Below are 140,971 nucleotides of genomic sequence, written 5' to 3'. Positions count from 1 at the left end.
TACAGCCTAATCAGGTCTGGCTGATTGTCTGTTTTGAAAATTCCTCTCTAGCCTGTAGCAATTTGCAACTAAATGGGAACGGTCCACCAGAGATGTATCAGAATTAGTCATGTTTTTTTCTCTCTCTCAGTCAAACACATCTGCGGACATAGGTTCATTTCTGCAGTAGGCTGTAAGACAGGGGAAGGACAGAATGTGAATAGTGAATCCCAATGTGAAAACCTTGTGGTACCATTTAGAAGCACTTGAGCTCAGAATACAAAAACCAGTCCCAGTGTAGCAGAACACGACTCTTGTGTCCCAGCAGTGTTTGGGACCTTCACATAATTAAAATATAGTGGCTGGCATGTAGAAGAGGTGACACCGCCACCTAGGGCCAGCGTCATATATTGCACACACTCATATTCTCACTGTAGCAACATCTAGAAGAGCAAGAGCACTTCCCCTCTAACCTGGTGCTTCTACAGATACTTTTACTCCAAATGTAGAAATTGTAGGTTATCACAAATAGTCCCCAAAATAATAACATCCTGGGTGAAGACACTTTGAGCTTAAACAGAATGAGGCAAAGCGGGAAGGAAAACTAGAGGATGTGATAGAGAAGATGAGGAGGAAGGAAAGTCAGATGCTGGGAGTGCTGGCAGCTGGTGGGGGTGGGCACGCCTGTCTGTGGCTCTCTCTGTCTCCCTCTGCTCTGCTGTGACTGTGGAGAAGGCGACAGATGGAGTCCGAGGGTTCTGCTCCAGTCCCAGCGCTGCTCCACCATTCTGACTGCTCAGGATGAGGGCCAGCAGCCAGGGGAACATGGTGACCCTGCCAAACCCCGGGGGTCAACCGCTTACAGAGAGGGGTCGCCCTGCCTAGTCCTCACCTCTGCTTCCACACACACACACACTCTGCTGCCTCCATGTGGAGGAAATAACAACAAATCAATTATTTTGTCAAAGCAATCTGTGAATTCAAATCACATATTATTTGTCACATACATCGTAGACAACAAGTGTACACTACCAGTGAAATGCTTACTGACGGGCCCTTCCCAACAATGTAGAGAAATAAATAATTGTGATGAAAATGAATACCCTGTTGCATGTACTATTAGAGAAGAGTGTTCTATATCTGTAAGAAAATCTGTGTGTAGCTGGTGTATAGGAGTCAGGCGCAGGACTGCAGATAGAGTAAATAAATGTCTTCGATATACACCACTACACCCTGCCCGTGCAGGTCCCGGAAAATCTCATCAACAAAGGCCTGGAAGATCAACCCATACGGCATGACGAGGTACTTATAGTGCCCTGAGGTGGTACTAAATGCTGTCTTCCACTCGTACCCCTCCCGGATATGCACCAGGTTGTAAGCGCTCCTGAGATCCAATTTTGTCAAGAAGCGCGCCCCGTGCATTGACTCGATCACACTGGCATTGAGAGGCAGCGGGTAGCTGTACCTCACAGTGATCTGATTGATACCTCGATAGTCAATACACGGACACAGACATCCATCCTTCTTCTTCACAAAAAAGAAACTCGAGGAGGCAGGTGAAGTCGAGGGCCGAATGTATCCCTGCTCCAGGGATTCAGAGACATATGTTTCCATAGCCACCGTCTCCTCCTGTGACAGAGGATACACGTGACTCCTGGGAAGTGCTGCGTCTACCAGGAGATTTATCGCACAATCCCCCCCGTCGATGAGGTGGTAATTTAGTCGCCCTCTTCTTACAGAAGGCGAGAGCCAAATTGACAGGTCCCGATCCGGATGTCCGGATGCAGTCAGCAGGTTATCCAGTCGGATGGACATGTCCACCAGCTGGTCCAATGTGAGGGTGGTGTCTCGGCAGGCCAACTCCCGACGGACGACCTCGTGCAGATTGCACCTGTAGTGATCGATCAGGACCCTGTCGTTCCATCCCACGCTGGTGGCCAAGGTCCGGAAGTCCAAGGTGAAATCCTGCGTGCTCGTTGTCCCCTGCCTCAGGTGGAGCAGACGTTCACCCGCTGCTCGACCCTCAGGCGGGTGGTCGAACTCTGCGTAATGGTCCAACGCCGCGTCTCCCTCACTCCATACGGCGTTGGCCCACTCCAGGGCTTTGCCTGAGAGGCAGGAGACGAGGGCACACTCTCACGCCCCGAAGGACCCGGGTGGACGGTCGCCAGGTAGAGCTGCAGCTGTAGTAGAAACCCCTGGCATCCGGCATCCGTCCCATCATACTCCCTCAGGAGTGCGAGTCGAATCCCGCTGGGACCAGGTGGAAGAGGAGTGGACAGTGGGACCTGTTGTAGTGGGGCTGGTGGAGGCACTGGAAAAACCTCCTCTCTCCCAACGATCCATCTTCTGCAGCACGCGATCCATGGCGGTGCCCAGATGTTGCAATATGGTCGCGTGCTGCTGAACACGCTCCTCTATCTCTGAAGGGATGGCGTCTGCTCCTGCTGCCTCCATTCTTTCAGGTGAGTGATTCTGTAAGGAAGTCTGTGTGTAGCTGGTGTATAGGAGTCAGGCGCAGGACAGCAGATATGAGTAAATAAACTTATTTTACTCAACATATAATAAATGCAATACAAGAACAGAGCCCACATTAACGGACCTTCCTACATAGAAACAATCACTCACAAACAAATATGGGGGAACAGAGGGTTAAATAATGAACAGGTAATTGGGGGATTGAAACCAGGTGTGTAAGAAAAAGACAAAACAAATGGAAAATGAAAAGTGGATCGGCGATGGCTAGAAGGCCGGTGATGTCGATTGCCGAACGCCGCCCGAACAAGGAGAGTAACCGACTTCGGTAGAAGTCGTGACGAGATCTTCGGAGGCCTATGCTTTTCACCCCAACTCACAGAAAGTGTATGAATGTATATTCATTTTCATCAGCGGTCATGTTGAGAGCTACAGTAACATACCCAGCAATCCACTGCAATAAGGCAGTGGAACATTTCTGTCTGTGGTCCCCTATGACTTCTTTGTGTGCACTGTGTGACAACATGATGAGAAGCCAGTCCTAACTCAGGAGGAACAGCATAGTGGGGTTCACTGGATTGTGTCAAAGCCCCAAGGCTGTGAAGTTGATGAGAGTAACTGTGTGATCTCTGTGCCACTACTCATGTGGCAAATCAATGGAGAAGATCTCTACAGCCATACAGAGTGGAGTGTTATAAGACATAAACAAGCAAATGTTGCTTGATCTACCAGTCTTCCTATTAGCCTCATGCTCATTTGTTTGTGCTCATGCCCTGGACACTAATTACTGGTACCAAGATAACAACGTGACATAAAAGATAACAATCCAAAAACTGGAAACTGTATCCCTTGCAGAAGGAGAGACAAGCTACACATATTTCTAAATGTGTTTATTTTTTACTCTAGGGCTTCCTTAGACCTACATCTGTCTCCCTCCTCGTCAGAAGACATTTTGGTTCAGTCCTGTTCCAGTTTCTCCTGGAGTCTGCCTCAGTTGTGTGGGTGTCCGTGTTCATTAGCTAAAGATCTGAATTATGAGTAAGGCCCCTTTTCTTATAGTCTTACAGCAGCAAAACTCTTGTTTCTCCTCACAGCAGTCCTTACATCTCCCGGGGGTGCTTTTGGAGCACATTATTACATCTTCTTCTGTCCAGTTAAAAAGGCACAGTTGGCAAAAGCTCCCTCTCAGCATTAAAGAAAGAGTTCCAACTGAAATGTCTGTGATTTATATTAAGAGACAGGACTGAGGGAATCTCACTGGGTCTTAAAATTCTAGACTGTACCTCCTCAAGGCTCTGGCTGTTAGAGTGACAGACTGTGCTATGTAGATTGACCAGGGGGGGCAATGGGAGGGCCATAGATCCCTGACAACACTCTGGGGCTTTGCATGTCATACTGGGAGGTCAGTGACACAGCCTGTTGGGATCTGAAGGGATGGCGAGATCATGTGGATCTGAAAGTAGAAGTTTGAAAGACTCACAGGATTTCTGGTCACTCTTAGATATTGTGGTAATAAAGTAGAACATGTGGAAATGGATCCTGTCGTCCATAGGTTGAATCACTACACAAAATATAAAAATACATTGATGATTCTACAATTTGGCAATGAAAATACAAAGTCAGGCTGCCTACAAAGACATATGCTCTGTCTCTCTCACCAGTTTACCATTATCAAGACAGGCAAAGCCCTTCCATTATCAGTGAACATTAAATGAATCCTACGAGACCATTTCAGCAAATAATTCAGCCATTAACATTCATGACTCAATCACAGAGGAAATTGCCAGGGGAAGACATGCCGTCAGCCTTCAGTGGAGGAGAAGAAAAGAGAAGAGTGATGTTGGGGAAAACAAAAGGAAGACAGACTGCTGTTATTGATAAAGATATTATGCTTGGCCAGAGACAGGGTGCTTTCTATTTGGGCTGGTGATGGTAGCAGAGGGGGGTAAGGTGTGTTGGGTGTTGGGTGGTGGTGTGGCGCTAATCAGCTGCTGGCAAGCGTGTGAGCGGGCGGTCTCCTTGAGGCGGAACCCCAGGTCGAAAGCGGGTTTGAAGTTTAATGATGCCACCTGCCAGCCTTGCCAGTCTGCAAGCGCTAACGAGCTGGCAGAGCTGGTGGCTCGGGCCACAGCACCTGAAAATGCATCGTGTGTTTCAGGGGGGCGGGGTTCTACCAGGGCTGTTGAGGGGCCTGCTGGAGACCCAAGACGGCACGGAAGGCCCGCATCTCTTTGAAGAGCGCCCTCATTTCCATATTTCATTACGCACCGGTGACTGACAAGGCCCAGCCAGATGTTCTATTTTCAGCTATTTAAATTTTGACCTGCTTTCTTTCCACGGTTGAAGAAAAGATTAGATAACACACAGATGCCATGGATGATAAGAACTTGGATATAGATGTTTGTTTATCTGTTGTGGTTTTTTGTTGTCTAAATTCTCCTATTGTATCTTACCACTCCGAGTAAAGGTGTTGATAACACACAGACAGTAGCTGCCATTTAACTTCAGAATCAGGAAATGTTTCCAAAGTGACTAGGCACCTTAGACTCCAGCACAGTCCCTGATTCATTCCAATGGTATTTCCTTTGAATTGGCTGTGAAATTGCAGTGTCCTTACTCAATCTAACACTCAAAACTACATCGACAGCCCTGACCTTTCTGGGTGTCTGCAGCAAATGGCACTTTGTCAGAGGGAGTGAAGGAGCCCTAGGATCAATGTGATTGTCTTGGTATACAACAGCATTGACTTCACTCTGTACATATGCCTATGGGTTTGTCTGTGCATGACTGAGTTGTATTAGATAACAAAATGATGGCAGAGGAAGAACGATAGTGATCAGTGGGAGAAAGGGAGCAGAGAAAGAGCCAAACTTTTATTTCGACAGGAAAAATATAGCTAAGATGACCTCTCCACAACCTCGCCCCTTTTCTCTCTGAATGAACAAAACTAGGCCAAAGGAAGACAGGTATTTAGAAGAATCGTGTTGGGTGACTATGAGAGTGATCATGTACGGAGTGGTAAACTACAGCCGTTTCTGGTCTGGGTGTGTAGGGTGCCTGTGAAACCACAGTTCTGGAGACAGAGAGGGCTGTCAACACATGAGCATATCCATCACTCTAGTTTAATCAGATTTTAGCACAGTCAGCCTGTAACTCAATCATGAGCCTGGTTTCCCCTTTAGCAGCCCCTGCCACCTGTCATCACCACACAGTGCGTGTCAGGTGAGGGCGTGTCATTGGTATTATACACTGGGGTCGGTACAGCACAGCTGTAGGTGTGAGGGGTCACCTGCTGCCTGTCAAACCTCATTTGTAGTGCAATAAATCTTGATGTACTGTACAGTTTATCATTAAAATCCACCTCATGATTCCTATTCTTCATTGTTTTAATCGAATAATAATACACAGCACAGAGCACTGACGCCATCTACATCTCTAAATATCTCTGCAAATATATCTAATTTAAGATATTCATATCCCGGATTTACCAGAGGATTCTTCTACTGAGAATGCTATGATCCTGGGTAAACATTCATATAGCCAGAGAGAGAGCAGTGACTGTTCTGGTAAAGATAGAAACCCCGGCTCTTTGCCTTAATGGGTTATAAATTGTCAAAGAAAACATGATTAATATCAGAAGACTAAATGTCATGTTTACTTCAGATTTGAAATTGAGGTTGAACTCTGTGAACCACAATGATGTTGAGGGAATGAGCAAAGGAGGGAGGGGGGCATTGCAGAATTATTGCTGTTGTATATTGAATCTGAAAACTAATGAAAGTGGGCTGGTGGCATGTGAACTATGTGACCACAGTGTTGCTGCGTTTAATAGTGAAACCACCGATTCGTAATACCTTCAGATTCACTACTCACCAAACATGGAGACAGATCTCTGTATTGAAACCCTGCTGGCCTGTGTGTGCATGCATGTATTATCATGTGACTCAGAATGCCTGGGTGTCTGGGATTGGCATCAAATGCTGAGTGCCATCCAGTGATACATTATACCAGGCTAAACTGCTATGTAACCTAAACATGCCTGTGTGACAGAGCTAATGTCTATCGAGTACAGACATGCAGTACCAGTCAAAAGTTTGGACACACCTACTCATTCAAGGGTTTTTATTTTTATTATTTTCTAAATTGTAGAATAATAGTGAAGACATACAAACTATGAAATAACACATATGAAATAATGTAGTTACCAAGGAGCATTCTAGGTGAATCTGAATTCCAAAAGTGTGCAAAGTTGTCATCAAGGCAAAGGGTGGCTACTTTGAAGAATCTCAAAAATAAAATATATTTAGATTTGTTTCACACTTTTTTTGGTTACTACATGATATCATGTGACATTTCATAGTTTTGATGTCTTCACTATTATTTTACAAGGTAGAAATAGTACAAATAAATTAAAACTCTGAAATGAGTAGTTGTGTCCAAACTTTTGACTGGTACTATAAATAAAAAAGTATAAAACTTTGCAAAGCATAAAGTACACATTAATGTAAATATGTCATTAGTACCTGTATGCACACATACAAACTGTGGCGGAAGCATTCCAAGTACCTACTCAGATTGTCAGAAAATATGAAGCAGGAGATGGTGGCAGGTAGCCTAGTGGTTAGAGTGTCGGGCCAGTAACCAAAAGGTTGCTGGATCGACTCCCGGAGCTGACAAGGTAAAAATCTGTTGTTCTGTCCTTGAACAAGGCAGTTAACCCACTGTTCCCTGGTAGGCTGTCATTGTAAATAAGAATTTGTTCTTAACTGACTTGCCTTGTTAAATAAAAAGTAAATTCTGGATGTTGCTAGTCTTTGGTGTTGCTGGCAGATGTGACCAAGAGGTCATGTGAAAAAGGGTAACAATGCTGGCCAGTGGTTAATGTGAGCCAGGACCCTTGAAATCATGCAAACTTTTCTTTGTACAGTGCACACAGACAGTTTCTCACTATTGACTGTTCTTCCAGTTCTAGGGAGCCGTCCCCACATAAGAGGACCAATAATATATTGTGACAATATTTTGTATGACTAAGCAGAGGTCTCACTGTCAGAAAAATAATCCTGTCCCCAATTACAGTGGTCTCCGATTAAGCACAGAAAGCAGCCTTCAGATTAGTTTTCTACAACTTGAATATTTCAGCGTAATCAAAGGGGTTCTTTGTAAAACAAATTAAAATTGTGAAGGAAACAGTTCTCTTAACTGAAACAATTATTGTATTGGAGACAAAGCCTGTTCCAGCCTTGAAGAGGGTGGGGGAAGTTTTATTCCAATGTGAAGCCATCCTTGACATTTCCAGTGTTGTGTTGGCTGCACATCCTTTTCAGAGTTTTCCCAGCCTGAGAGATGCAGTGTGACCTGATGACATTCACAAACTCATCAGGCAGAGCCATGACATTCTAGGAGAAACACCTCCGCACCAGTCTCCCTGAGAAGCCGGTTTCATCTGCTCCGTTTAATACTCTCGGGAACATTATCATTGCTTTATTGGTTGCTAATATAAGGCCAACCTTTATAGTTTGTCTGTTATCCTTTACTCCCACCTGCCTGGTTTTAGTCAGTGAGTGATTGCAGACCTTCAGACAACATGGCCTATAATGGTGCAGTGCAGCCTTGAACAGATGGTCAGACCATGTGAAGATCTATCAAAGGCACACAGCACGAGCATGTCAAGGGCTCATCTGATAACTTGTGGGTGAGCATATGCAGGACCAAGCATGTTGTCATACTGTAAATTACACACGGGAGCGTAGTCAAGCGTATTATGATATACATGTACGCAGACAGAGCCGCCAGGCGGAAAAGGAGGGCAAGGATGACAAAAGGTGGAAAAGCAAAATAGCGACAGTCAAGCTAGTGTGGGGGAAACAAAAATAACTGACTTCATGATTTCAAACCAGAACAAACCTATAACTTGGTACCAGAATATCATGTTTTAGGATTAAATCAATCCTGAATCCCTTTGAACACCAACTACAAAGAAATACAGACATAATTCTCTGTACACAGGAGAAAAGACTCCTTCACTTTATTGCTGCACAACCATGAGGTATGAGGGGGAAAAAGAGACTTAAAAGGTCAAAGGGGACAGAACTTGTGCGGTTTAGCCTCTTTGCATCCACTGGTTTCAAGTTAGAGGTGTAAGGGAAGTCATTTTTTTCCTCAAGCCTTTGGTCCAGCAGAAGACTTTAGAAGTCAGGACCCTCTTTCTTCAGCTTGCTGTAGTCCATGTTCACTGAGTAAAACTATGAATGAAATAGAAGAACAATAAAGTTTAAGGACAAGACCATCAGGGATCAAATATTGATGAATAAGTTATTCTAAGCAAAAACCTGCCTTTACTTTCAGAATCATTCCCAGGTTTGTTATTGTGACTGACAATTAGATTGGCTGATCAGATTACTTACTAAACTAACAGGATTATACGATATAATTCATTCAACTATAGGATGAGTGGAGAGAGACGACAGCTCAATTACATTTTTGGCTCAAGCCACTACATTAACATGTTCCCTCACTGCGCTGTACAACCTCTGCTCACTACCATGTGCAGCAGAGACCAAGTTTAATGCACTGACCATCGTGATACATTAATCCAGACATAATGGATCATCCTGTAAGTGAGTGACCTACCTTGTGCTGCTGTGTGGGTTCCGTCTTGTTCCATGGCTCGGGGTTGCCATTGCGATTCCAACTACAACATAAATATTGAAATGAAACGTTTAACTAATAGCAATATACCCATCCTACACATTGAAATTGGCGTCTGACTTAAGACTAAAACACTCAAGGTCAATCCAGTTACTATGCGGTTCTCATTTCAGACGGTTTCCATTTGGACTGGAGCCTTATTAGCAGCGTGTTCTACAAGGGCCCTTACCTGACATGGGGTCCCATTGCCAGGCGCAAGAGATACGCTCCAGACATAACGGTCCCACCACCGATGAAGATGAAAAGGGGGACCAGCTGGAGGGAATAGAGAATAGTTAGGGGGAATAATAGAGGACAGGGTAAGGTGGCAATCAAGGGAAATATGGCTGACCCCATTCAGTCAACTGGTCGATTGTTTGGTCGATAGATTTTTTTATGGCACAGTAGACACCTGTCTGATTCGTGCCCGTCTCAGTGGACTAATCCATTACGGAGGCCGCTGGGGATGGCACAGTCCATCACACTAAGATGAGCATTGGCAACGTAAGGCACAGGTGCCGTGAGGGTATTTGAGATCATTTTGAGAACAAATTAAATTCCATTGGTTTTCCATAAATGGCTACTGCTTTGGACATGAAGCTTTTTGTGAGAGTATTCCTTTGGCCTATAGTATGTGTTTAGAAAATGTGTCTTAGGTATAATTAAAAAATGTTGAGTGAAGAAGGTAAGTGTGGCTTAGATGTTCAAGGTTTGTGTCTCTCCAGAATCTGCTCTCTACCACCAATTCAGGTGCATTCATTGTTTCATAACTTCATTGTGTGAATTGGTTTGCCCTTTGAGTGTCTTTCAAGTCACGATTACATATAAACTCAGCAGAAAAAAGAAACGTCCTCTCACTGTCAACTGCATTTATTTTAAGCAAACTTAACATGTGTAAATATTTTTATGAACATAAGTTCCAACAACTGAGACAAACTGAATAAGTACCACAGACATGTGACTAACAGAAACGGAATAATGTGTCCCTGAACAAAGGGGACACAGTCAGCAGTCAGTAACAGTCAGCATCTAGTGTGGCTACCAACTGCAGTCCTCATGGACTGCACCAGATTTGCCAGTTCTTGCTGTGAGATGTTACCCCACTCTTCCACCAAGACACCTGCAAGTTCCTGGACATTTCTGGGGGAAACGGCCCTAGCCCTCACCCTCCGATCCAACAGGTCCCAGTCATGATCAATGGGATTGAGATCCGGGCTCTTCGCTGGCCGTGGCAGAACACTGACATTCCTGTCATGCAGGAAATCACACACAGAATGAGCAGTATGGCATTGTCATGCTGGAGGGTCATGTCAGGATGAGCCTGCATGAAGCGTACCACATGAGGGAGGAGGATGTCTCCCCTGTAATGCACAGCGTTGAGATTGCCTGCAATGACAACAATCTCAGTCTGATGATGCTGTGACACACCGGCCCAGACCATAACGGACCCTCCACCTTGAAAATCGATCCCGCTCCAGAATACAGGCCTTGGTGTAACCCTCATTCCTTCCACGATAAATGCGATTCCAACCATCACCCCTGGTGAGACAAAACTGCGACTAGTCAGTGAAGAGCACTTTTTGAGACCTTTTTCCAGTCCTGTTTGGTCCAGTGGGTTTGTGCCCATAGGCGACGTTGTTGCAGGTGATGTCTGGTGAGGACTTGCCTTACAACAGGCCTACAAGCCCTCAGTCCAGGCCCTCTCAGCCTATTGCAGACAGTCTGAGCATTGATGGAGGGATTGTGTGTTCTTGGTGTAACTCGGGCAGTTGTTGCCATCTTGTACCTGTCCCACAGATGTGATGTTCGGATGTACCGATCCTGTGCAGGTGATGTTACACGTGGTCTGCCACTGTGACGATCAGCTGTCCGTCCTGTCTCCCTGTAGCGCTGTCTTAGGCATCTCACAGTACGGACATTGCAATGTATTGCCCTGGCCACATCTACAGTCCTCATGCTTCCTCGCAGTGTTCCTAAGGCACATTCACTCAGATGAGCAGGTTCCTTATCGTTTACTGCACCTACGTCTTTGACTCATCCTACTACAGTTTATACTTTTATATAATCTTTGCTGTTTTGTCTTTATTATCTCTTAATGCTAGGGGGTTACGAAACAGTGTGAAGCGCGAGGCCTTATTTGCTAAACAGTTTCGAACAGATTTTTGCTTTTTTCAAGAGTCTCACTCAATTTTGGCTGATGCCAAAAGGTCACAGTGGGGCAACGATATTTGGCTTTCCCATGGATCTGAACACTCTGCTGGTGTCACTACAATGAAAAATACCTTTGGTAATATTCTACACTCGGAATGTGACCCCTTTTTTTTCACTTTATTTGTCTTGTGATCAGTTACAATGACATTACACTCATTACTGTAAACTTCTAGAGGGTACAACACCAAACATGAGAATGATGAGTTACAATGACATTACACTCATTACTGTAAACTTCTACGGGTACAACACCAAACATGAGAATGATCAGTTACAATGACATTATGCTCATTACTGTAAACTTCTACGGGTACAACACCAAACATGAGAATGATCAGTTACAATGACATTACGCTCATTACTGTAAACTTCTACGGGTTCAACACCAAACATGAGAATGATGAGTTACAATGACATTATGCTCATTACTGTAAACTTCTACGGGTACAACACCAAACATGAGAATGATCAGTTACAATGACATTACACTCATTACTGTAAACTTCTACGGGTACAACACCAAACATGAGAATGATGAGTTGCTTGAATCTATAGAGAAACATATACTTCATTGGTTATCTAAATTTCCCAATTAGTTATTTTTGATAGGAGGGGACTTTAACATTACTATAGATAATTCAACTGATAGATGGCCCCCAGGTAGGCCAACCAATCAGAATTTGGGTTTAATACTTTTTATGGAAAAGTTTGATCTTACTGATGATGTATGGAGAGAGAGGTTTCCGGCAGACAAATCATTCACTTGGAGTAACAAAACAGGTTCCAGACAATCCAGAATAGATTTTTGGCTTATGTCCAAATGTATTGATGGTGAGTGTGTTACTACAAATATATGTACTACTCCCCTCATAGACCATAGGGCTATTTACATTGATATCAAAATATTTACCCCTGATACTAATCTTGGTAGAGCATCCTACTGGAAGCTAAATAGCTCATTATTAAATAATGATATAGTTAAATTTGAGGTTAAAGATCTGCTCTCACACTTTTGGGAAAGGGCGTGTGAAGAAAAATCTTATTGCAAGAACTGGGAGCTCTTTAAATTTGAGGTGTCCAAATACCTTATAAAATATGGTAGTAATCTTGCTAAGACCAGAAGAGCTGAGGAGGAAAAGGTGATCATTAAGATAACTTCCCTTTCTCAGAGGTCCCCAGCCGACCTCTCGGGGAAGGAGAAGATGGAACTAATTGAGTTACAAAATAAACTGGATAATATATATAAATTAAAAGCAGAAGGAGCCTTTATTAGATCTAGGAAAAAATGGATTGAGGAGGGAGAACAGAATTCATCCTATTTCTTTAGACTTGAGAAATTTCACTCTAAAAATAACACTATCCATAAGTTAAACATTGATGGTGTTATTACAGATGACCAAAAATTAATCGCTAAATACTGTAGCAATTTTTACAGAAAATTGTATAGCTCTACGTACTGTCAGGAAACCACAGATATGTTTTTTAACTCACTGAATAATGTTCACTCTATCAGTGATATAGAATCTAAACAGTGTGATGAACCCATCAAAGTTGAAGAGATTATAGTCTATCAAACATCTAAAGAACAATAAATCACCAGGTGTTGATGGAATTACATCAGAATTTTACAAATTATTTTCTGAACAAGTAGCTCCCTTCCTATTTGAAGTCTTTTTAGAGAGTATTAAAAACAATGTTCTCCCTCCTACAATGAGTCAGGGGTTAATAACACTGATACCTAAGCCTAAAAAAGAAGTGCTGCTCATCGATAACTGGCGTCCAATTTGTCTTAATAATGACTATAAGATATTAGCCTTACTACTTGCAAAAATAATTAAAGAAGTCCTGGATGCAATCATTGATGAAACACAGTCTGGCTTCATGAGGAACAGACATATTTCTAACAATGTCAGACTAGTATTAGACATACTTGACTACTCAGACCTAATAACTGAGGATAGCTTCATATTATTTTTAGATTTTTATAAAGCATTTGACACAGTAGAGCATCAGTTTCTCTTCCACTCCCTTGAGAGACTTGGCTTTGGGGATTTGTAGTGTAAGGCTATTAAGATTCTCTATGCAAATGGTAACAGCTCTATCAAATTAAAATATGGCACCTCACCTAGATTTGAGTTAAAGAGAGGAATTAGGCAAGGTTGTCCTATCTCTCCGTACCTGTTTTTATTAATCATCCAACTTCTTGCAAATTCTTTAAATAATAGTCCTGTACAAGGTATTTCCATAGCTGGTAAAATAATTATTATAAGCCAGCTGGCTGACGATACTACACTTTTTCTGAAAGACGCTAACCAAATTCCCATATCGATCAATGTGATACAATCCTTTTCCAAAGCGTCTGGTCTATATCTTAACATTAATAAATGTGACCTCATAGCTGTCAACGATTGTGTGACACCTTCATATTATGGTATTCCAGTAAAAGAAGAACTTACATATTTAGGCATAACCATTACAAAGGATCAGAAGTCTAGAGGCTTACTAAATTTGAACCCTCTTATTAAAAAAACCCAGAAGAAACTAAATCAATGGCTAGAGGGACTTATCTTTAAAAGGTAGAGTCCTAATAACCAAGGCTGAAGGTATCTCTAGACTAACATATGTTATCTTGACAGTAAAATAAGCAAGGAGATAGACCAGATGCTTTTCAACTTTCTTTGGAGAAACTGTACCCATTACATTAGGAAAAGTGTTGTAATGAACACTTATGAGAATGGTGGACTGAATTTTCTGGACTTTACTACTTTAAATAATACTTTTAAGATCAATTGGATAAAACAATTCCTAAGAAGACCCACTTCTATCTGTAATTTTATTCCTCATCATGTCTTCTCTACTTTTGGTGGCCTTAACTTCATGTTGTTTTGCAATTATATTATTGACAAAGTTCCAGTGGAACTTTCTGCTTTTCATCGGCAGGTTCTCTTGTCATGGTCCTTAATTTATAAACACAATTTTTCTCCACACAGATATTATATATGGAATAATCGGGATATATTGTATAAAATACCTCTGTTTTTAGAATATTGGTTCCAAAATAATATCCTATTGGTGAGCCAACTGGTAAATGCAGAGGGTCTTTTACTCAGTAATAAAGAATTCTTATCACTTTACAAGGTCCTGTGAACATCTAAAGATTTTGCAATTGTTTTAGATGCCATTCCCTCAGGTGTTGCTATGTTATTCAGGAACATGTCAAGACCTGACCCTCAGAGCCTACCTTCTATTGACCCTGTTGACTCATCAGTAGGAAAGACCTGACCCTCAGAGCCTGCCTTCTGTTGACCATGTTGACTTATCAGTAGGAAAGATTTGTTTCTCTTTTGGTCCATTCAACAACAGAGCGATACGAACCTTGTTTCAGCAGGATGTTGTATCAATCAATACCTTATGTCATGCCTTATTGGAATGGATTTATTGATAATATCTGTTGGGAAAAAGTTTGGATGTTGCCACACACACACACCTACTTGTTAACAAAATTAAGGAAGTTTCCTTTAAAATTATTCATAAATATTATCCTGCCAACCACTATATGAAGAAGTTTAAGGAAAACATCAACTCAAATTGCTCCTTTTGTAATGACCACCCAGAAACAGTTTTGCATCTTTTTTGGCATTGTATGCATGTAAGAAAACTGTGGCAAGACATCAGTAGGTTTATAATTGAACACATTTATGAAGATTTTACACTATTGTGGAGAGATGTAGTGTTTGGATTCTTTACATACAATAGAAATAAGCGGAATAATTTTTATCTAATTAATTTCATTATTCTTTTGGCCAAATTTCATATACACAAATGTAAATTTACAAACAGAAAACCACATTTTCGTACCCTACAAAAATAAATTGAACTGTATTTTAAGACGGTTAAATGCTATACTAACAAAAAAGCTGTTAGAATTGTAAGTATATGCATGTCCCTTAAGGTCCTTGTGTAATTGTAATGTGATATTGTACCCCCTAGCTCGATTGTCTATTGTTTGTAATCTATGTATGCTTGTAATCCCTCATGTGCTTTATGTATTGATTTGTTATTAATTTTTTTTAAAGATACGTGAACGTGCCATTTATAACTAGCTAATAAAGAGCTACGTTAAGAAATATCCTGTAGTACTGCATTTTATTATTTTGTACAAAGTGTGCAAAACAAGACAATAGCTAGTTAACCTTTTTCAATAAAGGGCCACTACACCGGCTCGTGACTCTGTGACACTGGCATAGTAACGTTATGTCCTCGGTTAACCGCCTCGTCCTTGACCGAGTTGAGGCCTTTTTTTGCCAGGTCGCAATTCCAGCAACTAACCATCTAACGTTAACTAAACATGCTCGCGCCCTCCCACTTAAAAAAAGTGTAAATAGTAGTAACATTCAATCATTTTTGAGTCCTTGCCCTTTCAAGTACATAACCCACACTGGCGCCAACTGGCTACAGTAGCTAACAAGTTAGCAAACAGGGCCGTTTCGGTCTGTGGTAAATGCCATCACTTGTCAATCAACGATCAATGCAGCAAACACCATATCGTTATATTCAATCTTGTCATTCTCCAATCATTCAACAATACATGACGAAAAGGCGACTTTGGGGGAAACGAGTAACGTAGTAAAAATCGAGGTTAGCTTCGAAGTTAACGTTAGAACGACGCAAATCCCCCCCCAAAAAATCTATACGATTTAGCAAACTTCCCGAATTCACATGTACTTACTGCTGGGTGGCTTTTAAGTTGCCGGCTAACTGTGCTCAGCATTGTGAGGGTTTACTTCTCCCAATTTGTACAGAAATAACCGGATTAATGTAGGCCTTGCCAGGCAGTAACTGAGCGTATTTTCAGATACGTTTCAGAGACGTCAATGATTTTTATAACTGACTCAAGATAGACCACAGTCTGTCGTTTCCAATAGGAGCAGATGAACGAATCATAATGGGTCGAACAAGCAAGGAGGTGGGAGCAAATCACGAGCCAGTGAGATCCATTCGCCCTTGCACTCCTTCTATTAACAATGCATTTTCTTTTTCTTTGACAAAGTCTACAGATTCTAGTTTTGGAAACAGAAACCTGTATGGAGATAAAATGTTTCAGCGATGATAAAATTTGCAGAATCTCGGCCAAAGTCCATCTCGTTCAATCTTCTCCCACTGCCGGCCACTTAGCTTCCTCTCGTCACCATATCTGGTTGTGAGTGGAAACACCAACCGGATGCTTCACATTTATACATCCGGCGAAATATCTGTCTCATTGTTCTATCTGTGGAGATTCCTCACGCCCTTGAGTCCTCAACTCGTTCTTCTTCTTCTTTGGTGTGGTTTAACGGCGGTTGGCATCCAGCCAATATATGTTGCATTACTGCCACTAACTACACTCAGGTCTAAATCCCTTATGCTTTACGGAACAAAATTAAATAAAATAATATGAAGAAAAAACTGTCATCTAACCATTATAAACCCACCACCCAATTCCAATATTTAAAACCCTATCTGGACACCACCACTCAAAACACCCTGTAACTCTTCTGAAGTAAAATCTTGTACACACAAATATTTCTCTGAGGCTGCCACCAGAACCTCTATTTTCTGGGACTTATGTTCCATCCCTGTGGTTGATAACCATTGCTATAAATGTTAAGAAGCCATTCTTACTGAAGCATATGTCACTCATAGGCCTATCCTTCTGTGCTGGCACAGATCTACGACTCACACAGATCCTCTCAGGATCCCTCCACCTTGAACCATCTTCCTCTACTTTCTTCACTGCCTCAGCATACGACACCCTCTGCACTTCTCTAATCCTGGTAACCTCAACCTTCCTCTCTCGCAACAGACCCTTCTGATCCATGGGCATCCCTACAATTAACATATAGCGCTTCTTTCCCCAATACTACACATTCCTTTGTCTCATGCCCTTCTGCACACTTCTCACACCTAGGAACCTACCTCCTACACACTGCTGCCACGTGCCCATAAGCTTGACACCTGTAACAACCTAATGGATTCAGCACAGAAGCTTGTACGGGATTACTGAAATATCCTAACATCACTTTGTCAGGCAAAGACTCAACATCAAAACTCAAAAGAACAGATAATGACTCCTCTGTTTCACCACTCACGCCACCCTGTCTGCGTCGCACCAAACGACAAGCATCACAAACACCGGGTATCTTCCCCTTCATCTGGTCCACATTCACATTTACCGCTACCCCAGTAATCACTCCTTTCAATGGCACCCTGTTCTTGAGAAAAGAAACAAGTCACCACTCTTGTCCCCATTCGTGTGGCTCCCGCGTGGCTCCCGCTCCCTCCGACTGACAGAAATACAAATAATTATCACAAGCCCACTTTGGGTTATCTACACCGACTCCACAGCACCCAACTCCGTTATCACCCACCCTGAAACCATATATGGATCAGCCAAAAAGCAGGGGCCTACTTTCTCCAAAAATGTCACTCCTACTGTAACAGTCCCATATTTATCCTGACCATCGGTACAAGGCTCAGGCTCCAAGAACCTCACCAAACCTGGTACCAAAAACTGGGCCACCTCTGGTAATTCGCTCTCATGCACTTCCATTTCGCCTCCAGAACTGGATCCGGTGTACGGCTCACTCTGTTTGCACTTGCTACCAGCCTTCTTCCACCTCCCATCTCCCTTTTTTTCGCCATCTTCAACAGATTCAATCTCACCCTTTACCACACTCACTCTCTTCAACCGCCACCTCTCTCTTTCCCTCCATTCTTCCACCGTATTCCAAAAATACATCCCCATGTGATAATATTGCACTTCTCCCAACATACATCTAGTTTTTATCCTCTCATGGGACTCACTTTCCTTCTCCCTTGATCAAAGTCTCCATTCCTCTCCTTCTCAACGAAATACATTTTACACTGCAGTCTTATCTTAATTTTCAACCAGTAGGCAGAGATGGTTTAGTTCATCCCACCACATAATATGTTTGTCATCTGACAGTAAATAAAGTACCTCAACCTACTAAAGCTTTTACCAGTCCAATTATATCTGATTATATTCAATCACTGATTAGCCTACTTCAAGGAAGGGAATAAGGAAGGATGCTTTTTCAAAGTATTTGAACAAGGCCTCAGTAGGTTTGAAGATGAATCCCACCAGTCATGCAACAGAAGCATTCATGGGATAATATTTGTAGGGAGGGATGGAAGATTACTTTCACTTGACTCTGTCTCACACACCTACGGTGCTTTCAGTAATGATACTCCAGCGTCTTCAGGGGTAGACCAGGCTTCACTCAAACTAACCCTTCACCTGTTCATCCAATACCTGAGCCACTATGCCTAGCTGTCGGAGGCTCTTAACTAGGTGGGATGCAACACTATCCCCTTGGAAGCGCACACCGACATCATCCCACTTCTGATAACACAGCAATTTTGTTGGGTAGCCGACCGGGACTCAAACCTGCGTCCAAACCACTGCACCATCAGGTCCTCTTGTGTTGAACGAAGGAGGCTTTAAAACAGTATCGTACTGTTCAACTACTGCTATTTGACAGCATTCTTTTATATTATAAGGTTGATGCTACATCAGAGAACAGCATCCTCACACTACATGTGTTGTAATTCATTGTCTCTATCAGCAGGACCTCGGGATAGCTTGCCCAAACAGTGAGCTGGACAATTTCGTTTTCTGTGTGCTCTGCCAGTGTCCTGCAGCTCACCCTGATAATCAGATTGCCTCGCCAACATCTACCAACGTTAGTTTCCTCTGAATTGTATTTTCACTGAAAATTGGTCGTTAACCACTCATAAGAGTTTCTGCACAGCCGGTCTATGATGCTGTGTGGGAAAGTTCCAACCAGTGAAGTAGATATAATTTGATAGACTACAACAAACAAACCTTCCAAAAGTCTTTCAGTATTAAGTAAAACAAATGCTGTCACGCCCTGGTCTTAGTTATCTTTGTTTTCTTTATTATTTTGGTTAGGTCAGGGTGTGACATGGGGGATTTATGTGTTTTGTCTGGTCTAGGGGTTTTGTATGTTTATGGGGTGTTTCTAGTCTAGGCGTTTATGTAAGTCTATGGTTGCCTAGATTGGTTCTCAATTAGAGGCAGGTGTTTATCGTTGTCTCTGATTGGGAACCATATTTAGGCAGCCATGTTCTTTGGGTATTTTGTGGGTGGTTGTCTTCTGTCTTTGTGTCATTGCACCAGATAGGACTCTTTTGGTTTTCACATTTGTTGTTTTTTGTAGTGTTCTCGTGTATAGTCTTTATTAAACATGTTGAACTCTAACCACGCTGCATTCTGGTCCTCCTCTCCTTCAAAAGAAGAAAACTGTTACAAATGCACTTCCATGACATGCTTACATGATACATTTATCATTTTGAGAAAGAACAAGGTCATTGTCAGCCTGGTGTTCCAATCCTAGAACCATGGAAAACATGTTTAATTGTCATATCAAAACACAGATTCAAGCCATATCATGTCTCCTTCTGTTTAATTGTCATATCAAAACACAGATTCAAGCCAAATCATGTCTCCTCTGTTTAATTTCATCCGGTTTTAATTATCTGGAAAATAATTTTACGTTGGCAGATTTTCATGCAGTTTGGCCAAAACCTTCAATAATAGCAATTTATTAAACATATAACTATGCTGATACCATATTATGGTTTCCCTTTTACTATGTATTCAAGGCATATCCTACTTTTACTTTTAAAAAGCAACAAGATTTAGCTGTCAGATTGGCCATGAGTATCAAACAAATTGGTTCATTTACAGTATTTTGTTTATTATTAACATCCTGAGTCAACTCCATGGAAGTGTTAAAACTCCTCATCTACAGCATGTCAACGTTCAGAATCTTGTGCAGGTCTCAACAACTTGAGATCTGATAATAAATAGAGCTTTACTTGGAAAACTTCTACTAACTGACAAGATAATCGACTTGTTTATTAGGGTGTTTTTCTGTAACCAATGTCTTTACTACGGTTACAAATACCAGTGAAAACCAGGCATTCCGTGGTGATGAGTTCATGAGGTAAATCTTGGAGCTACTATTCATAGGCCTGTGTGGTTCAGATGTAGTCCAAAGGGAGGAGCAACCTCAACAACCACAAGGGATTTGACGTGCATGTTGTCATCTTTCCTCTGCCCACCCATCTCATTCTGCCCCATTTCCTCTTCATGTGGATGTGGTCTTGCTGTCTCAGTAGATGATGCTTGTCTGTCTTAGTAGGTTCAGGAGAATGGGAACGTTTGAAAACATAGGGGCTTCTTTCATGATTATGTAAAAAAAAAATGATAATATGGTAACTAACAATGACTAAGTGTATGTAGGTGTACTGCCTAGGCAGGATGTGGTAAGAAAATCAGAGCGAGATGGATTTCTGTCCACTGGACTTTCAGTTTGTCAGTTTTGCCATGACATATTCCAGGTTCCTTAGTGTGTGGTCTTCTTTGGTGTCTTGCCAAATTTGGCATCAAACCCGAGACCTTAAATGAAAAAGCACATGATACAATTAAGACAGTAGAGGTGTCTGGTCATCTTATCAACCAAAAAGAGACGTCACTACTAGTTGAGGCCTATGAGCTCCAATGGAACATCTCCATAAGCAGCTGAAGAGCAGCTCAGCATTTCAACTACGAGGTGAAGCTTAAAGTTACTACAGACACATGAGCACATGGTGGAGGGAGATGGAGAGAGAGAGAGAGATTGAAACAGAGAGATAGTCACAACATCAGAGAGATATTAAGAGTTAACAAGTTAATGTTGTTACTCACCAAGGAACACCAGGATAGTGCCGACCCACTGCATGGTGTTGAGGACGTTGCCGAACAGAAGGACAGAGCCCAGGATGGTAAAGAACTTCCGTGTGGTAGTGACGATGGAGCAGGTGAGAGGGCCGAAGTACACCACAGTCATGAAGATGAAGGTCTAAGAGAGGAAGAGGAGTGAATGACTGTTACTATAAAATACCCTCTGCAATGAGAATGAGAGCAAAATAGCGAAAGACCACTGTAAACCAGACACTGGCACTTATCCATAAGCATCACACGCATGTGAACCAATTAAAATGTACAATGTGATTTGCAGACATGGAAATGTTTTCCTTTTAACACACACACACACACAGTCACACCCATGTGAGACACACCTGGCCTAAAGCACTAGTTATTCCAAACAAAAGGATGTTCCAGAAGATGCTGGGGTGACGGTCTGTGAAGCTCAGGAAGTCCCATACCTCACCTGTCCACAACACCCCTGAAAGAAAAACACATGGGATAATTTACTGAAAGTGACACAATTCAGCATAAATTGATTTATTTTTTCCTGCATGTAACAATTGCTTTTTTATTTAACCTTAATTTAACTAGGCTGCTTGATTCTTATTTTTTAATCTCAAGTTATAAGATTGGTTAGCCTTTTCTTCTGCTACAAATGTGGGGAGAAGCCAATGAATTACTTTAATTGTTTTGGAATCAAACCCATGCTGAGATTTGGTTCCATGACTTTATGGTGAAAATGCCTGTTCCAAAATCAAAATCAACAGTGGATTAAGGGCTCCCCCTACTGGTACACAGCAGTAACAGCAGTTTGATTAGGTTGAATAGAACTGGGGAAGTGGGGACTGCTTTGGCCAAAACCAAACAAAGGGTTTCTGATAAAAGTAAGGCTGTAGAAAAGCATGAGATTGGGACACTTAGACTGAGAAGGAGGATCTGTGATGAAGATATTTTATTGAATAAATAATGGTGTATGTGGTAGAGATGGGGAGTTGGCAGAGATAGAGATACAGAAGAAACAAAGCAGAGAGATCAGACAAAGTGTATATTTTCACACTAGTGAGGGACAACAGGTGTCTCACCTAGTCCCAGCACCAGGGTGGACCACATGTTGATGTTGAGCATCATGTGGTTGGCACTGGTCTGGAAGAGATTCCTCATGTGGTCCTGGGCCACACCAGTCAACCCGTCCATGGTCAGAGATAGCAGCTACGATACAGGGAGAGAGAAGGTCACATTTACAAACCCACAGAGGCACAGACAGCAAATGCATATATAGGCAGAGAGAAACACAGACGAGATCACAGAGATAATAACACAGGCAGATGAGGACAGTTACACTCACCAACAGGATCTCCCCGAAGCCGAAAGCAGATTCTGTGGAAGTGACACTCTTGTTGGGTTTATAGAGGAACAGGGCCACCCCGCTGACGATCAACAGCACACACAGGTACTTGGCCAGTGGGTATTTCTTCCTCAGTACAAATACACCCAGAATCATCACTGTGGAACCAAAGGCAAAGGGATGTGAGGGGCGGTTATCAGCAGCAGCCATCACTGGTCTATTAGGTTGATGTGCACATAGAAAGACAAGTCAGCCAGGGGGTAAAAACCATGGCTGTGTAGATTAATGGGCTGCACGTGCTCCAGGGATAAGACTGGTCAGTGTATTACTATAGAACACACTAACCCTAGACAGTGTTTACATATTGCAACATACTGGGCGGGACAGAAGACTAGGCTCATGTACTTATTGTTAGCATGACACTTGCAGTCATAGGAGTATACATGGGGAGACAGCGACTCACAGCAGGTGCATGCAAATAGAATGTATGTTCATTAAACAGGGACACTGAGTTTGGAAGGGCTGATGGGATGTGTAGTTTAAAAAAGGTGCAATATGCAGATATCACACAGATATTTCCTGGTTGCTAAAATAGTTTGTCAAATGTCAGTGTATGTGACAAAACAAGCCATGTATAGTGTAAATAATCATTGTACCATAGAAAACCGAAAGTAAAAGATGCAAAAACAAAACTTAAGAAAGGGAAGGATAGAAATAGTGCACATAGAACAGATACACTGCTTCTTAGACTGGCTTGCAATGAGAATGACAAATCTATAACTCATATTTCAATGTGAATTTGGTTCGGTCGCCCAAAAAGTTACATATTGCAGCTTTAAAAATGGCACTGGAAATGCAGATAAGGGAGTCTGGCTGACACTGAAACATGACACACTGCTGCAGTAAGAGGCCATGCAATAAAATAAGGCAAACTAAACCCTCAAACCTGCACTGGTCACCAAGCCAAAGGCTGCATATGACTTGTTTATTACATATTCAGGTGTTGAGAGTGGGGTCAGGATGAGCAATAATATAATTATTACACCTACCTGGGATGGGCTTACAAGACTTCCCCAACACCTGTGACAACAATAGAGGTTGTTTAGATATTAAAATAATAAAATATCACAACAAATTATGATGATGACAGCGAGGGATAAGACTGACCTGTGTGGGGTAGTTGACATACTGTAGGGCAGAGTTGCTGGATACCATGGCTCCAAGATAAGACAGGGAACACACTCCATAGAGCCAGCTCTTGGTGTGGTCTGGTCTGGAACCCTCAAAAAACTGAATCACTAATGGGGAGCAGGTAGAGAAGAGACATCTATAATACATGGAGATTCAATACCAACAGACCATTCAAACACCCACGGGGGGCAAGATATGTTGGAGATAACTGTGTTGGACAGAAAGTGAAAGGCCACGATTGATGACTATGTGTGGTTTACTCACAGATCCTGGCAAACCCAGCATTGATGATGCATTGGATGAATACCAGTGTTGTGGCATAAACAAACTTCTCCTTCTTCTCCCCCTCACCATACTGTCCTCGGGTACTGGGTAAATCAGGCAAACAGCATTATGACAGTTTATCAGTGCAACCACTCATGTTAATCCAGAGTTAATCCACTTCTTATTACACATATAAGACAGGTGTGACACACAACAACAATCAGGCCTTGATATTCAGCAAGGGAATTATTTGTTAATTAAACTGTGGAGTATCTGTAGGCTAGAAAAAGAGAATGAGAGGGCAGTATGAGGTACTAGTAGTCTGCTCTGGTTGACTACAGATACAAATCATCACTGGAAACAAAATGAGATTCCTCACCCTTAAGTGACATACCATTCAAGACATATCTACAGTATGTAGCAAGCTAATACCATAGGGATATAGTTTTTTGAACAGTTTCAGCTCTGTAGAGTTGGCTCGCCTACATTCGATAATGACATGACATGACATGTTGCACTACAGCATCACCAACTAACATATGTGCACAAAGAAACAGCCAATAAAAGCAATGTGCATCAAGAGCCTATGTTTAGAAATCAATGATGTCGCTCGGATGTCAGACCAGGAAACTACTTACATTGTCTCTTGTAATATACCATAGTAAAAATAACAAACGAAGACTCCGAGGAAACAGACAATGAATCGTATACGCTCGTTCTGCAGTAGCGAGGGCTTCCCCGCTCCCTTTCCTGCAGCCATGCTGTCCTCTAGCTGTCCGGGTATGGAAACCGATACAGATCCGATCCCCGTACCCCTCAAAGCAACGTCCCGCTCCACAATCCCAGATATCACAAGCCCGGAAATGGTGACGCTGTAACGTTACCCTAACTGGGCAGACAGTTACTAATGTGACTACAGATCAGTCCGTGGTTCCTCTTCAAAGATTTAGCTAAATGTCCCTGTTAGCTAGCTGACTTTGCTAGCTAGCTAACGTTAGTTAGCCAACGTTAGATTGGTGGGTTGGTTGTTAGCAATTAGCAAAATCCATCATTGTTGTCAATCCAGCTGTCGCAGTATAGTGTTGACTCCGGAATATATGTCTTTAACTGCAGGTCTCTCGTACTAGCAAACGTTACTCCTGTCCCGATCCAGGTTATGTCAAAGGCATCCCATTCAGACAATTTTCCCGGTGGAAACCGGAGTGTAGTTGTTTTCATTGAGATACGTCAGAGAACAAGCTGGCTCAAAGACCTCAGTGGTTCATTAGGAGCCCTCAACGGATATGCTTGAGTTTGTAGCTACTATACCATTCATATAAAACAGTGCTGGCAGAACGCAGATGCTACAATTTTATAACTATGCATGAACCATGTGATTTGTTTTCTCATTTGAATCAACTTATATGCAGCATACAAGGTAGCTCGAAAATGTTATTATTTTTGTTGATGTATCAAAAGATTCAGCTGTAATATTTTTGTGATCTATACTCTTTGATTTATTGTTCATTTAAATGGCAGTCTACACAGACGACTATTGAAAACATTTGCGGGGCTTTATCGAACTTGTCGCGTGTCTTTTTTCGTACAGGGATGTGGATGGATTCTATTGGTCCAAATAAGGCAATAAACCACAAGATTCTGCCATTGAAACAGACGGACTAGAGAATGGGCGGGGCTTCTACTCCAGAGACACGGCTACACGTGTCGAAGACAAATTTGACAACATTGAAATGCACCACCACATTTTAGCATTGTTCAATAATCATGACTGAACCCATTCACAATTGGTTTAATGTCCATTTAATGTTAGTGTCTACTGTTAAACTAAAAACATGTTTAAACAACTTCAATGCTTAAAACATTACATTTTACAGGAAAGTAATGGAAGAACACCTACATATTGGTGAAACAATGTCATTTTACATCACAAAACAGTAAGGTAAATCTTATCCGAAGCTGGGGGAAAGGACAACTATGTCGAAATGATTCAGACTACCTTTACATCAGAAGAGAGCAGAGGTTCATGCTCATGCATGACACAACATGCATTTCAAACTGATATAGGAACAGCCACTATATTGCCATAAACATTGCTCATCCTCAACCTGAGCAAGGGATAGGTCACGTCACAAAGTGAGTACTCACTAGGTATACTCACAAACCAACTGTAAAAACATTCTACTAGGCCCTAAATATGGGAAATGTCTATCATAATGAACAATTACTTGACAGATTCAAAAACAATACATTCACCCCCATCAATGGGACAAGAGAATACAAAGACAATATCCAAATTCATGATAAACATTGGGACTCAGAAATGGACATACCCCATTCCATCTTTTGTCTTGCCCATTCACCCTCTGAATGGACACACACAATCCATATATCAAGGCTTAAAAATCCTTCTCCTACCCTTCATCTACACATTTGAAGTGGATTTAACAAGTGACATCAATAAGAGATCATGGCTTTCACCTGGATAGTCTGTTATGTTTTGTATACCTCATGTATATGAATACATAAGAAAAAATTTAGACATTTTGCAATAAATTGAATACCTGATTTCCCACCAAAATGTCTGAACAATATCTGATTTGATAAAAAAATTCCAAATGTTTGGAATATCTTCATTCATTGTCCAACTTTTATATATTTTTTAAAAACCTTTTAAACATTTTGCCGACCCTTGCTAACTTATGGGAATGTTAAATAGACACATGGAATTCTAATGAGCACTTAGGTATTGTGAACAAAAGTTCCATGAACTATATTTTGGGGAAGTGATCCGGAAGCCAAATGTTTTGTTCAGTTGTGATCTCCTGCATGGTGTTGATGAAGCTGCCTTCCAATACCACATTTGATGTTGCATCCATACTGTATGTGTGTTTTCTTGCAGGTTTGTGTGATGGCAACAATGGACATAATCCTACATGTTTGAAGCAAAGATTGTTAAACTATATGAATGGAATTATTTTTTTAATGCAAAATGAGTGTGTCATAGGCCTACTAAGCTAAATCTCAATGATGAGTTGAGCACTTAGAAATGGTAGATGTAGCTAGCTAGTATACTGACAGAGTCAGTACAATTCAGACATGCACTATTGACAACTGACTGAGGCCCAATTAACTTGTTCTTCAACTTTCAGTTCAAATGTTCATGAGAATACATAGGTATTGTAAAGGGAGATTAATAATCAGGGTATGAATAACATATTTACTCTTTGGAGTGCCCACATACATATGGGGTATGGTAGTAACCTTAGGTGCAAGACGCACTGTTTTGTGTCAAGCACTGGAACACTGCTTGGTTTTTCACGCCCAAAAGTTTCCTTTGTGTATCAAATAGGGTCCACCACCCAAAGGACATCCAGCAAACTTGACACCTGTGGGAATCATGTCCAGTAGGGGGGGGGGGGGGGGGGGGGGGGGGGGGGGGGGGGGAGTTGATGTACATTTTCTTTTGTGTACATCACGCATCTTTAAATATTTATTTTGTGATAAAGATCATTATATGTGCCTCAGTTGCATACATCAATACATTTTTATAAAAGGGTAGAAACAGGGCCGCAATCAAAAACGCATTTAAAACGCATGTCGATCCCACCGATCAATGCATTTAAAATCAAAACGCATGGCTCTAGATCCCACCGATCAATGCATTTTAAATCAAAACGCATGGCTCTAGATCCCACCGATCAATGCATTTAAAATCAAAACGCATGGCTCTAGATCCCACTGATCAATGCATTTTAAATCAACGCATGGCTCTAGATCACACCGATCAATGCATTTAAAATCAAAACGCATGGCTCTAGATCCCACCGATCAATGCATTTAAAATCAAAACGCATGGCTCTAGATCACACCGATCATTGCATTTAAAATCAAAACGCATGGCTCTAGATCCCACCGATCAATGCATTTAAAATCAAAACGCATGGCTCTAGATCCCACCGATCAATGCATTCTTTACATTGTTGAGATCATACATAATATCACTATAGTCCGAGTGTTCCTTTTCTGAAGTTGCTTTTATTTTAGCGCATCAAATGTGTAAATACTTACACTGCATTAAATCATTAATTTGTTTAAATAAACACTTGCTCAACAGAATAATGGAATAGATCAATAGAATTAGTGCTTCAATCTAGTTGACATTGGTAAAGTTCTCGGTCATCTTTCGCGGAGCAAAGACATTTTAGGGACCGGGGAGAAAATACAATAACGCAACAAAAAAAAATTAAGGGAAAGATTTTCTGTCCAAATGACATCGGTTTGACCGGCTGTATGGGGTAAAGCTGTGAAAACGACCCAACGTGTTTCTGATAAGATTTCAGTTCGGTTTTGATGCATTTTTTATGTGGTTGAAATACTATCAGCTTTTATGATGAAGACAGCACCTCTACAGATGGTATCTGAGCATGGCATTCTCTCAAGATGCATTAATAAATCATATTTCTCCACTCCTGTTCCACATTTAACCCTACATTTAGTGTATGATTTTACTGCAAGGAATGCTTAATTCTGCAGGAGTTATTATTAAGGCTGTGTGAGAGGTTATAGACCTACAAGTCAGTGCCCAGATTTCACAGTTCCCTTGACATGCCGTCTGCTATCATCCTCTTTTACCACTTCACCAAATCGTTTCCAAACATGACTTTTCTGGCCCTCCCTTCTCTTTGTTTTCAACTCTCCTGTCATAGCTTTTGTCTTATTGAATTAAAACAATGTCCTTTTTGCCTCTGTGTATTGATAACTTTTTCTGCCTGTTCCCAAAAGTATTACTTGGCGATTGGCTGTGGGCTATTTGGCGTGCCTACAGTTAAGCCCTGCAGATTAGGTTTATGCACTAATACCAGATAGCCGAAAATAATGAAAGATGAACGACAATGTAGCCTTTATAAATTGCACAATAATTACACATTTATGGATTTTTTAAAGGTATTATTTCTCTTTATTCAACCAGCCTGCCACCCGCCACACAATATTTAATGACTCTAAACCCATCCGCCCCACAGATATAACCGCGGGGACTGCGGGTTATGAGTCAACCCGGGCATCACTAATTAGTACATCTCTGACTCCAAGCTCTAACTATAACAAATCTAAGGGTATCAGAGCAAGGCCAAGTTGTGTAGAATAAAAGTGTCACACAAACATTTGTACAACTTATTTACCCCCCCCCTAACCAAGGGGGCAAGTGACTATCAATGTACCCAGAGCAGCAAGTCCCTCTGAGAATCAGGATAGAACACCAATGACAGATTTGATCCTGATCCCACAGAGGACCCACTGTAGAGGTCTCTTTTTGTTGATCTTAGTTGAATAGATCTGGAGGCTTGTCATAACAGTCTCTGACAAGGTGGTGGCAGCCATCTTGATTTAATCTATTAGGATAAATCCATCCTCATTAGTCTGAAAACAACCCCATCTCCACAGTCACATGGTGGTTGTGTCCTGGAGGGATCCACTCATGTAGCCCCCAACCGAATGCCCAACTGTCTGGTAGGGGGCAGAGCCTTGACCTGAGCAGCCTGTGACAGGCGAGACTGACAGGCCGCGGAACAGGAGGTCCATGGAGGGCAGCAAGGGCTTGAGCAGACTGACAGGGCAGAAGGCAGAGCCTCCATGGGGAGTGAAATTCACCTTGTTGGGGTCAGGGCAGGATACCTGGAGGAGAGGCTCTCTCTGACAGGGAGACCTGGGGTTGAGGGACAGAAAGAGAGACGATTAGCCCAAATCATTTCTAATTACACAAAGTCTCTGTGTGTTTCAATACTCACATAGCCTCTTCACACACTACACGTACTCGCTCACAGCCTTCAGGGGGCTCCCTCTGGAAGGAGTAGGTCTTGTTGGGACGAGGGGAGGAGGAGGGCTGCAACAGGGAGGGGTCCAGAACAACTGGAGAGGGGCACACGGTCTCACAGTCCACAGGGTCTACACAGAGAGGGGGAAAAAATGATTTAAAAAGGGTACACTACGGTATTTAAGTCATTCAAGTCTAACAAACCATCCATTTACTCACCTGGCTCTCCCATGGGGCAGGGAGACTGAGATGGGGAGAGAAGAGCTGGGTTCAGGGAACAGGGAGACTCAGATGGAGAGAGCAATGCAGAGTCGAACGAGGCAGGGGAGGGTTCACTCTGGGTACCACTGCTGCACCTCTGGGCAGGAACTGGGGCTCTGTGGCCATCTGGGACATCCAGGATCTAACAGGGGAACAGGGAGAGGGTACAGTGAGGCTATGGGACACTAGCCATTGGAGAGAAATAAGAGCTAATTTGCTGTCACTAGAGGGATCCAGTGGCTCCATAGAGGGTTGAGATCATGGATCTAAGCCAGCCGGTGCCCAAGCAGATAGGCTGTATTTAAACATGCTCACCTTGTGCTGGTCCTCAGGTGTCTCTGACACAAAGACCCCCTCCAGCTCCAGGTTCAGACCTTCCACACTGCGCCGCAGCCGAGGGGCCAACCTGCTCAGGGGCACCGTCTGGGGGGGAGGGGGTCACCAAGGACACATGAAAAAGGAGCACAGGAGTGTGTATGCTCTCATCTTATCTGTTCCACACAAAGGGGCTTGAGTGTGAGGGTATGTACCAAAGGCCATGTAGCTACGCGTATGAGTACGAGTGTATTCCTGTCAATGTGCATTCCTGTCATAGCGTGGCGATGGTGCAACCAGGCAGCTTGATGACACCAGCTCCTAAGAAAAGCAGTGCTGTTTTTCTAGCCCTGTTGCTAACGTCTCTCTACTCTGCCTGAGAAACTCAGGAGGCCAACCATCAGTGTTCTGTGTCAGTGAATACTCCGAACACCTCCTGGGTCCCACTGTCTGCATACATGATCTTACGTTACTGTCATCCAGGGGACATTCAAATTCAAAAATAACATTTTAAATTCAAGTAAACAAGTTGCAGTATAAATAAGGACGGGTTCAGAGTACAGATCAAATCCACAGTATTATGGGGAGGGCTGTATAGGACGTACCTGTGTAGCGCCTGGCACATGGCCTCCAGGTAGGGGGTGGTGGGGACGCTCATATCCCCCAGAGGGAGGGGCGTGTCGGGAGCGCTTCTGCAGCTGGTGCTTGAGCTTAACCACCTGAGGCCAAGTCATAGAGGGAAAAGGACTTAGAAGAGACGCTCGTCTTTCAGAGGAAAGAATGAGGGGAGGAATAATTCAACAGGGAGAGAGGGGAGTGACTGGCCGAGTCTCTGCAGACAACAGGAGAGTAAAAATAGTCCCATCTCTGAGTTTTACTGGTGTATTGTGAGAATGATGTTTGATTGACAAGCTCCTGGTTAAAGGACCTTTTTTAGTAAACATTTACATTCAAAGAAAGTACTCACATCCCTCAAGTGTTCAGCGCTGCCCCATGATGCTGAGCGTTTGTGTCCGCCAACACTTCTTCTTCCCCGAGTCTCCTCTGCCCAGGAGCTGGGAGTCTATGGAAGGAGCAGGGTTGTTATAGTAACCAGCCATATGTTGTTTATACAACTCTGCACACAACACACACTTTCTGAAAAACGAAACTGACTTAAAAATAGTTTTTTGCTGTGGAAACTTTGCAGATTGGATTGGAGTCAGACAGGATTACGTTCTTGTCAATCATTTAACTACACAACTGGTAACTTTATCTACGAGTTCTAAGATTGACCTTTCAGTAGAACATTACAGAGCGGTGAACCCGTTTTGCTCTTCTCTCGCTGTACAATTGACACCTATGGAAGTGAAACATCACCCGAGCTACATGATTTGACTAGAGTACAGAAGTGGTGCCCTACAGCTGTCAGGCACACCTGCCAGCTACACAGCTGTGCAGAGGCAGACAGGCAGGCGAGGAGTAAACCACTGTTGCTGACAACACGCCCTACAAATGAGTAAAACAAAAACCACAGCAATGCAAATACACAAGGGACACATGTCAGCTACAGCAGCACAGACACAGTTTAACATTAGTACACAAAACATGTAGACTGACAGCTGTATTCACACAGAATAGGAGACCGCCACATAGTTTGGGTAATCAACATGGTGACATCCTGTGCTGTCCCTCCTTCATTCATCACAACTGAGCTCCATGTCTTCACATGCAAGAGGAGGAGGAAGAAGAGAGGACAGTGGAGAGTTCCTACCGACATAGGCCCCACTCCTCTAATGCCCACAAGCCCTGGGGTGAGCGTTGCTGGCAGACGGGAGGATGTGGGTGTGTGGCGGTCTATCTGCTGAGCTGCCCTCCCTCGTCTCCACACTCCTGCTTCACACACAGCCTGGACAGGATCCTCTTGCTGATGGCCAATTTCACCTCAACATCAATTTATTTTTTCCTGTTCTGCCTCCCCCTAACTTAGCTATTTTCTCTGGGCCTCCTCTCCTCCAAATGCAGGTTCCTCTCCAGGTCACGTTTCCCCAAAATGCAGTCTTCTCTCTGGGTCTAGTCTCCTAGAGCTCTCAGTCCTCTCACAGAGTTCCACACTGATGTCATGACGCACAGTAGTGTAACAGTGTCGGTCCCGGGCTATAAATGACAAAAAACCTTGACGCCATCTTCCGCCCTATCTGGTGGAGCCGTGGTCAGACATCGTGGCTAAATGTGTCACGGAGGGACAGTCAGTTACCCAACCCTGTCAGTGTAGTGTTACTTCTCCCTCCCCCCCCCCCCCCCCCCTCCTCCTCTTTAAACCAAACATGACTGGAGAGATCACGGGACACAGGGCTATAAAAAGATCCGGTCAAAAGGTGATGGAATGTTCTGGGTGTCTAACGCTTTGAATCCCAGTTCAGCCTCGTGCTTTATTTGATGTAGATTTACTTTTAAATATTACAAAGGGGTTTTGAACCTGTTACTACAAATTGTTTAGATTGGGTATCTCTTTAGTTTGTGTGTTTGTGGCAGAGGGGAACTCCCCAAATCCACAAGAAGCTGGTTGAATGGGAAAATGTGACAGTTTCATTACTGAAGAAAGGAGATAATGGCAGACAAGGGCAGGGGGTTTGTTCAGTATAAACTGTGTCAAAATTGAGGGTACAGTGGTGGAGTGTGGTTAGGTTAGCCCAGGCTTTGTGCACTAGATGGGGGGTGGATACAGTAGAGGGGGGGCACAGGGGTAGGTTGAGGTTGAAGAGACAGTAGATGGGGGGGCACAGGGATAGGTTGAGGTTGAAGAGACAGTAGAGGGGGGGGACAGGGGTAGGTTGAAGAGACAGTAGAGGGGGGCACAGGGGTAGGTTGAGGTTGAAGAGACAGTAGAGGGGGGGCAGGGGTAGGTTGAGGTTGGAGACAGTAGAGGAGGGGGGGGCAGGGGTAGGTTGAGGTTGAAGAGACAGTAGAGGGGGGGGGCACAGGGGTAGGTTGAGGTTGAAGAGACAGTAGAGGGGGGGCAGGGGTAGGTTGAGGTTGGAGACAGTAGAGGAGGGGGGGGCAGGGGTAGGTTGAGGTTGAAGAGACAGTGGGGGGGGGGGGGGGGGGGGTAGGTTGAGGTCGAAGAGACAGCAGAGGGGGGGGCACAGGGGTAGGTTGAGGTTGAAGAGACAGTAGAGGGGGGCAGGGGTAGGTTGAGGTTGAAGAGACAGTAGAGGGGGGGCAGGGGTAGGTTGAGGTTGAAGAGACAGTAGAGGGGGGGGCAGGGGTAGGTTGAGGTTGGAGACAGTAGAGGAGGGGGGGGCAGGGGTAGGTTGAGGTTGAAGAGACAGTGGGGGGGGGGGGGGGGGGTTTAGGTTGAGGTCGAAGAGACAGTAGAGGGGGGGGGAAGGGGTAGGTTGAGGTTGAAGAGACAGTAGAGGGGGGGGGCAGGGGTAGGTTGAAGAGACAGCAGAGGGGGGGGGCACAGTGGTAGGTTGAAGAGACAGCAGAGGGGGGGGGCACAGTGGTAGGTTGAAGAGACAGTAGAGGGGGGGGGCACAGGGGTAGGTTGAGGTTGAAGAGACAGTAGAGGGGGGGGCACAGGGGTAGGTTGAGGTTGAAGAGACAGTAGATGGGGGGGCACAGGGGTAGGTTGAGGTTGAAGAGACAGTAGAGGGGGGGCAGGGGTAGGTTGAGGTTGAAGAGACTGTAGAGGGGGGGGCAGGGGTAGGTTGAGGTTGAAGAGACAGTAGAGGGGGGGCACAGGGGTAGGTTGAGGTTGAAGAGACAGTAGATGGGGGGGCACAGGGGTAGGTTGAGGTTGAAGAGACAGTAGAGGGGGGGGCACAGGGGTAGGTTGAGGTTGAAGAGACAGTAGATGGGGGGCACAAGGGTAGGTGGAAGAGACAGTAGAGGGGGGGCAGGGGTAGGTTGAGGTTGAAGAGACTGTAGAGGGGGGGGCAGGGGTAGGTTGAGGTTGAAGAGACTGTAGAGGGGGGGCAGGGGTAGGTGGAGGTTGAAGAGACAGTAGAGGGGGGGCAGGGGTAGGTGGAGGTTGAAGAGACTGTAGAGGGGGGGGGGGGCAGGGGTAGGTTGAGGTTGAAGAGACTGTAGAGGGGGGGCAGGGGTAGGTTGAGGTTGAAGAGACTGTAGAGGGGGGGCAGGTGGAGGTTGAAGAGACAGTAGAGGGGGGGCAGGGGTAGGTGGAGGTTGAAGAGACAGTAGAGGGGGGGCAGGGGTAGGTTGAGGTTGAAGAGACTGTAGAGGGGGGGACAGGGGTAGGTTGAGGTTGGAGACAGTAGAGGAGGCAGGGGTAGGTTGAGGTTGAAGAGACAGTGGGGGGGGGGGGGGGTAGGTAGGTTGAGGTCGAAGAGACAGTAGAGGGGTGGGGAGGGGTAGGTTGAGGTTGAAGAGACAGTAGAGGGGGGGGGGGGGCAGGGGTAGGTTGAGGTTGAAGAGACAGTAGATGGGGGGCACAAGGGTAGGTGGAGGTTGAAGAGACAGTAGAGGGGGGGCAGGGGTAGGTTGAGGTTGAAGAGACTGTAGAGGGGGGGGCAGGGGTAGGTTGAGGTTGGAGACAGTAGAGGAGGCAGGGGTAGGTTGAGGTTGAAGAGACAGTAGAGGGGGGGGGGGGGCAGGGGTAGGTTGAGGTTGAAGAGACAGTAGAGGGGGGGGGGGCAGGGGTAGGTTGAGGTTGAAGAGACAGTAGAGGGGGGGGCACAGGGGTAGGTGGAGGTTGAAGAGACGGTAGAGGGGGGGGCAGGGGTAGGTTGAGGTTGAAGAGACAGTAGAGGGGGGGGCAGGGGTAGGTTGAAGAGACAGCAGAGGGGGGGGCACAGGGGTAGGTTGAGGTTGAAGAGACAGTAGAGGGGGGGGCAGGGGTAGGTTGAGGTTGAAGAGACAGTAGAGGGGGGGGGCACAGGGGTAGGTTGAGGTTGAAGAGACAGTAGAGGGGGGGGCAGGGGTAGGTTGAAGAGACAGCAGAGGGGGGGGCACAGGGGTAGGTTGAGGTTGAAGAGACAGTAGAGGGGGGGGCAGGGGTAGGTTGAGGTTGAAGAGACAGTAGAGGGGGGGCACAGGGGTAGGTTGAGGTTGAAGAGACAGTAGAGGGGGGGGGGCAGGGGTAGGTTGAGGTTGAAGAGACAGTAGGGGGGGGGGGGGGGGGAGTAGGTAGGTTGAGGTTGAAGAGACAGTAGAGATGATGAAAAAAAAAAAAAGATGGCTTTTAAGCAATATCAATACAGGCTTGACAAGAGTATATTCCTCTCGGTTTCAGATATATAGGAGTTAATGGATGTTAATGTTAAATTCACATTTGGGCTGTGACTGAGTCCGGTGAGTTTACCTGTGTGGCCTTGTCATTGACACAGGTGACTCCTTGGCTCTCTGCCTCCTTGGGCCACCGGCCCTGCAGATATGGTCCAACAATTGTATCCAGGGACAGGGTGCGACGAATGGTCGGCTTTGGGGGGCGAGACTTGCTCCTGTCGCCTGAAGGAAACAGCCAAAAGACATCACATTTACTGATATGAAACGTGTCTGCTTTATACTGCGAGTGTGTGATTAGGTCAATATTTCTAACAGAAGACAGATGCTAATCTTGTATGGAGGGCTGTTTTGTGTGACGGTGCCCAGGTTGACAGCATATTGGTCTGACAAACTCAATGCTCAGCCTACCGGTGCAACATAGTTGGAACAAACAGTCACATCATAAAGGAGGCTCAAAACTATTTTAGCACCAGCAGGAGTACATAAAATGGCCTCCCCCGGACCCCACCTCCCCTCGTAGGGCTTGGTGAGCTCGTAGTACAAGTAGGTGTGTATTGTCAGCTCTTTGTAAGTCATCTCTGGCAGGTGTGAGCCAAGCCACTGAGCCTACAGCAAAGCCCTCCAAAGACATGTTGCACAAGACTGGCAACGATTCTACTCCTGAAACCTTTTCCCCAACTCACACCACTTCCCAGGGCAAACAGGATGTATAAATAAACACCACAGAACAAGCACTCGAGTTACTGGTGCATCATTACAGTGTACTGTTGAAACACACTGTGGAATTACAGGCCACAAAACAAAAGGTCCCTTAAAACCTCTATTGACATTGGTACATGAGAGGGTACAGTGGTAGGTAGTGTAATTAAATATTACACTTTTAAAAACACCTTCAGAGAGTTCAGGGGCAATACAAATAATAATATTAACACTGACCATTTATCAAGGCCATTTTACTGATTAAAATAATCACGATATGTAGCGTATACTAAAGCTATGTGATGTTTGATAGTTGTCACCAAACCTGATGCGGTAAATAGAACATGTGCTTACTCTGGCTCTACCAAACAGCTCAAAGATACAGTGCGGGTAGGGTGGTCTACACGATGAGATTAAAACGGGTAAGAGCGAGAATATTTGTATTTGTCAAACGGCAGTCAAGCATCAATCATGTCACCAGAACAATACCCTCTATCTATTGGAATGGAGCATCAAGATCACTGTGCACTTTCATCACCCTGTGAAGTTCAGAACTTATTTCCTCTGTCACCTAATAAACTGCATCGTTTCCCCCAGTAATAATGGGAGGACCACACACACCATATCATCTCGACTCCAAGTTCACTTCAATATGATGGTTATTCAGTGGAGGCTGGTGGGAGGAGCTAAAGGAGGATGGGCTCATTGTAAAGGCTGTAACATAATTAATGGAACGGAGTCATACAGTGCCTTGCGAAAGTATTCGGCCCCCTTGAACTTTGCAACCTTTTGCCACATTTCAGGCTTCAAACATAAAGATATAAAACTGTATTTTTTTGTGAAGAATCAACAACAAGTGGGACACAATCATGAAGTGGAACGACATTTATTGGATATTTCAAACTTTTTTAACAAATCAAAAACTGAAAAATTGGGCGTGCAAAATTATTCAGCCCCCTTAAGTTAATACTTTGTAGCGCCACCTTTTGCTGCGATTACAGCTGTAAGTCGCTTGGGGTATGTCTCTATCAGTTTTGCACATCGAGAGACTGAAATGTTTTCCCATTCCTCCTTGCAAAACAGCTCGAGCTCAGTGAGGTTGGATGGAGAGCATTTGTGAACAGCAGTTTTCAGTTCTTTCCACAGATTCTCGATTGGATTCAGGTCTGGACTTTGACTTGGCCATTCTAACACCTGGATATGTTTATTTTTGAACCATTCCATTGTAGATTTTGCTTTATGTTTTGGATCATTGTCTTGTTGAAGACAAATCTCCGTCCCAGTCTCAGGTCTTTTGCAGACTCCATCAGGTTTTCTTCCAGAATGGTCCTGTATTTGGCTCCATCCATCTTCCCATCAATTTTAACCATCTTCCCTGTCCCTGCTGAAGAAAAGCAGGCCCAAACCATGATGCTGCCACCACCATGTTTGACAGTGGGGATGGTGTGTTCAGCTGTGTTGCTTTTACGCCAAACATAACGTTTTGCATTGTTGCCAAAAAGTTCAATTTTGGTTTCATCTGACCAGAGCACCTTCTTCCACATGTTTGGTGTGTCTCCCAGGTGGCTTGTGGCAAACTTTAAACGACACTTTTTATGGATATCTTTAAGAAATGGCTTTCTTCTTGCCACTCTTCCATAAAGGCCAGATTTGTGCAATATACGACTGATTGTTGTCCTATGGACAGAGTCTCCCACCTCAGCTGTAGATCTCTGCAGTTCATCCAGAGTGATCATGGGCCTCTTGGCTGCATCTCTGATCAGTCTTCTCCTTGTATGAGCTGAAAGTTTAGAGGGACGGCCAGGTCTTGGTAGATTTGCAGTGGTCTGATACTCCTTCCATTTCAATAATCGCTTGCACAGTGCTCTGGGATGTTTAAAACTTGGGAAATCTTTGTATCCAAATCCGGCTTTAAACTTCTTCACAACAGTATCTCGGACCTGCCTGGTGTGCTCCTTGTTCTTCATGATGCTCTCTGCGCTTTTAACGGACCTCTGAGACTATCACAGTGCAGGTGCATTCATACGGAGACTTGATTACACACAGGTGGATTGTATTTATCATCATTAGTCATTTAGGTCAACATTGGATCATTCAGAGATCCTCACTGAACTTCTGGAGAGAGTTTGCTGCACTGAAAGTAAAGGGGCTGAATAATTTTGCACGCCCAATTTTTCAGTTTTTGATTTGTTAAAAAACTTTGAAATATCCAATAAATGTCGTTCCACTTCATGATTGTGTCCCACTTGTTGTTGATTCTTCACAAAAAAAATACAGTTTTATATCTTTATGTTTGAAGCCTGAAATGTGGCAAAAGGTCGCAAAGTTCAAGGGGGCCGAATACTTTTGCAAGGCACTGTACATATGGTTTCCTTATATTTGGTGTTTGATACTGTTCCATTTATACCATTCCAGTCTTTACAATGAGCCCATCCTCCTACAGCACCTCCCACCAGCCTCCACTGCAGTTATCATTTCTCACATAATACATTTTACTGACACAAAAAGATCCCACCATTTCGAACGAACAAATAACCTGTCGGCATTTATAAAATTGTACTGAAACTACTTGTAGTGACTTATTGTTTATATGGTACCACTTTAGTCGCATTAATACTCTGGATGGAAACGTGGTTAATCAAATTGTATTAGTCACATGAGCCGAATACAACAGGTGTAGACCTCACAGTGAAATGCTTACTTACAAGTCCTTAAATCAACAATGCAGTTTAAAAAATTATGAATAATAAATAAAAGTAACAACTAATTAAAGAGCAGCAGTAAAATAACAATAGCGAGACTATATACAGGGGGCTACCGGTACAGTCAATTTGCGGGTGCGCCGGTTAGTCGAGTTAATATGTACATGTAGGTAGAGTTATTAAAGTGACTTTGCATAGATGATAACAACAGAGTAGCAACGGTGTAAGGGGGGGGGGGGGGGGGGGGTGCGCAAATAGCCTGGGTAGCCATTTGATTAGATGTTCAGCAGTCTCATGGTTTGGGGGTAAAAGCTGTTTAGAAGCCTCATGGACCTAGACTTGCCACTCCGGTATCGCTTGCTGTGCGGTAGCAGAGAGAACAGTCTATAACTAGGCTGGCTGGAGTCTTCCTCTGACACCGCCTGGTATAGAGGTCCTGGATGGCAGGAAGCTTGGCCCCGGTGATGTACTGGGCCGTTCGCACTACCCTCTGTAGTGCCTTGCGGTCGGAGGCCGAGCAGTTGCAATACCAGGCAGTGATGCTCTCGATAGTGCAGCTGTAGAACCTTTTGAGGATCTGAGGACCCATGTCTCCTGAGGTGGAATATATTTTGTTGTGCCCTCTTCACGACGGTCTTGGTGTGCTTGGACCATGTTAGTTTGTTAGCGATGTGGACACCATCAAAATAAAATTTGATTTGATTTGACCAAGGAACTTGAAGCGCTCAACATGCTCCACTGCAGCCCCGTTGATGAGAATGGGGGCGTGCTCTGTCCTCTTTTTCCTGTAGTGCACAATCATCTCCTTTGTCTTGATCACGTTGAGGGAGAGGTTGTTGTCCTGGCACCACACGGCCAGGTCTCTGACCACCTTCCTATAGGCTGTCTCATCGTTGTCAGTGATCAGGCCTACCATTGTTGTGTCATCTGCAAATTTAATGGTGGTGTTGGAGTCGTGCCTAGTCATGCAGTCATGAGCTAACAGGAAGTACAGGAGTGGACTAAGCACGCACCCCTGAGTGGCCCCTGTGCTGAGGATCAGCGTGGCGGATGTGTTGTTACCTACCCTTACCACCTAGTGGTAGCCCGCCAGGAAGTCCAGGATCCAGTTGCAGAGGGAGGTGTTTAGTCCCAGGGTCCTTAGCTTATTGATGAGCTTTGAGGGCACTACGGTATTGAACGCTGAGCTGTGGTCAATGAATAGCATTCTCACATAGGTGTTCCTTTTACTGAGAACTCTTTATGATGCCATTCCAATCATTTGTGATGTTTTTTTATTACATGTATGTAACTGACAAAACTATTTATATGATGTTCCAGCTATATGGTGTAATAATGATTTGGAAAAAACATGACATTATTCTCAAATTAAGTAGCACATTTCTGCTTTTACAACACTTCCTTTTATAGGGTCCTACAGAGACCCACATCAAAACACATGCTTGAGCAGGGTGGGGGATGGTTGATGCATGGTGGAAATTAGGCTATATTCACTGTAAGTCGGTGGTCTGTTTAGAAAAATTGAGGCCAAAGGCACGTAAAATAGACCCATGTAGCTAAGCAGTAAGATACTATAACAGTTAATCATAATATATAGCCCACATACCCGTTAGACTAGTGCTAGACAGCAATAACAATGCAAACTCTAGCGACATTCCCACCATAGTGTAATATTTGGCACCAAAATGAGAATTTTTATTTACCAGTCTTGGAATCTTTGCAGTGCGGTTGTGCTTTGTTTTGAAGCTGGAATGGGACAGTGGCTCGAAGTGGTTGTAGACAAGGGGTGCCCCCCCGAGCCGCTTCACTTCTGCACGACATCCCCCCAAGTGCAAAATGAAGCAGCCGAAAACACTTCGACTTCAACAGGCAATCGTATCAAAGCTCACAATCAGTAGTTTTAGCTACCTCTTCAGTTTACATTAGCCAGTATTTCAATATTTATGATAAGTATCCAACATGGTTAGCTTCTTGCTAGCAGCCAGGCTTCTTTTGTGATCACCATGATTTCCTCCAACTTTTCTCTCGAACTAAAATAAATACAACTCAAAAATATTAGCCCTGCATTTAGTTCACAATAAAACCATTAAATGCCCAACCTGATCATCCACCCTTGGCTATTATAACTTTACTTTATGTAAACTATCAGGCTCCACAGTTGACAAAATATTTCCAAATCTTGTGTCTGAAACTGACAACAGCTCAACTAGCTAAATTCTCGTGTCCAATTTACTTACAAGTGGGCGAGGCGAATGACACATTCTTGATCTGGTTGGGTACTGAAAAATACGAGTTAACTTTTATTGGTCATAAACTCCATCTATCTATCTATCAAGGGTCTGCCCTCGAAAGTCATAATGTTCCCTCCCAGTTTATTAAATCTCAAACCAGCAGTGTACACCAGGGCTTCTCACTCCTATGCCTTTGCCCCCACAATACATTCACACACATTCCTCTTTAATGTTCGAACATTATGGATTAAACTCCTTATCAACACTGATAAAAAAAAATATAAAAGCAACATGCAACAATTTCAAAGGTTTTAGTTTGTTAGTTCATATAAGGAAATCAGTAAATTGAAATAAATGAAATTAGGCCCTAATCTATTGATTTCTCATGACTGGGAATACAGATATGCATTCGTTGTTCACAGATACCTTAAAAAAAAGGGCAGGGTGTGGATCAGAAAACCAGTCAATATCTGGTGTGATATATCCTTCGCATATAATTGATCAGGCCTGTTACCCTACTCCATATAATTGATCAGGCCTGTTACCCTACTCCATATAATTGATCAGGCCTGTTACCCTACTCCTCTTCAATTTATTTTTCTGTTATTTTACCAGGTAAGTTGACTGAGAACATGTTCTCATTTGCAGCAACGACCTGGGGAATAGTTACAGGGGAGAGGAGGAATGAGCCAATTGTAAATTATTAGGTGACCGTGATGGTTTGAGGGCCAGATTGGGAATTTAGTCAGGACACCGGGGTTAACACCCCTACTCTTACGAAAAGTGCCATGGGATCTTTAATGACCTCAGAGAGTCAGGACACCCGTTTTAACATCTCATCCGAAAGACTGCACCCTACACAGGGCAGTGTCCCAATCACTGCCCAGGAGCATTGGGATATCTTTTAGACCAGAGAAAAGAGTGCCTCCTACTGGCCCTCCAACACCACTTCCAGCAGCATCTGCTCTCCCATCCAGGGACCAACCAGGACCAAACCTGCTTCGCTTCAGAAGCAAGCCAGCAGTGGTATGCAGGGTGGTATGCTGCTGGCAATGGCTGTGCAAAGTTTCTGGATATTGACGGGAACTGGAACACTGCTGTATACGTCAATCCAGAGCATACCAAACATGATCAATGGGTGACATGTCTGGTGAGTATGCAGGCCATGGAAGAACTGAGACCGTTTCAGCTTAAAGGAATTGTGTGCAGATCCTTGCGACATAGGGCCATGCATTATCATGATGAAATATGAGGTGGTGGTGGCAGCAGATGAACGGCACAACAATGGGCCTCAGGATCTTGTCACAGTATCTCTGTGCATTCAAATTGCCATCGATAAAATGTAAATGTGTTCGTTGTCCTTAGCTTATGCCTTCCCATACCATAACCCCACCGCCACCATGGGGTACTTTGTTCACAACATAGACATCAGCAAACCGTTCTCCCACACAACGCCATACACGCATTCTGTACGGTACAGTTGAAACCTGGGATTCATCCATGAAGACCACACTTCTCCAGTGTGCCAGTGGCCATGAAAGTGAGCATTTATCCACTGAAGTTGGTTAAGAAACCGAACTGCAGCCAGGTCAAGACCCTGGTGTGGACGACGAGCACGCAGATGAACTTCCCGAGATGGATTCTGACAGTTTGAGCAAAAATTCTTTGGTTGGGCAAATCCAGTTTCATCAACTGTCCGGTTGGTTGGTCTAAGACGAGTCCACAGGTGAAGAAGACGAATGTGGAGGTCCTGGGTTGGTGTGGTTACCGGTGGTCTGCGGTTGTGAAGCCAGTTGGATATACGGCTAAATTCTCTAAGACCACGTCGAGGTGGATAATAGCAAAGAAATGAACATTAAATTCTCTGGCACAGCTCTGATGGACATTCCTGCAGTATGCATGGCAACTGCACGCTCCCTCAAAACTTGAGACATCTGTGGCATTGCGTTGTGTGACAAAACTGCACATTTTAGAATGGCATTTTATTGTCCCCAGCACAAGGTGCACCTGTATAATGATCATGTTGTTTTATAAGCTTCTTGATAATCATCCACCTGACAGGTGTGCCAAAGTCTTAGAAAAGGAGAAATTCACTAACAGGGATGTAAACACATTTGTGCACAACATTTGAGAGAGAAGCTTTTTTGTGCACATGGAAAATGGCTGGGATCTTTAATTTCAGCTAATGAAACATGGGACCAACACTTTACATGTTGCGTTTATATTTTTGTTTAGTATACAATTTATCAAGACATTATCAATATTGGATCAACTTGAGTGTTAAAAAGGCCTATATACAAGCCAGAATGTTAGATTCTGTTCAGATCTTGCAGCTTGCCCATAGATCTACCAAATTATTTTAGCTGATGCTGCTGTAGACATTGAAAATGAGAGCTCTTATCATTATTCTGAAACAATACGACGCAACAGACCTGCGTTGGAGAAGAAAACATAAATCAAATGGCCAGTAACGCTTCAGTGATCTACAGGCTCCAAGGGGCCTCTTATACAGTTCAAACTACCCGGGTTGAGGTTCAATTATTATTTATTACATCGCACCCACCAATTTGGAACCTCAGCTAACATAGTATGTCACTGGAAGACAGCATTTTAACCATATAATTAGAATAGTATTTAATCGGATCTCTATGACTTTAATGACTGACTCAATGTATGACAACATACTGTAACTAGGCAAATATTCAGACGAGATCATGATGAATTGGTTTGAACTAGCATGGACCTTAATGACTTTAGTAACAACATTGTTTAATGTTTGCAAGACAACTCTTTACAAGAGAATGACATCATTAATTACGGTACGAGCATGTATATTATTGTTTATTATCAGGGATGTCACTGTCAAATCCATAGAAAGGGGTCTCTGCTTATTCCTCTCTGGTCTCACCCAGCTTTGGGCTGTGGCCCCCCACTGGACTGAGATGGTACAGGAAGTAATCTAGCATGTACATTCTGACTGGCTCAACGTAATGGAAGGATACAGATGAATTGGAGCAACAGTCTGGACCCTGACAGAGAGGGAGAAAGAAAGAAAAAAAACAGATGAGCAGGAAGCTCAATGGCACTGAAGGGAGGTCATTGGATATGTGTTCTACTGAGAGTGTAGACCTAGTTACCACTTTGGAAGGGTAATAGTTGTACTGGTGGAACCATTTGGGCAGTATGTCTTCGGTACAGAGAAGTTTACCCAGCCACAGGGGGTGGAAGGTTTCCCTGTGTTGGTGGTCTCTAGAGTCCCCTGCCGGGACTCCCAGCTTCTGGAGGCAGAAGCCCAGTAGTAGGTCCTCTGCAGAGGTGGACTGGGTGCAGGTTCCATGGTGCAGGGCCCTGACGTATCATCTCACAGACTCGCGGCTCAGTACATAGCCAGCACCACCACTCATGTAGCCTTGATGGACAAAGCGGCGAAAACGTCTGCCCAGATACACAGGCTTGTCTGGGCTGAACCGAGACAGGAGCAGACGCATGTTTTCCACAATTACATAGGTGTCATCATCAGCTTTGAGGAACCAGTCAGCCTTGTCTAGGTAACTGGAAATGGAGGAAAAGAGGAGGGGTCAAAGACAGAAGGCATAGTTTGTCTCCTTCACCAGCACATACAAATAGTGCTTTCCGAACACATTCACACCCTTGACCTTTCCAACATTTTGTTGTGTTACAGCCTGAATTTAAAATGGATTAATTTGAGATTGTGTGTTACTGGCTTACTTACAACACCTCATAATGTCGAAGTGGAATTATTAAAAAAATATATATGACAAGACTTCATAATGGCTGTCTAGCAATGATCAACAATCAACAAAACTTAAACTTATCTTTAAAAAGAATAATGTACAAATATTGTACAATCCAGGTGTACAAAGTACTTACAGACTTACCCAGAAACACTCACAGCTGTAATCACTGCCAAATATGATTCTAACATGTATTGACTCCGGTGTGTGAATACTGAAACGAGATAATGTTTTCAGAAATGTTTGCAAATTTATGGGACATTGTGTGTAGGTGACCAAAAAAAGAGCATATTTACAGTCTGTCATCAGCCCTTCCATCTACATTGCACTACATACATTTGGAAAGTATTCAGACCCCTTCACTTTTCTCTTACATTACAGCCTTATTCTATAATTGATTAAATCGTTTATTTTCTTCATCAATCTACACACAATACTCCATCACAATACAAAAACAGTTCTTTATATATTTTTGCAAATGTATAAAATATAAACTGTAATACAAGTATTCAGACCCTTTGTTTAAGCACCTTTGGCAGCAATTACAGCCTTGAGTCTTCTTGGGTATGATGCTACAAGCTTGGCACACCTGTTTTTGGGGAGTATCTCACATTCTTCTCTGCAGATCCTCTCAAGTTGAATGAGGAGCGTCGCTGCACAGCTATATTCATGTTCGATCAGGTTAAAGCCCGGGATCTGGCTAGGCCACATTGAGACTTGTCCCGAAGTCACTCCTGCATTGTCTTGGCTGTTTGCTCAGGGTCTTTGTCCTGTTGGAAGGTGAACCTTTGCCCCAGTCTGAGGTCCTGAGCACTCTGGAGCAGGTTTTCATCAAGGATCTCGCTGTACTTTGCGCCGTTCATCTTTCCCTCGATCCTGACTAGTCTCCCAGTCCTTGCCACTGAAAAAAATCCCCACAGCATGATGCTTCCATCAGACGCTTGGCATTCAGGCCAAAGAGTTCAATCTTGGTTTCATCAGACCAGGGAATCTTGTTTCTCATGTTCTGAGAGTCCTTTAGGTGTCTTTTGGCAAACTTCAAGTGGGCTGTCATGTGTCTTTTACTGAGGAGTGGCTTCCGTCTGGCCAATCTACCATAAATAACTGATTGGTGGAGTGCTGCAGAGATGGTTGTCCTTCTGAAAGATTCTCCCATCTCCACAGAGGAACTCTGGAGCTCTCTCAGAGTGACCATCGGGTTCTTGGTCACCCCCGATTGCTCAGTTTGGCCAGATGGCTAGCTCTAGTGAGAGTCTTGGTGGTTACAAACTTCTTCAATTTAAGAAAGATGGAGGCCACTGTGTTCTTGGGGAACTTCTATGCTGCAGAGATGTAGAAACCCTTTCCCAGAGCTGTGCCTCGACACAATCCTATCTCAGAGCTCTACGGACAATTCCTACGAGCTCATAGCTTGGTTTTGCTCTGACATGCACTGTTAACTGTGGGACCTTATATAGACAGATGTGGGTCTTTCCAAATCATGTCCAATCAATTGAATTTACCACAGGTGGACTCCAATCAAGTTGAAGAAACATCTCAAGGATAATCAATGGAAAGGATGCACCTGAGCTCAATTTCAAGTCTCATGGCAAAGGGTCTGAATACTTTTGTAAATAAGGTGTTTCAGTTTAAGGTATTTGCAAACATTTCTAAAAACCTGTTTTCACTTTGTCATTATAGGATATTGTGTGTATGTTTAATTTGATACATTTTAGAATACAGCTGTAACAGAAGAAAATGTGGAAAAATGGAAGGGGTCTGAATAGTTTCCAAATGCACTGTAGATCTTCCATTCCACATGGATTCCAGATCACCAGAATCATGTCCTCCATCAATGTGAGAGAGATTCGGAGAACATACTGGTGTTGTGGGAGCATTACCCGTCATGCAGTAAGTTGAAAGCGGCCATGGTCTTATTGTACAGGTTGGCCCGTCCCTCCTCTGTTGCCAGAGGCAGCACGGTCCCAGGGAACAGGAGGTCCTGCTTAGAGCTCATGAAGAGCAGTGTGTCACAGCGAGGCCCCCAGGTGTTCACTATGTGTTTAGCTCTGGTCCACAGAGTCTGGGGTGAGGTCAACACCCAGCAGAGCAGTCGACCCGAAGAGGGGGTGGGGGAGGGGGGCAAAGGTGAGAGGACTGAGGCATTAGTGGCAACAGCAGAGTAGTGTACTGAGAGCGAGAGAGAGAGAGAGAGAGAGAGAGAGAGAGAGAGAGAGAGAGAGAGAGAGAGAGAGGGCGAGAGAGAGAGAGAGAGAGAAAGATGATCATGCAGCTGAGTGTGTTGGAGATATTCAGAGAGGTGTAAAAAAATACTGTAGCTCCAATTTACCTGAAGGGAGCACACCCAAGAGGCTGCTGGTCCGTGAGGGCAAGGGCACTGTCTCCTGAAAGATCTGATATGCTTTGTAGTAAGCAATGGCCATGAAACAGAGACAGAACCCCAACACAAAGCCAGCACAGAACATCCAAGAGCCTGGAAGGCTTTGAAGTGGACTTAGACATAATCATCTGCACAAGACAAAATCATATTGTAAAAGTAATGTCTAGGTTTACAAAAAAAGGAGCATTCGCAGACTAAGTCAATCAAAAACCAATCTGGTTTATAAGAAGTTGCAACAAGGAGACACATTCGGCACAGAAAATGTCTAACTGACATCTTGGAGACTGGCCCTTATATAATAATCAAACAGCACCAAATGTTATTGTCACAAACGTGGGCCTTCAATTGTGTAGGCAATACCACACACACAGAAAAAAAAAATAAACGTCCCTCGTCTGTCACAAATGTTGAATACAATTATTGGAACGTACTCTGATGATTGTCCTGGGTGTTGGTCGTTCAGCTAGTCAGAATATGACAAAATATCCACAGGAAAGTATTAAACAGACTTCAAAACATGGCTCTGTGTGTGGCAATCAAGATGTGTTTTCTCCTGACGGAACACACGAGATGGAAGTACATGCACACATAAGACAAGGTGTTTACATGGTTTTGTGCCAAGTGCTAGAAATGTCTACTTCAGTACCGGTGCGCTAAAAATCTGAGTAAACAATACTTTCCCATGGATATTTTCTCTCAAATTTCCAACAGCTGAAGGACCAACTGCACAGACAACCAATAGAGTAAGTTTAAATGTCATTTTATTCAACATTCTGGCTTGTAAGGAACATTACCACGATTCTGCAGTGCTTTGCTTCAGACTGTATACCAAGATTTGGTATAAAAGTCTGATTTATTCAGCTATGGAAACACCAGCCCAAGAAGCTTGTGGTTTGTCAAAACAGAAGGCAGTGACTTGGTCAGCTGCTACAGAGTCACAGTGTCATAAATACAATACTACAGTGAATAATAAGTGTGTCCTTGTACATCGTCTGGCATCACCCACTATCAACAGATATGATAATAATCCATAACATAAGTCTATTGACCATCAACCCACACCTTGAGTGTCACAAACACTGGAAGTCATGTGTATTACAGAAAGAGAAAATATAATTATGCTAAGCATAGTGTTAATCACTCTAAACTAAATGTGAATTTAGTCATCTAAATGTCCCATTACCAACATGCATAAACCTACAAATCAATCCTAAATCTTACATTTGGTTTTTACAAAGTTCTATCAAACATACCAACCCTCTGCCTTCTAGAAACAGAACAATGACCTGATGTGACGGTTAATTGGACACCACCCCTGCAGACGCACTGCCCACCAATTGATTGATTGGGGACACAGTAAATGGACCACTAGATGGTGCCACAGAGCACCTTGGACACAATCCTGGGCCCAGTTTATCAAAAATTATCCATCTGGATTTCACCTTTCGTACAGGATTAAATGCATAGAAATATATTGAATAGAAAGGTATCCACATTCAAGACAATGATTTGTCCATTCTATTTCTGTGCATTTAATCATATCCGATAGGCAAAATCTGGGCGATGGTCCTGCAGGTTTGCAGCACAATGTACTGAAATCAATTACTTTTTTCTTGGCCCAATAGCTTACTAACATACTTGTCTCAACTAATCACGGGCTGCTTAAATGGAATCCTTTTGTTAGTAGAAAATCAACATGAGTATTACAGATGTATACTGTTGAAACCAGTGGAGTAGTTCAGGGTAAACATACTTTAATAACATTTACACCCCTTGCAGAGAACAAAATACTCACTGAAAAGGGATTGACATAACAAAAATAAGGCAGTTTATTGCAACTAATAGCATAGGTCATTGAACAAAAAATAACCAAATATGCATGTGTAAAAATAACAGCACACTTGATTTATAAAATCAGATTCATCAACAAAATATAAAAAGCAACGTGACAACAAAACTGTTGATAGACAGACGTAACCAATTGCTGCACACATGAACACATACTGAAACAGTAATGTCTGATTACTCAAGCAGGTCAATGATTTGGAGATTCAGGCCATCCAAAACCCAGTACAATGGAGGAACAATGCCAATATCATTCAGCCACATGCATCAAATACACATCTAGCCACTATGTTAGCGACACTCAACCTGCATCCACTTACAAACACCTAAGAATAGCTGATGTTTTTGTTAGAATTCAGTTCAGCCTTCTCCTCCAAGTGTTCTGACTTAATCGCAAGTGCATCATTCCAGTTTGTCTGTCATTTTGACAGGCAGGCAAGAGGATAGTATAGGCTGAGGCAGGGCTGAGACAGACTGACACACAGACGGTACAATGATCAGATGGGTCAGGTGCAGAGAAAGACGTGGATAAGGAGATCTAGAGGAGAGGAGAATTTAAATAGATAAATAAATGCTTTTGGATAGTTTTGTATCTTTGAATCACGCTAGTTAGATGTGTCCAAAAGGCATTAAATACAGGCCAACATTTTGACATAGGAATTCACACACACACACAACAGTGAAAGAACAGGATGGACAGTGTGAGGATATGAGAGAGGGTGTGGGTGAGGAGGGGCACAGAAGAACTAGGATATTTTTAGTTTCATTATAACTTTAATTCAATCCACACAAAAATCAAGAAATATTGAAGAGCTTTTCCCCCTCTAATCTTTGCAGACATGAAGCAGTGGGTGAATTTGGTGGGAGAAGGGTTTGGTTGAAAAAGGGTTTTGTTGGTAACTGTGTTAATAGTGGCAGTATGTAGGTAGGTAGATGTTCATGATCTATTGAGTGTCTCCAGGTTGAGGCAGGCGGGTGTTGTTGGCTTTGCGCTGGGCAGACAGAGCTCTGTTGGCATGGCGCCCCCTAGCTGGGGGAGAGTGCAGGGCTGGGTTCCATGCTGATGTTGACCAGACACTCACTGGACTTGAGGCTGGACATGGACTTGCAGCTGGGGGTAGAGGCCAGAGAGCCACAGAGACCCAGCATAGAAGGGGTGTAGTCTTTTCCTACAGAGGAGAGAATAGACAAAACACAATAAAACTCTGTCCCTAAAGCACACGTTGGCTATCAGCATAACTTAAACACCCACACAAAATACACCATAGACACTGTTCAAACATGCCTTTGTATGTGTGAGCTTGTGAGGACATGTGGATCCATTCTTCTAAGTGGGTTTCTGTTTCTGTGTGGTTTTGTGTTGATGCATGTATGACAGTGGATGACTTGGTTCACATATTTCTGCAGCATCAGTATGCATTGCTGTGCGTCTACAAATGTGTTTGTATAATGTACATTTATCTGTTGAGCACCAACCTGTATCTCCGTTCTGTTGCCCATCGGTCTTCTGGGAATCAGAGTTCAGACTGATGTCAGCTGAGAGCTGCTCCAAACTGTGGAAGCTTCTCCTGAAGGGATGAGTGACATCATGAAATACGGTTACAATAACATCTGTGCAGAAATCGCTTCGACATTTCCTGTTTGCTAAAATTATAATAGTTTGCCTAATTTTAGTTTGTGACAAAACAAGTATAGTGTAGAGAATCATTGTACCATCTAAACCGCTGTGAAATATATTTTACATGACTAAAACCAGCTGTTTGAAGACGCTGTACAAAACCAAAAGTAAAAGATGCAAAAATGAAACGTAAGAACGGGAAGCATAGTAATACCACACATAGAACAGATATACACTTCTTATACTTCCTTTCAATGAGAATGACATGTCTATATCACCCATTTCTATGTGAATTTGGTTGGGTCGCCCAAAAAGTTACATATTGCAGCTTTAAATGTACAGTATCACAAAATCACACATATGCACATATACACACACACTCATTCAGTAGATATACCTGCGGAAGAGCTTGACGTCCCCCTGGTTGTTGTAGCCTCGTATGGAGGGCCACTGGTTGACCAGAGGGATGGACAGATCCTTAGTCAGGTGGGAGGAATCACAGGGGATGAGGGCAGTGCTGGAAGGAACACGCTTGTGATTAACTCTTAACACCATCTGATATGTGATGTACTGCATTTGTGTGTCTGTTTATGATGTTTGTATGTGTCCCCATCATGTATACCAGTGTGTGTGCATTTGTATACTGCTCTCACAGTTGTGCCTGCAGCTCCAGTACGATGGACTCCAGCTCCTTCTTCTCCTGCAGGCTCTGGACTCTGAGCTCCTCCAGCCTGGCACTCAGCTTCTTGTTCTCCGTCTCCACGTTCTTCAGCTGGGACTCCCGCAGACGCACCAGCTCCTCCAGGTAGCCCTGCATCACAGACACAGACCCAGACGCAAACACACAGTTATACTGTTCTGCATACCCCAAAAGTACATAATTATTACTCTATATACAGTGCCTTCAGAAAGTATTCAGACCACTTGACGTTTTCCACATTTTGTTACGTTACAGCCTTATTCTAAAATGGTTCAAATCAAATAAATTCCTCAATCTACACACCATAATGACATTTTAGAAAATGTAGGCAATTTACATAAATATTCAGACCCTTTACTAAGAAAATCGAAATTGAGCTCAGATGCATTATGTTTCCATTGATCAACCTTGAGATGTTTCTACAACTTGATTGGTTTCCACTCGTCGTAAATTCAATTGATTGGACATGATTTGGAAAGGCTCACACCTGTCTAAATAAAGGTCTCACAGTTGACGGTGCAGAGCAAAAACCAAGCCATGAGGTCGAAGGAATTGTCCGTAGAGCTCCGAGACAGGATTGTGTCGAGGCACAGATCTGGGAAAGGGTACCAAAAAATGTCTGCAGCATTAAAGGCCCCCAAAAACACAGTGGCTTCCATCATTCTTAAATTGAATAAGTTTAGAACCACCAAGACTCTTCCTTGAGCTGCCCGGCCAAACTGAGCAATCGAGGGAGAAGGGCATTGGTTATGGAGGTGACCAAGAACCCAATGGTCACTCTGACAGAGCTCTAGAGTTCCTCTGTGAAGATAGAAGAACCTTCCAGAAGGAGAACCTTCCAGAAGGAGAACCATCTCTGCAGCACTTTACCAATCAGGCCTTTATGGTTGAGTGGCCAGATGGAAGCGACTCCACAGTAAAAGGCACATGAAAGTCCACTTGGAATTTGCCAAAAGTCACCTAAAGACTCTCAGACCATGAGAAACAAGATTCTCTGGTCTGATGAAACCAAGATTGAACTCTTTGGCCTGAATGTCAAGCGTCACGTCTGGAGGAAACCTGACACTATCCCTATGGTGAAGCATGGTGGTGGAAGCATCCTGCTGTGGGGATGTTTTTCAAAGGCAGGGACAGGGAGACTGCTCAGGATTGAGGGAAAGATGAACAGAGCAAAGTACAGAGAGATCCTTGATGAAAACCTGCTACAGAGCGCTCAGGATCTCAGACTGGGGTGAAGGTTCACCTTCCAACAGGACAACAACCCTAAGCACACAGCCAAGACAACGCAGGAGTGGCTTCGGGGACAAGTCTTGAAATGTCCTTGAGTGGCCCAGCCAGAGCCTGGACTTGAACCCGATGGAACATCTCTGGAGACCTGAAAAGCTGGAAGAGATTCTATGCCCCATGTCTTTAGGAATGTAAGGTTATCAGGAGGTCAAAAGGTCACCTTCTGTGCGTACACGATCTTAAACCTCTGCTCCATCTTGCGACACTTGTTCCTCCAGCTCTCCTCGTCGGTGACCAGAGGGATGTAAGGGTGTTCTGGGACACTTTCGTCACTGGCACTGCTGTCCACACTGCACCGGTCATCCTCATCACTCAGGTAGTCATAGCTGTAAGCAGGGGGCATATAGCAGGGGAGTTACACACTGCTTATAGTCATATCTATGGGTATGACTAAGCTACTGACTAGTATGACATATATTCGCGAAGTGGGCATGTGGTTGTCTCACCTCTGAGTGAACTTCAGGTAAGGTGTGAAGTCAATCACTGCAGGGGACTTACCATCCAGCGCCTCCCCCTTCAAGCAAAAACTGGACAGAGAAAGAATTGTGAACTTTAAGATAACAATGTAACAAATAATAATGCTATGATTCTGCAGGCCTGAGTAATGCTGCCTCACCTGAAGTCTATGGCACTGAGGCCAATGAGCATGCCTGTCAGAACAGTGGCCTCCTCTCTCAGTATAATGGCTCCATCATCATAGAACCTCCTGCAGTGCAAAGCCTTGTGATTAGTTATGTTTTGCATGTTGTTTCTAAGGTAACTTGGTAGTTAATAGGCTACATGGGATACTATTTTGTGGTATATCTGACCTGGTTGTCCGTGTGTCCCTCAGGGCTGTGGCCACATACTCAGACAGACGCTTCTCCATCAGCGCCACACGGATCCATGCCCGACCCTGCAGGAAACAATGGAAGGAGAGAAAGAAAAAAAGAGAGTGAAAGGCGGGGTCAGTGGGAATGAGGGCGTGAGTGCCAGCTAAGGGATTTGTTACTCTGAAGCTCTGGTGACACACACACACACACACACACACACACACACACACACACACACACGATCCCAGTCCTTGCCTTGGCTCGTGAGGTGCTGATGTTCTCAATGTTTTCGATGCTGGCGATGCAGTTGTTCTGCACCTTGCTGCATGCCAGCCGGATGTAGTCCCAGAAACTTCGCTGGCCATCTGAGATGAACCAGCTTCCTGGACCTGGTCCACAGATAAAACACTGACAATGACTCCCATCTCCTACAACGGCCCACAGTGTCCCTGTCACTCAATGCAACACAGCAGATTGGCTTTGCATCCAGCACTTTAACTCAGTCAAAACAGGTGGACATGCCATGAGCTCATGTAAAAATCATTACATTTGCCTATTATATGTGTGACATACTATTTACCCATTTACATAATGTGTAACATTTGAAACTAGGGTAAGCCTTGAGGCTTCCGTATCCTGAATTAGAAGACCAAGAGACTGATGGACACTTCCATGTCCTGTACCTGCCATGTTACCTTTGAAGCGGTGGCTGAGGATGTGTTCCAAGATTGCAGCGAAGTTGACAAACTCCTCGGATGAGTCATCGATGGGCTCGGCTGTGTACTTTTCCAGGAGGGTCTTCACCGAGAATCTAAAAGAGAGGAGAAGAGACAGACAGGAATGAGAAACAAACAAGATAACTACGTACGTATTTGCAAAACTATTATATATGCAATAAAAATGCAAGTAGTAAAGAGGTACAGTATGTTGAAAGTAAAGAAATCATGTAAAAAACAACAGTAGAAGCAGACAGGCAGAGACAAATGTACTACTGTACTTGACTTGTGCTAAACAATAGCTGAGAGGAGTTCTTTGGGAGAAATGCCATCGAATGCATCTGAGGTCACCCCCAATTGTCTTGTGTGCAACACAATGTCCCCCTTCAGATGCTCCGCAAAGTGTCCGTGACAACAACACAATTAACCCCCTTGTCCCAACCAATGGCAGATGACACGGTTGTCGGCGTGGCAGCCTTTGTTCAGTATGGGCTCCCAGGTCCTGTCCGTCCCTTGGTCTGATCCCTGTAAGGAACCAGCCGGCATCAGAGTATGACCAAATACGACCCCCCCACCCTCTCTATACACGGTGGTCTGATCTATTTGGGACAGCTGTGGCCACTGATTTAGTTTGGTTGATGACCTCAAGATTTCACTGCACATCCCACTGAGAGCTAAGCGCAAGAGGCTATGCTGTGCCTGCTGAGTGTAAGCTAAGAGAGAGTCCAGGCACAGACTAGGGCTGACTGCCTCTTGTTCCATGGGAAACACTAGCATCACCGAGGGCAAGACTGCCCTGGCAGTGGGCAAAACTTCCATAGCCAGGGGCAAGACCACGGTCGCGATGGGCAACACCTCCGTCTCCAGAGGAGTGACCACCACCTCCATGGGGGACTCCACCATCAGTAGGGAGAAGACCACAGTAGCTCTTGGCGGAGCTAGTTTCACCAGGGGAACCACCACCACCTCCTTCCGGAAGGCTCTGATGCCAAAGCGCAGGACCACCTAGAATAAATGGACATGAGCTCAGACGCCAGGTCCAAGACTCCCAAAGCAACCAGGACGTCAAAAAAAGACTTGACTGAAGAGGAGGAGTGGAAAGTCACCTTCCTGTCCAGCAAGACTAGCTTCACTAAGGGCAGGATCTTGATTCTGAAGATTAAGTACGCCATCTCCTGGGGCAAGTCCTCAGTCTCGTGGAGCAGAACCACCGCTACCCTGGGAAAGATCACTGTGACCATGGGAAAGACCTCCGTGACACGAGACCAGACCACGAGCTCTCTGACCACTCTCACCTTCACCCATGGAGAGAAGTCTGTGTCTGTGGTCAAATCCAGCCTCACTAGGGGCAGACAAACTACACGGAACATCTACTGGGATTTCCACCTGTGATTATTGTATACGGTTTCACTCAAAACAGAGGGACTTTTATCTGCTCAGTTTCAGCAGGTCAGTAGTAGCTTAAATCATGTCCATTTGTAATCAATTATTCCATGTGTCTGATCAATGTGCAGCATTCTGCAGCTCGAGTGTCAATGAAGCATTCATGTTTTCGAAGAGAAACATTTGAGCATGTCTTTCAAAATGAATCCCACATGATGAGAGTATTGTTCGGATGTGTTACGGATCTAACAGGCTTGAAATCAGATATTCAGATGTGTGACAGAGGAGATGAGGTTGGTGGTGTGTTGGCAGGGAGGGAGGCAGGAGGGCACAGCTGTGTGTGGTGTATGTGGAGACACTGGACAGAGCATGTGTCATCATCAGTGTGCTGTTCAACAGAGAACCTCAACGGTAATTCTCTGAAGCAGAAATACAGTTTAAATGTCCCCATTTGTTATAAAACAACAATTGCATGCTGATTAAATTGGTCTGTTTCAAGGTTGAACACATTACAATAACTATGCTATGTTCAGTTTATAAAGGACGGTCTTAAACTAGGAAATGTGTCGGTCGTAACTGATTGATGTAACCTGATGGAAATGTGTCTTTCATAACTGATGTAACCTGGTGCTTATAAAATAACTGCTTCAACACGGTTTGACTTGATTTTGTTTGTTTGCAAATTTGACTTATTATATAACATACAAGTACTAGGAAACAAATGATATGTACTGTCCTGAAGTGGAATAATGAATTATTTTCATACTAAAGGACAAGGACCATAGACAAATGGAATAGAAGATTATCTGATCATCTCTAGATGGAATAGATCATGTTATGGACACAGACACTTGGAAAAATCCTAAGAGCCACACCCATATTGGAGACTGAAGCCACATTGCACATCTGAGAAGAGCGGTCATAGGTCATTGATGGAAAACATAAACTTACGTCAACATCCTTGCCTATATAATAATGTCTCACATGATATGTTTCATGATGCACATGTTCTATACAGCTTCACACAGAACTAAGGATTTACAATCAGGGGATACAGCCAACAATGCCGCTGGATCAAGTGATGTCACCACATATTGTCCTCTGGGCAACAATGTCTCCTTCAGCCGCGTCGTGGTGGTGATGGGACAATCGTTCCACTGTACCAAGCCCTCAGATAGGCTACAGCCACCTACGGCTGCCTCTGTCCAATCACAGGGACACATGGGTGGTATGTGGCCTTCCAGAGCCCACGTCTATAAGCTCAACGAAGGCATTATGTGACACGGGGGTAGCACTATCCACGCTTAGCATTCTGGTCTACTCTGGACTCTCGTTACTGTTACTATCACACCCAAGCTTTACTGAGCGGGGTGTACTGCATGAGCGTGCAATGTGTCGCGCCGAGTGAACCCCAAAATCCACCACCTCAGCAGGGTCAGGAATTCAACCTTCTTCTCAATGGGCAACACCAGCATCACCGAGGGGAAGACGGCCCTCTCCCTGGGAAACACCACTATCAAGAGGGGCAAGACCAAGCTCACTGTGGGCAACTCGTCTATCACCAGGGGCAAGAAGACCACTTCTCTGGGCGCCTCCACCATCGCCAGTGCCAAGACCAAGCTCACTATGGGCAATGCCTCCTTCAGCAGGGGCACCACCACCACCTCATTTCGAAAAGCCTTTTTCGCCAAACGCAAGACCCTCTAGATGAGAGGGGACATCATTGGGTGGAGGGACAGGTGGCTAACTCAACAAAACGTAAAGACAACATACAACAACACCATCACAGGGGACATAAGGACATCACCGCAACATCTACACAGGCTATATCTAAACGGACTTCTAAAACACTGGATTGTTTTGCTTTGGACCATTTTACTGTTTTGATCAAACAGGATTTTATCAAGGAAACAGGTCAGTGGTTTTAGAATTCTTAGATGTGTTCTACTCTACCCATGATTCCAGGTGAGTTATGTGTTGTGCAGAAGTCAATGTCTGTTGTACATGTTATTGTTGGACACCCTATTCCAGTTGCCTAGAGCAAAACTTTGAGAACATTTGGCCTGCTACATTGTTGCAATATTCTATGACAATTAAGCACTTTAGGTATTTCTGCAGTACTAATATGTCAAGGAAATCTGTAGTTAGCAAGATGGTCATCTCTGATTATCAGTAAAATCAGTTTATGTGATTACAACATCCGAATCTAATACTGTGTTGAATGATTAGAAATTGATAACGTCTCTCGATATGAAGGGGAGTTAGAGCAGTAATAACTGCTATGACTTAAATGCTAATGGATTGAGTGCCACAGCAAGATACACTTGGTACAATTTGTCACTGAAAAACAACTGCCCAGCTTAAAACAAACATCTTTTGTGCCCCCCTCTCACTCCTCTTGGATCCCAGCCAAACCCACTCTCAGCTCTCTTCAAACATCCTCTTGTTCTTTTTGCTACCTTTCCTACTGTACTTACGTTCAGTTGTGCTTCATTTACAATACAATTTAGGATCAGGGTTCTCTAATTTGTCCAAAATAATCTCAGAAGGATTGACAGCTCTCAATCACAATTTTAACTCTTCCCCACTTTCTCTGACTAACTCTCTCCCTCATCGCTCTCCTCTCCTCTCCTCAGTCTTGGCCTAACCAGCAGGATCAGCTGACACTGGAGGATTCCTCCCTGGCCACGGCCATGTGAAGTGAACACTGTCTGTCTGATGGTGCGTTTCAGATTCTCTACTGGGTGTGTGTGCACCTGGAGGATCCCTCCCATAGGGGAGATGAGCTCAGCCAGGGGAGGAGATGCAAGCCCTGTGTCTATGCGCCATGCAATATCATGGGAGGAGAGTATTAGTTGACTTATCTGCTCTGACAGAGAGATTACAAACGTTATGACCAAAATAATGTGTCACATCAGGCAATATCGATAGCTGGAAGGGTGTGCCTCACATCTCAGTGTAGTGAATGTGAAGGGAATGAGGAACCAGGCAGGGTGTCTCATGTCCAGTGTATGTGCATTTGGAGGAGTTAAAAAATAGAGGTGCTGGGCTGGGAAGAACTGAAGGCATAATTCATAATAATGAACATGATGAGGGGATGTGATATGAAGGGTATAGTATGTCACAGACAGTAGATATGGTAATAGGAGAGGAAATAGGTGGGGAAAGGTTCAAGTGATATCTGAACTTGTATAATAGTGTATATATACACTGTAATGTTAAGTGTTTGGTCCTGCTGGTAACGTTCACATTGCAATGCCAATGAACCTTGCTTATGTTTAGTAAGGCAGAGATCATTTGTGCAATAATATGCTAGAAATATGTGCAAACAAGAGGATAAATCAGGCTGAAAAGAACACCAATATTACGATGATAATTTGTTATTCTAGGATGGCAGGCTCCGAGTGCTGCTTTAATGTGCACAATGAACAATGGGACAACAACTTCTGAGTGGATGAGAAGGGTTTTTATGAGGAAAAAAGTAGAGCAGTGGAACCCTGAGGCTGAGAGAGAGAGAGAGAGGGGGGGGGGGGGTAGAGAGAGAGAGAGGTGAAGAGTGGGACCATTTGTGGTGCTTTACCATTGTTTAACACAAGAAAGGACACACTCAGAGTGAAGAACCATACTGTACAGTCACTCACAGAAGCCACATTCAAGTTTCAAAGTACTTTACAATGATCGTGCAGCTGGTTCCACTTTATATGTCCTCCTCAGGATATTCCAACAGAGACAGTATTGGCCCATTCTCCCCAGCCACACCCAAAACAATTGAAGGCTTTAACACTCAAAAGATGACTTGCTCTTCCTTCTCATCTCATCCACTTTTATTTACAGGGAGCACGGGTGCAATAGGGCAGGACCTCCAAATCTTTAACTATCTTATTTATGTTGTTTTCTTAGGTTCAACGTGTTGGCACCAACAGTGTTCATCCAGTCATGGACCTCGTCATGAGAGCTCTTAGGGCAGAATATGCAACAAAGTAATAGATCAACTGGCCTGTAACAAGATTCCCTAGTGATAGCTGTTTCTCCTGGTTTGGCCTCTTTTCAATAAGGCAAAATAGCAGCTATTGGTACAGTCCTTTTCTCTCAGATGAACCAAGTACAGATGACACTCTGGTCCCGCCATGTTTTAAAAACATATGTAGCCCATAGCAACAGCTATACTGTTATGTAGGACTTTTCTTTTATTCTTGACATTTTATTATTATTCTGGCCATGGTAAATACTTATAAATGAAAGCCAGCTTAAGGCATGAGTGGTATCTCCTTCAAAAGTTATTTTTTTTCTCAGGACTTGAAAAGTTGATGGTGCCAAGTTCCAACTGAGATTTCTTCAGTCATTTTCAAACACACATCAAATTAGTACATGAATACATGAGACTTTTCCACTTGGAGACTACCAGCTGGACCATACTGTATATCTATGACCTCTGCTGACTTAACTATTGACCTAAGACCTTTGACCCAGGGAAGCAACAATAGTTCCCTGTGATGTTGAGAGTATTTCCAAATTTCCGTCACTGTACTGTCTACTGCTGTGCATGGAAATCTCTGTCATCAAAATAAGTTCAGTCGATGAAACATGATGTAATGGGGAGGTCACTTTGACACATTAGATCACTCCATTTTAGAAGTCCCTATATCTTGGCTTTGGTGTCGAAAATAGGGCCATCACAGAGTAGGTCTACTAGTATTACTGAACCCTACTATATCAGTATAGCACTACAACAACCATGTTAATGACTTGGAGGAAGAGCTTTGAATGGGAGTGTGATGCCACTTTGGCAAAATCCATTATGATCCCTGATGACAAATTGACATGGGGATGAAGCACTGGGTCCAGCATTTCACCAAGGGTCAATGACACAGTAAACAGATTCAAATTCAGTAATCAAGAACAACTCTGTATGATAATAGAACATTCACAAATAGGCCTCAAGACAAAGATTTACTTCCAAAAAATGAAAAATAGGAAATCCAAACATGTTAATCTGTGTGTGTCGATGTCTGGTAATTGTGTGTGTTGTGATAGTGGAGGAAATGTTTTGTATTCAAATTGAAAATATATACACGTACACTAGTGTTAGAAGAAGGATCATGCTTGGGCTGGTGTGCTAACTGAACACTAATTTGGGCTTCGTTGGGAGGGATGGCTAATGATCTGAAGATAACTGTGTCCATATCAGTCAAACCTTTTTCATGACTCCCTCCATTACTCTTGGCATTAGTCTGGAGCATAGATCCACCCTCTATTCTTTGCCCCAAGGCTGCTCTGCTGGTAGCCCTGCCTACACAATGAGACACACACAACGTCAGCCTGACTCTATGCACAGCCAGAGGTCCTGAGGTCACAAACATTCACAACCTTTGTCAACTTGAACACCACCTGGGACAAGGGCCGTCATTGGCTGACACATGGAAGTAGTATACACGTCTGTCTGGCAGGAAAAGAGGCCTCTATGACTTACAGCCCATCTTAGACTGCACAATACAAAATGTAGACTTGACATCGACACAGATGCTTTCAGATATTCAAAGCCTGGGGAATACATGCATTAAACTTAATTCATAGCTCTCATTGAAAAGTAATTAATGTCTTTCCCAGTGGAGACAACTGTATGATTAGCATTACTGATGAAAAACTGTTGTGAACATTTTTTGTTTTGTTTTGTGTCCTGTGCCTGTCTCTTTAAATGTCTTGGATTAAAATGTCCTTGGCACGGTCAGTGTCTGAAAAATGACCGAACTGCAACAAATGTCTCTTTGTTCTCTCGCTAATCCTTCTTGGAGTCTGAAGTCTATGTCTTTGAAAACATTCTTTATTTTTGGTCATGATCCATGTCTGTTCTATGTGTTCTATTACACTATGTTCCACTAAATGCAGACAGAACCCTTGACAGAGAGGTGCTGTAATAAAAAAGTGCTTGATCGTGTTCCTGGAGTTTTCATTTGTCTCTATTCTTCTATCCAAGCAGCAAACAAACACTAAACTCAACATGTCATATCATGAGGATGTGGCCAATGTCAATGTCATCGGATTGGAAGGATGGCAAGATATCCATGATTAGTAACAATGAACCATATAAGCCTACCAACACAACACATAGAATGCGTAACTAATTTTCTGCTAATTTCTTTGTCTAGAAATAATTTAGCGAGAGCACCAGGAGCTTGAGTGATGTCACTCCTGTTGGTCCTCTGTAGAACAATGCCTCCTTCAGGAGATAAAATGTTGTGTCCCTGACAGCAAGACAATGGGTCTCCTGGCCGCTCAGAGTGACAGCACACACACACACACAAGACTCGTCTGATAGGTTCACGTCTCATCATGAGGGTGCCCACAGATAATATATTCACATTGCTAACATACAAGCTGCAGGCCACAGACCCACACGTTTCTGAGGCAACAATCCAGTTGCTGTTCCTACTGGAGCTCCTTATATGAAGACAGGGATATAAACCATGATGAGTCAGACAGACATGAGGACACACAGTGAAGAGGAAGCTTACAGTATAGATGCATAAGGACACAGAGATAAGACACATTGGGTATTTTGCAAAAACACATATGCACTCTTAAAGTAATTGTGAATATATATATATATATATATATATATATATATATAAAAAATTGAATATAGTATTATATTAATTTACATAACACTTGTTTATCATCATTAAGTATTCACATTAATTATGCCTTTACAAATAGGAATATTCTAGGATGGAGCACTGATGATACATTAGCCTACATTGGGTAAAACATAACTTCTCCTTCACCAAGTTATAAAATAGCATTCCCATGACAACCAGACACAGGGGTATGACTGCTATACAATTATATTATCAGCGGTATCAGCTGTATGTATCAGTTACTCTGGTATAGATGAGCTGGCAAAAATGTTGTAGGCCTATAATTTTTTTCTGAGAGCTCTCTCAGGCCACCGGGTGAAATACCTCCGGGTGTTATTAGTAGTACATAATGAGTACAGCACAGTAGCATTCAATGACCATAATAAACATCCGATTTCACTGTGATGTCATTATCTTGGAGCAGCATTTCTATAAGCGGTAAATAATGTCCTCGTTCCAAGAAGGTTGTCGTCATTGCCACATCACCGAACTGGGGAATTCTGGTGGACCAATGCCCTCTCAAACATAGGCCTCACACAGCCCATTTAATCCACTTTCCTTTCAAATAGGCCGACATAGCGGCGGAGACAGCGGGGTGTCCACCAAGGTGAAACCGCATATGTGGCTGTTTATTTGTCAGGCGATCTGATTCTCTCTAGCCGTTATTTACCAAGATTTTAAAAAACATAAAACGTTTATCCATTTAAATTTCCCCAAGTAGCCTAATGTATAGGCTACCACAGTGCCCATAGCTGTGGAATATGTTGCCTTTTGTTTTTCTTTACGTTTTCTTTTGAGAATATATGATTTGGAACAACGCTTAATACATTGTAGCCTAAGCCATTACACATTTATTTCCATGCATGCATTAACTAATATGTGTGGTTAACATGACCTGCCAACCACACGAAACATCTGCTCCCTTGTGTTTACCTGCATACGGTGATGAGATTTTTTCGCTCCACGCCGACGCTCCGAGAAGATGCCTTTTTCGATGTCAAACCCATAGCCATTGCTTTTCGGACACAGCCGGATTCCATTCAGCGGCGGTACGGAGCCTTCCGGTAACCCAGCACCACCAAGACCCCTCCCTCCGCAGGCCTATGCCATATATTACGGTGTTCTCAGTTCTCCGCGAGAAGCTGATGCTTAATTAGTGGGCTCTACGTTGACGCACAACGATGGAGTTGTGCAGGGTGAATAGACAGAGTATAATTAAAATACCCTCTGCACCAAGATACCCAATGCACATATGTTGATTTAGCCTACATAAAATATCCCATCATTTAATAATCCTACATTTTATCATAATGTGCTTTGTTTTTATAATACTATAGAAAATGATGACTGACTATATAGGATATTATTTAGTTGCGCCACAACATATCTACAGATAATATGTAATAAAACAATTAGAAATTGGCATGAAATAAATGCAAATGTAGTCTACTTAATTATATATGTTGTGCTGTAGATAATTGGCCACAAGGTGGAATACTGTGCCAAATGATTGTGACTCCTCGACGCTAGAGGTCGCTCTAAAATCCTTACGTCACCATTTTTTTGTAAACAGAATGAAAGATGGCGGAGTCAGGGGAACCCAATGCAACCTGTACTTTTCTATTTAAAAAATCTACCAAAAGATGCAACGCTAGGAAGAGAAAAGCCAGTGACAGCGACACAGGTGAGCTACAGTGTTTGAGTCCAGCTCAGTGTTGTTTCAAAAGCTAACCAAAACACTGCATTGTGCATGAAAACAATGGCTATTAGTAATAGTCCTCGATCTAGCTATAGTGGCGAACTGACCTAGTTAGCTAGCATTTGAAGTGTATTTAGTAAGGCGTTAAGATTGGGCTAAGTAAAAACAAAACTACTGCCAACTATAAAACCACCTAAGCCATGGAAATGATTGCAAGTGGCCGAGTACTGTAAACACGGAAATGTCACACTCACATGCTGATGCTTGCCTCCATTGTCAGATGGCAACAGTGACGAATACAAGAATTCCGTCGTCAGAAAATAAAAAAAGACGGGTTCAGCAAACCCTATGATTCAAAGGGTAACGTCGCATGGCTGACTACAAACGAATCCGTGTTTATACGAAACATTTTTTATAGTGTGAAATCATTATTCTCTTCTCCCCAGACAAAAAAAGTAGAGAGAGGTGTCATCTGCTGAAAGTGACGAGGAGAAAGAAAAAAAGAAAGTCACTGTCGCTTACAAGTCCACACGGTCAGCGGTGAGTTATTTTGAAAAATACCTCTCCTCTACCCATTAGTCTATGAATTAATCTATTAACAATGTTTTGTATTTATATCCTACCTGCCCCTTTATTGCTCAGCCCCGTATAAAGCTATCAATCACGTCCCCCTCCCTTCGCTGTGTATAGAAACCAGAGGGGCCAGATGACATGGGAGCAACTGCAATCTATGAGTTGGACACAGCAAAGGACAATGATGCTCAGGCCATCTTTGAGAGGAGTCAAAAGATCCAGGAGGCAAGACCTCTGTCTCTTGTTGGAGGAACTTTGTTTCCTTTGTGTATCTACAGTTTAGTATTGTATCATTTGCATTCTTCCCCCAGTTTTGTTGTAAATTGGGACAGCGTTGGTCCGCAAATGCTTAGAGGTTTCTATCCTCTCCCTCACCAGGAGCTGACCGGTAAAGAGGATGATAAGATCTACAGAGGAATGAACAACTACAAAAAGCACATCAAGCCCAAAGACTCCACCATGGGAAATGCATCCTCTGGCATGGTCAGGTGTGGATGCATGTTATATGACAGAGTAAAGTTGAAATGTCTTGTGGAAAGTTTTTATTGTTTTTGCATCATCACTATTTTCTCTCTTTTGTCAGGAAGGGCCCAATCCGGGCCCCAGAGCACCTGAGGGCCACAGTGAGGTGGGACTACCAGCCAGACATCTGTAAAGACTACAAAGAGACTGGCTTCTGTGGCTTTGGAGGTGAGTGGGACTTTGTTGGAAGGTTGCCTCCAATGTCCTCCTTTCCCAACTTGAATTAATCATCTGTGGAAGTCTCTGAAAGTGTCCTTTGTGTGTTTCTTTTCCCCGCTTAGACAGCTGCAAGTTCCTCCATGACCGCTCAGACTACAAACATGGCTGGCAGATTGAGAGGGAGCTGGATGAGGGGCGCTATGGGGCCAACGGTGAGTTCACAACAGGGGAGAAACACAGGGCTGTGTAGATTTTAAGATGAATCAGATTAGAGAGTTGTGATACAGCTGTTCAGTAATGTGTGGTCTGTATGTAGATGATGAGAACTACGAGGTGAGCAGTGACGAGGAGGACATGCCCTTCAAATGCTTCATCTGCCGAGAGTCCTTTAAGAACCCCGTCATCACCAAGTAAGACAATGATCCTTAAGAACTCCTTCACCATTAATTGTGTGTAGAGAAACTTCCAGCTAATCAAACCACTCCTGTCTTGTCTCCCGCAGGTGTCGGCACTACTTCTGTGAGACCTGTGCTCTTCAGCACTACCGCAAGTCCCAGCGCTGCTATGTGTGTAATGTCCAGACCAACGGCGTCTTCAACCCAGCTAAAGGTGAGGATAATGCATCTCAATTACCATGGTCAGCATAGTGGTATGGCATGTACATTAGGTCTTGGATGGTCCCCCAAAGCATCCACTTTGAGCTAAGAAAACTAAAGCTACAGTAGTTTGTTTGACCATGGAGCTTGTTGCCTGACTCGAGCTGAATTCCTGCTCTATCGTCCGCTACATACTTCAGTCTGAGACCGCAATCATTGAAGTCGTTTGTGGTGGTGTACAAAACAAGGTCATCAGCAATTGGATAATCTCTAACCAATCAGAGAACCAGTGACACATTTTCTAAATGTTGCTTTACCCATGTGTGTTCTGGCCCAACCATAGGTTTCTGGGACCAATCAGACAGGCTAGAATGTATTTCCATTCTAGAGATCTTGGAGGAGGTACTCAGCTCCAGAAACTCATGTTCAATGGCGTGGCGTTTGGCCGGAGCAAGGAGTTTTGGTAGACAGGCAAGAGCTTATGTACATCGGGTAAAGGACTAGTCTATAGTCAGTCAAATAGAAAAAGCTCACTGCTCAAATATTCAGGCCCGTGGCTGTGTAAGGCTATTGAGCTCCAGGCAGTAGCCCTAAGTGTTTTCTTTCTACAGAGCTGGCAGCCAAGATCGCCAAACACCAAGCCATGCTAGACCAGCCACCCTCTGATGAAGAAGATTAGCAACCTACTTTAAATACAGTACCTATCCAATTTCATCAGTGTCTGTCTCCTCTGTTTCATTGTATCAATGTCAAGCCTTCCGGAATAAAACTTGATTTTTAAATAGTTGACTGATTACTTGCAATACAGTGAGAGCCCCGAGGTGAAAGGTATTTATTATCAAGTAAAATAGTTGACACTCCCAACACTTTCCCTTCTTGGAACCCAGACAAACTATCTGAAACAAGCACCATTGTAACATTCACTTTTTTTGCAGGACAAAAATGGCCAATAACAGGAAGGTTAATCAAATACATGGACCTCAGTTGGCACAGTCTAGTGTTAACTGAAGATAGCAAAGCAAGTTGAGGGTTTCAGGTAGAAACAGATTTTTTCTTCCCTCCTGTAAAACTGATGGTTCTCTATGAACAGTTGAGGAAATGCAAACACTGTCTGGTTTGTGATAGCCTTGGACAATCTTCTGGAATCTTCCATCTGTTGTGCTGGCTAGATGGCTGATTGGATCAACCCTTGGTAATGCGGTCAGTTCCTGGTCTTTAATGTCAACAGATGGCTCTAGATAGGGTCAAGTACAGCTCAGGAGTCTCCCTGCTCTACCTTTAATGAAACATCTCCATTGACAAGTGAAAGAGCAGACTGGACATACTCCCCCATATGGTTCTTCGACGGGTCTGGAGCTTCAGTCGAATTTGGAGAGATGTGTGCGTGAGAGGAATTGGGTGTCAGTCAGTGCAAAGGTCTGTCTGCTCATGCATCTTTTAGACTAGAGTGATAGCAAGGAGGTGAGATGGTAGCTGGCTTTTAAACCCAGTCAAACTGCTTAGTTTGAATTATTTACATGGACCATTTAGTAAGAACAAAGCGTAAATCCAGTCCGAAGTCTTCTCAGAGCATTTCCTGTTAACCTCTTGGTTACAACACACACACCTCTTTCCTGTTCCTCTGTGGTCAGAAGTCCCAGTCATCCACATCCATGTGGCTGAGGCCAGATTCCAGGCTGGCCAGTCCAGAGGCAGCGTCCTGAGGCTGGGTACTCTCAAAGCCTGTGATGGGCGTTACGGGCCGGAACAGCTCAGGCAGAGCCTCCGATGGCCGACGCTTGATCTAGGGAAGAATGGAAATAAATCTCATTGGGATTCTAATAAAGTGTGTGACTGAATGAAGCCCTTATATGACTTAAAATGTTGTACATTGATGTTGAGGGGGGAGGAACTAGATCCTACTGACCTGTTTGAAGAAGGAATGACCAATGAGAGCACTTGCTGAGGGTCTGAGGGGGGGAAAATAAACAATTAAATGAGCTAAAATTCTTAAGACAATCAATGTGAGGACCAGCAGCCTAGCTTGGCGTGGCTCACCTCTTCTCTGGGTCCCTCTGTAGACACAGCTCCACAAAAGCATGGAAGTGGGGAGAGAAGGTACGACTGTAGGGGTGGCTCCCCGAGGAGGAGGGCTCTCCATTAGAGTGGTGGGCCCCTCCGGTGCTGGGGCCCTCACAGATCCCAGAGTCAGCTCCAGAGCGGGAGGGCTTCATGGTCAGCTCCTCTGGGGGGATGGTGGTGGTGTCCAACAGACAGGGGACTGTCCCGTTCAGCTTCTCCAGCAACATCTAAAGACAAGAGGACCACGAAGAGGAATGGAGAGAGATACCAGTCAATTGAGGAGCAGAATATAGATCTTTCAGAATAAAGATAGGGTGAGGGGTTGATCTGGCCACTAGTCACCTGTGTGGCTGGCATGTCTTTGAAGGGCACATGTCCATTGGCTAGCTCACAGGCTGTGATGCCAAGACTGTAGATGTCTGACCGGAAGTCGTATCCCTGCAGATTCTGACACACACCAGGGTTGACCGATAAACAAATGAAGGTATTATAGTTTAAAAGCAAGGAATTGTATGTTAGCCAGGTGTGGTATGGAGTTACCTGCTGCAACACCTCTGGGCTGAGCCAGGGAAGCACCTTGATGCTGTACTGGGGGAAGTCATGGACCACTCTGGCCCGCTGGCCGTGACGGATCAGACTGATGATGCTCCTCAGACCAGACATACACACCTGACCATCTACCGAGATCAACACGTGGCTGGCCTTCACGCTCCTAAACACACAAAATTAGACGCCATGTCACAATCCTGCATGAAAAGTCCTGGGCCTGTGTGAACTTTGTACTTACCGGTGTACATAGCCCATGTGGTGGATGTAGTCCAGGGCTTTGAGCATGCCCAGTAGGATGTAGGCGATGGCCAGCTCATTCATCCCATCAGTGAAGTGGCTGCTGATCAGGTCTCTGGCTGACCCTAGGACATGTTAGACACTACATTAGTCAGAGAGAGAGCAGAGGACTGAATAGTAGGGTTAGGTGGAGACAAATTACCTTAATGTGGGAATGGTAACTAGAGTCCTCCGGTCTACATTTAACCTTTGACTACATTTGACTAGGACCAGAGTGGTGTAGTGTTACAGTCAGTGCTTTGTCTGTGAATCCTCACCATAGGCCATGAAGGGAGAGATGACCCACAGCTCGTTCTCTGCTATGAAGATGCTCCTGTAGGGCAGGATGCTGGAGTGGTGGAACAGCTTAGATACATGGAGCTCAGCCTGAGAGACAGAGATTAGACTGGCTTAGGTTTAAATTGACAGAGAGAGAGATTACATTGAGTTATGTAATAGATACAAATTAGACCGACAGAGATGGGAGGTTGGATTACATAACAGGTGATGTCATAAAGCAAGGGATGAATGTATTCAGAGGGGAGGAGTGAAAGAGGGATATAAAGGCAAGGATGATTTGACTGATGTCTGTATGCCTGGCAGAGGCAAATGTGACAGATGGATGGTAGAATGATAGATTGATGGTGACAGGTCCAGACCTGCAGGTAGTTGACCATTTCATTGGTGCAGGACTCCAGGTCAATCCGACGGATTGCTACGTGTTCCCCTGTGGGTCTGTATCTGGCAAGGTTAACGGTCATCAAGTCCTCCAGGCCTCGACCTAGCACAGCAAAACACACCAAATTAGACTAGAGACAGGCGCACAAACAATGTATTCAACAACAAACACACAAGCGCCTTGGCAGCCAAGTCACTGGGGTTGGAAGCCTGAGACTGACTGACCTATGATGGTCAGGAGCTCATAGGCGCTGCTGTCGGGGAGGAAGCTTCCCATGGTGCCCCGCCGTGGGACTGAGGTCAGGCTCTCGTGGCTGTCTTCATGGGCCTGGGGAGCGAGGCGGCAGCAGGGAAGGAGTTAGCATTGGAAATGATAGCATATATTGGCCCTTAGTGTTGGGCGTTACTTGTGGCATTGTGAGAGTGGCCTGCAAAGGCTTGGTCAGACGTGATGGTTGATGCTAAATCATATACAGTCAGACTACAGAACAAAGTGTGTACGAGCAGTACTTGTGGAACCTGAGTGGAGAACATTAACTTCAGGTTTGAATTCTGTTGGTGGCAAATTATAAGCAAGAAGCTACATAATTTATGAATCATGCCTTCTCCAAACCTCATCACACCATAGTGCTTGAAATATTAACACTCATGGTAAGACACATGCAGAGTGGGTACCCTAAAATAATAATGAGTGTGTTCAGAGAGGAAGAGGCGAAGCAAGAGGTTGCACTCGCCAAAATGTGTCCAAAATGAGCCCAATGTGTTTCTATGGGCTTATTTTGGACTTAAGCTCGTTTCCCGCCTTTGGAACAATGACTCCCATTGTTGGGCGGAGACGTGAGCATCTCGAGTATCATCTCAAAAGATGAAAATAGGGATCCAATAACAGTCTTAAAAGATGCTCAGAAATTAAACTATTTTCACTGTCAAAATGTTTGACTGGAAAAAAAATGTATGCAGGGCTCTATGCTACAAAAAAAATGTATGCAGGGCTCTATGCTACAAAAAAAAATGTATGCAGGGCTCTATGCTACAAAAAAAATGTATGCAGGGCTCTATGCTAAAAAAAATGTATGCAGGGCTCTATGCTAAAAAAAATGTATGCAGGGCTCTATGCTAAAAAATGTTTTACAAGGAGCACGTTAAAATGTAGGGGCACAATGAAACATATTTGAGGTATTAATGACAACAATTGACAATTACAAAAGCACTGGTGCTCCCAAATTAAAATTCCAGGTAATAGTAAAATATTTCGATGCATATGCGGCCAAAATGGTACCACTGTAGAGCCCTGGTAGCCCTGGGGTGTTGGCCTAAACTTACAATTGAAGTCGGAAGTTTACATACACTTAGGTTGCAGTCATTAAAACTTATTTTTCAACCACTCCACTAATTTCTTGTTAACAAAACTATAGTTTTGGCAAGTGGGTTAGGACATCTACTTTGTGCAGGACACAAGTCATTTTTCCAACAATTGTTTACAGACAAGATTATTTCACTGTATCACAATTCCAGTGGGTCAGAAGTTTACATGCACTAAGTTGACTGTGCCTTTAAACAGCTTGGAAAATTCCAGAAAATGATTTCATGGCTTTAGAAGCTTCTGATAGGCTAAATGACATTATCTGAGTCAATTGGAGGTGTACTTGTGGATGTATTTCAAGGCCTACCTTCAAACTCTGTGTCTCTATGCTTGACATCATGTGAAAATGAAAAGAAATCAGCCAAGACCTCAGAAAAGAAAATGGTGGCCCTCCACAAGTCTAGTTCATCCTTGCGAACAATTTCCAAATGCCTGAAGGTACCATGTTCATCTGTACAAACAATAGTACGCAAGTATAAACACCAAGGGACCATGCAACCGTCATACCGCTCAGGAAGGAGACGCGTTCTGTCTCCTAGAGATGAATGTACTTGGTGCAAGAAGTGCAAATCAATCCCAGAACAACAGCAAAGGACCTTGTGAAGATGCTGGAGGAAACAGGTACAAAAGTATCTATATCCACAATAAAACGAGTCCTATATCGACATAACCTGAAAGGCCGCTCAGCAAGGAAGAAGCCAGTGCTCCAAAACCGCCATAAAAAAGCCAGACTACGGTTTGGTACAAGGGGATAAAGATCATACTTTTTGGAGAAATATCCTCTGGTCTGATGAAACAAAAATAGAACCGTTTGACCATAATTAACATCGTTATGTTGAGGAAAAAGGCTTGCAAGCCAAAGAACACCATCCCAACTGTGAGCATGTTGTGGGGGTGCTTTGCTGCAGGAGGGACTGGTGCACTTCACAAAATAGATGGCACCATGAGGACGTAAAATTAAGTGGATATATTGAAGACATCAGTCAGGAAGTTAAAGCTTGGTTGCAAATGGGTCTTCCAAATGGACAATGACCCCAAGCATACTGCCAAAGTTGTGGCAAAATGGCTTAAGGACAACAAAGTCAAGGTATTGGAGTGGCCATCACAAAGCCCTGACCTCAATCCTATAGAACATTTGTGGGCAGAACTGAAAAAGTGTGTGCGAGCAAAGAGGCCTACAAACCTGACTCAGTTACACCAGCTCTGTCAGGAGGAATGGGCCAAAATTCACCCAACATATTGTGGATAGCTTGTGGAAGGCTACCCAAAACGTTTGACTCAAGCTAAACAATTTAAAGGCAATGCTACCAAATACTAACTGAATGTATGTAAACTTCTGAACCACTGGGAATGTGATGAAAGAAATAAGAAATGAAATAAATCACTCTACTATTATTCTGACATTTCACATTCTTAAAATAAAGTGGTGATCCTAACTAACCTAAGACAGGGAATTCTTACTAGGATTAAATGTCAGGAATTGTGTAAAACTGAGTTTAAATGCGTTTGACTAAGGTGTATGTAAACTTCTGACTTCAACTGTATTAGGTTATTATTATTTATTTTTTTAAATGCAGTAACAACTTAATAACCATTTATCTACTAATTTCCAGCCAGCATTGCGAGGTAGATGCCCATCACTTTAAATCACTCAGACGGGGTTGCCATGCATTGCCAAAAATGGAACACATGGAACTCTATCCATTCCATTCAACTCCAGTTCACAACCATTGGTGGATCCAGAGATTTCCACAACAGTGACACATTAGACATGAACAAATAACCAGTTGCTCATACCCTCCCACCACCCACCTACCTACATGCCCTCTGCTTTCTAGTAAGGGAGAAGTACAGTGAACACAGGCAATAGACAAAGTGTCCACACTTAAACTACTTCACAAACATGAAACAGGCTTGGTCAAAATTAGTGAGGACTTTCAGTGAACAACAGAAACCATAAATCAAATAGTAACACCATGTTAAGACCACGCTGAGGTTCCTAAGGGCCCATTAAGGCTGGCTTTACAGGGAGATTATATGTCAGCTGAGACCAAACAGACGTTTTCCGTGACAGCCGTAAAAGACAAGTGCAGGTCAATTAAGCCTGGTAGTTACGGATGATCCATCATTGCCCACTCTAAAAGACACAAACTGTGGTCAACTTTATGAATCAGAAAGGACTGTTTGATCTCTGGAGCAACCGATGGAGCCATCAGGTAACACGTAGTATTAATGGGGTGATCCATCTGTCCACTTATACTGATCACATCTTTTTTTCATCATACTTCAGCAACCTCAGTTGCTCTCTCCTCCAACCCAACCATGTCTCATCAAGAGAACATCATTACTGTGAACTCCACCAATCTCCCAACTCCCCCAATAGGAAACCCTGGTGGGTGAAGTAGGATGGGCCTCAAAATACAAAGCACATACAGCATTGTGAATCAGATGCCCATGCACAAAAGCACATAGGGCTTGTGAATTCATTCACGTTGGCTCCACCCTCACACACAGGCAGATGGAACGATCGAGAGCAGTGACTGGAGTACCGCACTTACTTTCCTGTGAGAGCTTCCCTGAGCTTGCTCTGTGGTAGAGAAACCACATCAATGACAAACACAAACACACACAAGAGAAGGATCTGTGTTTAGAGCAGCTCAGGAACCATTAGGTACACTGTAAGTGTAAAGTATAGCATGTCGTGTTTGTTGCAGGAGTCGTATCAATGCTGCTAGCTGGCTCCCATAACAAGGAGGATTCAGTTTAGGCTAATTAGATACCTCCAATGCATCTTAAATCAGTGAGGAATCTGAGGATTCAGTCTAGCGGGATTGAGTGATTATGCATTGCCATGGGAACTGGAAGCAGCCAAAACCAAACTTGAAATCAAGCGTATGAACGAACACAGAACAATTATGCAATGTGAGCTGAGCGCACAGAAATATGAAGATAATGCAAAGCTTGATAGTGAAGCCACCCCTCCCCAGCAATTCAGTTCCTCTCTATGTAAACCGATTCTTCAACCACTGATAAATTGACAGTGTTTATGTTAGTCTAATAAGACCCACATACTGTAGAAACATCTCTTTGAACATGCCTCATCGCCACCACACTTGTTACCCTTAAAATATGATTTCCTTAATAAATATTTGACCTAGGTATCATGTCAACTTCGTATCTACTACAATGACCGACGGCGCAACAGAATATTAATCTGACATGCAGTATTCTGAGGCTGCATATTTTGCATTGATCAAGTCTGAAAGACAAGGAGACATCACACTGGAACAAACTCTCTTCATGGCACACATGTAACATACAGTGAGACATTTGACACCTGCAGAACATTGAAGCAAGCAGTAGCTCTTATGTGTCCTCAATCTATTTCGGAGACAGAGGTATCCAGCCACATATTGTCAAAGAACCAATGCTGATTGAATTCCAGAAGGTTTAAATTGTATTATGCCAATTGTTTGTTAGAGTGTGTTGCCTTTTAAAAACTGTGCAATGCAATATCTTGTTTTGAAAGCAAAGCTGCACATAGGATATAGCTAGCAGGTTCTGTATGAGGGTCGGGCAACTTCATAGCTGATAATAGGTCTTGTTTGTAAGCAGCAGTTGATTTGGGAAGCCTTTTTCAACATAACCTATGACCTTACCTCCAAAAAACTCAAAATCCCTCAGGTTCTCCACACTCAATTTCTCTGAGACCCAACGCTGGGATTGAGAGGGAGAAAGAAAGAAACAGATAGAAATGATTGACCTGTGGTATCTGCACTCCAATAACTGATCATTGCTGTGACACTGACTGGTAAGGATTCAGCACAAGTATTTGATACATTTTCTAGACTGAGCTCTAACGTCATCAGGCAGGGGAGCGCTGACAGAGTTCACTCACCAGAAAAGACATGGATCTGTCGATTGTGGCAGCTAGAACCGCTGAAACCCCATCCAGAAAAAATACCTCCAAAATAAATACTAACACAGTAACACAGGAAAGGAAACACGTTAACGTTACTTCGCTATGAACAAGACATGTAGCTAACTATAACCTGCCTATAGAATCATTTAAGTTGTAATGTTAATGTGAAAACCATTTCACAAATAGTATAATTTATAGGCCCCAAAACATTTTATTAGCAGGACTACTACCTAACGTTAGCTAGCTAAAGTAACATATGGATATGTAAAAATAAATAAACTAACGTTAGCGTGGCTCTTTTTCATTACATTAAACAACACAGATTGGCTTGGTAGCTATATAAACCACGATAGCTAGTAACCTACCTGTATGTTAACTTGAAGAAATAGCTAGCTAATATCTGATGAAGCGAGTTTGTTAGCTACCATTTTCAACAAACAACTATTATCGAAAAGGGGCGGAAACTAATGTCACATGTTTGCGTTGATTGGTTCGTTGTTGTGAGACGCAATCCGTCGCGCGTAATCTACGTCTACACACGGTAATGACGCAAAACACTTTCGAGTCGCGCTGTGAGATTTGGCAGTGGTAAACAGATCTTTCTTGGTGGTGAAAACAGGTAAATAAACAGTACATGAAACCACGAGGTTAGTTTATAGTGTTTAACGTACACTAGATTTAACTGATTTTGCAAATATCCTTTGACAAGCCATATTTGCTCAGTCAATCATTTGTCACACACCCACTTCTTCGTCGTGCTGCTGCGGCCCTAGAGAAGCGTAGCATGCTAACGTTAGCTAGTTTAATTTAGCCAATTAATGAGATCCAAACATTAGCTAGACACAGATTAATGCGAGATTTTATATATTCATTTGCCAGAAGCCACAGATAATCTTTGACATCCCCCAGACAGTGATTTACGAGATGATTAGCATTTAGCAGACGTTTGTGGGTGACACACAAGGCCTGCGATGAATGGACTGGAATGCAACAGCAATCTACAACAGTCAAATACCAAATGTGATTATCTTTCTTTTCCCCTTACTTCTGTAGGACAGCTATGAACTGGAGTAAGGGTGGCCCAAGTGGTAAGCGAGGGTTCGGGTTTGGAGGATTTTCCCTTGGTGGTGGTGGTGGTGGAGGAGGAGGAGGAAAGAAAGAAGAACTGCGCGTGCCTCAGAAATCCCACACGTCCTTCGGAGGCGCAGGGACAGCTGGAGGTTATGGCAAGAACCAGCAACTCCCTGCATTCTACAAGATAGGAACAAAAAGAGCAAATTTTGATGAAGAGAATGCGTGAGTATAGACTTATTTTTCCTTTAGGGTTGGGTTTGGTGTGCTTTGTATGCTGTATGATCAACCAGTTATGCAGGATGTATTACATTGATTTCAATTACATTTGACTGGTGATAACTTTCCTAACCCATTTCCAGGTATTTTGAAGATGATGAAGAGGAGTCAAGCAGCACAGATTTGCCATATATCCCAGCTGAGAACTCCCCCACACGGCAACAATTCCAGTCTGGAGGGGGCTCAGACAGTGAGGATGATCCTCTGGATGCTTTCATGGCCCAAGTGGAGGTGAGTCATGGATTCCCCTCTTAGACCTGGATCATGTAGGAATATACACATTTTCTCCGTAGTTTGTCTGTTTAAAATCTGGGGTTATTGTCACAGAGCTTTTGGGAAATATTGCAGAGGGTTTATTGTTCACCCTCTTGTCTGCTCTAGGACCAAGCAGCTAAAGACATGAAGAAACTGGAGGAAAAAGAGAAGGAAAAGAAGGTTGAAAAGTAAGATCCCTTCAATTTCTACCATTTAAGCTTAGGGCCTTGAAAATGATCTTGTCAATAATATAAGCAGAAATATTATTAGCAAAGGCCCTATTCAAGGCCACCAGGCAGGCAGGTGTAGTACATTCTTCCCATTCACCTGTGTATTGATTTGCACATATTTCCATGGTTATTAGTCAAGTGTCTCAATTATTAATATATTCTCATCCCAAAACTCTAGCATGTTATTAAGATACTGTAGATATAAAGTTCCCACTGCAACCATTCACCACTGTGGAGCAGAGATATGTCTCATTTGAAATAATCTGTCTTGCCATTCAATTACCTTAAATTTCCCCATTTGGTCCATACTGTAGGTAACTCATCAAGCCTGCCTTGCATGGCGACTTTGTAGGGAGGGGATAAGCGTGACATTAGACAGGTTGTGGGGAATCATGGGTGAACAAACGAGTCGCAGGGAAGTTTTTTTTTCTCCGCTTGTTTTTACAGGGGTATACGTGATGACATTGAAGAGGAAGATGAACAAGTAAGTGATCCATCCAACGTTCCTTATTTACTACTGATCAGAGAGCCTCCAGACCCCAACCTCCCCTCCCGACCCATCTATGGCCAAGTCTCACCACCTACCACATCTCTTGCTCTTTTTTTCTCTCTTTTACTCTATCGCTCTCTCACACTATGCTAACAAACCCAATTGCAGGTTGAATCCTTCGCCCTATCCTTCTTGGATATGTACATGCATACTTGTGGTGACAATTATATATATATATTTTTTTTAATATACCCATGCCTAAACTAAGCATGTTGATTAATAGTTTATAATCTCTTTTCAAATATGCCATACTGTAATGAATGTTTACTATTAACTGTTGCTGTTCTTACTACTTTGTGAAGGGGGGTTATAAAATCTGACACTGATCAATTTCAGCCCAAATAACGCAAAGACGGGTTTAAACTGAGTGTTAAAACATAAAATGGCTTAGACGCTGACATTGATATGGGCAATCATCAGAGTATTTTGCCGTTGACTGTATTTGAATGTATGTCCCCCGGTTATGAGAATGGTAAGAGTGCCTGCATGAATGTGTGCTACATTAGGCGTTTAAGCTGACCCTGGTTGACTCATGCGGCTGTGCTCTGTGCAGGAAGCCTACTTCCGCTACATGGCAGAGAATCCCACAGCTGGGCTGACCGCAGAGGACGAGGATGAGAACATAGACTACGACAGTGATGGGAATCCCATTGCCCCCACCACTAAGAAGATCATCATGCCCCTGCCCCCGATGGACCACTCTGAGGTAACAGCTGCATACTGCACCTATCTGAGCCAAGAGGCAGGAAGTTATGTTATCTTGTCAATTGGATTTTTTATTTTAGTGTCTGAGGTCATACATTTATGTCATCCCCTTATAGATTGACTACCCACCTTTTGAGAGGAACTTCTACAACGAGCATGAGGAGCTTCTCAGCCTGACAGGCACCGAGGTGTTTGAGCTGAGACACAAACTCAACCTGCGGGTAAGTGTCCGGAGAAGGACACGCACACATACAACCACATCTAAACCCAACCACACAATCCTAGCCAACATACCACTTACAGACAACTGTTGTATGATCCCATTGTCTCTTTAACCGAAAGCCTCGTCTATTTATTTTGCTTCATTGACTTTGGCAGGTGTCTGGTGCCGCCCCTCCTAAACTCTCCACCAGCTTCGCCCACTTTGGGTTTGACGAGCAGCTGATGCATATAATCCGCAAGTCGGAGTACACTCAGCCAACACCTATTCAGTGCCAGGTACCTAAGCACGTCTTTTTTTTGTTGGTACTTTCATATTGCTTTAGTAGCAAATAGGCCTCACCTGTATTTTCTTCCCCATCTGTCCTGTAGGGAGTTCCCATTGCCCTGAGTGGACGTGACATGATTGGCATTGCGAAAACTGGTAGTGGCAAGACTGCAGCCTTCATCTGGCCCATGCTAGTTCACATCATGGACCAGAAGGAACTGGAGACTGGAGAGGGGCCTATTGCAGTCATCGTGTGCCCCACCAGGGAGCTCTGTCAGCAGGTAAGACAGCCAGGGAAAGATGGGTCAGGAACAAAACATTTCCATGACAAAAAGTTGATTGGGCCCCTGAAAATGATGGTTGTGCTTCCTAGATCCACGCGGAGTGTAAGCGTTTTGGGAAAGCCTACTCCCTGCGCTCGGTGGCGGTATATGGAGGAGGCAGCATGTGGGAGCAGGCCAAGGCTCTTCAGGAGGGGGCAGAGATAGTTGTGTGCACCCCGGTAAGAGCTCTAGTTGACAATCACTGTGGTAGACTGTGTTTAGTCTTTATGTATTGGAGGAAAATAATCCCCTGAGGTCATTTCACTTATTGGGTTGTGTATGTTGTTCTTCACACAGGGTCGTCTGATTGACCATGTGAAAAAGAAGGCCACCTCTCTGCAGAGAGTGACATACCTGGTGTTTGATGAGGCAGATAGAATGTTTGATATGGGCTTTGGTAAGTTGGCTTTCCCTTCTTTCTTTTGTTCCCAATGACCACTAGGCCCAGAATATTGTTCACTGAAGATGGTTTGACACCTATTTATATCATATAATTTTGGAAACTTTTTTCAGAGTATCAAGTGAGATCCATTGCCAGCCATGTCCGACCTGATCGACAGAGTAAGTGTGTGTATGTGTGCATGTACACTTGTTTTAGACAAGACTACCCCATCCTATGAACCTTAACTTGACTCCTGTCCTCACAGCTCTTCTGTTCAGCGCCACCTTCCGTAAGAAGATTGAGAGGCTGGCTAGAGATATCCTGGTGGACCCCATCCGCGTGGTGCAGGGAGACATCGGGGAGGTCAGACCCGTGGCTCTTCTATCACCCTCTGATTGCCACTTCTATAATTTATTTAAAGTTCTACAGTGCCAGAACAGTCAACCAGCTGGCGGCAGAACATTTTCTGGAGTTTAGTCATCTAATGCTCTTCAATCCTCCATCCTTCCTCCCCAGGCCAATGAGGATGTGACCCAGGTAGTGGAGATCATGCCCAGTGGGGTGGAGAAGTGGGGCTGGCTGACCCGCCGCCTGGTGGAGTTTACCTCCTCTGGCTCTGTACTTATCTTCGTCACCAAAAAGGCCAACTGTGAAGAGCTGGCCACCAACCTGACCCAGGAGGGCCACAGCCTGGGCCTGCTGCACGGAGACATGGACCAGAGTGAGAGGAACAAGGTCATCGCTGACTTCAAGAAGAAGAGTCTTCCCGTGCTGGTGGCCACCGACGTGGCAGGTGAGGTGGGGGTGGGCTGCAGACGAGGGGGTGGGGAATGAATGTGGCACAACGTTCCAATCATCAGAGATCTGTGTATGATTACACAGACACTGACAATGATTTGATTGTTTTGATTCCAGTGCTCCTACATACTTGTCATTCTATCATTCACTCCTTCTTTGTCATTTCCTCCCTAGCCCGTGGTCTGGATATCCCTTCAATACGCACAGTAGTGAACTATGACGTGGCTCGGGACATCGACACACACACACACCGAATTGGCCGAACTGGTCGTGCTGGAGAAAAGGGTGTTGCCTACACCCTTCTCACCAGTAAAGACACATCATTTGCAGGAGACCTTGTGCGTAACCTGGAGGGAGCCAATCAAAGTGTCTCTAAGGAGCTGATGGACTTGGCAATGCAGGTAAGCCATTCTACATGTCCCTGACTGAGCATTGAGGACGGTTATGTAAAGGTTCATTTTATATGATGTCTTTACTGACCTCCTTTGATGTATTCCTCTCAGAATCCCTGGTTCAGGAAATCACGCTTCAAGGGCGGCAAAGGGAAGAAGCTAAACATTGGAGGAGGTGGTCTGGGCTACAGAGAGAGGCCAGGATTGGGAGCTGAAAGTTCTGTGAGTTGGCCATGTCTATTTGTAACATAAGTTGTGTTATTTGTAGTGTTTTATCTTGTTGGTAGATCAGTGGCATAATAGTGTAACTCTTGGTAATTGTTGACATTTAGTTGTTTCTCCAGGAGCGTAGTGGTGGTGCTGCCATGGGTAACTATGAGGGCTACAGCAAGCCTACCGGAGCCATGGGAGACCGCATGTCAGCAATGAAGTCAGCCTTCCAGGTAATTAAACTGTCACTCACTATCTATTCTGTTAGCTTAAAATTATCCCTTTTTCTCATTAATTATTTCTGTACGTCTAGAAGTCCCTCTTTAATCGTTGTCTACTTTTCAGTCTCAGTATAAGAACCACTTTGTGGCGGCGTCCGGCATGGTTCCTAAACTCACCACTAAGTCCAGTAGCTCTTCAGGCTGGACCAGCGCTGGAAGTCTGAGCTCCGTCCCCACCGGGGCCCCTGAGGGCCCAGACCGGCCCCGTGGGCCCCCCTCCTTAGCCATGGCCCCTCCAGCAGCCCTCGGCATGGGCACCAAGATGGCAGGCTTCACCAGCGCTGGCTCCCTGAGCTCTGTGTCAGACAGCCAGGCCACTGCTCCTCAGGGGAATGCCGCCCCACCCTCACCCAGGGAAGGGCCCCGTGACAGACATGGTGATGACAGGAGTCGCCATGGAGATGGCCACTATCGTGACAGGAGAGACAGGAGCGAGCGGCACAGTGGCGGGGGAGAGCGGGACCGCTACGGGGAGCGGGACCGCCACGCAGACCGCGACAGATACGGGGACAAGGATCGCCATGGCAGCAGTGGGCGCCATGGCGATAGTCGTAATGGAGAGGGAAGTAGAAGGGACAGAGAGCGAGACGATTGTAGAGGTGACAGGGAGAGTGGAGACAGGGCAGGGAGTGAAGGAAGGGGGGACAGAGCTGAGGGGAAAGGAGACAAAGAGGAAGACAGCTTTGCAGTCCCAGATCCACCAAAACGCAAAAAGAGTAGGTGGGACAACTAAAGCACAAAATACATCACCTGTAAAGCAACCAACCAACTGTTCTTAGATGAGCATGCCTAGTCTGTAGATGCACAGCTGGTCATTTCAGCTGAAACATGCACAGAATTTCAAGGGTTAATGTGTGAACCGACCCTACTGCGCGGTCTGAATACAAGGGGAAAGATATGCTATCCTGCATTGGTTGGGGATTCAAAAACATGGCTCCTGATTGTCAGCTTGTCTGAAGAAGTGTTGAGATTTTGGATAGAGTTCCACTCTACTGTGCACGGATAAAGAAATCTACTGTAAATATACCATCCAGATAGTTTTAACCTGTGAGTAAGTGAGATGATCAATCTTTCTGGTCAATAGAAGGGAGCAGTGGAGCTGTTATGCAGTCCTGAAGCCACAGAAAACACCTGTGATTTGAGATGTCTGTTGTATTCTTACGTCTTTTCTCACTGGACACCCCCCTGTCGTTCTAGTTAAACTCTTAGCCCTGAGTAACCCAATAGCCCTATTGGACTAAATGTGAGTGTATATTATCAGCCCACAATAATGACAGATCTCATTTTTTTATTATAAGTGTACTACTTCCTGTGAATCCATGTGTGTTTGTGAACTTTGCAGCTTGTATTCACTTCTTAGTAAAGTGCCTCTCTGTCACTTAGGTGTTTTTTAATGCTTTTGAAAGTGGAGTGTATGTAAAATGTATTTGTTCATTTTTGTGTGAGGCTACGCTTGAGTTCATTCACAGGAGGATGTCAAGTATTTTTGATTTAAAAAAAATGGCTTTGGCAGTTTATTTTGTTTGTCTATAGTCTCCTTTTCTGTTTGTAATTTGTCAATGGCAGTTCTATAAGTGTGCATTCTAAACTTAGCTGCAGCTGACACAGCAGTTCTGAACTGTAATAAATATAAATTCACTTGGTCCCACATTTGTCACCACTCACTACGTTTTGACACCTGATATTGTAGAAGTGGTTATATGCTAGTAAAAAACTGAACTCTCAGACGCCATAACATTCTATTCCAAAAGCTTCCCATTTGGAATTGGCTTCTGTCTTGAAAATGACTAGTCTTAGGCATGATAATACCTGTGAGATTCTCTATTATATCTGTAATTTGCACACAAGATGTGACACGAACAGCTGTCGATAATTGGCAATTCCTTTTTGTATTTAACCCTTGATGCATTTTTGTTCCTCGGTGTACATGTAACTTCCATAGACAATAGGGTTAAGACTGAGTAGATACATGTGAAAAAACAATGGTCTAATTTTTGTTAATAAAATCATGTGGTTTTTAGTTGTCTTTTTGGGTGGTTTGTAGGGTACCTTTTTAGAAGGTATCCAGAGCCAGCCCCAACTCTGGGTGCGTCTCTTTCCTCACACATGGAGAATCTCAATTGCAATCTCCTTGTATCCGCTCTCCTTGCCACCTCCTCAAACCCAATGAATGAGAAATCCAGAGGTCCCTCCCCTCTGATCTTCTCTTCCAATGGGTTTTGAGGAAGAGGGAGGGTGTGAGGAGTATACAATTGAGGAAAGGCCATGTTCTTCTGATTGACCATGTGAGAAAGAATGCCACCACCCGGAAGAGAGTGGTATCCCTGGTGTTTTAGCTAGCAGATCCGACCCACTTGCTTACAGCTGAACTAGAGTTGGACAGGCCTCCTGTTTAGATTAACACACTGTGCTGGTTACTGGTGTTTGTGAGGCCATGTTTGATATGGGCTTTGGTAAGTTGACTGGCTTTACTTTACCAAAGACTGGACTGTATTTTGTCACCTATTTATATATTCATTTGGTATCCTTTTTCAGAGTATCAAGTGAGGTCCAACACCAGCCATGTCCAGCCTGATCGACAGAGTAAGTGTGTGCCTGTGTAAGGAAGAATCTTAATTGCATACTCCTTGCGTCCCCTCCTCTTCGGTGGGGTTTAACGGCAGTTGGCATCCAATATGTTGCCTTACCGCCCCCAACTGGACTATAGTATAAATCCATTATACTTTGTGATAGAAAATACTGAATAAAATAAAAACACCCTTCAACTAACCCCACACTCATTAAAAACCCACTAGCACATTCCACTATGTTGACCCTATCTGCTCCTACACCATGCCAACGGCCTGAGAGGACGGGACACCATCACTCAGCACACACTGTAACTCTTATGAAGTCAAATCTCATACAACCAAATACTTCTCTGCAGTTGCCACCAGAACATCTATTTTTTGTTACTGAAGTATATATCACTCGTTGGTCTATCCCTCTTTGCTGGCACAGATATACTACTCACAGGGATCCTGCCAGGATCCCTCACCCTTGACCCATCCTCCTCTACTTTCTTCACAGCCACAGCGTATTACACCTTCTACACTACTCTGACTCTGGCCTCCTCAACCTGCCTCTCTCGCACCGGACACTTCCGATCCCTAGCAACATGGGCACCCCTACAGTTGCACACACAACTTTTTCCACAGAATCTACACAATCCTCTATCCCATGCCCTCCTGCACACTTCCCACATCTTGGAATCTCCCTCCTACACACTGGTGTGACATGACCATAAATGTGGCACCTGAAACACTGCAGTGGATTCGGCACGAAAGCTCTAACAGGATAACTGATATATCGTAACATGACTTTGGCAGGTAAAGACTGATTCAAAAGGACAGACTGTGACACCTCTGTTTTCGCCTCCCCGAAACCCATTAGAAGAGGTCAGAGAGGAGGGACCCTTTGCTTTCTCATCCAATGGGTTTTGAGGAGAGAGGACTCGTGGACTATGCAATTGAGATTCTCCTTATGTGCCCATGTACACTTGTTGAAGGTACAGGGTGCATTTACACAGGCAGCTCCATTCATATTTTTTTCTCTCACTAATTGGTATTTTGTCCAATCAGATCAGCAATGAAAAAGATCTGATGTGAAAATATTTGATTGGTGATTGGTTAAGAGACCAATTAATGTAAAAAATATCATAATTGGGCTGCCTGTCTAAACGTAGCCTTAGTGTACAAAACCCCTCCTACCTGGAGGGGAGTCTGCTACTTATTGGTCGCCACACACCTCAGTCAATGTAATACACCAAATCACGTCCACCTGAAAGAGGCGGGACTACCTCTTTAAATATACACACCTGCAATAACTAGCCCTTTTCAAACCAAACCAGCATGGAACACTTACCCATAAATGAAGCCATAAAGACCAAGCCTGTTTAACTACCATCTCCCTGTTTTCTTGAAGACCTACCCATTGAGTTAACTCCCACCCAGCCGAATTAGACTTTAAGCCATTTTGCATGATGCCAAATCCTGGGATGGTAACACAATGGAGGGAGTGTAGCAGCATACCAAGCAGCCACCCCGGCCTACCAAGTGGCCAATAAAGCATCCTACCAGGAGGCCTACCAAGAGCTGTACCATTTGGTCTACTAAATGACCTGCCAACCGGCTACCTGCAGGCTCCCAGGCTACCGGCTACACCCCGCCAAGGTGCTCTCCTTCTAGTGGTCAGTGTACCAAACGTCCCAGAGCGCTCCTTCTCCAGCTAGTCGCAGCCTACAGTACATTCAGAAAGTATTCATATCCCTTGACCTATTCCACATCAACTTAATACCTCATGATGACAGGGAAAAAATATTTTACATTTATTTTAGGAAATGTATTGAAAATGAAATATAGAAATGTCATATGCGTAAGTTGTTGACACCCCTGAGTCAATACTTTGTAAAAGCACCTATGGCACCGACTACAGCTGACTCGTTCTGGGTAAGTCTCTTAAGAGCTTTCTACACCTGGATTGTGTAACATTTACCTCTATTCTCTTCAAAATTCTTCGAGCTCTGTCAAAAAAAAATTCAGGTCTTTGCCAAAGACTTTCAAGTAGATTTAAGTCAACTTTAACTCGGCCACTCCAGAACAGTCACTGTCTTATTGGTAAGCAGCTCCAGTGTAGATTTGGCCTTGTTTTTAGGTTATTGTCCTGCTGAAAGGTGAATTCATCTCCCAGGGTCTTGTGGAACGCAGACTGAACCAGATTTTTCTCTAGGATATTGCCTGTGCTTAGCTCAGTTATAAAGGATTGGTGTCCCGCCTGCGGGACAGTTGAGCTAACGTAGGCTAATGTGATTAGCATGAGATTGTAAGTAACAAGAGAATTTTCCAGGGCGTAGACATATCTGATATTGGCAGAAAGCTTAACTTATTGTTAATCTAACTGCACTGTCCAATTTACAGTAGCTATTACAGTGAAAAAATACCATACTATTGTTTGAGTAGAGTGCACAGTTCTGAACTCAAATGTATTAAAAAAACAATTAGGCACATTTGGGCAGTCCTGATAAAACATTTTGAACAGAAATGCAATAGTTAATTGGATCAGTCTAAAACGTTGCACATATACTGCTGCCATCTAGTGTCCAAAATCTAAATTGCGCCTGGGTTGGAATAATACATTATGGCCTTTCTCTTTGCGTTTCAAAAATGATGGTTAAAAGAGAAATGAAAAAGCATGTTTTTTTCTTTGTATTATCTTTTACCAGATCTAATGTTATATTCTCCTACATTAATTTAACATTTCCACAAACTTCAGTGTTTCCATTCAAATGGTATCAAGAATATGCATATCCTTGCTTCAGGTCCTGAGCTACCCAAATCTAACTGCCTGTGTGTCATTTTAGGTGAAAACTGGGAGAAAAAGGGTCCGATCCTCACGATTACAAGCATACACATAAGATGATGCAGCAGTTCAAGCTATGCTTGAACATATGGAGTGGTACTTGGTAAAGTACTGGATTTTCCTCAAACATAACACTTTGTATTCATGACAGAGTTAATTAGTTTGCCACTTTTTTGTTGCAGTATTACTTTAGTGCCTTGTTGCAAACAGGATGCATGTTTTGGAATATTGTTTTATTCTCTACAGGCTTCACTGTCAATTAGGGTTAGTATTGTGGAGAAACTACAATGTTTATTCATCTATAGTTTCTTCTATCACACCATTATACTCTGTAACTGTTTTATAGTCACCTTTGGTATGTTCGTCAAATGTTCCCGGGTGGTGCAGTGGTTCAGGGCGCTGTACTGCAGCGCCAGCTGTGCTGTGGCTGTGACCGGGAGGTCTGTGGGGCGACGCACAATTGTCCTAGCGTCGTCCGGGTTAGGGAGGGTTTGGCCGGTAGGGAAATCATTGTCTCATCGCTCACCAGCGACTCCTGTGGCGGGCCGGGCGTAGTGTGCGGTAACCAAGGTTGCGGCTGGCTTCCGGGTTGGATGCCGCTGTGTCAAGAAGCAGTGCGGCTTGGTTGGGTTGAGTATCGGAGGACGCATGACTCTTTTTTTTTTTCTTTTCTTTTTTTACCCCTTTTTCTCCCCAATTTCGTGGTATCCAATTGTTGTAGTAGCTACTATCTTGTCTCATTGCTACAACTCCCGTACGGGCTCGGGAGAGACGAAGGCTGAACGTCATGCGTCCTCCGATACACAACCCAACCAACCGTACTGCTTCTTAACACAGCGCGCATCCAACCCGGAAGCCAGCCGCACCAATGTGTCGGAGGCTACAACGTGCACCTGGCAACCTTGGCTAGCGCGCACTGCGCCCTGCCCGCCACAAGAGTCGCTGGTGCGCGATGAGACAAGGAGGTCCCTACCGACCAATCCCTCCCTAACCTGGACGACGCTAGGCCAATTGTGCGTCGCCCCACGGACCTCCCGGTCGCGGCCGGTTACGACAGAGCCTGGGCGCGAACCCAGGGACTCTGATGGCACAGCTGGCGCTGCAGTACAGCGCCCTTAACCACTGCGCCACCCGGGAGGCCGACGCATGACTTTCAACCTTCCTCTTTCCCGAGCCCGTACGGGAGTTGTAGCGATGAGACAAGATAGTAGCTACTAAAAAAACAATTGGATACCACGAAATTGGGGAGAAAAAGGGGTAAAAAAAAAAGCGAGATCAGGGTCCAGAGTAACGCCGAGGTCCTTCAGTTTTATTTGAGACCATCAAGATTAATTGTCAGATCCAAACGAAGATCTCTTTGTTTCTTGGGACCGAGAACTAGCATCTCTGTTTTTCCGAATTTAAAAGTAGAACATTTGTCGCCGTCCACTTCCTTATGTCTGAAACACAGGCTTCCAGGGTGGGTAATTTTTGGGCTTCACCATGTTCCATCAATTTTATGTTGTGTGTCGTCCGCAAAGCAGTGAAAGTTGACATTGTTTCCAAATTACATCACCAGGAGGTAAAATAATAGTGGACCTAAAACGGAACCTTGGGGAACACCGAAATGTACTGTTGATTTGTCAGAAGACAAACCATCCACAGAGACAAACTGATATCTTTCCAACAGATAAGATCTGAACCAGGTCAGAACTTGTCCGTGTAGACCAAATTGGGTTTCCAATCTCTCCAAAAGAATGTGGTGATTGATGGTATCAAAATCAGCACTAAGGTCTAGGAGCACGAGGACAGATGCAGAGTCTTGGTCTGACACCATTAAAAGGTAATTTACCACCTTCACGAGTGCAGTCTCAGTGCTATGATGGGATCTAAAACCAGACTGAAGTGTTTCATATACATTGTTTGTCTTCGGGAAGGTAGTGAGTTGCTGTGCAACAGCTTTTTCTAACATTTTTGAGAGGAATGGGAGATTTGATTAGGCCAATCGTTTTTTATATTTTCTGGGTCAAGGTTTGGCTTTTTCAAGAGAGGCTTTATTATGGCCACTTTTAGTGAGTTTGGTACATATCCGGTGGATAGGGAGCCGATTTATTATATTCAACATAGGAGGGTCAAGCAAAGGAAGCGGCTCTTTCAGTAGTTTAGTTGGAATAAGGTCCAGTATGCAGCTTGAAGGTTTAAGAAGCCAAGACAATTTTCATCAGAGTCAAGTGTAAAGAGATAGTATTAAACTTGAGTGTCTCTCTTGATCATAGGTCCTGGTAGTGTTGTGCAGACTCGGGACAACTGAGCTTTGGAGAAATACGCAGATTTAAAGAGGCGTCTAATGATCATGATCTATTCGTCAAAGAAGTGTGCTCTTCAAGGAGGAATCGTGGTTTCAACTGTACCGAGCAGATGCTAGACAGTGTGTTTGGCGTTGTGTGGGTGAGCGGTTTGCTGATGTCAACGTTGTGAACAGAGTGCCCCATAGTGGTGGTGTGGATATGGTATGGGCAGGCATAAACTATGGACAATCTATGGATTTCCAGTTATGTGAAATCCATAGATTAGGGCCTAATTAATGTATTTCTATTAACTGATATCCTTGTATGAACTGTAACTCAGTAAAATCTTTGAAATTGTTGCATGTTGTGTTTATATTTTTGTTCAGTGTATATCAAAAATGTACTTCATTTGAAATGAATATTACTAACCGATTAAACTAATTTTGGCCAAGGGATCCACAGAATAAATTTAGAGGGTGTAATACAATGTAATATTATTCATTTACAATGTATGTTCTTAACCCTGGGCAACATGGGCCTGGGAGGCTCACAGGAATATTGGTATCCACAGTTGTCCACCAATTATACATTTTTCAACTCAATACTTGTATTCCCCCTTTTTTTTGCATGAATGCACTGTAATTTTAGCTCTAAAACTTAAGTTCTCTCTCTTGCAGGATATTAGCTTTAACTGCAACAACAACTAAATATATTTGCCACATGACAATCTGTAGAATTTCAGGAAATTATTTTAAACTGCTAAATGTTCTCTCCGATGCCAAGAGATGGGCCTTTCAAATCTTCCTTCCATGGGCCTGAGACTTGCGTTGTCTGGCCATTCACTGCCCGAAGTCATAGTAAAAGTCCTTGTATGCTACACACAACACCTGATCTGAAGCCTTACATACAATCTATCTGATACTCATCGAGCCAACATCAATGTGTTACGTGCAATACTATTGCAGGCATTGCCATAGGTCAAGGTCTTCAGATTGAGTCGCCTCAAAAACAATTAGTTAGGGCGTACAGTATGTCTGATACTGAAAGTAATGTGTGTACTGGGCTCTGGTATAAAACATGGTAAATGATCCCACACCACCACCAACAACCATAATGCAATCACAATAAGCCCCCACTAGATGGTAGGTGTTTTCCAGTCTCAAGAGTAACAACCCCAACCCTTTTCTCTCAGTACAGAATAGCCCATACACCATCCCCCACTTAGACCCACACACCCTTCTACTTCTAGTGTGATGAAGGCCTCTCAACATCTGTTTTCAATAACTGGACTCGGTCACCCTTGACTCCACACAAAACGCACTTACATGGACCTAACAGTTAATGAAGACATCAGCCATTTCACACTTAACTCTTTAGTCTTTTTTTATTTATTACCATACACAACCAATTGCTTTCATTATATTTTAAGCGCTACTATTATCATGTTCAACTTTTGCATGTATGTCATATTTAAACACAGGTTCCCATCACAAAGCCAACTGTTGGCAAGACTGGGCATAACAGATTTATGCTGTGAATGTTAGTTAAACTGAGCAGGAATTAAGGGTTGAGGGTGCTATTCTTCAAGCTGTTACAAATTATTTGAATTCGGCAGGATTTCTCAGCCTCTTAAATGTGGAACTTGTTCTATGCTGGGCCAAAGGTTGGTTCATACCTACCTACCCAGACATAAACCTCAGTCACTGGACTTTGGACAGAAATGTGCTGAGACCTGTTACATGTACAGTGCACTTTGGGTTCTTTGTCATCTGCAGCACACAACGTATTAGTGGCAGTGCAGTCAGACTATGTGTAGATGAGTCGAAAGGTGTTTCCCCCATGAACTACTTTTATTGATTTGTTAATATATTTTTTAAAGAGTCGAAAGGTGCTTTTTTTTTACCCTGTCAGCAAAAGAGATGACATTAGTTGTGATGTATGCATATTCATGTGTGTTAGTTTATTTTTGTACATTTTAAACCTAGGAATGATCTACACTGTTAATATTTGTTTTAATCTATTTTTCTTAAGAATTACCGTTTAAGTAGAGGGAGGTGGTGTAAAAGAACGGGGTGGGGTGAAGGGGAGAGAGCCGGGTGAAGGGGAGAGAGTCGGGGGGGGTGACTGGAACCAATAGCGTGCAACATCCTGCTAATATAAAGAACAAAAAAAACGACTCTTGAAAAACAAGAGCAGGGGAGCCAAGCTGAGGTAACTCGCCGGGTCTGTAGGAAGAATCCTGACAGCAGAAATTGGGGAAACGAATGAGAAAGCAATCGATCACAGCCTATTGATCAACAAATTGTCTTTCTATTTAAACGTTGACGAAAGTACACAGATGGTAAGTGTTTCTCGCCCATTTTTCGCGTTTACTGTACAGAGATGGCTAGCTAGCGACAGCATACCCTCTTCCCCCTCCCTCTCCTTTTGTGATGAGGTGATGTCCACACGATGCTAACTCGCTAGCTACCAAGGTTGCTAGCCATCCATTCCGTTTTTTGGTGGAATGACTCATGTTTACCCTGCTGTTCTGTTTTTAAATAGGGCAAAAACGTGCAATGTAACGCTATTTTATTGCACAGTGCCAACTTGCCATCTCTTTTTTTTGCACGCTGATTAATCAATCCGGCATTATGTACGGAATTGTGCAGCTACCCAGCATTTCACTCAAAATGAGCTTATCTCGAACGATACATATTTATGGTTACGTTAGCTTGCGAGCTAGCGTAATATCGGGCACTGTTCTCACTGGTTGAGGCTTTATTTTATGTTTTGCCTCAAGTGAAGCTTTAAAAAGTCATATTGTCTGTCATGTTTTAGGGTAAAGTGCACTTTAACTTTAGTTTGATCACTCTGATGTAGAATCTGAAGGAAATGTGCACTGTCGATCGCCTTTGTTGGTTTTCTCAACAGTAGTATACATGTTTTTATTTTGACCATTTATTAAGTTTACGCCTGCCAATCATATACATCACCCAGTTTGACTTCAGAAGCGCTGGCTGGCTGATAATCTTAATGTCTACGTACTGTTATTACCTAATCATGCCAGCCATTATTTGGTGCACAGAACCTGGCGTCTCTCCTTGTTACATAAAGGGCTGTGGAAGGGATTCTGGTGTGGTAGGCGCAAGGCGGTTGTTAAGAACTGGAAGGCAATGAGCCGACCGCATCATTGCAAGCCAACGCTGTGTCATGGTGAACGGTATTAGCCTAGAAATGCATCAATTATATCATATATTGTAACACCCCTGTGAATTATCTGGCTCACTGCGAGCTCATCAAAGTAGCAGCATGGCCCGGCACTAGCAGAGTGGATAAAGTACCTGTTTCAAATGGTCTTCTCTTCCATTCCCGCATGATGTTCTCCAAGTTGAGACCTTGGAGAACACATCTGCGGTCTTCCCAGACCAGCGCTCTATCAAATCAAGACCCCGATCTCTATAATTACTGCCTTGGCATATGATCACTTTCGTTTACCGCCACTTTTGTGGGTACAAACTGGGAATCTGTAGATGTGCTGTCTGTAATTTTGGCCCAGTGTTTGCCGAGGATTAACACATGGTTTGAAGACAGATTTACGTCAATGCTGGCGGATTTGTGGGGCAAGCTTCTGTGGCGAGACGATGTTTGTTCTGAGTGATTGTCTTCTGCGCGGATAGAAGCTGGTTTCACTGTCTACGTTGAACGTGCCAAGACTGTCTACTTGTATTGACACCTAGGCTGCATTGAGAATTGCACCTGCAGTTTGCTTGGAACATTTCCATTGTACAGCCAGGGGAGGCTTTGGTCACAATGTAAAATGTGTAAAATGTGTTCATTACATTACTTGCAGGTCCAATTGAAGTAACCATATAGTGCACATGTTTCCTTTATACAACTATGGGAAATGTTTACACTTGTTTTTTGAGTGAACAGCTCAACATGCACTTCATTGAGCTTTCCTCCATAGCTGGCGAAGTCCTCATGGTGTCAGATTTTCTTTTTACAGGCGTCACAGAGATGGTCTGTTGGGATGGTGTAGATGACAGCACCTTACTACAGTCATTGGACAGGGAGTGCAAAAAGAGAACGGTCAGGTGCTGTATGTTTTAGGTGCAGATCAGTGGAGGGTGTGAGTGGGAGATGCATCCAGCTGTTGTGTGCTAGATGGAAGAGGACTATGAATGAGTAAAGGTAGATAGCCAAAGCTGCCCAGTTGGTTATGGCCATTTTAGCTAGCCTAATGGCGCAGTTAAATTATTCATTGTTTTTGATACCTCGGTCTTTGAGGCAGGGTATCATTGAACAATAGCCTGACATAAGATAAACTAAGACATGGCATAATGACAAATGCCATTCCCTTGTAGATTGCATTTTTAAAATTAATGTTTTTTGATACATTTAATTTGATTCAGTAATTATGTAGCGCGCTTGGGTAGAAGTCCCAAATATTTTTAACTAGCGATGAACCATAGTCAGCAAATAAACATGTCAGAAATAATCCAATAATCATTGTTTGTAATGCCCTGGACGGATGTAAGACTTCATTCACACAGCATTATGGGATTTATCCCAGCCGTTTCCGCTCCTGTCTTTATTATTGTGACATGGAAGCCTCTTGAAAACAAACTTCCTAAATGGCACTAACAGTTCATTGTGTTGTTTACCCCTGCTCTATTGTATCGTTGCTTGTTGTGAATAACACTATTTTTTTTTAGATGCACACTGAACAAGACGTTTAAACGTTTCCATCGGTTAGATAACCTTCCTATTGGCTCGTCTTACAACCTAGTACCAAGCAATTGCAGTCACATTGGGAGGACCCAAGGACAAACTGCACACTGCCCAGTAAAAAATGCAACATTCTCCACAGCAACCTCGCCTCACGTGAGAATGACAGCAGCAAAGTGCCTACATGTGCAGTGTATACTGTGGGCAACCTGGTTTATTGAGGAATGCCTACTGCATCACACACCACCCACCTTTCATATCTTGGGATGCGTAGGCTTAAAAGTTCATGCTTTTGTCTCCTGCCTCTGCTCTCACACAGCCTGACACAACAGGCAAAGGGGGCAGAAGGTATCTTGCGCTGTAGTTGTAAAATCTCCCATGTTTTGTGAAATTCCAATGGAATGGTAGACTTCAGATTTGCATGTGTTTTGGTCAACGCGATGGGACCTGTCTTCCTGAATTCCTGTCCCTCCGCAGGCTTTGGTTGCGCAACTTTCTCTTCTCTGTGCGATAGGTTGTATCAGTTCTGAGGTTTGACGCTGAGGGCTGTTTTTTGAGTGACTTCATTAAATGCATGATCAGCGGCTTCTCGCTGGGTCCCTACATGCTAAAGTCAATAAAGCGCAATATTGTTAAAAGCTGACCTTGAGCCAAAGGTTGTGGGTTGAAATCTCAGACTAAACATTTCTCGTTCACCTTTTTGAGAGGTGATGTCCGTAAAATGTTCAGTTATGCCAGTGGGAATGTGTGAAAGCTGAGAGTAGATGTTATTCAGAGGTTTTCCTTAGACAATCTTGACCCCTGTTTGTCAGTGTCAGCTGTTACCTCCCTAGACAGGTTTCACATCCGTGATTATGGCATTGAGGCGCTCTGTCACTAGTCGTGTAAGGACAACCTCTCTCACCGCAGCCTCACAGGAAATGGCCTCCCCTGACATGTGCAAGTGAAGAAAGACTTCAACTGACAGAGGTTGGAAAGAAACTTGTTCATTTAGTGGTTTTACTGCCTCGCTACTGCCTCACTTATTTGTTATCTGAGGCTTGTTCATTGGACATGGTGGCCTTGTTTCAGATCCACCTGTGACCAGAAATGTCTGCTGACTTTCCCTTCACACCCCAGTACCATCTATCTCTAGCTAGTTAGCTGTGAAATCGCCTTAACATACTGCACTATCAATTTAGGAGTTTACAATCTCACCATGTTCAATCTGCAGATCGATGTGCCTCAGAGTGGAGACTGACATTCACAACTACAGATATACTGTGCAAAAGTTGTCCATGCTACGTCAATGGGCCACGCTTCCGATTCTGGGACAAGGAGTGCTCTCCTTCATGGAGTGACTGGGAGTCTTTTTGTCTCCAGTAAAAAAAAAAATGAATTGGCACGAATGGCTCATTTGAGAGAAGACATCCTCCTGAATTTTGAAATCTGACATGTATGATAGATGTTTTCGTAATCTAAAAGTCGTATTCCTATTAACTTCCAGTGTAGTGAGACTTTATCACTGCTACGTCATACCAGACAGATTTCTGCCTTGAACGCCATCAACTCGGATGCATATGAAAACATGAAATGACCCAGAGAATCGATAGAACATCACTCGAATCACAAATATCAAATTGTATTTGTCACATGCGCCGAATACACCAGATGAGACGTTACAGTGAAATGCTTACTTACGAGCCCCTAACCAACAGTGTGGTTTAAATAATAATAAATTTTAAAAAATACAGGTGATAAATATAATGAACAAGTAATTAAAGAGCAGCAGTAAAATAACAATAGTGAGAGGGGGGGCAATGCAAATAGTCTGGGTAGCCATTTGATTAGGTGTTCAGGAGTCTAATGACTTAGGGATAGAAGCTGTTTAGAAGCCTCTTGGACCTAGACCTGGCGCTCCGGTACCGCTTGCTGTGCAGTAGCAGAGAGAACAGTCTATGACTAGGGTGGCTGGACTCTTTGACCATCTTCTGGGCCTTCTTCTGACACCGCCTGGTATACAAGGTCCTGAAGCTTCACCCCGGTGATGTACTGGGCCATACGCACTACCCTCTGTAGTGCCTTGTGGTCATAGGCCGGGCAGTTGCCATACCAGGCAGTGATGCAACCAGTCAGGATGCTCTCGCTGGTGCAGCTGTAGAACCTTTTGAGGACCCGTGCCAAATCTTCTGAGGGGGAATAGGCTTTGTCGTGCCCTCTTCACGACTGTCTTGGTGTGCTTGGACCATGTTAGTTTGTTGATGTGGACACCAAGGAACTGCTTAACTGCATCCCCGTCGATGAGAACGGGGGGGGGGGGGGGTGTGCTCGGTTCTCCTTTTCCTGTAGTCCACAATCATCTCCTTTGTCTTGATCACGTTGTGGGAGAGGTTTTTTGTCCTGGCACCACACGGCCAGGTCTCTGACCTTCTTCCTATAGGCTGTCTCGTCGTTGTCAGTGATCAGGCTTACCATTGTTGTGTCATCGGCAAATTTAATGGTGGTGTTGGAGTCATGCCTGGCCACTCCTGTCATGAGTGAACAGGGAGTACAGAAGTGGACTGAGCACACACACCTGAGGGGCCCCTGTGTTGAGGATCAGCGTGTGTTGTTACCTACCCTTATTACCTGGGGGTGGCCTGTCAGGAAGTCCAAGATACAGTTGCAAAGGGAGGTGTTTAGTCCCAGGATCCTTAGCTTATTGATGAGCTTTGGGGGCACTATGGTATTGAACGCTGAGCTGTAGTCAATGAATAGCATTCTCCCGTAGGTGTTCCTTTTGTCCAGGTGGAAAAGGGCAGTGTAGAGTGCAATAGAGATTGTGCCATCTGTTGGGCCGGTATGCAAATTGGGGTGAGTTCTAGGGTTTCTGGGATAATGGTGTTGTAAACCATGACCAACCTTTCAAAGCACTTCATGGCTACAGACATGAGTGCTACGGGTCAGAAGTAATTTAGGTAAGTTACCTTTGTGTTCTTGGTCACAGGCACTATGGTGGTCTGCTTAAAACATGTTGGTATTACAGACTCTGACAGGGAGAGGTTGAAAATGTCAGTGAAGACACTTGCCAGTTGGTCAGCGCATGCTCACAGTACACATCCTGGTAATCTGTCTGGCCATGCGGCCTTGTGAATGTTAACCTGTCTAAAGGTCTTACTCACATCAGCTGTAGAAAGCATGATCACACAGTCTTCTGGAACAGCATGTTTCAGTGCCATTTGCCTCGCAGCGAGCATAAAGTAGTTTAGCTCGTGTCACTGGGCAGCTCTCGACTGTGCTTCCCTTTGTAGACTGTAATGGTTTGAAAGCCCTGCCACATCTGACGAGCGTCAGAGCCGGCGTACTACAATTCAATCTTAGTTCTGTATTGACTCTTTGCCTGTTTGATGGTTCATCGGAGGGCATAGCAGGATTTCATATAAGCTTCATGGGTTAGTCTCACTCTTTGACCGTGGCAGTTTTAGCTCAGTGCGGATGTTGCCTGTAATCCCTGGCTTCAGGTTGGTGTAGGTACGTACAGTCACTGTGGGACGACGTCATTTGATGCACTTATTGATGAAGCCAATGACTGACGTAGTGAACTCCTCAATGCCATTGGAGGAATCCCGGAACAGTCTGTGCTAGCAAAGCAGTCCTGTAGCTTAGCATCTGCTTCATCTGACCACTTTTTACATTTTTATTGATCTGGTCATGGTGCTTCCTGCTTTCTGAATTTTTTTCCCTCTGGTTGCACATTTAACATGCTGATAGAAATTTGGTGAGACGGATTTAAGTTTCCCTGCATTAAAGTCCCCGGCTACTAGGAGCCCCACGTTTTTTTTGTTGCTTATGACGGAATACAACTCATTCAATACTGTCTTAGTGCCAGCCTCTGACTGTGGTGGTATGTAAACAGCTATGAAAAATACAGAAACTCTCTAGGTAGATGGTGTGGTCTACAGCTTATCACGAGATACTCTACCTCAGGCAAGCAATAGCTTGAGACTTCCTTAGATATCATGCACCAGCTATTATTTACAAAAATACATAGTCCGCCGCCCCTTGCCTTACCAGACGCCGCTGTTCTATCCTGCCGGTACAGCGTATAACCAGCCAGCTGTATGTTGATGGTGTCGTCGTTCAGCCACTACTCTGAAGTATAAGATGTTACAGTTTTTAATGTCCCGTTGGTAGTTTAATCTTCAGCGTAACTCGTCGATTTTATTCTCCAAAGATTGCATGTTTGCTAGCAGAATGGAAGTGTGGGTTTTTTCGATCGCCTACAAATTCTCAGAAGGCAGTCCGACCTTTGGCCAACTTTCTCTGCCTTCTCTTCACGCTAATCACGGGGATCTGGGCCTGTTCCTGAGAAAGCCGTATATTGTTCGTGTCGGGCTTGTCAGACTCATTAAAGGAAAAAGGATTTTGCTTGTCCACGCAGAGTGATCGCGGTCCTGATGTCCAGTTCTTTTCGGTCATAAGAGACTAGTGGGAACATTATGTACAAAATATATATTTTTTTAAATGTAAAAACGAAACAAAAAGCAAACAAATTAACAAAAAATACAATTGGTTGTGGGAGGGATGTATAACGTCTGCCATTTTGTTTCATGGCGCCGTTCACCCATTCTGAATATAACATTCAGAGTGGGTGGCCCTTTAACAGGCTGGTGTAGTCGTAGTGCATTTTTCCTGTTTATTTTCCATCCCTCTGTCTCATCAAGGGGTGCAAGTCAGCGGTCTAAAAATAAGATGCGCTGAGAGACTAACTGAAATGAATGGCCACTGAAGAACACTGGGTGATCTCTCGCTCCGTGTGTGTGTCACAGCCTGGGGTGAAAAGCTTTAAGTAAACTTACCAGCACCAAGTCCCTTAGCTTCTCTACTCTAGATGGAAACATTGATGTCCCATGGCTGTTAATATTCCTGACTGTAGCTGTAACCTTTCTAAAAGGGGCAGATTTAGGCCAGTTCTCTGTATAAACATACCCAAATATTGGACTGAGGTCTGGTTTATGGTTTCTAACGCTGACCGTTTCAAAGTTGTAAGTGGAATTCATAGACGATGCATAGCTGTGCAAGCAAGCACTTGACGCTCCGAACCCTTCCCTCAATACTTTTATTAGGGAAGAGCTATTCCCAGTGTGGTTTCCCTGGGCCTGAACAGACAACCCTGGTGAAGGCCTCCTCTTTCTTCGAGGCAGGGTGCAGTCACCCCCAGACCCCTTGCCATTGTTGTGGTGGTCTGAGCTCCAGGGGAACAGGCAATGGGATTTGTCATTGTAATGAGATTAGGAGCTCCTCATCAGAGAGGGAGAGTCTCAACCTGATCTGACTGTGGGTGCAGCACAGCAGGGCCCAACTCTTCAAATGAATCTCACATACATGAAATGTAGCCTACCTGAAACTCAAACAGAGATGCAGTGTCTCTTCCGCTTAGTGTGAATAAATGACCGGTAAGAGACTGAATATTAATGTTGCTAAAGGTGGGAGCCTGATCTAGCAAAATCGGTGAAGTGCTCTTTTCTCTCTGGCTGGAGACTTTAGTAAGTGGTTCCAACTTCAAACTAATCTAAATGGGTACACAATTGTAATTGAATTACCATGTGTTAATCTAATGGGCAGCCTGCATCTAGCCTACTGTTTTCGACCACCTTTAGTTGTGTGCACGGTTGGCACACCACAGTGTTCATATTGTCCTTCTCACCATTTAAGGAGAGGTTTGGTCTGCACTGATCATTCCCTGTGGTAGTTCTTATCTGCTGTAATCAGCCTGTGCTCTAAGCCCAGTGGGGTGGCGGTTAGCTGTGGCAGGCTCCCCACAGGGACTCTTAAAGTCTGTGTCATCACTACTTCCTGCCGCAACGTCATTTTTTTGGTTGGCAGTCAGTGGCGTGTCTTCATGTACAAATAAGGCAAAAGAAGGCAGATGGCACCAGCCATGTAGAAGCCTTCCAGGACTGACTGTGTGCTTGCCTGCCATAGTATCTATTCTTGTTTTCATTCATTTTATCTTGTGCAGCCTGAATTGGTGATGAACCTTTCTGTAAGGTACTGTATGTTGCATGCTGTGCTAAAACAGGAAACCATTGCCTTTTTGAAGCAGTTTATTTATCTTATGAAATATGAAGCTCCTGTTGAGTGTTACTCATGGTAGCTTTCTTGTTGCAACAGGAAGTGAGTTTGCCATGCAGTGCACCCTGTACCCTACCCAAATATGAGAATGAAGGAGACTTGGTGAGGAGGAAGATGGTCAGGATGGTGATTGCATCTACAGGAAGTTGCAGTCCCTCCATCAGACATTCCGTTCTCACAAACTAAGGCAACACCCCAGCTTCCTCAGTCATTCAGTTTTAAAGATATCTGACATGATTTTCACGTCAGGGTTCAGTAGTGAATGGGCGACAGTTACGCCAATGCAAAAATTACTAATTTGATCATTTCAATTTAATAGAATACCAATTGTATTCCCAAAGTCTCTGTGGTAACTATCATCTGTGCACATGCTAGATGATGTGTAAGGGCTTTTGGGGAGCTCTTCTTTGATCCTAATGGCTGCCAGTTGTGAAGTGCAACGTGATTTGAATCAGTGGCTGATGGGTTTCACTCTGAACCGCTTGTTACGGCTCAACATTATTTCAGTTTAATTTAGTTTTTCGGGCCGTTCCAACACGTTCTAATTGAGCAGACACAATGAGGAGCTGGATTTGTTGTAAACAACCCATATCCCTGTGGATCAGTGCTCTGTGTCCACTCCCCTTCAATGTGTGTGAATGTAGCCTAAATGTCCTCCTTTCTGTTGCACGGGCTTCATGAAAGGGCTGTCGCAGAGTTGTCTGTCAAATGAGCCCCCCCTGACTACTACCACCAATCTCCTTCCATAACAGTCAGGGTTTAGATGTCAGCAGTGGACTTTCCCAGAGAGCAGTCTGGCCTGCACACAAGTGGACACAGCCTTTACAGTGCGTCTGCCTAAATGCGTGTTTCTGTCTGTCTGCTAATTGATCTGCTAGTCCAGCTTCAGGGTGTGGATGTTAATGTGGAGAAATTGCTGAAGCCTGTCGGTCACATAGTTTTGAAGTATAGTTCTTCACCAGGTGTGTTTGGAGCCAGGTGTGACAGCTGAGACCTAGGCGCCTTTGACTAATTGCTTGACCCGTGTCTGCCCTGTGGTCTTTTGTGACCCAGTTTCAAACTGACTCTAAGCCACTCCACAATGATCTGCTAGGTCAACATCTGTTAGCAATATGGCAGACAATATGATACCTAGCCTGCCCTCATGGGTTTTGACAGGGAGTCAGTGTCGACAGTAGGGTCTAGGAGTTCATGTTTGTGTATGTTGAAAGTAACTTGTTTGTGTACGGTATAATGCAGTTGTCATGGAGAGGAATGAGTGTTCAGGGTCTCTCTGTAGAGTCAAGTTGAACCAGGAAGTTCATGGATGTTTGTGTCAGAGTGTAGGGCTTTGGAGCCATGAGTAGAGAAATGAGACAGGCCTCCATTACATAAGGCCTTTAGTTTTATAGCCCTGAATGGTGTGCTCTGTTAAGGCCAAGCTCTCACACTGAACTGTTTGTAAGGTTTGTGAACAAATGGGTTTTTTATTGACTCAAAGTTGTACATCAGAATTCCAGTTTAGTGATGTAGTGTAACAGTGGCATTGGTTGCTTTCTTAAACCGCTATGCAAGTCGAGAGCATCCAGAGGATGTCCGTAATGCTTGGGGTTAGTATTTGAAATGGTTGTACTTCCCTATGATTGTGTGTTCAGTGTACCTACTCACATGTCCAGACAGAAGGTAGCTGACCTGCCCTCTGGGGAGTACAGTACACTGACAAATGGAGCTGCTGGGAGGGAGAGAGCAGGAGTGGGGAAACGACTGAGATGAGAGGGATATTATGGACATGGTATTGTCAATATAACAGGGGAAATCCTGAATGCTTACACTTCTGTTGTAATAACACTAAATAGGAAAGTACTGAGGTTTACTCATTTTTATTCCAGGACAACAGAAATGCCCCTGAAGATAAACCTGTCCAGCGCTCCAAAGTAAATATACCTCCATTATCACCCCCCCCCCCCCCCCTCCTTTGTCCCAGTTTCTACCCAGTAGGACATTATCTTTTAATCACTATCCTTCTCCATTACCTGTCTGTCTGGCCCAGTGTATCTCACCCTACTGACCTTTACTCAGATGTCATTTAAGCGTCATCCATAATGGAACTACAGTTTATATACCAGTATATGTTTTCACATACTCTCAACAGCAACTCATTTCGATAGATTGGTTATAGACAACTGAGCAAGTTGAGATGATGCTTCATTTATCCATTGAAACACATGTTTGAAGCCGTAGTAACGGTGTGAGTTTTGTTCATGTGCGTAGTCCTTCAGCTTCAAGACACCGAGGGAGGTGTGCTCGTCATGTGAGAAGACCGTCTACCCCATGGAGAGATTGGTGGCTAACAACCTGATATTCCACTCGGCCTGTTTCTGCTGCAAACACTGCAACACCAAACTCAGGTGAGACACTCACTCACTCACTCACTCACTCCATATCAAACTGTGTTCTTTTGTTTATATTCTGCCCCTCCCTCCCTGCAGCCTGGGCACATTTGCTGCCCTTTCGGGGGATTTCTACTGCAAGCCGCACTTCCAGCAGCTCTTCAAGAGCAAAGGCAACTATGATGAGGGCTTTGGCCGCAAGCAACACAAGGAGCTTTGGACCTCCAAGGAGGGAGAGAACATAACTAAGACTGCGTAGCCACGCCTGTCTGTGTCCCAACCGTTCTCCCACGGGAAAGGCTATACGGACACTCCTGACCTGCAAACCCACTTTTATTTTCACAATTGGTAACGGTCAGGCTTAGTTTTAGATTTTGGTTGTTTTGCAGGTCAGCAGTATCCTACTGGCATTTCCCATCTCATCCCCAAAGCTGCCTCGTCTCCACCTCCAACATGTCATAAAGAGCACCAACGTGTCATGAGGGGTGCAGTCAACGCTCCTGTGCTCTCGCTCCACATGGAAGACACACACCCACTATGACTGGCCGGTCACGCTCCCTGTTGCTCTGCATTTTATTTAGTGGGGTGTTTATTCCTTTAATTTGGTTTTAGTATCATTTTCATTTTACATTTGCTCTTTTGAAATTGTTGATTGTGACCAAACTGCTTCTTCACAAACCAGTGGTATGTTTCTGCTGTCTTTTTGAGGACTACATATCATTGTTTTCTTGTTTATTTTTTGGATAAATTTGCACCCTTTTGACGCAACAGGCGCAAGGGACCGTATGCTCAGGTGAACATATGGTTAGAGTGGAGTTCACTCTCAGCTGTAGAGCATACTCAGGTCGACCATACTGAGCTAGGTTCATTAGCAAGTTTGTATTATTTTATGACCTCCTTTTCAGTTCCATATCGTCAATTAAATCTAACACCAATTTTAAAGACCAGTCCTCTGCGTTGCGGTAGCACCGGCGGAAGCCAATTTGTGAGTTTGTCAGGGTTCACTTATCTGAGAAACAAACACGGTACTGTAAAACTGTCACACGTTCTCTCTCTGGGTACATTTAGTTGAATTCTGTCTTATTGTTCAAATGTTTTTTTGCTCCTATGACCTGAATGGCTGCTAGGTTTCAGTTCTGCATGTTTGTCCTGTATGAGTCTTAGCTGTCATACCTTTAGTCTGTACTGCCCTCCTGTGTTCTGGATGACTTTTTAAAACGAATCTGCTTCATTGACTCTTAATCTCACTTTACTGGTTTTAAAATGCTCTCTTTGCTCTGTTATTTGCTGGGTTTGACGGTCATGCGATAAGTTGCTCTCACTCGTAGAGGCTTTTTCGTCTTTATTCTGAATATGAGAAGTATCTCATAGGTGTTGTACATAGCTTGTGCTTAGTGAACATATCACACTATACTGTGCACAAATGACCATGCATGTTAACCAGACAAGTCAATGTTAGATTGACAGGGAACATAGCCTAACAGGAAACCACAACTGTCACGCTAATATCCCCTGCTGCTTCCTGTCTATGCAGAGCTGTCTGTTCATGTACTAAATTGGGCTAAGTTGGTGTGTAAAACTAAGCGGGACTTTCGGATCTTTCAAGACAACTGTGAACTCTGGTAGGGGAACAATGTCAAAATCCCGATGTCTGTGATCTGCCAATTGGAAAAGTCAGCTCTAGAAAGAGGCCAGAGTTTCTGACGCAGAATTATGAGTTGGATGACCTTTTAAAACAAATCCCATCAACTTTTTCTTTTTGAGTTCCCTGTTGTCTTGAATGCTCGAAAGTCTGAGAATTCAGTGTTCTGAATGTGGCAGAAATTCACATATGACTGGGATGTCCTGATGAGGCCACAAGTGAAATCACATAATGTAAAAAAAAATATATATATATATATTATCGTGCTTCTCCAGTGACATCACATCTGCTAACAAATATATTTTATTCTTTTTTATAAATGCCTCATGGCTTTCTTGTCTCGACTGCATCACGTGATTCTGAGCAGAGGTGGTGGATTTGTGAAGATGGTTCACTTCAGGCTGTTTACCATTGGGGAAAAAAAATTGGGTGGATGAACAGGGTGGATCTCCCATCGACACCAATGTGATAGATAGCAGCTGGGTCTGGTCTACTTTATTGACTAATGTAACCAGAAAGAATGAGGGAGTGGGATGTCTCGCTGCTGCGCCATCTCTGATTTTGAGCACCAGGACCTAGTACTATGTGAGGGGTGGGCGCTAACAGGGAATGTTTGAACTGGGGCATATTCAGGGGAATTCCTATGCAGTGAGTAAAGCCCAGGCCTACAGAGCCCTGAACCTCAGAGTAGTGCCTCCTGGTGGGAGAAGAGAGGTCGGAAATGCTTGAGTCAGTTCAGCCAGTCCCAGTAAAGGCTTGAGATATTACTTATCACACAATTGTCAATAAACACGTTTGCCCCCAGTAATTTCTTCTGTATAGCTTTTACTCATTTTTTAAAGACGTGGGAGTGGCCTCGGGATGAAACGGTTGTGCTACAGGTATTTTTGGCCAACAAACTCAATAGATAAGATTTTTATTTTCTTCATTCTAGCTTTAGAATGAAACTAAAGCCATTGAATTACATCATTTGGAAAGTATCCAATGCCACAACACTTGAATGACACTGTATATTGTGATGGAAAGTTTACTGTGAATTATAAACTGGGTGGGTCGAATGCTGATTGGCTGAAAGCCGTGTTATATCAGACCGCATACCACTGGTATGACAAATCATTTATTTTTACTAATCTAATAATATTGGTAACCAGTTTATAATAGCAATGAGGCACCTTGGGAGTTTGTGCTATGTTGGGAATATACCAAACGTCCTCGGGCTTCATTGCTTAATTAGAGCATGCTGTGCAGAATAGGAAATAAAATGTTACTTTTTGATAAGTAAATCCTTAGGCAATAGTTTTTGCCATTTATTTCTAACATTTAATGCTTTTTCAAAACATTTTTTTGTTTCTGAGTGCACATACCTTTCTCCCTGTTCCAGCCTATTCCCCTGTGAATGAAAATAATCCTTCTGCTTGTTTTCCACTTAGTCCCTGTGGTGGATATGAGTGACTTCACTCAGCCAGAAGTTTACGTACCCGCTCATCTTCCACTCTCTCCTGAATGGTTTTCATTTTTCCAGTACATTTCCTCAAGTTTGTAAAGTTATCTATTTGTTTTTAACATTTTGTAACGGTTCTCGAGACCACCCAGAATGCTTTGTAACCAAGAACATCATATCAAATAACACTGTGTCCATATCGTCTTATGTGTGAGGAGTACCAAGGTACAATGGTGTTATCCTGTGAATAAACTTTCTTTGTATAGAGAAACAAACAAAAAGAAAGTAGGTACACTTTTCCATACTGGTACCAGGAGGCTCAGGTCTATGAGAGCTGTGTGACTGTCTGTGTTCTGCGAGTCATGTAGTTGTGTGCAAAATTGGATGTAGACTTAACATTTATTTCTCAATGCAGGTGTCACTGTTGTCAAAATGTAAATGTATGCATTTAAAAACAAAAACATTCTGTATAACTTACTTAACCTGTGGATGGTGGCCTTACAAGCAAAAGGACGTTTTGGCTCTTACTCGTCTTTCACCTCTACTCTCCTCTCTTCTTCTTTTGGATTATTACTCCAGTTAAATTGTGTTGTAGAAGAACATGATTATAAATGTGATTTGTCCCCCTCCCACCCACACCTACACACAATCAAATGTATTTTGTTTGATCATTTTCTTTCAGTAGTTTACATTTTTACATGCTTTTGAAAAAATAAATGAAGATGCTGGTGATAAGTGAGATGGTTGTCTTTATTGCATGAGTAAAGGCAGTGCATATTTCATATTTGATACTAGTCATTTGTTGGGTAAATAGTAGGCCTTTTTTATGAATTGTATAGGAGCTAGTGTGTTTATATACTGTTATAGACTCTTTCAGATGCTTGACAACAGGAGTTGTTTTAGTTCAAGGTGCCTGAAGAAAACAGAGCAGAGCATCAGTATTGTCTCCTACTTGTACAGATGTGTTATCTTAATTTGACCAGTTCCCTCACAGCAGGAAAATAGTCCTGCAGCAACAGGGCATTTTTATTATTAAGTGGGTGATAAGTGGACATTTTTTTGTAGGGGTTGATATAGGGTCTTAATTTGATCACCCTTTTGGAGGAGAAATTTTAAACCTATAGTGTATTTGAGATTTTAAAAGGATTCTGAAGTTTGTCATTTCCACTTTGAAATTTCAGCCTTGGTTTGACATTACATTTTTCATAAGGGAAAATCAAGGCTAAAATTTCATAGTGGAAATGACAAACTTCAGAATCCTTTTAAAATCTCAAATACACTACACATTTTAAATGTATCCTCCAACAGGGTGATCAAATGAAGATCCTACATCTGTATTAACCCTTACAAAAATGTCCATAATCCACATAATTCACATGTCCTGTTGCTGCAGGATTCTGTTCCTGCTGTGGCAAACGGGCTCAAATTAAGATTTCACATCTGTAAATGTTATGTTAGTGCAAATTAAGTTTGACATTTTAAATACATACAAGTTTGCATTTCCTGCCGCACAGGAAAATTCTCTGAGAGAACAGACTAATCAAATTAAAATAGAAAATCTGTAGTTTCTTTCACTTTTTATAGGCCATGTTGTTTTTGCTATTGAACCATGGATTAAACACTAAAGTACTGCTTTTGTGGTATTATTCAAGTCTTGCTGACCCTATACTTCTATGGAGTAATCTACACTCACACAAACTATATTATAGCCCTGGGTGCAGATTTGTTAGACTGAATTTGTTAGATTGAATTTAATGTGTCAAATGTCACTGAAGTTCATGAGTTCAGTCAAGTTGAAGTCAAATGCCATATCATTTTAAATAAGGATGTTATTTGGTCTTCATAATGGTATCTGCTCATGGTATTTGTCAGCGCTCTGTCTAGAAAGTTATTTTGTGATGGAGAACGCATAAGTGAAATTTCTAGGCCTTTACTTTTCATGCAGCCTACGTCATCAATGTATGTGTGGATGGTCGCAAGTCTGGTTTTGAGCGCGCCATTAATATTGTGCGCGCTACCAGGAGCAAGAAATCGACAGAGGAACAGCGCGCCCCCGAGAAAAGCACGGAGTCGTTTTAGTTACTGTATGCTTTACCCAAATGGAACACAAATCTGAGTTATTATGATGCACATTTGCCCATGACCAACCACGGCATTCAGAATATTGAATCATAAGCCTACAAAGCATTGGGAATATACACCTTTTTCTCGTTTTGTCAGAAGCGTTCTATAGGGGTTCCGGTGACGGATTGTTTTTTCTGTCAGGAAATTGGTTGCATTAAAAATACATTTTACTTTATGACGGTGAGCATCAGGACCTGGATTTATGGAATATCTTTCGCTCAAGTCTTCTGAACAGTTGGTGCATGTTTATCACTTCTATTGCACAAAGAAAGCACAGTTTCTTCCACTTTTGTTGAGTTCTTCCACTGCTTATCGGGCATCGCGAGATGGTAAAAGTTCAGTTATGCGCACAATATATTTTCTCGATAAAACCATCCAATCATAACTTGTTATCGATGCAAATTTATTAATTGTGTGTGGTCAACTATGTGTTGCACCCGTCTCCTATAATTTTACACCATTATTCCGAAAATAATAGCCTGCTTTCGTAGTTGAATCTTCATCTCCCATCTCCACCATGTTGTGTGTTGAATTACATTTTTTTTCACCTGATTTCTTTGTTATAAAACGTCTGGTGCCTGTTTGCAGTTTATGGTTTAATAATAATTATTCTGTATAGAGATGGAACAATACAGTTAGGAGAGAAAAAGGGCATAGAACAAAACGGAAAAAACTGCAAATTTAGCAGGAAAAGAGGCCATCAAAATCACGGAAATCGCTTCGTCCTTTTCCTTTGGTGTACTGTTACACTGTTGCAAATGGATTTCATAAAGGCAACACGGTTATTGTTACATCTTTTGTGTTAGTTCACCCGTTCCATGCTGACAAAATGTCACTGGGAAATATTGATTATTGAATTGAGAGAATTATGATGGCCTATGTTCGTTTTTTCTATTCTAGTGTGTAAATTGGGCTTCTTGTTCCACAATGAAATGCCATCGGACGTTTTTCTTTTTTGATAAAGTTTGGAAATATGGGCAAGTTGTCGAACGTTTTTGTGGTGACGGAAAGTTGACGCTTTTCTTTTTGGTCACTTTCTGAGCGCAGTCTAATGTAACGGATTTTGGACTATATTTCTGTTAAATTAATTTGGCTTTAGAGGAATCCAAATGTATACGCATGTACAGTGACGATCTCGATGTGACGACATTGTGTTTTCTAGGCCTACTGCTCATTAGAATTTATATTTACTGGCTAGTGCGTAACAAACTTTCGTGGACCAGCGCGCGCACTAGTGCCCCCGCACCTGGGGGCAACCCCACCATGGCGCCCTCGTCCCTCTGTATCTCGGTGTGGTTGTGCGAGTGAATCAACAACAACGACTGGGGATCAAAGCTGAGGATAATGCTCTGGAGATAACGGTTCAAACTGACGCTGCAGCATCTCTCCTGAGCGACCCAGTTAGAAGTTGAACCAGGACCCCCGCTAGAGGGAACGGCTCTCATCTTACAGACAGACGTTAATCATCAGGGCAACAGCACAGGTGAGAGCTCATGCATATTCAACACATCACATCACAGAACATTTTCAAAAGGAATCCAACCTATAGAAACACTCACACCCTTATATGCTGAATATGGCTAAAGGACAACACTCAATAAGCTCCACTCAAAGTGACATCATTTAAAAAAAAAAAAATCAAATTAATGAATAGTTAAGTGTCCCTAAGCCTCTTAAGGCCTAGTTGTACATCACCTGTAATTCTCATAGCCTAGGATTTCTCTCCTTCCTCCATGACATTACTTGATCAATTGGACAGTCCCCCAAGTTGAAGTTAATTACTACCTAAAAAGCAATGATGAAAACCAGCAGACACTGTGGCCCACAAGAACTGGAGTTTAGAATGATACAGATGTAGGATCTTAATTTGAGCCAATTTGCTACAGTAGGAAAATTACCCTGCAGCAACAGAAAACATTAATTATTATGTGGATTATAATTAAAGCTGCAATATGTAACTTTTTGGGTGGCCCAACCAAATTCACAGAGAAATTGAGTTATAGATCTGTCATTCTCATTGAAAGCAAGTCTAAGAAGCGGTAGATGTGTTCTATGTGCACTATTTCTATGCTTCCCATTCTCTTGTTTTGTTTTTGCTTCTTTTACTTTTGGTTTTGTACAAATCAAATCAAAATCAAATCAAATGTATTTATATAGCCCTTCTTACATCAGCTGATATCTCAAAGTGCTGTACAGAAACCCAGCCTAAAACCCCAAACAACAAGCAATGCAGGTGTAGAAGCACGGTGGCTTGGAAAAACTCCCTAGAAAGGCCAAAACCTAGGAAGAAACCTAGAGAGGAACCATGCTATGAGGGGTGGCCAATCTTCTTCTGGCTGTGCCGGGTGGAGATTATAACAGAACATGGCCAAGATGTTCAAATTTTCATAAATGACCAGCATGGTCGAATAATAATAATCACAGTAGTTGTCGAGGGTGCAGCAAGTCAGCACCTCAGGAGTAAATGTCAGTTGGCTTTTCATAGCCGATCATTAAGAGTATCTCTACCGCTCCTGCTGTCTCTAAAGAGTTGAAAACAGCAGGTCTGGGACAGGTAGCATGTCCGGTGAACAGGTCACGGTTCCATAGCTGCACACCAGCTTTAAACAGCTGAAAATACAATATTTCTGGTTATTGAAAATGTATTTCACACTGGTTTAGATGGTACAATGATTCTCTACACATTACACTGCTTGTTTTGCCACATAAACTGAAATTAGGCAAACTATTTGAATTTTAATTTCTGAATATTGCTCCTTTAATGGACATTTCTGTAGTGGTTGATACATTTTTCCTTAGGGCAAAACAAGTCTGACCTTTCAAAGTGGAAATTACAAACTTTAGAAGACATTTTAAAACTGAAATACACTGCAAGTTTGCATTCCCTCCTGTGCAGGAAAATTCTCAGCAACAGAAGAGTGATCAAATTAAGATCCTACATATGAACCAGTACAGGACAGTTCTATGCATGCAATTTTGTCCAACTAACGTTTTGCAAGGGAATTTACCTCCCTACGGAACTGAGTGGATGCATAAAGTTATGGAGAAATGACAAAGCATTGTGCAATATTATGATTCTGAACTTTCCCTTGATCTTCTGCCTCCTCTCTTTCCTCTCTGCCATTACTCCTGGAGGTGGTTGTCAATCCATAAGTGGGGCTCCAGCTAACTCTGCTGGGAGGCTGTTTTGGATCTTTATTTTTGTTTTGTTGTACAAAAAACCTGGCAGACGGTACTCTGAGTTGCACCACTAGGCCGCACTACAAACCTTTATGGCAAGTTTTTACTCAAGCCTTGTAGTGCAGCTGTGAACATAGCAGGTCACACCAACCCAGAGCACTTGAGCATGTTAAGCAAGGAGAGACGTGAGGCCAGGGACTGCTCAGGGTTTTTTGGATGTAAGGCACTGTGACAGTGCAAGGGCCGTGGTTGGGAAAAACAGCCTTAGACTAAACACCTAAAAGCAGAGAGAAGGGGAGGGAGGAAAAGCCATGTAAATCCGGTGAGTCCTGGAAATGCCATGCAAGTAAAATAAAGGGGGCACAGCTGACTGGGCTGGCAGTGTGCGGCCTCTCTCCTCGCTGAATTCCCCACATTCCTCTGTGAAGGTAATTAAAATCAGGAGAGCGGGGGAGCAGAACGATGGACCTAAGAGGCCAGTCAATGTATAACATAAGATGTTTGGTTGGTGTGTCCTGAAGCTATCTGCGACCCTAGGATTTCTCTCCATGTTTTTATAGGAGGAGGGAGGGCCAATGGTACAGGCCTTTGGTTTGGGGGTACAAAGGGTAGACACATTTAGTGTGTCTCTTGGGTGAGGAGAATGTGAGTGTGGCAAGGGGGCCAGACAGACATACCTGGCATTCCAGTTAGTGATTATTACCCAGAATTCCAAAGGGCCACTGAAGCGCTTCAGGTGCTGCTGCTGTTGCCCGTTTATACTTCCACCCCTCTTCATCATACCACTCTACCTCCTCAGCCACTCACCTCCCATCTTCATCCTCCTCTCTTTCCTGTTGTTTATGAGGCAGGGGCAGCGTTGACATTTGGCACATGTGCAGTAGTGTATTATTTACAAGAATGCTCAATCAGCAGCACACCTGTTTCATTCCATTTCAACATCAGTCCTCTCAGATTCTAATAACAATACATTTCATTCGGTTAATATATTTCACTCACCTTAGAGTCCAACGTGTTTCTCTGAATGTATATATGAACTTAGAGTTGAGTTACAGTGTGCTAACCCCCCTGGGCAAAGTGGCCAGGCATGCTCAGGTCATTGGGAGGTGACTGGTGATATCTGCTGTGTTGACACTAGTGCCTTCTGGATTGGGTTCCTCTCCTGACCGGCTCTATTTGGATCAATAATAGAACGATATTGATCAGAGAAGATTGAGGGGCTGACCTTATAAAAAAAGGAACAGCAGTGCTTTGGGCAACACTACCTTACATAGGCAGTATTCTCTGATGATGAATCCAGTACGTGTAATAAAATGAAGTAACCAAACTATATAGTAATAACTAGCATAGCTAGATGATATTGTGCACCCTACTGAGCACTATATTGGCGAGTCCTCAATATCTTTTTGTACTTACTAAGTTGATACAGTGTAATAAGACCAATGCTATTGTGCTGATTGTTACTGTAGTGTAAGGCCCATATATGTCTGGTCCACTTTAGGTAAAGAGAATACTAAAATACCCTTTCACTTACCAAAGAAAGCACACATTTTCCAAGCACATTAATCTCTGCTGAATTCTAGTCTTATAGTTGTGTCAGTGTTTTTCGAATTCCAGGGTTTCTTTGTCATAGATATGGCAACCTACTCCGCTAAAGGACATACGAGAGTGTCTAATGCTGTTGTCTTCTTGGATACACTATACACCTTAATACTCTACCTTGTCGGGGGGGTAATGGTAAATCAGGGAAAAATGTATACCTGGCACAACTCTGTCATCGTTTTTAAGAGAATATTGCCCTCTTAACATTAACAGTGGAGTTATGACGTGGTTGAGTGACTGTTTTATGGCTCATGCAGTCGGAGAAGTTTAAAGCTGTCAGAATATTCACAGTAAAACTTTTTCATGTGCTTCGTGCCAAATCTGTCAGTGCCAGTGGAGCTCAAGTTTCAGAGCTTTACAACTCTCACTTTTTCTCATGTGCAAAGTTTCTCTCTGTCACACACACACACACACACACACACACACACACACACACACACACACACACACACACACACACACACACACACACACACACACATACACACGCACACATACACACACACACACACACACACACACACACACACACACACACACTCCAGTGCTTTTTAAATTACAGTTTCGGCCAGGCCAGGCCTCGTCCCAGAAAAGTAATTTTAGTTTATGTTCCATGCTTTCCTTGAGAAATGGATGGTACTTCAGAAATGACATTTTCTTATATTCATTCTCCATGCACCCTATCTTTAAATACAATCCATTTAGTATGTTCATATCAAAGATAAACAGAATGTTTTTTAAGGACGGATGATGTCGTACACTTCACACTAAAAGATCATCTATTGCCAGTGCTACAAAATACGTTGAACATAAAGATGATGAATATGATGATGACTTGTGAATTTGATGACAACTGCAGCTTAGGTTCTGAAATATATTCCCCATTGGTGCATTCCCTGCAGGATGTTGATGGGTGGCACTGCAGAGTGAGGAGTCTGAAGATCTGAAGGTCTCTGAAGGTGGTTGGCTTAGACAGTGCTCACACACACAAATCGCCAAAATGAGTGAGTTCCTTGTGTTGATTATGATGATGTTGGAACACACTTGAAACCCTCACAATATTGTTACACATGTCATAAATGTACACTCGGAGGAACATACACACACACACACACACACACACACACACACACACACACACACACACACACACACACACACACACACACACACACACACACACACACACACACACACACACTATTCCCCAGCCCCGGGGCCTGTGTGAGTTGAGCAGAGCTGATTTTCCAGATGCTGGCCGGGCCGGCAGGTGAAGGATTGATTTTCAGTGTTATGGAGATGGGGCTCTGGTCCTCTCTCCTGCCCTACTGCTGTGTGATGTCTGTCCAAACTACACTAGGGGAATATTTCCCTTCGTGAGCTAACACATCCAATGCAGAGATCACTCAGAGATCAAACATGGGGAATAGAAATATCAAAAACACTGCAGTCTGTCCTCTCACTGGCTCCATTACCCTGTCGCTAGCCAAACACTCTCAATGTGGGTTTATATAAAAACACACATTTTCCGTGTACACATCTAGAAGCAGGATTTATATGGCTATATGTGCACGTTCACACACACACACACAATTACACTTCAATTTGATCTCATGGTAAATGTGTGTTTCCACCAACCATTCTCCCCTACAGATGAGCGTCAGGCTCTCCACTCCATAATGAAGGACCTAGTGGCCCTCCAGATGACGAGGCGCCAGCCTGGGCCCTCTTATGACACAGGGAAACCCAAGACTCTGCCCAACCCTGCCCCTGCCCCTGCAAAGAGACAGGTAAACCATCTACCACCCCACTCAGTCAACAACACACACTCTCCTCAGACAGGCATGTCATCATCATCTCCACATGACATATTGTTTCCCTTCATGACCCCATCATGACCCTGTAACCTCCCATGAACCCTCTTGACGGGGCTTCTTCTTTACTCCCTCAGGACGATGTCAGAATAAAGTTTGAGTTCAGTGGAGAGAGGAGGTGAGTGGGTTTTCTTGTTTTTGGATGTGTCTTTGTGTGTGTCTTTGTGTGTGTGTGTGTCTTTGTGTGTGTGTGTGTGTGTGTGTGTGCTTGTTTTATCACGTCTTTGTCTGTGAGAAGAGCATGGTCAGCTCAGCTCAAATGCACTCCAGATCTCCAGTCAGAATGGTATGTGAAGCGGAGAATGGAAAGGGAAAGGACTGTGGTTTAGCTGTGGCAGCCAGCAGAAACCACAGCTATGTTAGGTGTGCTTAGAGGAATCTGCACACACTGGAAACGGAATATGTTTGTAAATGTGTGTGTGCTGTGCACGCTTGTGTTGCAGATCTAAAGAGGATATAGTTTCCTGACCGAAACACTTTTTATCCTTTTGTCTGTCCATCTTACCCACTGTTTGTCTGTCCATCTTACCCACTGTTTGTCTGTCCATCTTACCCACTGTTTGTCTGTCCATCTTACCCACTGTTTGTCTGTCCATCTTATCCACTGTTTGTCTGTCCATCTTACCCACTGTTTGTCTGTCCATCATATCCACTGTTTGTCTGTCCATCTTACCCACTGTTTGTCTGTCCATCTTACCCACTGTTTGTCTGTCCATCTTACCCACTGTTTGTCTGTCCATCTTACCCACTGTTTGTCTGTCCATCTTACCCACTGTTTGTCTGTCCATCTTACCCACTGTTTGTCTACGTCTTTTTTATTTGTGTAGGATACTGATGTTTGGGAGGCCTGTGCAGTTTGAAGAAATCCAGCAGAAGGTCAAGACTGTCTTTGGCCAACAGCTAGACTTGCACTATATGAACAATGAGGTACAGCTAACACTCTCTCAGACAAACACCAACACAATGCATACACACACAAACATTGGCCCTCACAGCAACCCACTTGATGTAGGTAACTTTTACGGCCAGTTTCCAGGACATTTAGTCCTAAGTACTAAGATGCATGTTTAATGGAGATCCTCCCGTAGTGTCTCTGTGCTTTGGTTGAGTTATCTCTGTGTGCTGTGTGTCCAGCTGTCCATCCCTCTGCGTGGTCAGGATGACCTGGACAAGGCCATTGACCTGCTGGACCGCAGCTCCAAGATTAAGAGCATCAAGATCTTGCTGCTGACACAGGAGCAGTGCAATGTACTACACACACACACACACACACACATAAATACACAGACAAACAGAAATAAACACACATATCAATCAATAAGATGTTATTAAAATCAAATGTAATGGGGTAGTGTGTACAGTCTATATGTGGACACTGACCACACCCCTCTCATCCCACCCCTAGGCCTCCCCATCCCCCTCTCCATCTCCCTCCTCCCACCACACGGTGAGTAAGCAGGTGAGGATCAAAGCCTCCCAGTCCACGGGTGATGTCAGCACGGTGTACCAGCCCTCCGAGCCCAGGGGGCGCCACCTCTCCACCAGTGAGTATGAACAAGCAGATTCAACTCATAGCTGCTTCCTCTATTATTCTGCCTTTGCTTTCAACATCCTCTTTCTCCATTTCTCTCGCTATAACTTTGTTTTACAATAGAAAGGTAAGTGGTATCTCTCAATATGGAGAGACAGTAATGTTGTATATTGTCTGGTTTGGTGTTTGTCATGTCTTGCTCTCTTAGCTCATTTATTTTGCTAGCTTTCTCTTTGTCGCTCTCTCTATCCCCCCACTCTCTCTCATTTCCACCCCCCCCCCTCTCTCTAGCTGCTGTTATTTCTCTGGCTTCCCCTCTTAGCAGTAGGTCCTCTTCCTCTTCCTGTCAACCATCACTGGCTGCTCTACAATGGCCTGCTGGCCACAAGCCAATCAGATTTAGAGACACTATTAGCATGGCTGGCCAATGTCCTGGTTTTAGAAACACTGGCTTTTTTGGGAGAGAGTTGAAATTAGTGCTGCGTGAGGGAAACTGTACAAATCCTAAATTCTCTGTAGATCCACCACCTAAGGCAGAGTTACATTTCAAACAATCACATTATTAATCATTTAGATATTTTTCCCCCTCATTTCATTCTTTGGTTAGAGAGAGAGAGAGATCATATCTGTTATCAGTGTTAGGGACGTATCTTCTTTTCTCTCACATAATCCATTGTTTAACTTTTTTTTGTGTATCTGTTTTTTTCATTTAGCAGATGCTTTTATCCAAAGCAATTAGGATTACGTTCAAGGGCACATTGACAGATTTTTCACCTATTCTGCTCAGGGATTCGAACCCACGACCTTTCGGTTACTGGCCCAAACACGTTTAACCACTAGGCTACTTGTCATTGATCTTGGTACACCAGAATCCCATTACCTCATGTATTGATTTCCATTGGTTTAGAACAGTGTCATATGGCCAAGTCACAGTCCTATTTCTTATCCTCCTCCTCCTCCTCTCTCCCGTCCCAGGCTCTCAGAACACAGGCCGTAGCTCCCCCCCTCCAGGCTATGTCCCTGAGCGGCAGCAGAGGATCGCCCGCCAGGGCTCCTACACCAGCATCAACAGTGAGGGAGAGTTCATCCCAGAGAGCGACCAGTGTGTGAGTCATTGCACTGTACACAAACAAGTGCGCGAACACACACAAACACACACACCGTAGGGCTAATACTGTGTCTCCTCTCCCTAGGTGCTGGACCCCTGGAGCAGTGCAGAGAACTCTGTCTCAGGAAGCTGCCAGTCGCTGGACAGTAGCTCAGACAGGTGAGTGCAGGACTCTACCCCTCATTCTACCCCGGGTGAAAGTAAGCCAGTACGGTCTGGCACGGCGTCCCGGCAAAATAAGTAGTGGGGGTACTCCGTACTGGTAAAACATTAGCCTATCACTATTAACACAAAATGGCAAAAAAACTATAGGCTATTATGGCATTATTTAACATGACCTCATGTCAGCTACATGAAAAATGAGTGAATTGACTTTAAACCGGGTGGTATACGCCCCAAATTGTGTTGTGGTTCGAGGAGAACAATTACATGCCTTGGAGATGAGAGGCCGAGAACGAAACACGGGCGGACAAGGTAGAGATGAGAGGCCAAGACCGAGGCGTGCGACCAACAGTGGTTGCATCAATTCAGGCTACAAGTTTCGGCCTAATGACAATGTCATTAGAATACATGTGGGTGTGTTGTAACAGATGTCTCTTTCCATTCATCAGTGCACTGTTGGGATTTGGATGCTGGTATTATTTTGTGAGTGGACGAACGTGTACTGTTAGTCTACAGGACCGCTTTTTTGAAGTGATTATTTGTTTGACAATCAGATGAAAACATGACTGCTTGTGTTTATACCACATTAAAAGGCATATGCGGTGTGTCCATAAGGCTAGGGGAAGCTTTCACTGAAGTCAATTTTAATTAAATTGCCAAAATTATATAGCCTAATTAGCCTACTCCTGTCTATACAGAAATAAATAAAATCATAAAAATAGGCTACTACACCAGAAAGCACGATTTGGCCACAGAGAATCATTAGCTTCTTTTTGTTTTGTATAGCCTACAGTTTTAAGGGCCCGCAATTTGGGCAGCATGTGGCAAATGCCACATTTGAGTTGCAACTGTCAGTGAAAAGCAGAGACCCAGGCCGACAATCTAAAAAAAAAATGTTGTTGAAAAACAAATGGCTATATCTGTGAAGAGATTGAGCAAACAGTAGCCTATATTTTTTTTTTAGCTAGGCAGGTCAGTTAATTTAGAGTGTTTTCTATCCTAATCTGCCAATTATATGCATATTCTAGCTTCTGGGCCTGAGAAATAGGCAGTTTCATTTGGGTACGTTTTTCATCCAAACACTGCCCCCTCGTCTCAAGAGGTTAAGAACCAGTTCCTATTTACAATGTCAGCCCATGGACAGTGGGTTAACTGCCTTGTTCAGGGGCCGAACAACAGATTATTACTTTGTCAGCGCGGGGATTCGATCCACCATTCTTTCAGTTGCTGGCCCAACGCTCTAACCACTAGGCTACCACCTGCTCTTATTGGCACCAGTGGAGAACATGGTCCATATCCCTGGTCAGTCTGCATATTCACTTTATCATTGGGTCAGTGCCACTTTAGTTTGTTTTTGGCCAATCATTTCCTCCTCCAGGTTAGATGGACCATATTGTGTTTTATGTTTCCCCTTTTCGTAGGCCCATTATATGGATCAGACAACGTTGTTTTCATTTTTGTTGTATAAAAAAATATTCTGCTAATGTCACCAGTCATAAAAAGTGTAGTAGAATTGCATGAAAGGCCAACATTTTCCTGTGGTTGGAAAGGATGAGAAGTGTATCTGATATAGCCTAGAGTCTAGGCTTACTCTATCCATGACGCACTGCATCCAAGTATTTTTTATGAACATTTATTTTTATATTATTGGCTTAAATTATGACTATCCAATCTAATCATCACATTAGGAATAGTAGCCTATCTTTAATAAGTCTGCAAATGTGAGGATGGATGGAATGCTTTATTATAAAGGTACATTTTTATGGTGAAAATTAGCTTCCCCAAACTTGAAACCCAGGTGCTGCCTATGTTAACAGATCTAACATGGTCCTCCCGAGTGGCGCAGTGGTCTAAGGCACTGCATCGCAGAGCTTGAGGTGTCACAGACCCGGGTTTGATCCCAGGCTGTGTCACAGCTGGCAGTGACTGGGAGACCCATGAGGTGGTACACAAATGGCCCTTCGTCGTCTGGGTTAGCAGAGGGTTTGGCCAGCCGGTATTTCCTTGTCCCATTGCATTCTAGTGACTCCTTGTGGCAGGTCGAGTGCCTTCAAGCTGACTTTGGGATCATGAAAGCTGACTTTGGTCGCTGACTTTGGTGTTTCCTCTTCTGGGTTAAGCGAGCACTCTGTCAAGAAGTAGTGTGGTTAGGCAGGGTCTTGTTTCGACCTTCGCCTTTTCCGAGTTCGTCGGGCAGTTGTAGCGATGGGACAAGACTGTAACTACCAATTGGGGATAATTATTAAAAAAACAAAAACAGGTATAACATGTTAAAAGTGATATGACAAATCTTTACTAGGCCCACAGAGATCATATTTTAAATTAATAAGGATTCTATATGTAATTATATAATTACACCTATTAAAAAAAATGTGTGCGCGATCCCGTAAGAAATGGAATCTACTTTTACCCCTGAATCTACCTCACACGTACACAATACTTGTACACAATACTTGACTTTGGTGATAAAGACAGTGTATGTATTTTGAGGAAGTGATCAGAACCTCTCACTCTCTCTTTATTTGTCCTTCCTCCCAGCCCCTCCCTGAGGAAGTCACGCATGCACCGAGCCAAGAGCTACCCTGATAACCGGCAGCAGGAGAACGTCTCAGGTGGGTGCCCAGGAGGAATCCTGATATCACTACATAAGATATAGATCCTCACTGTCACGGAAAACTGTAATTTATACAGTAATTTGAGGTATTATCAACAGTAAAAAACATTGGAAGTTTTACTGTAGCATACTGTAAATTATGGAGAAATTGCTGTATTTCGAATGGTACTGTAATTCCACCTCTGTACTGTACTGTATCTTTAGAGCGCCAAAAACCTTATGACCACTAGTGGGTGTGTGGTATTGTTGTCTCGGGCTTATTACTATATTTTGAGGCGTGTCTTGTAAGAGGCTATATTTGTTGCACCCGTGAGTGAGAATGCTGTACCAATTTTACTCTTATGTGGCTAAAGTGGCCCATCAATAAAACATGTACTAGGGCAGATTGGAGTGGCAGCAAATGGTTGACATTTTGCCATGTCCTTTTGGTCTGTTTTGACCTGAAGTCGCGGCCAGTTTGGATGCCTTTGTTAAGGCCTCTAGAAGTGCTAGTGATATAAAGCACCAAATATGAATTAATGTGCTGTAATGTGTAAACACTTAGCAGCCAACCTGCTTGCACCAATCCCATGTAATTACAGTAAAATACAGTCATCCACATATTCATTCCGATTACGGTAGCATTTAGTTTTTTACAGTATAATACAGTCAGTTTTATGATATTTTACTTTGTGTCATTACACAGTACTTGCTTTGATACCGTATTCATATTACATCAGGTGTACGGTAATATGAAATACAGAATTTTACTTGCATCCGAGCTTCCTGTAAGCTACTGTCAAATTCACGGTAACCCCTTTACAGTGCTGGCAACAGGCCTAAACCACAATTCAGCTCCTAGCAACAATGCAACAATGTAGTTGCAGAGCCTCACGTGAAAAGAGAGCCAGCAGAGCCTCACGTGAATGCTGTATGACTGAGCTGAGTCTGAATCCTGTTGTAGTCTAACCTTCACCCTCTCTCTCGCTCTCTTTACTCCTTCCTCCCTCTCAGACCGGGAGAACCATGTGTATGATAAGGTGGTGGGGAAGGGAGGGACATACCCCCGCAGGTACCATGTCTCCCTGCATCACAAGGACCATAGTGAAGGTAGGGGCACTGTTCACTGTTCCTCTCACCAAACCACTTTGTGCCATATTACTTTGTATTTGACCTTTCCCTGACCCCTCTCTTGAACCATCTCCTCCTTCTCTTGGTCTCTTGGTTCTTCTCTCATCACTCCTTCACCCTCAACTCTCCTCTCATCCCCCCAGGTCGGAGAACGTTCCCGCGGATCCGTCGCCCCCAGGGTAACCTGTTCACCCTGGTGCCCTCACGGCGCTCCCTCAACGGCAGCGAGGAGAGTCTGGGCAGCTGGCAGCTAGTGGACAAGCAGGGCAGGCTCCGCCCACAGGAGCGCCCTGTCGCACACAAGTGTGAGTCTCGACCCTGCCTCTTCATCTTATATTTACATATATTACACATATTTCACATGTATTTTATAGTTATTAGAGATTTAATACTAATAAATCTATTTTTGTATCCTACACATTTTAAATAAGGGAGTTAGTTTGTATGATGAATGCAGTGTGTTTTGAGAGTATGGTGTCATGTTTACTATATGGAGAGGATGATATGTATGGTGTATGCCCCTCCCTCCACAGCCCCCAGTGCTCCAATGACGTGGAGGCGGGGCAAGCTGCTGGGCCAGGGGGCGTTTGGGAGGGTTTACCTGTGTTACGATGTGGACACGGGACGGGAGCTGGCCGCCAAGCAGGTGGTGTTTGACCCGGACAGTCCTGACACCAGCAAGGTGAGACAGCAGGGGGTGCCGGAACAGTATGCTACTACACAGATTGTTTTCTGCTTTTATATCAAAGTCTATTGTTCACAACCAGGCTACTGTAATGTATTTATGCCAAGATGACTCAGACTCCCCAGCCTGAAGGAGAACTCTGTATGACTTGAGTTCCCGTGTATTGTTAAAGATTGGTGCAGAGGCTTAGCCTGGAGCACCTTTAGCCTGGAGCAATGCCAAGAATGAGGTAATGTGTTCAGCAAGCTACTTTACTCTTAAGAGGCGATTATGGAGGAATGCAGTATGGTGCTGTGTTTAACCTGACTGAGTTTTACTAGCAAATTTTTGGTCAACTGTCTTAAACACAAAAGGCGCTATTCAACTATCTGTGGTCAGATAAACTCATGCTCTGAATCACTAACGCAGTCAAATCCTGACTGAGTGCTCATCTCTGTCTCTGAGAGCAATGAACTTTGAAGAGATTCAAGGGACTTTCTTTCCTTTCTCCTCCCCCCCCCTCTTTAATGTATTTTCCTGTCTGCCACAGAGAAAACATGCACTGTCACTTCCTGTATCTGAGTGGAGTATTTGCAGGGGGTGAAGAGGGGGAGAGTAGCAGAGCCAGCTTTGCCTTGGCCTCTAATCACCCCTTAAACTCCCCTCTTCTCTCTCGCACTCTCCCTCTTGCTCCCATTCTCTCTCTCCCATTCTCTCTCTCTCTCTCTCTCTCTCTCTCTCTCTCTCTCTCTCTCTCTCTCTCTCTCTCTCTCTCTCTGTCTCTCTCTCTCTCTCTCTCTCTCTCCCTCTGTCTCTCTATCTCTCTCTCTCTCTCTCTCTCTGTCTCTCTCTCTGTCTCTATCTCTCTCTCCCTCTGTCTCTCTATCTCTCTCTCTCTCTCTCTCTCCCTCTGTCTCTCTGTATCTCTGTCTCTGGCCCCCCAGCCTGCAGCGGATGTTAATCTGTTGTTGTTGTTGTTTTTATCTATTTAGTGGGTCTTTGTGTTGTGGATACTTTGTATATATCTCCATTTCCCTCTTCCGCTCTCTCTCTCTCTGTGATGTGATCTCTGTGGCCATATTCTCTGAGGTAAACAGAGGAACTGCTTTTGAGGAACTGGACTGTTACCGCTAATGTCCTATCTGCAGAGAGAGCTGGTCTGTGTGTCTGAAATGATTTTTCCATTTGTCAGATTTTTTAGTTGTCTTTGTATAGCTTTTGGTGGACAGATGACTCATTCATATCATTTTTTGTTCCCTGTCTGTCTGTCTGTCTGTCTGTCTGTCTGTCTGTCTGTCTGTCTGCCTGTCTGTCTGTCTGTCTGTCTGTCTGTCTGTCTGTCTGTATGTCTGCCTGCCTGCCTGTCTGTCTGTCTGTCTGTCTGTCTGTCTGTCTGTCTGTCTGTAGGAGGTGAGTGCTCTGGAGTGTGAGATCCAGTTGTTAAAGAACCTCCACCACGAACGCATCGTCCAGTACTACGGCTGCCTGAGGGACCACAACGAAAAGACCCTCACCATCTTCATGGAGTACATGCCGGGGGTCAGTCTATTCTTCACACGTCGGTTCAGGGCTGGAGTGTTTGGGGTTAAAGGGTATCTGTAGTGTTCTGTCCTGGACTGTGTCCCAGTCTCTCCTGGGAATAGGAGTATAAACCATGCACTTCCTTCTTGTCTTTCAGGGTTCAGTCAAAGACCAGTTGAAGGCTTACGGGGCGCTGACGGAAAACGTGACGCGGAAGTACACACGGCAGATCCTGGAGGGCATGTCCTATCTGCACAGCAACATGATCGTTCACCGTGACATCAAAGGTAGTTATGTCAACACACTGCTCAGATGGCCATTTGTAGTAAAGATAGTCAACTAAATGGCTATAGACTTCCAGACTCAAGCACAAGGACCTAAAATCTACATTTAAAATACAAGGAAGGTGGTTGGGTGAGTCTGTGTCACATGGTGTTACTCTGTCGTCTCCTTATCCAGGTGCCAACATCCTGCGGGATTCGGCGGGAAACGTGAAGCTGGGAGATTTTGGCGCCAGCAAGAGGCTGCAGACCATCTGCATGTCTGGCACGGGCATCCGCTCGGTCACTGGCACCCCCTACTGGATGAGCCCCGAGGTGATCAGCGGAGAGGGCTACGGCAGGAAGGCTGACGTCTGGTAAGGACCGGGACACATGGGGTTGGGGTTTGGGTAAGAAGTACATGCAGGTGATTCTGATTAGTTGTGGTGATAGGGGGAGGTGGGGGATAGATGTCTCTTCTGGGAGTGTGTGAATGTATCTTCAGGTCAAGTGTCAGATGCTTTCCTTGTGCTCTTATAAGTAGTCTCCTTCCCTGATAGAGTGGCTGGACTGCTGGAACGTGAAGGGAGGAAAATAGCTGTTCTAAAAGGGGGAAACCATTCTTCTTCAAGGGAAAAAGTGCTATATATAAAATAGTAAAAGTGCTATATTTAAAAGAGAATGTCGAGGAAGACGGCCTCACTCCCACGTACAGGGCCCTGAAATGGGTCGGGCCCACCTGCTGCCCAGGAATTCCCCTGTGCAATCTGATTGTGTAGTATCCCATCAGGCGAGGGATGTGATTGGCCAAGAGCCAGTCAACCAGCCAGCTTGTGACAGAGTTTGGAATGTTCCCGACTTCATTGCTCCCCTGGGGGGCCAGACCAGGCCGAAGCGTCGGTAGGGGGTAACAGGTCCAAAGGGGAGTCTGTCCCTAAACCCAACTCCCCTCACCAGCCCCCTGCTCTGTCTGACTCCAGGACTGAAATGGCCTCCCGTAGCCAGCAAAAGCACACTTTAATTGTCAACAGGGAAAAAGTTTCCACCAAAACATTCCAGTGGGGCCTGGGAAAGCAGAAGAGCAGAGGGATGGCCTTTTCCCTTCGTGCCTGTAGTGAGGAAAAGCTGCCCTTTGTTTTTTCAGTGTGTTAACACTGTTTTTGTCCATTCACACAAGTCAATAAGTTATACGATTGTGTAATGCATTCAATGTCCTATTCTGATGTTTGAGTGTGAGCGTGTTTCAAGTTTCTAGTTGTATTAGTCGTATGTATAGGATACACAAGTACACCGTCTAACAAAATGCTGACTTGCAGGTTCCTTCTCAACAAGGCAACAACAACAAGAAATAATAATAGATAAGAATACAAACATAAAGTAAATGGCTCAGTAGAATAGAATACATGTTTTAGCATAAGTATAATACAGGAAGGCACCATTTATATTCCAATATTTACACATGTTTTGTGGAAGGGGAGATTGGGTGGCAAGTGTTTAAATGTGTATTTGAGCTCGTATGGGTGTTCTCTTAACCCTGTCTCCTTCCCCAGGAGCCTGGGCTGCACAGTGGTGGAGATGCTGACAGAGAAGCCTCCCTGGGCCGAATACGAGGCCATGGCAGCCATCTTTAAGATCGCCACCCAGCCCACCAAACCCCTGCTGCCCTCACACACCTCGGACCACACCCGTGACTTCATCCACCGCATCTTTGTGGAGGCCAAGCACCGGCCCAGTGCTGAGGAGCTGCTCAGACACCCCTTCTCACAGATCCTCTGCTGAGGGGAAGTACTAGTACACTCTCTCTGTCTCAACCGCTCCTCGGGACTCAAGGCCTATAGCTGACATCTAGACTCTAGACTTGGAATTTGGAACTTGGTCCTTTCCATCCTACAGCTCTCTCCCCAAACCAGACTCACCACCAGTCACACTCATTCCTTAACCCACAAATACACATGATCCATTATGATGGATAATAGCACAGTGCCATTATTCCAAGCTGTTAACGACAATTATCAAATTCACCTCTAACTTCTCCCACTAGGGGGAGCTATATGACTGATCAGTGTTCAGCTGTCTGCTGTGGAGAACTGGACCCACCAACTCCATACGAACTGTATCTATTCAGCTATCACCTTTGTGGTCTGTGAGAGGATCACACACACACACACACACACACACACACACTCCAAACACACTCCAAACACACTCCAAACACACTCCAAACACATAAAATCTATTATATGTGGCTCAAGATGGGATTTGATCAAGCACCGCCACCGAATGTGCCTTTCAAATATGCCAAAGTGTCCCCTCCTAAGTTTACATTCTCTAGATGGGCTGTTAGATGAGACCCCTGAGGTAATGAACTGTTCATATGGGACTTACAGGCTTGAGCAGAGCAGTGTCTGGTCTACTTAGGCCAAGACAGCAGACCCACAGCCACAGCTCAGTGCTTCAACATGGTAACTGATGAAACCAACAGATGCACCACTCAGTGTTATAGAGACGGGATGGATTTAATTTTTCACTTTGTCCTCTGATCCGTCTCTGATATTCTTTGTATTTTTGAGAAAGTGCCTCTTGATGGTCTTTTGAAGACTCACAGTCCCTGATGGAAGCCCATGCTGATCTGTCCTGTCCTCACCATACAACATGGAACCAGAGCCATCAGTGTTTTTGTGTTGTCATTATGACCTTCACAGTAGACCATTGTGATGACTGTGCCTTATACTCCAACTCTCCACTGCAACCCCTCAGTATCACAGCCCAGGGTTTTCTGAGTGTACCAAAAATGACCGATTTCATTCATGAAGGGGTTGGCTTCTAGTTTGGTTGGAGGATATGCTAACTACACAATATTACAAATGATATTGTACTTTGTGATTGAAAGAGAGATTTTATTTTAGTCTTAGACAAATACAATCCTAATGCCTTGATTTGAAAGTGAGTTGCCATTAGGTTTACCAGCTTTCTATGCGTTGACAAGTGTATCTAGGAAAACGCTACGCCAAACAGTGGAACTCTGCCATTTAGGATTCATTTGAGTCAGATGCACTTTTATGTCAAATTAAAGTTGTTGGTTATTGTTCGCCTTACGAAATTAACTCTTTCTTAAAAACTTTAAATATTCAATATCTTTCACTTTTATTTAAATCCCTATGTTCATCCATTCCTGAATTTTTATATTCAAATATATATGTATAAATATATTTTTTATATATTGACTCTAGACAATTTGAAATCTAATGAGGATGCATTTAGACCTATGAGATAAATGTTGCCGTTGGAAATGATAAATTGTTAAAGCAGCTGGTTTTGCAGAAATTACAACATTGGGGTTTATTAGTGAAACACTTTGGGTGGAAAACGACCTCTGGCTATCTTACCTGGTCTCTGCTCCAAAACAAGAAACACATCCACATTCCTAGCTCCAGTATAATATATTATGTCTAATGGTCCATGCTTTATTAAATGGCAACACTGTTCCATTGGACCCTTCCAGTTGGACTGCCCTGTCAAACCTCTCACAGTTTCACTACTTCACTAACTAAGGCCACCGCCTAGGATTTAAAGGCTGCTGAACTTCCTCCATATTTCTCCTTGCTGGCGTGATGTGTGGGAAATAGAGGGGAAGTATGTGAAGTGTAATTTTAAGAGTATGCACTAGAATGCTGTGTCTCACCAGAATGACCTTCTCTTAGTGTCATTCTTGCAGAGCAGAGAGGCTGAATGTGTGCGTTAGTTAGACTGAGCTGAGCAGGAAAGGGATGGAGGAGTTCTGATCAGGTAGATGCCAGAGACCGGGGTTCCACCCAACATGACGACTTTGTTTAGCTCAGGGTTCGAGAGACCGACCGGTGCCCAATGTCTGGGGCCCTCCACACTGAGCAAAGGGCTTTCTACAATTACCTTTTTTTGTTTTATTTTCCATTTATTTCCATTTATTTTAGTGTTACTGGCTCTAAACTACTTTCATAAGTGAATCAAATGGATATCATGTGGCTGCTAGATGTTAAAGAAGGCAGCTAAGAATCAGTTCAGTATTAGAAATGGTCCTGTTATATACAAAGAGCCAAAACAAATGTTTCTGTTAACAGAAGAACCCTGGGGTAAGCAAATGAAACAGGAGTTAAACGTTTAGATATATACATGTATGTAAATGTATAAATGAGTATGTTTAATGACAGGGGACTTGCAGTGCAAAGTCACTCCAGTTTATCAAATGTATTTACGTAGAAAAAGGAACAGTATGTTAAATGACATTGTTTTTCTATATCTTTGAGTGCCTAATTTCAAAAACAAATAAATGTTCTTTGTCTCTGGTCCAAAATTCTGACCTGCTTACTTGTTTGTTTGCGTAATGTTTGGTGTACGTTCCAGTCATGTACACCGCTCTGATGGAGGTGTGTTTGGCATTGCAGAAGATGTTTTTGGGCCAGTGGCTCTGGGAGACACTGGCTAGTCTGTCCATGTGTGTCTTCATTATCTTTGAGCAGCCAGCAGGTTGGAAAGTCAGACTTGCCCAGTCCAGTAAATAAAAGAACATCTCACTGAATAGAGCTCATTGTTGGGAGAAAGAAGCAACCCGACTGATGCTTGCTCCATCTCTTTCTCCCTCCCTTTAAGACAGAAGAGGAGGCAGAGAGAGCTCTGTTAATCTGTGTGGCCATGGGACAGAGGAAAGCTTGGACCCAACAAAGGTTCCTTTTCTTAGTTACTGTGACAAGGTGGTAGTGTTATTGTAGTCAGAGGTAGTGTTATTGTGATCAGTGGTAGTGTTATTGTGATCAGTGGTAGTGTTATTGTGGTCAGTGGTAGTGTTATTGTGGTCAGTGTTATTGTGGTCAGTGGTAGTGGTAGTGTTATTGTGGTCAGTGGTAGTGTTATTGTGGTCAGTGGTGGTAGTATTATTGTGGTCAGTGGTAGTTGTAGTGTTATTGTGGTCAGTGAGTTATTGCGGTCAGTGGTAGTGTTATTGTGGTCAGTGGTAGTGTTATATTGGTCAGTGGTAGTGTTATTGTAGTCAGAGGTAATGTTATTTTGATCAGTGGTAGTGTTATTGTGGTCATTGGTAGTGTTATTGTGATGAGTGCTAGTGTTATTGTGGTCAGTGGTAGTGTTATTGTAGTCAGAGGTAGTGTTATTGTGATCAGTGGTAGTGTTATTGTGATCAGTGGTAGTGTTATTGTGGTCAGTGGTGGTGTTATTGTGGTCAGTGTTATTGTGGTCAGTGGTAGTGGTAGTGTTATTGTGGTCAGTGAGTTATTGCGGTCAGTGGTAGTGTTATTGTGGTCAGTGGTGGTAGTATTATTGTGGTCAGTGGTAGTGGTAGTGTTATTGTGGTCAGTGAGTTATTGCGGTCAGTGGTAGTGTTATTGTGGTCAGTGGTGGTAGTATTATTGTGGTCAGTGGTAGTGGTAGTGTTATTGTGGTCAGTGAGTTATTGCGGTCAGTGGTAGTGTTATTGTGGTCAGTGGTAGTGTTATTGTGGTCAGTGGTAGTGTTATTGTAGTCAGAGGTAATGTTATTTTGATCAGTGGTAGTGTTATTGTGGTCATTGGTAGTGTTATTGTGATCAGTGGTAGTGTTATTGTGATCAGTGGTAGTGTTATTGTGATCAGTGGTAGTGTTATTGTGGTCAGTGGTAGTGTTATTGTGATCAGTGGTAGTGTTATTGTGATCAGTGGTAGTGTTATTGTGGTCAGTGGTGGTGTTATTGTGGTCAGTGTTATTGTGGTCAGTGGTAGTGGTAGTGTTATTGTGGTCAGTGAGTTATTGCGGTCAGTGGTAGTGTTATTGTGGTCAGTGGTGGTAGTATTATTGTGGTCAGTGGTAGTGGTAGTGTTATTGTGGTCAGTGAGTTATTGCGGTCAGTGGTAGTGTTATTGTGATCAGTGGTAGTGTTATTGTGGTCAGTGGTAGTGTTATTGTAGTCAGAGGTAATGTTATTTTGATCAGTGGTAGTGTTATTGTGGTCAGTATGTGATTGTGGTCAGTGTTAGTGTTATTTTGATCAGTGGTAGTGTTATTGTAGTCCGTATGTTATTGTGGTCAGTGGTAGTGTTATTGTAGTCAGAGGTAGTGTTTTTGTGATCAGTGATAGTGTTATTGTGATCGGTGGTAGTGTTATTGTGGTCAGTGGTAGTGTTATTGTGGTCATTGGTAGTGTTATTGTGGTCAGTGAGTTATTGTAGTCAGTATGTGATTGTGGTCAGTGTTAGTGTTTCGAAGGTATGTGGTTCTCTTCGTGTGCTATGTGTCTGGGTCTGTTTGTTATGCAGTTCTGTTTGTTAGGTATTTCTCTGGGCCGCTGGGGCCCAGCATTAGTGCTGACAGGCAGACTGCTGGACAGAGGCTAAACTGGCTCCCCAGGCTTTGTGACCACACTCAGTTTGGACCCAGTGGTGCTGAGTCATAGTCAGTGATTCAGCCTGTCTGTCTGCTCCAGTTAAACACACACACACACACACACACACACACACACACACACACACACACACACACACACACAGGGGGCACCAGCGGGGACTGGACCTATGCAGCCACATCTGGCATATTACGATTTCACAACTGCACCTTCCAACACTAACAACTACATACTACGTCCCATCATACCTGAGAGGACCTGTGCTAATGCTAGCATGCACATCAGTGATACTGCACATCAGTGATACTGTACATCAGTGATAATGCACATCAGTGATACTGTACATCAGTGATAATGCACATCAGTGATACTGTACATCAGTGATACTGTATATCAGGGATAATGCACATCAGTGATACTGTACATCAGTGATAATGCACATCAGTGATACTGTACATCAGTGATACTGTACATCAGTGATAATGCACATCAGTGATACTGTACATCAGTGATACTGTACATCAGTGATAATGCACATCAGTGATACTGTACATCAGTGATACTGTACATCAGTGATAATGCACATCAGTGATACTGTACATCAGTGATACTGTACATCAGTGATACTGTACATCAGTGATACTGTACATCAGTGATAATGCACATCAGTGATACTGTACATCAGTGATACTGCACATCAGTGATAATGCACATCAGTGATACTGCACATCAGTGATAATGCACGTCAGTGATACTGTACATCAGTGATACTGCACATCAGTGATACTGTACATCAGTGATAATGCACAGCAGCGATAATGCACATCCGTGAAAATGCGGATCGGTGATAATGCACATCAGTGATACTGTACATCAGTGATAATGCACATCAGTAATAATGTACATCAGTGATAATGCACATCAGTGATACTGTATATCAGGGATAATGCACATCAGTGATACTGTACATCAGTGATAATGCACATCAGTGATACTGCACATCAGTGATAATGCACGTCAGTGATACTGTACATCAGTGATACTGCACATCAGTGATACTGTACATCAGTGATAATGCACAGCAGCGATAATGCACATCCGTGAAAATGCAGATCGGTGATAATGCACATCAGTGATACTGTACATCAGTGATAATGCACATTAGTAATAATGTACATCAGTGATAATGCACATCAGTGATACTGTACATCAGTGATTAGTACACTGCATGCTGTGTGTGGGCATAGTATGTGTGTGTGAGTTGAGGTGATACCCATGGGCCACTGGGACCCCCATTCCCCGGGCTCTGCTGTTATCAATGGGCTCTTTGTTGGCAGAGAGGATGGGGTCCCGGGTCCCTGAGCTCCATGTGAGGACTAAGATTAAGTAATGTGGCGTTGGGATTTATACGTGATTGAGCTGACTGGGGGCCCATATCATTGAGTTGATGGGGCGTGCTTAATCTAGTTGAGAAGGAGGGGCTGCTGTGTGAGTTTTGTTGTGGGTGGGGGATGAGGTGTATCCAGCTGAATGGCCCGAATTTGGGGTGTGCTCATTTGCATAGAGAGGAGGCTGGGGATGCAAGGGGGTCTGAGGTAGGGTAGTTCCCATAGAAGAGAGTGGAAAGGGGTTTAAACCGGCAGTAACAGAAAGGGTTCAAAAGGCCTGAATGGTGAGGTGGGGGGAGCCGTGTGCAGGCAAACAGAGCTGGCCGTCCCTGTGGTTCTGGAGGGAGATCAGTCTGGAGGAACAGCATTAAGATTCTGCTCAACACCCAGGCAAGGCGCCTTTTCTTCTGCTCCTTGCAAATGAGATGGGCTCCTCCTCATGTTGCCCCACAGGAATCAGATGTTTTGTTGGCCTTCCACTGGCTCTGAGAGGAGAGAGGGGGACACCCTCTTTCACTCCGACCAATCTCTCTCTATCTTTCTCTCTCTCTCTCTCCCTTGTCTCTTTCCATCTTTCTCTCTTTCTGAATGTTTCTCCTCTGACAGATATTGCCTAAGTGACCAGATCTGAGGCAACCACAGTGACTGTCTCAGAAATCCAGGGGGCGATACAATTAGTGTCACCTTAATGCTGAGACCACGTTATTAATCCTGCTAGATGGAAGCTTTTAAAACAACACATCCAGCCAGACTTACAGTGGACCCACTCAGTTAACCTCTATCAACAGGGACCAAATGGAATTCAAGTCACTCTGTTGTTTTCTGTATTTACAGTCTTCCAGTCTCACTGGTTCCCACTGGCTACACATTTCTTTTAACAGAGTGTTTTGGTAACAAAGACGGTTTCTATGGTCTGCGATGTGGGTTTTACTACCTGTTGCAGGGCCAGAGTTGGTTGGAGGGGAGAGGGAGATCAGAGGCGAGCAGGAGGGAAAAGGCCCTAGGATCTTGCTGGTATAGTAGCTTGAGAGATCATAGACCTGGTTGAGCATGTTAGGATCATATCTGGGCATCATGACTGTATAATAGCTGTGGATGTTTATATAAGGCTTCATCCCATCCAAGAGTCACATCCTATTAGATGAGAGTCAGCAAGAGTTTAACATGTTTTGAAGTAACTGGCCCTGGGGTTGCCATGATAATGGATGGAAATTGATTCGTAACGGACTGGCTGCTGATTTGTCGGGTTCAGACTAGGTTTTACGTCCCATCCCCCCATTCTCCAACCATCCATCTGCTGGAGTCCTGTGACAGTTTCAACTATCTAATAACTCACAGACTGTCTCACCCTCAGGTAGCCTAGCGGTTAAGAGCATTGGGCTAGTAACTGAAAGGTTGCTGGTTTGAATCCCTGAGCCAGCAAGGTTGAAAAACGTGTTGTTCTGCCCTTGAGAAAGGTAATTCATTCCCAACAACTACTCTTGGGTGCTGATGACATCAATTAAGGCTCTGCTTGGATTCAGAGGATTTAGGTTAAATGTGGAAGATGCTGACCAGGTGTTCCCCTTTATAGTAACCTAATACTTACTTTGGCATACATATTGTTGTTTGGATAGGTACCCAGAACTCGTTGGACTTTTCAACCATGCCCAATACCGATTTATTTCTCCAGGTCCAATTGCCCTCTTTTCAGGCTAAGCAGTCATTAAGTCTGATTGAATGAGCTGCCATCACTTACAACAGGGCTTTATGAGATGTGACTTGAGGAAGAGGGAGTGGTCGTATTGTTGCTAAGAGGCTGCAATCCAACTGGCTGCCTCTGGTCTTACTGGCCCATCCTCTGACACATAGCTTCCTTTGCAGTTGATCACAGTTAATAATGGCAGTGATAGTGATGGATTAATAATGTGTGTGTGTTATGTTGCCATGCTCCTGTGTGTGGCTGTGTGTCCGTCCAAAGAGAAGCCCTCCAACCCACTGATAGATGTGGCCTATAGGTCTTATGTATCCATCTGTAGCCTGTCAGTGACATCATGGTCAGAAACTCCAGGAGGGACAAAGAGGTGGAGATGTATAGCTGCTACTGTTCAGCCCTGTGGCCCCAAAGCTTCTCCAATCGGCTAGCACACTGTAATGGTGTCACTTGTTGACTGTTTAGTACACTGGCATTTATTATGTATCCATGACTACAAGGACAATGATTATAATTTTTCTCCCAGTATGATTTTCACATGCTGATATGCAGGTCAGCTGTTGAATAAGAGTTAATCTAATAATGCCATTTAGCTAATATAACATTATTTTGTTTCTACTCCCCTCTGTTTGCTCTCCTACTATCCTACTATCTCACAATAGTTTGGAGATACTGTGGTAAATGTAGATATTCAATAATTGATTAACTGTTCTTGACTTCTATTTGATGTACCTAGATAAGACATGTAATTGTACTCATTCCCATTTAGACTCCGACAAGGAGAAGACTAAAGAGGAGCAGAGGAACAGGGATGGGGTGTGAGACGCTCCTAGACGGTGCTGCTGTCACACACAGAGTGGCGCGAGCCAATCAGAGTAATACCAATAAATCTGGAGGGCTTAGTGGGATATTTTGGACGCCAAGCGAGACAGAGTGCCACACAAGAACACAGCTACTATCTGACCCTCTCTCTGTCCCCTTTTTCTCTGTCCCTCTCTTTTTCTGACCCTATTAGTCACCGACTAACAGGGATGGAGGAAAAGAGATCTCATTCCTTCACCTCCCTGCTTCTTTTCTTCCCTTTAAATCACACTCTGTCCCCATCTGTGTCTGTGTGACTGAGCATGTGTGTGAGGCAGCTTTGATTTGGTAGCCAAGCTCTGTCGCACCAAATCCTATTCAAACAAGGACGAGAGAGAGAGGGAGAGAGAGAAAGGCCAGGAGACATTTGTATCTGAGTGGACGAGCACAAACAATCCCTGGCACACAGCTTTTGAGTGTCACACAAACCACCCTCCTCCCTCTCTCTCTCTCTCTCTCTCTCTCTCTCTCTTTCTCTCTCTGTCTGTCTCTCACTCTCTCTTTCTGTATGTCCCTCTCTCTGTCCTATTCAGTGACCGGCCCGGCCCGTCCCTTTCACCCCTCCCTGTGTACTCTCTCTCAGGATGGGGATGTCTATCCCTATAAAAGGCATGTGTGTGCCCTGACAGGGTTTTATTCCAGCCATGGAGAGTCAGAGAGTCCTGTCATCTTACAGGAAGCGTTTCGGGCCCCAGGGGGCCGGCAGCGTGGGTGGGGGCGTGCGGCTCAGCAGTCTCTCCTCCAGCCGCTTCTCCCTCCATGGGAGTCCCCGCCACATGACCCACTCCAGCACCATTTCCCGTCTCTCCCTGGGGTCGGCTGGAGGGGCCCTGCTCCTGGGGACCCCTGGGAACCGGCTGGACTTCTCGGCTGACTCACTCCTCAAGGCCCAGTACCGGGAGACGCGCACCAACGAGAAGGTGGAGATGATGGGTCTGAATGACCGCTTCGCCAGCTTTATAGAGAAGGTGCGCTTCCTGGAGCAGCAGAACACGGTGCTGGTGACGGAGCTGACCCAACTGAGGGGGAAGGAGCCCAGCCGTCTGGGGGACATCTTCCAGGAGGAGCTGAGGGAGCTGCGCAGGCAGGTGGACGGACTCAGCGCTGGGAAGGCCCGGCTGGAGATAGAGAGGGACAACATGGCTGCTGACGTGGCCACGCTCAAACAGAGGTGAGAATGAGGCAGTCTCATTTCCATCAATATAATTAGTCTCTGATCAGTCTACTTTGTTTTAGTATTTTGGAGTTCCAATTGATATTGTGGAGTTCTAATTGCTTCAGCAGTCTGTCCCCTTAAAAGTTTATTCGGAATTTGATTTAGTGGATTCCTAGTGTTTGGCGTGTGTATTGGTCAATATGTTAATTTTGAATTGGAATCTTTGCTACAGTCTAAAACCAACAAATGGTAGTTGCCATAACACAATTCAGTATAACTGGATATCGTGTTACATGATAAAATTGCTCAGTAGATGCTTTGGCTTGTTGGTTATTGAAAACACTGTGCTCTGAGAAGGCGTTACTCAATGGGTGTCCCTCTTTCTAAACATGATCCTGACCAGACCCCTACAGCCGTTCATGAGTGTGGAGGAATGGAGGAAACACGGAGGAGGAAACACAATAGAGCTGATTTCCACAAAGAGACCAGGGAGCCAGGCAGATGTTCTGTTGTTGCCTGATCCCCTTAATACTCATTGGTCAAATACACGCTTCTTAGTTATGTTTATTGGTTTATTGCTTAAGTGGCATAGTTTATAGTTATGAGGTTATGGCTTATGTTTTCACAGGGTGTTTTTTGTTGTTGCCAAGGACAAAGGGAACATCTAGGTTTGTATTGGTTTCTGAGCCTGTGTATACTATGGATCAGAGACGTGTGTGTGTGAGTGTCACTGCTCTCTGATTACAGATCTTTTCATTTGCTTTGGTGCAGTATGTGGTATATTTTCAGAACACTTAGTACAGAACTCAAACCACATCATCAGAAAGGCAGTCATTTCTCAACTCAATTGAGGAAGTACAACATCAAATCATACATTCACTTTTTGACCAAACTTAATTAGTGTTTCATCTGGAAATACATGTTTCACATTCACAATGCAATACATGTTTGTTTAAAGTAATTGCTTTTCACAATGCAATGTTCACTTTATTTTTGCTATGATTGTCTTCTCATTTTTTAAATGACATTTTACGATTAACCGACTGCTCTTAATTGATAATCACTTAACCGTTTGGTAAACCTATAGATTTTAGATGTTTTTTCTACTACAGTTTTAGAGAACTAAATAGTGAAAAAGTATATTTATAAAGTATAAATATATATGTACTATAATGTACAATTATGATAATGAAGCATTTCGCTGCACAAATAAAACAACATAACATTGTATTTGTCACTTCTTAAACAACAAGTGTAGATTAATAGCTTACTTACGGTCCCTTCCCTACAATGCAGAGAGAAAGAGAAAAATGGCACAAACCAGTACTTGTGCACCTGCGATAACATCTGCAAATCTGCACGCAACCAATTCACTTTGATTTGGCTATTAGGATTTTACTGCAAAACATTTAGAATCTGATATTGACAAGATCAGAGATGTTCTCTGTCATACAATTGAAAACAGTGGTAACTATACATTTGGTCAAATTGAGTTAAGACTGAAATCAGGCTTTGTAGTCTCCTGGTTCAATTATCTTCCGTTTTCAAAGAAAATTGAGTTTCAAATGTGCAGTAACTACAATATCCACATAAGAACCAACGCAAACAGCAGTAAGTGAAGTTACTAAGTGAAGTTCCTGCAGTTTGCCTTGGTATTCTATCGGGCTCTGAGTTCAGGCCATCCCGATCATGACATGCCCTCACACACACCATGAGACAGTCAAAAGGTTGGATAAACACATTTAGATTGTAGATACTGTACTTTTCTTTTGCATTACCCATATAGTTGTTTATCATACAAAGGCAGAGAGCAGTATCAGCATTTTAGGGGTCATAGGTCAGTGCATTATCACTTATCAACCTACAATGTATTTGGCTGGAGAGTAAAAAAATACTTTAAAGCCATTTTTCTCAGATTCACTGTTTGCGTAGACTGCTCTTTGCCTTTGTATGGCATTTCAGGTGGCTGCCCTGCCCTTGGCATTTGTAAAAATTCTGTAGCAATATGGAGTGGGAAAGCGGCAGTGCATTTGGATAATTAATAGACACGGCAGTAAATAACATTTTAAAAACCATCTGTCTCGTCCAGGCCCGGAGTCTTATACTTAGTATCAATGGTTGCTTGGTGAAAGATGTCTCCAAACAAAATGAGAGCACAATAAAAGGTTTTTAATATGAATAACGTGTTAGTTTGGTACTAAGAGTTTTGAAAATTCACCACATACGTGTGAAAATAGCACCAAAGCTAATATAAAAAAACATTAAGAGACATCTGCTTTTCACCTCTTAGAGCTCAGCATGAGTATCAATGGTGAAGGTTGACAAGGTTAGAGGTCAGTTCGTGTTTCCTGCTGGTTTCCCAACTCTACTCTCTTAACACCAATTCATCAGTCTCTGAAGAAATACAGATCTGAGTTTGAGCGTGTGTGAGCATGTGTGTTTCAGTGTGGGGCAGATAGTGGTAGATGGAGTTTGGAAGTGTGTGTGTGTGCTTGCGTGTTCATGTGTGTGTGCTTGTTTGTGCGTGTGTGTGTGTGTTTTGGCTCCATTCTGTATGCGTAAACTCCGCCTCCGTGGGAAAGGCTGATGACAGGCTGATGTATAGAAGTGAATGGCTAATGATGTGTAAGCTCTCCATTCAGCTGAGCTCAGCCCACCTACTGCCAACTCTGCTACTGCAGCATGGAAGACAAGTGGTACTCAAACAGTCCATATCATCAGTTTATTCATGTCATTATGTATACAAGGATATCCATACACAGACACATTTAATCATATGCTGATCATGGATGGAAAACATGATCATATATATTGGGTAATTGGTGGGATGATGACTGGGATTCATTGACTTTGTATCAATAGAGAATAGGTTGAAACTAGGTTTTATCTGAGGTGCATGGATCCTCTTTGCGTGACCAATGAGGGGACTTAGTGTGCACCCTAACACTGCCTCTCCTTTTATCTGTCTGTTTTCTATTTTTCCTCACTCTCCCTTTCTCTTTCAATCAGACTGCAAGATGAGATGGTTCTTAGACAGGATGCAGAGAGCAACTTGAACGCCTTTAGACAGGTGAGGACATTTCTCTCATAATTTGTATAAATGTCACTATTATTGACCATGTCCCTCTTTGCATGTGATCTTCACAGCCCGTGTTTTTATATGAGGAATATACAGGTCACATTGACCTAAGGATTCTCTGTGTGTAGGATGTGGATGAGGCGTCTCTGAACCGTGTCCAGTTGGAGAGGAAGATAGACGCACTGCAGGATGAGATTGCCTTCCTCAAGAAGATCCACGAGGAGGTGAGCTTCAGCTTCCCCTCGTCTCTATGGCAATCTCTAGTCCTTACTGACCAACCTCTGTTTCCATCTCTAAAGTAAATAGTGAATATTCAGAGAATGAAAGAGGTGACTTTTAACCTGTAAGCCTGTGGTTGGTTCTCTATAGGAGCTGCGTGAGCTGCAGGAGCAGCTGATGGCCCAGCAGGTCCATGTGGATGTGGACGTGTCCAAGCCAGACCTGACCGCTGCTCTGAGGGACATCCGGGTCCAGTATGAGTCCGTGGCCTCCTCAAACATTCAGGAGACGGAGGAGTGGTACCGCTCCAAGGTCATATCAGAAAGCTTGGGCTATTGCATATACATGTACACACATTACTGTACAGGCACAGGGAGACACACTACCATACAGATAAACATGCATACAGCCAGGTGTTGCACAATGCACACATTGACAACACACTATAAGATGCAAACCTTTAAAGTGTCCTGTCTCTCCTTTTGTTGTAATGCACAGTTTGCCGACTTGACCGACGCAGCTACTCGGAATGCAGACGCCTTGCGATTGGCCAAACAGGAGGGCAACGAGTACCGCCGGCAACTCCAGGCCATGACCTGTGATGTGGAGGCGCTCCGTGGAACAGTGAGTTGTCCAATCAGAGCAGAGTGTGCTGTATCAACAATGAGACAATGAACATGAGTTCCATGACTCCCCTCTCTAACTGAACCACCTCTACTCTTTCATCTCTTTCCAAACCTCTTCCCCCTTCCTTTCCTTCTCCCTCTCTTCCTCCTCTCCTGCAGAACGAGTCTCTGGAGCAGCAGCTGCGTGAGATGGAGGACCGTTTCTCCGTGGAGACAGCTGGTTACCAGGATATGGTGGGTCATCTAGAGGAGGAGATCCAGACTCTGAAGGAGGGGATGGCCAGACACCTGCAGGAGTACCAGGACCTGCTCAACGTCAAACTGGCCCTGGACATAGAGATTGCTACCTACAGGAAGCTGCTGGAGGGAGAGGAGAGCAGGTGAGGAGATAACGGTGGAGAGGGAGTAGGATGGTGGAGGGAGAGGAGGGTGGAGAGGAAGGAGGGTAGAAGTTAGGAAGAGAGGAGGGAGGAGGGAAGGAGAGAGAGGGTGTTGGAGGGAATAAAGTGGAACAAAATAATAAAATAATGTGGATCTAATGAGCTGGGTCGGGAGGAGACAGTGTGATGAAGAAAGAAAAGACAATAGGTGGTGGCTGGTAGTTACTGATACTCTCTCTTCCTCTTCCTCAGGATCACTGTTCCAATGCAGAGCTTCTCCAACCTGCAGTTCAGAGGTGAGTAAGGGTATCCTGACCCAGAAATATTAGCGTAGTCTATCATGGCATTTAATAATTTACCCCAGCCATATGAATGATGTGCTGATGCATAAATCTGAAGTTAGGATTCGGCTCTGACTGGATTCATGGGCATCTGAAAGCTAAACGTCTCTCTCACCCTCTCCCTGAGTATAGAGACCAGTATGGACACTAAGTTCTCTCCAGAGGCCCATGTCAAGAGGAGCATCATAGTGCGGACTGTGGAGACTAGAGACGGGGAGGTATGTAGAACATCATAGACCATTGAATGAGTCCATGGGGGATTTATTCCCATATCAGATGTGTGAATGTGCTTGCTTCCTACTTAGCTCCTCCAGAGGGCAGCATGCTACATTGTGTTATTCAATACATGCAATTTCACAAGCTTTCAGATCACTTATTGACAGTCCCTCCCTACTGCTGCATCTACAACCCAACATGCCCTGTTCCCTGCTCTGTGTTTCAGATCATTAAGGAGTCTACGGCTGAGAGGAAGGAGATTCCTGACAGTCCTTAAAGGACACAAATGTTGCTAGCTATATGTCTGTCATACTGTCCCCACTCCCCAGTAACGCTTAGAGGCCTTGCATGATAATGATACCCTTTCCTGACCAGGCACCTCCCTCTTCTCCAAACCTTAAAGTCCCCCCAGTTGCAACCACCTCCCCATCCCCTTCATCCCCTCTTCATCATCACCCCCAGACCATGCTACATCATTAAATACTTAGGAGTTGCATTTTGTTGAAACAAAAAAAAATCCCTCATTGCATCCTTATTAGCATTTTTGCCAAAAAAGTATTATTTTTGTATTGCTGTAACTGGAGATAGGCTTTAGTGCTGGGAAGTGTGGCCATGCACCTTAGAAGGAAGGGTCTTGGACTACTACCCTTTGTGATTAACAGACTTAATGCTTGGAAATGTATTTTTTGTTCAGCTCATAATAGTGACAGATCAGAGTGGGAAATGTTCTCATTGTGTTTGGATTGTAGCCAGAGAGGGGGCCTTGAAATGTAGTGATTGTTATTCAGCTAGTGGTAGGGGTCGTGCTGAAGTTGTGTGGTTTGAGTGGATGTGAGAAGTCAAGAGGAAAGTACAGTTGCTGGGGTTAGCAGTGGACAGGATGGGTCTCAGACAAGGAAGATGACGTGTGAATGACAGTGCTTTTAGCAGAACTGTTGGTGAAAAGAAAGAAGCTGATGTAACTCTCCTCTAGGGCCAAACACCATATCAATTTCATCCCTCCGTCATACACTGCCCCCCCCCTTCTCTCTCTGGATGCAGTGTCTCTAGTTCCACTGTTTCATTGCAACATCATATCTTAACACTAGAACAGCGCCTGGGGACATCCACTTACGCACCAGGGGTGAGAGGGACAGGATGGAGGTGAGACAGGGAGTATTGACGAGACCCTTACCTCTGAAATCCCCTGTTCCTCCCCCAGCCCCATCTCTGGAGTGTCAGTGATTGTAGAGAGACACAAAAGAGGGTGTTGCTGAGATAGCTTGGTGGTGGTGGAGCGGGTGGGGTTACATGGTGTCTCCCTGATGACAGCCCTCTCCAAGAAACCCTGGGGGGGGGGGGGGGGGGGGGGGGCTTGGAAGGTGGAGGAGGGGGGTTGGAGGGTTGGAAGAGAGGAGGAGGGTTGGAGGAGAGGAGGAGAGGAAGAGGGTTGGAGGAGAGGAGGAGGGTTGGAGGAGAGGAGGGGGGTTGGAGGGTTGGAGGAGAGGAGGAGGGTTGAAGGAGAGGAGGAGAGGATGAGGGTTGGCGGGTGGCTGTCACAACACTAACTGTTAATCCCAGCTCTATCCCTCTGCTTAGCACCCCTGCTGACATAAACAAACTGACACCCCTGTCACCTACCATTCAGTACAGATGGTGACTACAGACTGCTTTTCATTCTTCACTAAAGACAAACCGTAACCGTCTTCTAATGTGCCTGAGTTTCTTTCACATCTCCTTTCCCTCTGCTTTGCCTTCGTGTCTTCACCCGTCAGCTCTAGATACTATTTCTTCTCTTCTTGTCTGCCTCTTACAGTAGCCACAGCTGAACCACACTGCAGTAGGTCTAAGAAAAACCTACAAGATGTGAATATAACCTTAGTTTTGACCAACATTATGACAACCCGTTAACAACAATAAAGCCATTTTGTTTGATTAGTATTTGTGTCTGAATGAGTCTTTTGTGAATGACAGTTTTTATTTGCTTCCTTTAGTCCAACACAAGCTGCTGCTTGGATTGAATGTGTACCGTTGTATGATTGTGTGTGCTCATGAAATGAAGATAGATCCAGTACCAGCTGGACCTTTTTCATGACTTCATTTGACATACCCAGCACCTCCAAGTTGTTGATGTGCGTAGACCACGTTAGAAACTCGTTGTGTGGGGCGCCAGAGTTCAGGAGGACAGTTGGGCACCTGTTGATTGATCATAATCAATAGAACCCACATAGTCATAATCAACATGCGTCATTTATCATCATGATAATCATCCATCCATATGTAGGCTCCTGTCTGCGGTATCTGTCTGCGGTGAATGAGTATAACTGAG

The 140,971-nt window shown here is 43.8% G+C and overlaps 10 protein-coding genes, 1 long non-coding RNA gene and 1 pseudogene across 22 annotated transcripts; 6 read left to right on the top strand and 6 right to left on the bottom strand.

Annotated features, from left to right (window-relative positions):
* Positions 1-8,446: 8,446 nt before the first annotated feature.
* LOC110538650 (cytochrome c oxidase subunit NDUFA4) lies at positions 8,447-16,267 on the bottom strand. Its single transcript, XM_021625603.2, has 4 exons — positions 16,082-16,267; positions 9,332-9,417; positions 9,085-9,145; positions 8,447-8,696 (listed from the first exon to the last, which is right to left on the bottom strand). Exons 1-4 carry the CDS (start codon positions 16,121-16,123, stop codon positions 8,640-8,642), a joined length of 246 nt encoding a protein of 81 aa, XP_021481278.1. The 5' UTR covers positions 16,124-16,267; the 3' UTR covers positions 8,447-8,639.
* A 3,479-nt stretch (positions 16,268-19,746) lies between these two features.
* On the bottom strand, positions 19,747-25,289 carry LOC110538649 (solute carrier family 35 member B1). The gene is made up of 9 exons (XM_021625602.2): positions 24,566-25,289; positions 23,928-24,031; positions 23,640-23,770; positions 23,522-23,552; positions 22,473-22,630; positions 22,210-22,336; positions 21,499-21,605; positions 21,125-21,278; positions 19,747-20,836 (listed from the first exon to the last, which is right to left on the bottom strand). The coding sequence occupies exons 1-9, from the start codon at positions 24,685-24,687 to the stop codon at positions 20,784-20,786; spliced, it is 987 nt and encodes a 328-aa protein (XP_021481277.1). The 5' UTR covers positions 24,688-25,289; the 3' UTR covers positions 19,747-20,783.
* A 3,570-nt stretch (positions 25,290-28,859) lies between these two features.
* Positions 28,860-41,195, bottom strand: LOC110538647 (protein FAM117A). 2 transcript variants are annotated; one of them, XM_021625600.2, is made up of 8 exons: positions 40,649-41,195; positions 35,621-35,766; positions 31,283-31,378; positions 30,921-31,034; positions 30,316-30,423; positions 29,959-30,142; positions 29,714-29,870; positions 28,860-29,631 (listed from the first exon to the last, which is right to left on the bottom strand). In XM_021625600.2, the coding sequence occupies exons 1-8, from the start codon at positions 40,764-40,766 to the stop codon at positions 29,370-29,372; spliced, it is 1,185 nt and encodes a 394-aa protein (XP_021481275.2). In that variant the 5' UTR covers positions 40,767-41,195; the 3' UTR covers positions 28,860-29,369. The 2 variants fall into 2 exon arrangements, with proteins under 2 accessions (XP_021481275.2, XP_036794691.1); XM_036938796.1 differs by lacking the exons at positions 35,621-35,766; positions 40,649-41,195 and adding an exon at positions 32,069-32,547.
* A 2,198-nt stretch (positions 41,196-43,393) lies between these two features.
* On the bottom strand, positions 43,394-47,354 carry LOC110538998 (annotated as a pseudogene).
* A 2,562-nt stretch (positions 47,355-49,916) lies between these two features.
* Positions 49,917-64,458, bottom strand: LOC110538644 (RUN domain-containing protein 3A). 2 transcript variants are annotated; one of them, XM_036938793.1, is made up of 11 exons: positions 64,261-64,458; positions 54,269-54,384; positions 53,829-53,962; positions 53,571-53,656; positions 53,378-53,467; positions 53,208-53,288; positions 52,922-53,087; positions 51,428-51,585; positions 51,172-51,291; positions 50,633-50,724; positions 49,917-50,325 (listed from the first exon to the last, which is right to left on the bottom strand). In XM_036938793.1, exons 1-11 carry the CDS (start codon positions 64,278-64,280, stop codon positions 50,183-50,185), a joined length of 1,206 nt encoding a protein of 401 aa, XP_036794688.1. In that variant the 5' UTR covers positions 64,281-64,458; the 3' UTR covers positions 49,917-50,182. The 2 variants fall into 2 exon arrangements, with proteins under 2 accessions (XP_036794688.1, XP_021481266.1); XM_021625591.2 differs by lacking the exon at positions 64,261-64,458 and adding an exon at positions 63,241-63,509.
* Positions 57,375-61,607, top strand: LOC118937753. Its single transcript, XR_005035155.1, has 2 exons — positions 57,375-57,586; positions 58,082-61,607. It is a non-coding gene; the product is annotated as an uncharacterized LOC118937753 (long non-coding RNA).
* Positions 63,885-66,638, top strand: LOC100136190 (zinc finger protein 183). 3 transcript variants are annotated; one of them, NM_001124466.1, is given in 11 exon segments: positions 63,885-63,991; positions 64,287-64,366; positions 64,453-64,470; positions 64,472-64,546; positions 64,697-64,804; positions 64,958-65,067; positions 65,163-65,269; positions 65,383-65,472; positions 65,577-65,670; positions 65,763-65,869; positions 66,468-66,627. In NM_001124466.1, coding segments are annotated over 11 exon segments (960 nt in total). In that variant the 5' UTR covers positions 63,885-63,888; the 3' UTR covers positions 66,536-66,627.
* A 32-nt stretch (positions 66,639-66,670) lies between these two features.
* LOC110538646 (STE20-related kinase adapter protein alpha) lies at positions 66,671-75,176 on the bottom strand. Of its 6 annotated transcripts, XM_021625596.2 has the most exons (14): positions 75,071-75,176; positions 74,682-74,761; positions 74,443-74,500; positions 73,342-73,370; positions 69,646-69,748; positions 69,402-69,523; positions 69,021-69,129; positions 68,705-68,828; positions 68,458-68,629; positions 68,260-68,364; positions 67,894-68,144; positions 67,763-67,805; positions 67,463-67,639; positions 66,671-67,212 (listed from the first exon to the last, which is right to left on the bottom strand). In XM_021625596.2, exons 2-13 carry the CDS (start codon positions 74,691-74,693, stop codon positions 67,484-67,486), a joined length of 1,284 nt encoding a protein of 427 aa, XP_021481271.2. In that variant the 5' UTR covers positions 74,694-74,761; positions 75,071-75,176; the 3' UTR covers positions 66,671-67,212; positions 67,463-67,483. The 6 variants fall into 6 exon arrangements, with proteins under 6 accessions (XP_021481271.2, XP_021481267.2, XP_021481270.2 ...); XM_021625592.2 differs by having other exon boundaries at positions 66,671-67,639; XM_021625595.2 differs by having other exon boundaries at positions 66,671-67,639; positions 74,682-74,722; positions 75,071-75,160.
* A 51-nt stretch (positions 75,177-75,227) lies between these two features.
* On the top strand, positions 75,228-82,316 carry LOC110538643 (ATP-dependent RNA helicase DDX42). Of its 2 annotated transcripts, XM_021625586.2 has the most exons (18): positions 75,228-75,324; positions 75,759-76,001; positions 76,139-76,286; positions 76,437-76,498; positions 76,988-77,024; positions 77,644-77,796; positions 77,912-78,016; positions 78,174-78,293; positions 78,387-78,563; positions 78,656-78,784; positions 78,903-79,002; positions 79,119-79,166; positions 79,253-79,350; positions 79,504-79,780; positions 79,960-80,186; positions 80,289-80,399; positions 80,510-80,620; positions 80,733-82,313. In XM_021625586.2, exons 2-18 carry the CDS (start codon positions 75,766-75,768, stop codon positions 81,399-81,401), a joined length of 2,808 nt encoding a protein of 935 aa, XP_021481261.2. In that variant the 5' UTR covers positions 75,228-75,324; positions 75,759-75,765; the 3' UTR covers positions 81,402-82,313. The 2 variants fall into 2 exon arrangements, with proteins under 2 accessions (XP_021481261.2, XP_021481262.2); XM_021625587.2 differs by lacking the exon at positions 75,228-75,324 and having other exon boundaries at positions 75,766-76,001; positions 80,522-80,620; positions 80,733-82,316.
* A 2,251-nt stretch (positions 82,317-84,567) lies between these two features.
* LOC110538642 (LIM domain-containing protein 2) lies at positions 84,568-105,326 on the top strand. 2 transcript variants are annotated; one of them, XM_036938795.1, is made up of 4 exons: positions 84,568-84,879; positions 101,004-101,048; positions 101,386-101,522; positions 101,604-105,326. In XM_036938795.1, the coding sequence occupies exons 1-4, from the start codon at positions 84,823-84,825 to the stop codon at positions 101,761-101,763; spliced, it is 399 nt and encodes a 132-aa protein (XP_036794690.1). In that variant the 5' UTR covers positions 84,568-84,822; the 3' UTR covers positions 101,764-105,326. The 2 variants fall into 2 exon arrangements, with proteins under 2 accessions (XP_036794690.1, XP_021481259.1); XM_021625584.2 differs by lacking the exon at positions 84,568-84,879 and adding an exon at positions 90,441-90,673.
* A 1,273-nt stretch (positions 105,327-106,599) lies between these two features.
* Positions 106,600-126,661, top strand: LOC110538641 (mitogen-activated protein kinase kinase kinase 3). The gene is made up of 17 exons (XM_036938792.1): positions 106,600-108,194; positions 112,396-112,497; positions 113,147-113,283; positions 113,445-113,485; positions 114,195-114,294; positions 114,502-114,615; positions 114,773-114,911; positions 115,874-116,004; positions 116,092-116,165; positions 118,707-118,780; positions 119,776-119,871; positions 120,036-120,197; positions 120,426-120,574; positions 121,964-122,095; positions 122,235-122,364; positions 122,537-122,714; positions 123,888-126,661. Exons 2-17 carry the CDS (start codon positions 112,494-112,496, stop codon positions 124,114-124,116), a joined length of 1,890 nt encoding a protein of 629 aa, XP_036794687.1. The 5' UTR covers positions 106,600-108,194; positions 112,396-112,493; the 3' UTR covers positions 124,117-126,661.
* A 6,601-nt stretch (positions 126,662-133,262) lies between these two features.
* Positions 133,263-140,583, top strand: LOC110538640 (glial fibrillary acidic protein). The gene is made up of 9 exons (XM_021625581.2): positions 133,263-133,817; positions 136,812-136,872; positions 137,010-137,105; positions 137,251-137,412; positions 137,599-137,724; positions 137,886-138,106; positions 138,359-138,402; positions 138,580-138,665; positions 138,890-140,583. The coding sequence occupies exons 1-9, from the start codon at positions 133,291-133,293 to the stop codon at positions 138,938-138,940; spliced, it is 1,374 nt and encodes a 457-aa protein (XP_021481256.1). The 5' UTR covers positions 133,263-133,290; the 3' UTR covers positions 138,941-140,583.
* Positions 140,584-140,971: the final 388 nt, after the last annotated feature.

This window comes from Oncorhynchus mykiss, chromosome 12, assembly GCF_013265735.2.
Source record: "Oncorhynchus mykiss isolate Arlee chromosome 12, USDA_OmykA_1.1, whole genome shotgun sequence".
NCBI classification, from domain to species: domain Eukaryota; kingdom Metazoa; phylum Chordata; class Actinopteri; order Salmoniformes; family Salmonidae; genus Oncorhynchus; species Oncorhynchus mykiss.
This window is presented reverse-complemented; position numbering and strand designations above follow the sequence as displayed.

Coding starts and splice junctions, on each gene's coding strand:
- LOC110538650 (XM_021625603.2), bottom strand. CDS start 16,123: ATGCTGAGCACAGTTAGCCGGCAACTTAAAAGCCACCCAGCA. Junction 9,418..16,081: donor AACTTAAAAGCCACCCAGCA/GTAAGTACATGT, acceptor TATTCCCTCCAG/CTGGTCCCCCTTTTCATCTT. Junction 9,146..9,331: donor GCAATGGGACCCCATGTCAG/GTAAGGGCCCTT, acceptor TTTATGTTGTAG/TTGGAATCGCAATGGCAACC.
- LOC110538649 (XM_021625602.2), bottom strand. CDS start 24,687: ATGGCTGCAGGAAAGGGAGCGGGGAAGCCCTCGCTACTGCAGAACGAG. Junction 23,553..23,639: donor ATGTCAACTACCCCACACAG/GTCAGTCTTATC, acceptor TTGTTGTCACAG/GTGTTGGGGAAGTCTTGTAA. Junction 21,279..21,498: donor TAACTAGTGCTTTAGGCCAG/GTGTGTCTCACA, acceptor TTCCTCTCTTAG/ACCTTCATCTTCATGACTGT.
- LOC110538647 (XM_021625600.2), bottom strand. CDS start 40,766: ATGTCGTGCAGAAGTGAAGCGGCTCGGGGGGGCACCCCTTGTCTACAA. Junction 35,767..40,648: donor CTGCAAAGATTCCAAGACTG/GTAAATAAAAAT, acceptor TGTTTCCTTCAG/GCGACAGGAGCAAGTCTCGC. Junction 29,632..29,713: donor GTAGTGTGTGAAGAGGCTAT/GTGAGTATTGAA, acceptor CCTCAACCCCAG/GTCTCCCTGTCAGAGAGAGC.
- LOC110538644 (XM_021625591.2), bottom strand. CDS start 63,347: ATGGAATCCGGCTGTGTCCGAAAAGCAATGGCTATGGGTTTGACATCG. Junction 53,963..54,268: donor CCTCAGCCACCGCTTCAAAG/GTAACATGGCAG, acceptor TCTGTGGACCAG/GTCCAGGAAGCTGGTTCATC. Junction 51,586..52,921: donor AGATCGTGTACGCACAGAAG/GTGACCTTTTGA, acceptor TCTGTGATGCAG/GGCTACCTGGAGGAGCTGGT.
- LOC100136190 (XM_036936680.1), top strand. CDS start 64,718: ATGGGAGCAACTGCAATCTATGAGTTGGACACAGCAAAGGACAATGAT. Junction 64,805..64,957: donor GGAGTCAAAAGATCCAGGAG/GCAAGACCTCTG, acceptor CTCCCTCACCAG/GAGCTGACCGGTAAAGAGGA. Junction 65,870..66,199: donor CGTCTTCAACCCAGCTAAAG/GTGAGGATAATG, acceptor GCCCAACCATAG/GTTTCTGGGACCAATCAGAC.
- LOC110538646 (XM_021625592.2), bottom strand. Junction 68,365..68,457: donor GCCCAGAGGTGTTGCAGCAG/GTAACTCCATAC, acceptor GGTGTGTGTCAG/AATCTGCAGGGATACGACTT. Junction 67,640..67,762: donor GTCATTCCTTCTTCAAACAG/GTCAGTAGGATC, acceptor ATTCTTCCCTAG/ATCAAGCGTCGGCCATCGGA.
- LOC110538643 (XM_021625586.2), top strand. CDS start 75,766: ATGAACTGGAGTAAGGGTGGCCCAAGTGGTAAGCGAGGGTTCGGGTTT. Junction 78,294..78,386: donor CAACACCTATTCAGTGCCAG/GTACCTAAGCAC, acceptor TCTGTCCTGTAG/GGAGTTCCCATTGCCCTGAG. Junction 78,564..78,655: donor CCAGGGAGCTCTGTCAGCAG/GTAAGACAGCCA, acceptor TGTGCTTCCTAG/ATCCACGCGGAGTGTAAGCG.
- LOC110538642 (XM_036938795.1), top strand. CDS start 84,823: ATGACCTGCCAACCGGCTACCTGCAGGCTCCCAGGCTACCGGCTACAC. Junction 84,880..101,003: donor ACCGGCTACACCCCGCCAAG/GTGCTCTCCTTC, acceptor TTTTTATTCCAG/GACAACAGAAATGCCCCTGA. Junction 101,523..101,603: donor CACTGCAACACCAAACTCAG/GTGAGACACTCA, acceptor CCCTCCCTGCAG/CCTGGGCACATTTGCTGCCC.
- LOC110538641 (XM_036938792.1), top strand. Junction 116,005..116,091: donor TCCCAGAGAGCGACCAGTGT/GTGAGTCATTGC, acceptor TCCTCTCCCTAG/GTGCTGGACCCCTGGAGCAG. Junction 122,365..122,536: donor CGTTCACCGTGACATCAAAG/GTAGTTATGTCA, acceptor CTCCTTATCCAG/GTGCCAACATCCTGCGGGAT.
- LOC110538640 (XM_021625581.2), top strand. CDS start 133,291: ATGGAGAGTCAGAGAGTCCTGTCATCTTACAGGAAGCGTTTCGGGCCC. Junction 136,873..137,009: donor ACTTGAACGCCTTTAGACAG/GTGAGGACATTT, acceptor CTCTGTGTGTAG/GATGTGGATGAGGCGTCTCT. Junction 137,413..137,598: donor AGGAGTGGTACCGCTCCAAG/GTCATATCAGAA, acceptor TGTAATGCACAG/TTTGCCGACTTGACCGACGC.